This window comes from Acanthopagrus latus, chromosome 23, assembly GCF_904848185.1.
Source record: "Acanthopagrus latus isolate v.2019 chromosome 23, fAcaLat1.1, whole genome shotgun sequence".
NCBI classification, from domain to species: domain Eukaryota; kingdom Metazoa; phylum Chordata; class Actinopteri; order Spariformes; family Sparidae; genus Acanthopagrus; species Acanthopagrus latus.
The window spans coordinates 12396218-12518113 of NC_051061.1; the positions used below are offsets into that span (position 1 = coordinate 12396218).

Consider the following 121896-nt stretch of genomic DNA (forward strand, 5'->3'; position numbering starts at 1 on the left):
GCAGGATTCCATAAAATCGACTGAAAGGATTTCCACAAAAAACTCGGATGGAGGATGGATCTCAGCCCAGAATACGCCCCATTAACTTTTGGTGCCAATCCAGATAAAGGAAATGGCTCCGGGCGCCTTGGCGAAGGTATTTCACTCTGCTGCCATCTTAGTCATATTCGGGATTTATAAAAGAAAAAAAAAGTCTGGTACAACATGACACCATGCACCGCTGTCAGAAATAATAATTAGGAAACTTAAGGCAGAATTATCATTAGTACTGACCAATGATGAAATGTAACCAAGTACATTTACTATACTTGGTTCTACTTATGTCCTTTTTCTGCTACTTTATACATCGGTCAAGCAAATAAATGATTGAGATAGAGTACACAATACATACATCCTTTTAAAATTTTGTACAAATACTGCCACATAATTGCATCTGATACAGCTTGTGTCCCATCCCAGTGCTGACACCACGTCTACAGCCCTGCACAAATCAGTCATCTGCTAACTTAATCTGAAAGCTCATTGACTGAACCTAGAAAAGGAAACGCAACTGGCACGGTTTAAAAATTGTACGTAAGTGGTGTTATTGTTGACACAGCTGTCACAAAAAAAAAACAAAAAAAACCAACCGGATTGCTTTTTTGTTTTCTTCTGGGACTGACAATTACCACCGACACAGGACATGGTGCGTTACAGAGTTGAAGCAATTAGCACTGTTTTGGAAATGGGAGAGAAGAAAGAAGCCTGTTGGCTGAAGAAGTGAAAGTGAAATTGGCATCATTTTAAATGGAGTATTGCTTTGTGCAGAACAAGTAACTACAGCCGATGTGGGGGGGGCAGTAGAAGAAAACAAAGCGCAAGATTACTTATTCATTTAGTCTATAATGGAGACATGGAGGCAGATAGCGTTGTCATATGTCGGGCCTTCATTTTCCCAGGAGACTTCATATCTGGTGGCGGACAGAATTTGCATAGCGAAAGCGAGGCGTATATGAAACCAAACTCAACGCAGGCGATGTCATTACTCTACAGCCATTACACTGTGCTGTGAAAATGAGCTTCGGAATGATGAGTTAAAGCAAGAAAGATGACCACTGCTGTTTTTTTCTGCTTATCAGAAAAGACATTGTGTTCATAAAACATCTGAGGAGCTTCGTGCTGTTTCCTGCAGCTGCAAATGCTTGTGAGTAAGCCTCCGACTGAAAAGTTCGGTCTGTACATAAAGTCGAACAAACGGCCCAATTAACCAACAGATTGATGGTAAATAGCTGGTAAACTCCAGATAGTAAAAATGAACCGGTCTAACGACGCCATAAAACTGTTGTCAGGCCTCGGTCGCATGACCCCGGAGTCTGACTGCATTTATCTTGACATTATTGATTAAAATGGCCACATGAATGATTGCATCAGTCGGATTATTGATGGACACGTGGAGAAGGAGTGTGTAATTAAACCGTCCCTCGTGTGTGCTCCGGTCACCCCGATGGATATCAGCAATAAACACAAGACGGACACAAAGAGGACGGAGATCAATGTCTGGGTCTTAGATTTCAAAACAGGATATCACGGCGCGTGACATGAGTTCACGGAGAGCAAAAAGGTCCATCCTGGGGCTTTTTTGCCGTTGTGTTATCTTGAGCAGAATTTCTAAACATGTTCATGTAAATCTGAAAAATCTGACGTGTCTTGAACTAATTTTCCATCATGTTTTCGTGTCTAAATCTTTTTCCCTCCGGGCCCGCGCGTGCGTTGACCTCTTCCATCATCTCCAGCCGAGAATGACTTTGATTCCCGTTTCGTCGCCTCATCCCATCCATCTCTCTCGAGCCCTCCATTGTCTGAGGCGCGCATTTGAATGACATTGATACATACGGCACATTACAAAGACAAAAGGTCGACAAGGCCCCAGTTTTTGCGCGCATTAGAAAAAAATGCACCGTGACAATACCTTCCGCCACGGCTCGCCCTCGCGCTGCTGCATAAAAAATTCACGCGGGGCCGGGAATTTTATCGGCTCCCTCTTCAACGCCAGCATCCAGAGACTTAGCCCGGCTGAGGTGTGCGCGAGGATCCCATTAAAATGCACTACAGAAAATGAGATTTGGGGGAGCCCTGTGAAAAACCATGCATGTAATCATCTCTCTTCCCCTCTCAGTTTATCTGCGCAGGATTTGGAGGAGGCTTTGGTTCCCCACCCTCAACCTCCCCCTGTACCACACATTAATATTCATAGAGAAGAATCTCTCCTTGCTGTCTGTTGCTGCCTGTAGCCCACAGACTTGGCTTATTAGGACTCTAAAATATGGCCAGCTGACTCTCTGTTGGGAGAGGCTATTGTTTTTTTCATGCAGACTTGTAATGTGAAGGGCGATACACGGTGCAAATCAAGTGAATCTTCGGTTTTAGTAACAGATTGGGCTTTATTTGGCTGATTGGCGCATTTGTGAGCGTGTCGCCTTGTGCAGAGCGATAGCAACTTCATGGTTCAGTGCTGCAGTACGAGTGACTGGGTTGATCTTGTGGCTTGTTTTGGTCAAAGCCACCGCGGTGGAGTGAGTCAAAGTGAAACCGAGTGCCCCACTTTGCCTTTTCCTGCTCAGGTTCATGATGAACATTAAAGAGAGAGAGAGAGAGAGAAAGAGAGAGAGAGAGAGAGAGAGAGAGAGAGGAGGTGACTCATGCCTACCACGAACAGCCTCGGTAATTACATGCTTAGAGTCATTAAGTCCACCTTGCAGATCTCTGAAAAACAAGCTCCACAATGACAATGTATTACAGCACTTCCTCTCCTCTCCGGGTCACTTTCGTGTTGTGTATTTTTGTCCACGCTCACTGTGCTACTGATTTACAAGTTGAATTCTCTCCTCGATTCTTTGTCTTTCTTATGGGATCAGGTGTGACAGAATGCCAGATGTTGGCCTACATGCAATATGCAGAACTTCCACCTGTCTCACACACATAAACGCAACACACATTTCACTTCACTTGAAGGAACACAACAAGAGTAACTAATGATTAAGCAATGAGTTATCAATTAATCTACTGAGCAGCTACTCATCACTTCATGATAAGTAATAAATAAATAATGACTCACATGAGTAACTACTCAGTATTGTTTTACTTTACTCGAGGATTAAGAAATGAGTAAGTAATGATTAAGTAATAAGTAATTAATGCATTTATGTAGAAACTACTCAGTATTAACTTCACTTTACTTGAAGATTAAGAAATGAGTAAGTAATGATTAAGTAATTTGCAATTAATGCATTTACTTAGTAACTACTCTGTATTAAGTTTCACTTCACTTTAAGGTGGACAACAAAAGTAACTCATGATTAAGTAATTAGTATTTAATGAGTCGTCACTGGTGCCACTCAGTGGCGGCTTAAAAGTTAATCAGGATTAAGGCATTTTGAATTAGGTCAGTATGTCGATTTACAGATATCTGTGAATTAATCATTACCTAATGATTCATGAATATAGTCCAGTAGTCCTCCAATCTGTTCTCCAGTAACTCACGGTTCACAGTTATTCAGGAATTACTCATTAACAATTTGGCAACTATCAAGTCATTCCTGATTCATTCCTCACTTGCTCCTCCTAACATTTTAGTGTATTATTGTATAGAGTTACTATCTCAAAAGATCTAGTACTTTAAACAAAAAAGCAAAGGATTTTGAATTTTGTATTTCTGTAAATACAAGTGATAGAAATGGTTTTAAAAGCTTTCCACAGATTTTTGTGGGCATTTGACACTCGAGAAAGGAAACACATCAGCAGAGGAAGATTGTGACTACATGGTGAGTGTGTCACAAGTGTCTTTATCCAAACTTATGGCTGAAATTTGTTAAATGGACTAAAGTTGCTAAGTTAAAGTTAAAGTTACTAAGTCATATACTACTAGACAGAACCCAGGTTCATAACAAACGTAGATGTACGTAAACGGTCAAAATGTTGGTCAAAGCTTCTGCAAACATTTGCCTGTACCCTATCTGACCCTCTTCTCCAGAATACACTAAAGGGAGTAGAGTGCAGTCTCTCCCTCTCTCTCCTCTTTCACATGTAAATTAGTCTTTAATCTCCGCTGCTCTAATAGACAACCATGGCAACGGAGGCAGGCCTAATGAGGCAGAGGCGCAGGTTAAAATCTGCCTGCATGCACGATCAACAGTTTTAAATGAACGCATACTCAGTCATGCGCACGAACATGTTCTCACGAGCACACAATTGCATGCATGCTGCACTTTTGCCCTGCATAGGAGAATAGTAAACTTCTGTTGCTCAAAAAAAAAAAAAAAAAAAAAAACAGATCAGAAATCCCCAACAGGGTTCACAAATGTTAATGTTGTGTGTTATGAACTGAACTTCAAAAAGTTGAAGCTGGCGCCTTTAGAGGCTGTTTTTGCATGAAATTAATCATAGGCCGACTCCGTGCGATGTGTATGAAAACAAAGCATGAAGCGCTCGCTGGGAAAGAAATCATAACAGGAAGTGAACTCGAAGACATGAAAGAAAAAGCATAACCAAAGACATAACTGACCACAAACACACTCAACCGAGTCGGCTGAAAGATGCTGCAAACACACGTACGCCGCTGATAAATCTTTGAATACAGCGTTAAAAGCCACTCAAGAAAGGCTCATTTCCATGTGAGTGGTACTGATGCTCCAGCACTCTGTTGACTGTAATTTACAGCCATATTAAATCCATTAGACCAACATGTGTTTTCAGAGCAGCTCAGCCCGCAGACGAGCATCTTAGCATGCTGCAGTCCCAAACCTCAGACTCGCACACGTACGCTTCACGTAGGAAGCAGCGAGTCAAGAAGAACATTGGAGAATGTGTGGCCGTTTGTGTGCGTCTTGCATGACAGCCACAATACAACAGGAGTGTTATGCAATTATTTGATTGCTGTCCTTAAAAACAATCCTGTTTTACTGGTTACACATGGAGCAATCTGTTTTTTAGCGTCATGGGTTTCCAGTCACATTCAGGTCACACTGTCTCTGTATAACCAACAGTCTGTACTGTACAGGGCACTTTATACATATACATATATATATATATATATATATATATATATATATATATATATATATATATATATATATATGGAGACAGAGAGAGACAGAGACTCTTTCTGAAGTTTTCGTTGCTTGTGTTTTGTTGTGTTTTTTACTCAAAATGTATTGCTGTGCTGCAGGAGTTGTGTGCGCACACATTTGGACTGGGTTTTCCCCATATCTTAAGGGATTTTTCTTCAAAAAGTTCCTTTCCTTTTCCTATAAACCACTGATGCATTGTTACATTTCACACTACTTTACGTAACATGTTACGTTCAAATCATGTGTACAAGTTGCTTTGCTCACCAGGAGGGGATCGTGCTGGTGTGACGAGAGAGGTTTGAGTCTGGTTCAACAAACAAAACCGGGTCATTTTAAACAGGTCACTGAACCACTGTACCAGAACGTACTCGAAAACAGCAATTATTGTTTAGGTAATTTGTTATTAACGAGTCCACTCAGTAAGTACTCGGTATCAAGTTTCATTTTACTCGAAGGTACGCAAAAAGAGTAACTAATGATGAAGTAATTAGTAATTAAACTTAACCAGACCTTAGACTGATACGCAAAGAAACTTAAAGTTTCAGTCAGTCAGTGACATCACAGTGTTTTTGTGTGTGTTTCCATCACTTTTCGTTGGGTTTTTTATGTAGCTCAAAACACACCGCTGACCTGCTGAGGATGTGTGTGTGTGTGTGTGTGTGTGTGTGTGCGTGTGTGTAATTTGGACATGGGTTTTCCCCAGACGTTGCATTAGCTCATGGATTCTTCCTACAAAGGGCTTCTATATTTGTTATTGTTTCATATGACCTTAAAAGGATTAAGAAAAAAAACCCCAAACATTTACAGAAATCTCTTTAAAAAAAAATGTAAGTACATACGTAAAATGATGCTGGCTATGATAAATAATGCAGGTAGCTATTGTGTGGGCTTTCATGTAAAAGAAGAGAGAATGTATTTCATGCTCATGAAATTCAATATTCTGTCAGTTGTTGCTCTGAAAAATCTCTGTATCGACTGTCGTACCGATAAAGAACAACCCGTCACATCTCTGAGAGCTCCTCTCAGGAAAAAACCTTCTCTTGTCTTCCAGCCACACGCGGAGCAGATGTTGACACGCTCCTCCAACACCTTTCATTGTAATTATTCTGTGTACACCGACACAGTGCCATCACCTCACACAGGGGTCTGTTGCTACACCAGCCTAATTAGCAATTAACAGTCATATAGTCATGAAAACACTGTCTATTGGGATTCACTGGGGGATAAAAGGCTGTAAATAAGAAAAAGAGGGAAAATCCGGGGAAGAAAAAAAATGAACAGCATGAATATCCTCTCCATAATATATAAGATATGCAATGAGTAATAATTATTGTATTCATGAAGGAGGTGGAGTGTGTTGCATGATTGTAGCATGATCGTGGCGTTTTGTTCTCATGGAAAAGCGTAGGCTGCTGAAAGACAGAACACACTCTGTCTGTCTTTGGTGCAATGTTATTTTTGCCCTGAGGCCCAACACAATTAACACCCACTGCAAGCTGGTAGGCTGTGTGTGTGTGTGTGTGTGTGTGTGTATGTGTTGTTAGCACGTGCATACATGTGTGTGTACATGCATTAATGTGTCTGCTCCAGAAACATAAACCGGTTTAATTTGTTTATTCATTCAAGCAGAAATTACTGTTTTTTTTTCTTCTCTCTCTAACAAAATGCGCCTTTTGCCGTAATTACAAACACACATACATGTCTGCGGATATACCACCAGGGTAATTTCCGTTTGATTGATTTAGATTTTCATAATTTCCGGCTCCTAATTAATTGCTCTTCAGAAGTTAATTTCTCAGTCATTGCAAAATAAACACACGAGGAAAGCTGTGTTTAATTTGGCACACAAAGAGGGAAAATTGCAGCCGCGTGCTCACACAACAAACATGCTCGGCGTGTCGAACGGCATCTGTTTAAGAAAAAAAAGCACAAATCTCCCCCAGATTGATCACTCACAAGCAAATCAATGGCATTTGGACATTTTGGAATGTATCAGTAAATCAATTCAACCCCCCTGCAACAAGAAACAATAAACCTTTCTGCAGAGGTAATAAAACAGTACAGCCCATTCCATTAATTTATTGCCCTCCTTCTGTGTGTGTGTGTGTGTGTGTGTGTAACTGAAATATGAGTGGATAATCACAGGCCAGGAATTCTTCGATGGTCCGTCAGGCAGGTCAGTATGCTGTTGCGGAGGAATGCGGAACCTGGTAAGTCAAAACAATGTCGGGTAAATGGAATGAGGAGGAAAATGACGAAGGACGTGAGGAGGACAGGAGCGAGGGAGGAGAGGGGAAAAAAGGAGTGGCCAAGAAGTGGTAGTGGAAGGAGAGAGGGAGGGAGGTGTGGGCAGAGAAGGGAGGAATGAAGTGGGGAGGTTTTATAATCTCACTGGAATGAAAATATTCCCCAACCTTTTTTTTTTTTGTGGCATCCAAATCTGTCAAAGTGAGAGTCCAGATCTGACAGTCCTGGAGCCGAGAACAATCCACCCTCCTTGAATGAACACGCTTTTCAGGAAACTAAGACGCGCTCTGTTTAGGTGTCCTGTTTATTATGAGGTTTCAAAAATCCCCCCATAAAAGGGGGTTTACCACAATAATCACTCCTGTTCTCCACCTTCTCCCTGCCTCAAACCTCATCCGTTTTTATTGGGGGTTTTTTCCCGGAGCCTCCCGTGGCCCTTCCAGAATCGCTCTAAATCTGTGTACATACGGAAATGCTCCAATTTCAATGCAAGAAACGATGCATGAAAAGATGCGCGAGCCCCGTAACACAATGCAATTCAGAGGTGTGGAAATCTCCCCTCCTTAATCCAGAAATCAACGCTGTGGAAAGAGGGATTTGGGGCTGTCACCGCTAAGCTCCTTGTCCCCCGGTGTATTATTGGAGACGCGGCATAGAAGGAGAAACACTGGGAGGATGATGCCGCCGCTCGCTGCATTGTAAACAGGTTTTCGGTGTTTGGGAAATAAGCACCTTGCCATAACAGAATTTCCAGGAGCGACGTGGGAAGAATGATGGCATCGGTGGCAGGGGACTCTTATCTGGGTGCTACATCTGCCTTGCATGTGCAGCTCCGACTGACTGCTGCGCTGCAATCTTAGGATCGACAGTACAGTGCGTGGTGTGGTGAAAAGTGGGAGAAAATGTGCGCAGAATGCAAATAAGCACGATTATTTACTAGTTTGACAAGGTCTTTTTTTTTTTTTTAAGCTGGAGCCGTCGAAAGGGTGAAGCACGCCACCCAGGAAGATAAACTGCGCTCCTATTACTCAAGAAAACTTTGACAATCGGCACTCAAAGCATCATTAAATACATGACAAGGGTTTGTAATTCTCTAAAAATAATCTTGAAAAGAAACTACGCGTCGTCACGGAACAACAGGAGAAAAAGCGCCTGCATGCATAAGACATGAGCTGTGCGCGTCGGGGAGGTGAGTGGGTCGCAGCTCCAACCCTGAGCTATTCATAGACCCTGCCGATAACAGGTTGACTTCTTTGGGAAAGCAGCAGGCAGGGAGAGGGGGAGGGGGGTTGGTAGACGAGAAACAAAGGAGGGAGAGTGCTAGAGAATTCACCTGTGGAAAGAAACAGAACAGAGCTGCAAAAAGAGAGGAGGATGTTTTGGGCTTGGAGCGAAAAGGATGAAAGGGAGGATAACGAGAAGGAGAAGAAGGAGGAGGAGGAGGAGGAGGAGGAGGCATCCACACACAAACACCTGCACATGACAGCTTCACATGTGATTGTCAATGACAGCATGGAGGAAAGAGGGATTGCCAAAGAGAGGGTTGAATGGGTTGGGGGTGGGAAAAAAAAAAAAAAAAAAGGAAATCGGTGAGTTTCCATCCAAACAGACATCCACACGTTAGCAGCATCTCAGCGCGGAGGGCCCGGAGGAAAGACGCTCCATCGCTCCGTAATGTGAGAAATAAACTTGTGAAGTCACGACGGCGATGAAGACAGATGCCACGTATCAAACCGGCCTCAGTCAGCCATGATCATGAGACCTGGCGTGACCAACTCATATCATGTCATCCGTGATCAGCCCTGTGACTACAGCCAGTGTGCCTGCAGCAGCGTTTTCACACATATCCTCCGATTTCAGACCTGATGGAAAAGAGAGACAGGAAATACAGAAAATGCTTTTAATTAGGCACTTAAAATGGTACTTTTACTTGGCCTGATGATCTGTGCGCCTCCTCCTCCACCATGTGCAATGCAGATCCTGCAGGCTTCGTCATTTGTAATGTCTCAGCTCTCGTCAGGAAGTCTGAAAACCAACGTTGGAGAGCGGGACCCCCTCGCCAGAATTAACGGATACGTTAAATTGGTTAAAAGATTAATGTTAAAAGATTTCTACAATGCAAATCATATTATGTCCAGATTACATGTATAAGTGGATTTTCTCACTAGGAGGGGATGGCGACAGCGCGGTGTGAGGCAAGACGGATGCCGAGTATGAGACCTCTTCAATCAACAAAACCATGTCATTTTACTGACTGTTCTGACGTTCAGGAGCCGTGTTTGTAGCACAAGACCAGATATTTTCGGGATGTATTCTAGCTATGTGTGATTCTAAGCCCAAAGATGAGCTTTTCCAAACCATGAGGGAGACAGGGATTTTGCCTAAACTTACCCAGACCTTAAGGACAGCGCTCTCACAACGTAAAATTCAAAGAATGAAACAAAAACATCGTTCTGTAATATAAAGAAATATAAGGTTGAAACGTTAAGAATTGTAAACTTAAATGTGTAGTTGAAATGCAAAGTCTAAATTTAAATCTAAGGTTGAAATGTCAGAAAGTGCACATTTGAAATGTACAGAAACGTAAAGTTTCGACATTTTCATGGTTTGCAGAAATGTACAGCGCCAACATTTATTCTGAGAACTGTCTCTTCCTCGATGGTGATTCTTTGGTTCCTCACGTCCTTCGCTCCGTATCGCAGTGTCCACGGTCTCCCCGCGGAGGACCTCTGCCAACGTAGCCGAGCCCTCATGCCAACGGAAATGGCTGCCTCTAATTTAGCTGAACCGGCTGCATTCCTCGCCTAAAACAAAGCCGTAGCTGTTCACCATATTAAAGCGATCTTGCAACAGATACCAGCTCCATGTTGAAACGGACTCTAATCCTTCTTTTCATGCTGGCCTCTTGGTCCTCATCCAGTTGCGTTACAAATGACAAGTGAACTCCCTCGGGCACTACGCGCTCCCCTTTCTTTTTTCTTTTTTTTTTTTTGTTGGGCCTTACTAATAATAGTGATAATGCATTTTACAAATAACACATGTTTCATTAAATGCAAATCTCAAAGGGGAAATAGGAGGGTATGAGCCGCTCCGTAATTAAAAGCAGGTACAACAACAGGGAAAAGGCCAAATCCGAAGCAGTGGGATCAGAATTAGCGGGTGGATTTTTAGTAACTTCAGATTAGAGTGATAATTTCGAGAGAAATGTTTCAGGCTTGCTGTAAATGAGTGCCTGATGTGCCGTGAGGTGGTCGGGTCGGCGTGTTCGAGCACTACAAAGCCCCTCTTCTGGAAGTGGAAACCTCCTGTGGTTCATGTTAGACCTTGAGGCCTGAACCCGGTGGTGCGAATGGAGGTTTAAAAGGTTATTTTCTTCCTTTCCCCCCATGCTTCACCCTTGTTTCTCCTATGTGCACTTCTCATTTTCCTTCCCTTCCCTTTTCCCTCTCAGTCTCTCCCACACTCTCTCTGCCTGAGCCTGCCCTGACCCAGACGTCTGTTCCTGTCTGAGCTCCTGCCAGATTCCTGCGAGGGGAGGAATGTGCGAGAGGGCCTCGCCGAGCCACAATTAACATTTCGTCGGTGCTGCGCCCACACCTAGGCAGGGTGCTTAATGATGGCATATTCATGAAACGCAAATATTTGCACAGAAAAGCTGTCTCCCGGCGACCGCAGAGAGGTAGGGGAAGATAATTGAAAGGATCTCGCGGCACTTCTACAAAAGCGAGAAGGGGAGATAAAAAAAAAAAAAAAGAAGGGGGGAAAGGAGAGCTGAGATAAATGGAGGGCCGGGCTTTAAAGAGAATGTTTGGTAGCAGGAGGATACCCTGTGAGGAGTGTGTGGTGACAGGAGAAAACCCACTCTGTGGGGGGACAGCAGCTCACGCTGAGAGGACACCAGCAACAGCGAAAAAAAAAAAAAATTCTGTGGGCAAGGAAGATACAGGGAGAGGGGGGGGAGGGGAGACAGGTAGGGTGAAATACATGTTTTTGGAGCAGATACAGTAAAGCAGAGATGCGCCTTAAAAGAAGCAAAGAAGAAGAAATTCACAGCTGACAAAGGGAAGAGAGCAGAGAGAGATGATACACTGACGGTTTTCCAAGAGGAGCAGACTGCATACCGTCCTCCATTTCCCCAAAGAACATCCCCCCCTACTGCTGCCCCCAGCTGGGAGCGTGCACACACACACACGCGCGCACACACACACACATCCATCCAACCCGGCTGTCTGGTTGGGGGAGGGGTACGCCGAGATGCAGGGAGACGGCGAGGGATAGTGATGGAGAGAGGAGCAACAGAGAAGGATGCAACAAGAAGGGGAGGAGGCGGGATAACGGCAGAAAAAAAAACAAAAGAAGACAAAAATTATGTTACACACGGCGCCTCTGCATATGCATGTGGTGTGTGTGTGTGTGTGTGTGTGTGGCTCCACCTGCTCGGCAATGCTTACACTGTAAATCACCAACCTGACTCAGCATCCACACACACCACACACACACACACCTCTATTCATCATCCATGTTCCCCCGCCGGCCGCCCGCCGCCACACACACACAAAATTCCAGCAAAATCCCCCTGCAGAGAAGTAATTCAGGAGTCAATAACACGTTACACACGCACACTCTCTCCACCCTCACGCACACATGCACCACCCCCTCCATCCAGAAAACACACGCGCGCACACGCAGTCCTAAACAAGACAGCTGGAGCTATCAAACCAAAGCCTGAGAGAGCCAGCTTTCTTCAGATGGATTTGAGATGTGGGCTTTACCGTATCATCTGCCAGCACGCTGCTGGGAATGAGACGTCACGTTCATAACAGCCTACTGCCTTATAAGGCAATTATCTCTCTCTCTCCCCTCTCTCTCTCTCTCTCTCTCTCTCGCTCTCTTTCTCTCTCTCGGTCGCTCTTTCTCCCCTACAGTGGGGGGAGGGATGAGTGGTTTCAATTATGTGCGACAAAGACCAAATTAGGCACCTGGCAATTTCAATATGGCCCCTTTTCTCTGCATTAAGTTGATAGGATGTGGTTTTGATGGGGAGGTGCTGTGGTTGCGTGCATCTCGGGGAGCAAGCGATAAACACGCTGCTTCTGAATTCATGAATAACAAGAAAGGAAAAAAAAAAAAAAAAAAACCTTTGCGACGTCTCGCGGATAAATGGACAAAAAAATGCTTCACAAACATGAAAAGGAGGTGTTCTTTTGTTCTTATCAAGCAAAGCAAACACGGCCGCGCAAACATTCCATTATGCCGGTCACACAAAGGCTCGGTAGCAGGCCACGATCGATCTGTCCGCGGCAGCTTTGAGGGCACATTGAGACTATAGTCTCATTGACTACTTCACAATCAATAGCAGCTGATTACTGGCTGGAGGAACTAGCCGGGGCTGCTCCTGCTGCTGGTGCTGCTGCTGCTGGTGCTGCTGCTGCTGCTGCTGGTGGTGCGATCGTGCACTCTCACACAGACCACAATGAACACAAGATATACAACCAGTTGCCGCACACAAAGCACACTGCGCGCGGCAGAAACGCACACTGTAATGTAGATAATCTCTCTAATGAGGGATAGCAGGTTGCAGCTGCACGGGAGCTGTCATCTGTCGGGCTGCGCGGCCTTGCACACAGGCCCGGCGAGAGAGAATCGGCTGCGAATGTGTGAAGGCGCTTTCTCATTTAAATCTTCCTCGATTTAGCGTAGACCATCCACCCGTAAAGCCGGCCATTATCTCCTGACACCATATTTGAACACCCCCCCCAAGTCAAGAATGGAAAAATCAACTCTTCACCGTGTGTGAGTGTGCACTCGACCATCCCCTTCTTTCCATCTCCATGTATGGTGCTGCTGTGTAGCTGTGAGGGGACCGGCGAGGCTCGCTGTACCTCACAGGCAGCCTCGGCTCTATAATCCACTGAGCTGCTGGGGAAAGAGTGCTGACGGTGCCCTTTTCCACCGACTATCTCCTAATCCAGCTGGCTGCGGGTCTGGGGGAATAATCCAGGATTAGGTACTCCTCCCCGTGGAGCGGCCATAGGGTCCCTCGTGGGGCCCCCACCACCTCCCTCCCCGTCACAGTCAGCTGTGCCTCGAGGCGCCGCGCCTTTCACATTGTGGGAGCACATAACAGCCAACCCGGAAAACAGGCAAACAGTGTCTGATTAGGATTGAATTGCACCAAACCTCGCCTTGTCGCCCTGAGGGGAAGCTGTGGCGCTTATTGGAGATGAATAATAGTAAAGAGGGATCATGGCAGTTAGGCCTTGTGATGTTACAAGCGCTTTTCATTTGAGGTGACACAGATTTGGATTCAAGGAACGGCAAGAATTGAGCCCCCAACGAGGCACTTTGTCGGCGCCGGATACACCCTAATTAGTGCATTGTGGGAGATGACAGCTATTGTCTCAAAGAGAGCGCAGACGCGTGCGTGTGTTCCCATCTTAACCTTCAGTGTCAAAAAAGCTAAATCAGAGCGACCCAAAGTGACTCATTACGCAGTCTCGGTTATGACAAAGAGCGTATTTTACCCACATTTCAGACATATCTCAGCCCTGAGTCGAATACCAACGTAGCCGTCAGACAAACAAACACGGTACAAAAACAGCTAAGGATGAGTTGTTCACAGTTTGAGGCGAACAAACCGTCTGCCGAGAGGCCGCGAAGATTCCCAAGACATGAACAAGGAGTTGATCCAAGGCAAGAGGACTTTCATGATCGAATGTGTCAGAGCCACAGACTCACTGAACGGCAATAAGAAAGCAACAGTCATCCACAGCGTGGCCAGAGAGTGGAGATGTTAGAAGTTAAATAACAGAGGAGGGGTTTCAATTTCTTTGAATTGATCGGTGATTAAGGTGAAAGGCTACTTTCATCACCTCACATATTGAAATCGATGGCTCTCCGCCGAGCGTGCGCAATTAAATGCAGATGAGGGTTGGAGGAGAGTTTTCTCCGCATTTGTATCTCAGTCACCGGATTGATCCGGAGCTGAGAGCGAGTCGGGACACAGAGCGTTATCAGCGTCGGCTGGCCGATCAGTAATCAACAGGCTTTTTCCCTCGGTGCACGTGATGCCCTCCCTCAGCACACAATCACCGGCTTATTTACCAGCACGGCTGCCCGGAGAGAGGAGAGCTTGCGTCAGTGCACATATCCCACGGCCCCAGTGAAGCACGACAGGGGACAGCAGGGGAGGTTTAATGCAGCGAGACATCGTGGCAACATCACTAATGGTTGTCAAGATGACGTTCAGCTCCGAGCTATGAGTTTTCACATGGACATTGCGAGGCTTTACGTCAAACAGGTGATTTTCAGCTCAATTGGCTCTTTTTGTGGCCACACGCACTGGTGTTAGTTACCTGTGTTTCTTACAGAACTGCCAACAACTCCCACGAAAAAGATGAAAACCAACAATGTTTTAGTCGACCTCTCGGTTCTTTCTAAAGCACCGTCTTTCTTTTTGGAGACATAAATCTTAAAAAACAGAAACAGTTCCTCAATCAACAGTTTTGTTCTTTTTAAAAAGGGATCAGTGATTTCAGCCGGGTGCCGTGGTTATTAAGCAAAGCTCAATCAAACAGGAGAAACTCACAGTGAAAACACAAAATCCAAAGCAGAATTACTGCACATAATGCTGAAAAGCTCTACTTGTGTTGTTGATAGAGGGTGAGGACGAAATGATTCTATATTTTTCATGATAATTTGAGTTTGTCTTGATAGATAGATAGATAGATAGATAGATAGATAGATAGATAGATAGATAGATAGATAGATAGAAACAATACAATAGAAGTTAAGTTGCTAAAGTACCAAAATAAGTTTGGGACTATTTTCAGCTGAGGACTGATACACATTTGTCACAGTGTTTACAGCAGCTGGACAGTGAGTTTGAGTCTGGAGTCGAACTAAACCAGAGAGCTCATGTTCATCATAATGAAGGAGTGCGTACTCCAGTGTAACAGAGTGGCTCGCTGATGTTCTTTTAATGTTTTTTGGCAAACGACAGAGCTCTGTGGCACCGAGGAAACTGTTTAAGCTGCAACAAAATACACACAATGAAAAGCAGAATTAATGAAATACAATATTGAACAGCTCTTACTTCTACCGAATTCCTTTGCCCTGTTTGTAGCACACAGCTCGGCGGTCTTTAAACCAAGCCCACAAACATAAAGACCAATTTTGAAGGATTTCATAAAAGCTGGTAGGAATAAATGGTGAGTATGTTAGGGACTATTTTCAGCTGCGGATTGATACACAGTCGACAATGTTCTTCATCATAATGAAGGAACATGTCATCCAGTGGACGGTGTGACTCGCTGGTGTGTTTTTGATAGATTTCGGGGCAACAATGGGGCCATGCGGCACAGAGGATTCACACGTATCAGGGCATTCAGGTAAACAGGCAACACTTGATGGGAGGATCAGACATTGCCAGATTTTTCCTTTCATGCGTCGGAGCAACGAAAAGCCACAAGCGTACAGCTACAGTATAAATTCAAAGCGCAGGGCAGCCCCGCAGTGTGTGATCAAAGCGTGGAGCACCAGCTGTTCAAATATATTTACATAACTCGTTGTTGGGTTTTCTTTGGGGGGGGGCACGATATTAAAGGTCATGTACATAACAATGAAGCATCTTTCATAAGTTGACTCTATGATGCAAAAAGCATCATTTCAGTCCTCTATGAATCACAGAGCGTTTTTATATTAAGAGAATAAATGCAAAGCTGCGCCTGACTCATTCATTTCCTCCCTTGTTCTGCCTCCAACAAAATATGCAAACGCTCGCACGCACAGCGTTTTCACGCGCTCGCACACACACACACACGCTCGCAGCGAGGGAAGGGCCCCTCGGTCGACACACAATGACACAGATGTGTGTTTGCATTCACACGCACCTGCACGCTCTATCTTTTTCTGTGTGTGTGTGTCTGTCTCTCTCTGTCTAATACTCACACGATGCAAAACCAGCATACCACGTTCCAATCCATCATAACACCTGTGACATATCTCAGAAGCGTTCAGCGCAGCGAAGACTCAAAACAACCCCGTGAGCTCTAAAACACACAGAGAGTCGGAGCATATATCTTCACCCCTGTCACCCTCAATCCTCCGAGCCTCGCTCCTCTTCCCCCCCGCCCCTCTGCCTGCAGCTATTTTGAGGAATGCCTCATTTTCATTTCAATCTCCTGCATGATATAGAGCACGGCTGCCATAAGCTGACTCCTTCACCTAAACGCCGCTAACAGTTGAATGGAGCGCAGGCAAGATGGGCTTGAAAGAGCGACTATTGTGTCGATAAGAGGCCGAGTCAATCCATTTGCATTTGAGTTTGAAGAGACATCTATTTCTGTGTCTCGTTCTCATGAATAGAGAGGAGAGAGCGGAGGCGACATGAAAAGCAGTGATCTGTGCATGTCGGCTGTCACACTTCATCACGTAGCACGTGTGAAGATCAGGCGTGGAAGACGCATTCAGGTGCTTTGCCTGAGAGAAAGGGCCGATAGTACACGGTGAAAATATTCAAATACAATTAAGGGTATGTAAAAAATGGACTTTAAAGGTTCACTATGTATTTTTTGACATTGAGGACATTTTAGTCAGAGCAAACTAAATAAACAAACTCTCTTTGTTTTCATGAACTGAAGAAACAAACTGACCTCAAATTTCAAGACATTTTCACACTGTTTTACTTTGTTTACTTTTGGTGGACCCTGCCACCTTTCTAGCTTCAAACAGTGTTCTTGACATTACGTTCCTCTGAGAACAGCTTGTTGATTCAGTTATGGAAAAAAAAAATGGATATCTCTGAGTTTGTCATTACCACATTGTTTTAACCATCAAATTCTGAGTTTTAATATGTTCTTTAAAACTACATGGTGCCCCTTTAAGGGTGACATGCAGGTTGATTTTTGTTCTGAAATTCACACCTGACCTTGTTTGAAAATGACGATCTAAAAAGTTACTGCATTAACGTCTATGTTTTACAACAGATAGATAGATAATGTTAGATTAGATAATATATAATACTCAGATCCACAGTACACAGTATATTACAACTGATATATTATAAAGGCCACACCCTGATGACACATGCTTTGAAAGCAGGTAGTGACAGGATACAGCCGATCAAAGCATTCCACGTGAGAAGAAACGCGGCTTTGTTCAATATGTAAAAGATTCGAATATTGATGGTGAACACCTTCCAAAATGTTACGATAGATTTCGAGTCCACTTCCTGTGATCAGCACTTCAGGCTAGACTCGTGTGTGTTACTTTCCTTGTGGCATTTAATGCAGAAGTATTAAAAATGTTATCTTTAAATTTGCTCATTTAAGTTTTAATGTCTGAATATGGTAATTATATTTTTCATTTATATTTTTCATGACTGTTTTTGTGCAAGGATGACACTTTGTGTAGAAAAGGGGTGGGACATAAGAGATTAGAGAAAATGTCACTGACAAACTCAGCACAGAGAACATGGGACAAGTTAATTTTGAATATAAAAAAGACTGACTGGTTGGAGTTCTATAATTTAAGAGCAAAGGCAAATTATTTCAAAGCTGATGTCTAATAATTCACATTCACTGTTCTAACCCAGCACATTGCACAGCGACATCACTTGGTGTTGAAAAGCAGGACGGGGACATGGTTATGTGACAATCTGAGGTTTTCTTTCTAAAGTGTTCACTTCAGTCATTTTTCACAAAATGTACAGCACTTCTGCTGACGGTTAAGTCGTCTTCAATATGTAAAATCAGTGGAAATATAATATAATCAAATATAATGATATATATGTATACTAGCAACAAGCGTTGCAGTCTGACCAGCAGTGCAGCCTGAAGCTCAACACTCTGATGGATCAGCCTGCTCTCTCTGTTACCCCTGAAAGGTCCATTAACACCTCCAGAGGGTAGAGCCCAGCCCCCTCCATAAACAGCCCAGCCGGAGGTCCGTCCTAATGGGCTAAGCTCATTCCCAGCCTGGCCTGCTCCAGGTGTGGAAGCCGAGCCCCATAATTGATAATTAGGGGGCAATAACCCAGTGTTCAATGGCAGCCTCACGACAGGAGAGTAGGCACACTGTCACTCAGGAGCAGGGGGAGAGGATTGAGGGGGGAGGCAGCAAATCACCCGGGGTGGGGGGGTCTTAAAACACATGCACACCGGCAGGTTTTAGTGTGTGATGATGCACTTGTAAAGTCTGATACGGCAGAGAATTTGACTACAACCCGGCCTCCACAGACATGTTTTTGCGCGCTTTGCGTATGCTTACTGATAGCGTTGCTCTTCGTATGAGGTCGTAACCGGGGGACAAAAGGTCGGGCGTATGTGTCTTAACTGTTGAACCACAGACCTTATCAAATCATAATGGCATCCCTAAAAGTCCTCTAATCACAAGCCGTGTAGAAATAAGCAAAGCGAACCCCAACGAGCGCGGCGGCGGCTCACTTTTCCAACAGGGGAGAAATTTTTTCCCGCGTCGCTCCATCATCCACGCAAACAGCCGTTTTTGTTTTCCCAGTGGGTAAAACAGTGCATCAGCCTCTCGAAAGAGGCCCGAAGATTTGAGTAATGAGAAGTGGCGTTTTATTCATTTATGTATTTATTGTCATTTTTCCCTCCCGATCTCATCCTCTGCTATAGCGATGCATTAGCCCTCAGAGAAGCTATCAATCAGGGGCTAATGGGTTGTAATTGGAGGCAGGCGGGGCCCCACATCAGAGGCGATGGGGTCTCTGGATGGCAGACGTACAGTAGAGAATCCCCAGGTGATCTAAGGGGGGGGGGGTTAGAGGTTGAGGTAATTTCCGACTCGTCCTCCATTATTCTCATCCCGGCGATGTCTTGCATTAATCAACGAGGTTAATATAGTGGGAAGGTTAAAGGAGAGGCAAGACAGTCAGTCATGAGGGGGAGTTTCCTTCCGACGTCTCGAGGGATAAAAACACTCCAGAGAGTTTAGTCACTGGATACCAAAGAACACACTCACTCACTCCAGAGAAAAATGGCTCTTGTTTTGTTTCCCTGCAAGTCTGAATCACTAAACCAGAATACCTGCGCCGCGAGAGCCGTTTCCCCCAAAGACGAACGCCAGCCTCCAGGTTTCTCTCAGCCACCTGACAACGGCGTCTGATGCCATCGCCGCAGCTGTCCGTGACAGTCAGTTGATCACTGTCAAATGCCTGAGCCAGCGCGCACACACACACACACACACACACACACACAGAGCCACAAAAAAACAGCACTGTCTGATAAGGCTCTGCTAGATCGTTTAGGGTAAAAACTCTGGGAAACACACCGCCTGCTTCGCCGACGTGTCTCGCTGGAGTTTTTTTACATTGTTTGTCAGAAAACTGGAATGAAAATCTCCCCCATGGGGCAGAATTCACACCTCATCGTTTTCATCCTGGCAGATTTAAAAGGGAGGACACACAAAAAAAAACTATATCTCAGCTTTTGCTCAGGGGAGTGTCGGTGGTTTGGATTGGAGGCACCAGAGATTATGTCCCTGTGAACTTCAACTTCTCTATAAAATTTTGTGTACCACCAGCTTGGCACCATTTCTATCTGCTTCACACCTCAATTACACAATAAAAGAATAAATCATCTCAATTATCATATTAAGTTTCAGGAGACAGAGGTCGATGATTAATGCTCCTGGGATTTATTTATCGCAAAGGTGAGTGCGAGTCTGACCGGCTGCACCCGTCGTCTCCATGTGGCAAAACCAAAAGGAAAAGAAAAAGAAGGGTCGGGGAAAATCCCAATTTCAAGGTTTGTGCCCGTCAGTGATGTCAGCATGAGACAAATCCTGCGCCTGCTCCATGTTTTGTGAATTATAGAACAACTTCCCGGTCTGTTATTTTGGACATTACCAATCTCAATTTTGGGGGGGAATTTCCCATTAAAGTTGTTTTTGGTTTGTTCCATAAATGCAAACAGTAAACTGAACTTTTGGTGACTGCAGACAAACAATGTTGAAAAGTGACAGAAAGTATCTTTATGGCTACAGATTAGTAGTACTCTTATCTTTTTATTGGCTGCAAGAACGGTGCAGCTCCTGCATATTCTGTTCATCGTCTACAATAAAATCTTACCGGCTTCATACATCATTGATACTTTTTGGTACATTGTAAATGCGTTTCATCTTATTTTGTCATTTATGAAAATCTATTAACATGAATCATTTTTTTCATGATCTTTCCATCACGACGTCCATATCAATTAATAAAACAAATTACAAAACAATACACAGACTTTCTTCTATAACTTGAGCAGTGTTTAATGATGAAAAGGTGGTTTTGTAAATCCCAGCACTGTTTTTTTTTTTTTTTTTACTTGGTATCAGATCACAATCACAAGTCATTTGTTGTCAGAAAGGCATTTTTATAAAGTGTACGCTTGGTACATGTTGGTGTTCAGTAAACCATTTTCTTGAGATGTTTCTTCAAAGTATGACTGTGTTTTTTTCTTTTATTAATACCAAGAATAGGCTCTTTTTTTTACATATCATCTGAGATGTGTACATTAAAACATCAGCATATCATGGAGCTCAACAGCAACATTGTACATTCAGTGACGACCGATCGAAACCCCTTTAAATAGGAGCAGTCGTTAATTAGGCTTGTGACTTACAGTGCCTGTGCAGACAATGTGATTCAACAATGAGGATTTTAATAAAATTCATGAGTTTATCCAGGCACACACACACACACGCAACACACACTTCTATTACTTTCCCGACGTGCGTCTCCAGACTTTGCTCATTTCCCCCGCAGCCGCCCCCAATCTTAAAAACTCTGCGGGCATTTCCAGCGAGCAGCTGCACATGATAACTAACAGAGAGAAGGAGCGGTTATGAATGTCATTTGCAGAGACTGCTTGCTGAGTGAGAGAGAGAGACAGAGAGAGAAAGAGAGAGAGAGAGAAGGAAAGGCTGATTGAAGGTCTTAATGTTACATTTTAACAGCGATTTGAAGATGTTTTCACCCCCCCCCGGGAGTGTCACTCACAAAGCTCTCAGGGAAGAAACCCTCCGAGTGGAGACCCTCTTTTACATCTGGGACTTGCAAATCACAGAAGCAAGATCACTACATGAAGCCTAAATCGTCCCTCTTCATCTCATCTCGCGTCTCCTTTTTTTTTTTTTTTTTTTTTTTTTTTCAGAGAGTCCCAGAACAGCTTTTTTCATTCTTTTTTTCTTTTCTCTCCCAGGTTCTCCCTCATGATGACTGCTATAATTAAAGAGACTGGTCAGGGGGAGGGCGGGAGGTGGTTGGGGGGGTGGTGGCTTCTACGGCTGCTCTCCAGCTCATTACCAGATGTTCAGAGGTCACTCAAGTTTATACACAAAACCACACACACACACACACAAAAAACCTGATACATTCATGTGGACTGATTCTTAGTGTTGATAGTGTCATTCATTGTAAGGTGAAAGTGGAGAGGGAACAAACAAAACCAAGAAACACCGTGCTGGCGATTTCTCACAAACCTGTCCAAACACGATTCGACACAGAAGACAAAAATACTTCAAGTAAATCCATCAGTTTCTCTTTCGGGATTAATCACACGATCGATGCTTTCTTTGGAAGACAGCGCTGTCATAACTATCCAACACCTCAGACGGGAAGCTCATGTCTCACAATGGCAACGTGTAGATGATTGAGCTCGACAGGTAAAAAGAAAAAAATGAACATCTGCGTCCAACTTTATCAGGAGGAAACACGCGCCTAGCCTCCTCCTGCCTGCTGGGAAACACAATTTTAAGGGGACAGAAATTATGAGAATGTTCCTGGCCACTATCTGATGAGGAAATATGCGGAGCCCTGTCATGATCTGTTTGTCATATAAACACATTCTCAGCTCTGTTTTGGGCTCCAGTGTTTTTCCAACAAACACGTCGTGCCCTCTCTTATGTCAAGAATCGCTCATGCAAGGATATAATATTGCTAAATATTTGTAACTTTGCTGATATAAACGCAAACATTCACTTGTTTGAAATGAAATGGAATGAAAACTTTAAAGTACCAGTAATTTGTTATAATCCTATTTGTCTTTGTTAACACAGAGGGTTTGGGTTTTAATGTTAAAAATGTCCTGCTCAGACTTCAGATATGCACATGTAATTTGATATTCACACAAATATTCCATTGTGAGAACACAGGAACAGTTTTTTTTTTCCAAGTTCAAGTTCAAGTCCTGTGAATGAATCTCCAGTTTCGTTTGACCCGCAGGTCAGAGTCTGCAAGAACTCAGGCTGGTTGCCTCAGACCCTGATGTGACCCCTGCCCACAAAGCTTGTGGAAGTATGCCAAGCCAGCAGCAGACTTGAACCTGAAGTAGCTCCAGACCGACGCGGCGCCTGGTGATTGTCCGTTCTGCTCTAAGAGGAAAGCAGCCCCTTGTGTTCTGGCTCGTGCAGGATCAAAACCGTCCTCATCGCAGAGTCACGTGATGCCAAACGTTGTAAATAACATTCTGGTAAGGCAGTGCTCCACATCGCACCACATGAAAGGATCGAGTGACAAACGTCCTCAGTAAAAGTGAAACTAGAAGCTGTGGGGGGGGGGCAGCAAACAATTCAGGAATCCAGCAGATGGATCCAAATATTTGCTGTGCTAACACGAGCCAAGACCAGCAAAGCTCCCCAGCGCCTCCGCCTCAGGACTGTTTCCGGAAGGTGAAAATATCCCGCGTTTTGGAGCCTTTTTTGCCCAGAGGTGGAGGCGTGGTGGTGGTGTTTGGTGAGGGTGAGGGCGTGGACGACGGGGAGGGTGAGGAGGGCTGCGGAGTGGACGTGCCTCCATAGGGGCAGCTCTGCGAATCCGGGTGTTCACCGGAACACTCCACAGTGGGGATGTAGCGGCTGTCCCACATCCCGGGGCCGCACAGTTTACAGAGGTCGTGTAGGCTGCACGGGATTCTGGGTAGGAGGCGGAACTGGTAGAGGAGGCTGCGAGCCTGGAGGAACAGGACGAAAAGTGGCAAGATAAACTCAAATATGTAGCAGATATCAAACACAGTGGAATGAGCCATTAAAATAAATCAATAGCCCGGACTCCGGATTCAAACAAAACAAAACAATGTCAAGGTCAGCTCCGCGCCGCGTTACCTAGAGCTAAAAAGCCGGCGTGCCCGCCCTGGATGCAAAATCTCGACCAAACAACAAAAGGAGTTACACCAGCTGCATGCTAAAGTGAATTCACTGCCGGTGGTTGCAGCAGCACTAACACAGCATCCATAAACATGAGGACACAGACTCAGTAGCAAGGATGCAGATCATAAATCCTCGGCATGGCACGGCAGCATCCCATTTAGCACCTCAAGGCCTCTGTGGGCAGGTTACAGTATATCAGAGCTGCTTTGCTGCAGCACTGAGCAGGGCTGATCCGACCCAAACACTCTGACTTTGATGAAATGCGGCAGTCTGCGCTCACATATCATTGACTATTCAGATGACGGATACCTGTGTACCTTGACTAACTATACGTGGCAACTTAAACAGGATCGTTAAATGTCACTACACGTCATAAAAAGCAAGAAAACCCCCGAGCAGTTCCCCGCGATACCTTGCGTAGCACCAGCTCTCCATTCATGTGCATGGAGAGGTTGCTGAAGTGGAGCAACATTTGGTCGGTGGCGAGCTGCTGCTCCGTCACATCCTCCCCGTACAGAACAATGATGGCCACGCACAGGAACAGGTGGAAGTAGTCCGTCTGTGGAGAGAGGGATCAAGGGTTCGGTGAGGGGGGCGACAGTGGAGGACAAACGCAGGAATATCCAGCGTTCACAGGCCTTCTTAAAAGGAACAGTTCACCCGACAATAAAAATTCAGTCATCACCTACTCGACATCCTGCCAGTGGAAAGTTGGGTGAAAGTGTATAGTTCACAAAACATTTTTTGAGGATGAGCTGTGTGGAGCCGTTCTGTGTTTTAAACTTTTTAGACTTCTAGAATTTTAGGGACTTTCCAAGCTCAATTTCCCCTAAAATCTGAGATACAGATTAAGGATCATTTCTGTTACAAAACCCAGAACAACTTTGCTGAGAACTAGCTGGATTTACAGAAGCTAACAGATAATTAAGTGAGGTGTGAATGCGTGAACAACTTCAGTTTCCACATTTAGAAATTAAACTGCTTTTTAATGATCTATGTCTACTTATCCATATTTTTCACAGACTTTAAAAGCCTTTATATTCCCCTGAAATTCACACACTTCCAAGGATTTGAAGGATCAGCGGAATGAATATCTGCAGATTATCAGACATTTTAATCCAAAATCCACTGACAACATGGTCTCACATGTATTTAGACAAGCCCTTTGCTGCAGGGAACAACTTGAAGGTTACTACAGATCAAAGAGAGTCGAAGAATAGATATGCAGAAAATGCAAATTGAACTGAAAGCCAGTTCAAGGACGATGCAAATTATTATAATGTTTGACAATTTAAGCTGAAAGACAAAAGTAAATAAGGGGCTGAGCAGGACAAAGAAAGGTTAAATAAATATTTAAAACCTAGATGAGTAAGACTTTGTGAATGTCAGTTAGTCTAAATATTCAAGACAAGAGGAGCAGTGAAGAACAAACTGTTGTGACACAATATATCACATGGTGCCTTTTCACAGAAAAATCAGATATCAATCAGAAATTGTTGCTTCTGGTCCATGTGACATTCAACGGTCTAAACCGAGGTTTCAGTGTGATATCTCCTCTATCAGCACCTGTGGCAGAAGATCACAACATGTAGCAGGGAGTCTGAACAGATGGCGTGAAGAAGAGAAAGTTATTTTGACTCTGCCTCAGCGAGAAGTGGTGTTAAGCACTGTGTCATTAGGCATGACACGGATACAAGTTTACTGCACCCTGAGACAAGACAGACAGGCGATTGATACTAGAGTTCACCTGCTTCATATATACACTGTATCTGCAAAGCACATTTGCAAAGATGTAATGCTTCTAGCGAGTGATGAAATATATCAGTTGAAATGTGGGATTTTATGTATGTTAAGTAATCTCTGTAGAACCATTGAACCTCTCCACAACCAAGAAGTAATATGACATTTAAAAGGGATTTTAGGAGGATTACAATAGACTGTGGTGACAGGATTTGAAGGAATAACATGGACTCTCTTCATTGGAGACAATGTAAGCACATTTCTACACAGCCGCTGGAGGTTCATCCAGAAATGTGGAGCTGTAGTGAAACAGCCAAACGCCTCTGTGGGTTCATTTATGCAAAATTGCTCGCACAAACTTGTGTATGCAAAAAAAAAAAAAAAAAAAAAAAAAAAGAGGCTGCTCGGACTTTGCCCTGACCTGATAGTGCGCCCAGCAGGCCTCCCACATGCGCAGAGCCTCGGTGTCGGGGAACTCTCGCTTGAAGCAGAGCAGGATCCAGCGGTGGCAGAAGAGCAGCTGGAGGCCGTCCTCCCCCAGTCTGGTCAGGTGCTGGTGGAAGCGGGGCAGCATGAGACGCAGCAGCTCCCGCAGGTACATCTGGAGTCGGAGGCAGAGAGAGTACACGCTGTCTTAACAATGCAAACATTTCATAGACATATTTTCATATTCTTTGGCTGGAATTACACCTCTCCAGGCTGCATGTTACTGAACGTACACAGATGTTTTATCCTTTAAGCATTAACTAGGAAGCAGTGTCACTCTTACGAAACCGCAACGAAGCATTGCAGTAAACTGAAACAAATTTCTCCCTGGTGACGGTGTAACATCTGTTATATACATGTGATATAATTTGAATTTAATAATGTAAATGGACCATGACAAGAAGATCGATGATTTTAACTTGTAGTCATTTATTTTCCTTTGCTCTTTCAGACGGCCACTGTTGAAAAAAAATGAAAACTAGAACAGGATGTTCTATCAGTCAACTATAGAAGGTGTCAAAATAATCCAAATCCACTCTACTATTTCAGTTAAGATTTAAAAGTCACAATCATTGTCAGACCAATGGTTTTATTTATTCATTTAGTTAAAAAAATAAAATTCATAAGTAAAACAACAAATACCACCCTTCAGGATTCAACAATAAACAACAAAAGATTAAAATTCAGTTTGTTACAAAGTGTGGTTTCACAAATCTGTCCCAAGTAAACCCTCTTACCAAAAACAAAAATCAACCCCAAAATCTTAGTTACCAGTCAGATGATCATAGCAAGCCTGCACGGGTGGACTGATAAACATACTTGGAGAACTGTCAATACTGCTCTTGATTTAGACTAACTTTTTGATTTTTGAATTGTAATTGTGACACCTACAATCAATACACTTATGTGATCTTGCTGTGTGATGTGTAGATTTGGAGGAGTGTGAACATCTGACAGTTTCTTATTAAGTTACTTGTTTATCTGAAAGGCAACAAGATGTTGATGCGATCTCATTTAAATACAGGCCATATTGTTCATCTTCTATTCTGGAAGTTTTTATAATCTGTTAATGGAAAGGTCTGAAGGAAGGGCAAGTCTGAAGCTATTCGACCGTCCAACAAATACTTCTGATGGAGCATTGTGGGAGCCTCCATGTTTATTTGCTTTGGAAGCATAATTCCAGTATAACCTGACAATTTTTGCTCCACATAGAAACATCCTACCAGCTGCCTCTCCATGTCTTCATCGCGTGGCGAGCTGATGAAGATGGTGTTCTCCATGAGGCCGACAAAGCACCAGAAGGTGTCGCTTTCATCCTGGATCTCGGTGAGCAGCGGGGCCACCAGGTCAGACATGCCCTGGCAGTAGCCCATGTCTGGATTAAAAACTGCATAGTTGAGCAGAATGCGCCTGTGGAGAGAACAGCCGCGGACGTTTCAGTGCAGTAAAATCTAATACAAATTGACAACTGAGACTCATAAACAGTACAATCGTTAGGTTTTTTTTTTTTTTTGGATTCTCTAACATAAAAATGTTCACGATCCTTGAGCTCAGCCAAACCACCGAACTGTGCGGTCCCACCCAAACACTCTGAGTGATCCAACATGTGTTTCAGCGTTACTGGTAATGCCCAGGAAAACATGACAACTCCTGTGGTAAATGGAGAGCTAAGGGCTTTTTCTTTTGTGTATGGATTTAAAAAGCAAAAAATGGATGTCATCTGGACAAAAATAATGTGGGGAGGCAGACTTTGCAGGGGCTTTGTGTCTGTAAAATTAGAGATGAAAATGAGAAGAAGATCATGAATGACAGAGGGAAGGTTATCTGTGACATATCAGTACAATAGATGTGAGATACCTGAAGAGGCGCGAGATAAGCGCTGGTATCAGCCTGGCCCCAGACGCAGCATAAGACATAATACCTGCACAAACACCAGGAGCCTCGATGAGAGTCACTAAACTAATATGCTATTTAAATCCTCCTGCTCCTCGTTTAGAAAGCCATTAGCTCTGAGTATGCATCAAAAGTGCTCAGACGGCTTAGTCAGAGTCAATAAAGCATGAAACTCATTTGCGGCTCCCCCAGGGTTCAGAATATGAAATGAATAGGTACGCCCAAGCGTCGGGCTGAGGAATGGGAATGATAAGGATGGATGGGAGAGAAGGTGACAGACGGAGAGGGCGAAAGAGACGGAGATAGAGATCGGGGGGGGGGGGCTGAAAAAAGGAGCAGGAAATGAACAGAAATAGTCTGACCTCATGATCTCCACATTGGGGTTGTTCTCTCCTCTGAAGAAGTGGTTGCTGCGGTCTGTCCTCACCACGTCTTTGTCCACCGTGAACTGGACCTTCCTCCAGAACTCGCTGTGCTCCTCCGGGCTCATGGACAGCCTAAAAAAATACACAAAAAACAGCTGTAATTCAAAAAGGTAGGCCGCGCTAAAGAGGACTAGTTTCCAAAGTTGTGACTGATTAGTAAGACAAAATAACTTTGGAAAGTTCTACTGCGCAAGCTCTGGGGAAATTAAGGTAATTAGGATGTGAAAATAAAGCCACATCAAATAATCTTTACCTCAAATGTTACTCCAGTGTAAAACGCTAATGGTTTGATTCAAATGAGTTAAAAAATGTGGGGGTGGGCGAGCAGTGGACTGCGGGGTTTTTTCACCAGCAAGCGTTCCATTGAGGATAATACCACAACCATAAAACCCCTCTGAATGTCAGGCACTGTATTAGCAATGTACTCTGTGTATGGCACTAATGTACTCAAGTCCTAACAAGCAGAGGGGATTTAATTAACACTGTTTGTTTTCCATGTGGGCCCACCAGGAATAAGGAGCGCACACCTGATGCAACGCCGCGCAACTGTTTAGTTTCAGTGCCGAGTGTTTGTGTCGTTGGACCCTCCCGAGCCGCCTCTCTGTCTCTCCTGAGGAAGATTTCAGTGCATGTTTTCTTCACTTTTTATTCCTGAGGCTTGAATGGTAAAGGAAAAATATAGCTGGAAACATAACAGTGCCACTCAACTGCAATAATAGTTTACTTTTATTCCATTTTGTTTCTGTTTGGGCAATTGAAGGGACAATGGCCAAACCTCATCGTTTAAGTGACGCGCTGTTTGTGAATTTCTGTGCTGATACTGATGTTTAAAGTAACAATTCAGCTGGAAGCCGATGCTGATACCAATGTGTCTTGTTTTTGTTATTCATTCCCCGTTTTGTGCCAGGTGGAAAAAAACAAACAGTTTTGACTCATTTAGCCTCTGAGAGCACAAATTTATGAAACAACTCCTAATAAAAACCTCCTTCAGATGAAGAATTTTTCAACACCTTCACAACCTTAAAAAATATGATGTCAGGGATGTCACGAGCCAGAAGCTCATGGAAATCGTTGTGACGCAACAAATAAAAATCAGCCTGTGTGGTCGATAGCAGTCAACAAGGAGAAGATCGGTCGATATTGATGATATGCAGATACACACGGTGCATCAATGCTGTGTTTACACTGTAAATTATAAGCAATTGTAAAATGAATGGTCAGTTGCAGCTCTGGTCTTAACATCTGCAAAGGTGTATTTCTGAACAAATATGTTACAGTTAAAAAGAAGTGAACTCTGAGGCATAAATAGAGCTCTTTTGAATTTCAGGCACCAGTGCAAAAATGAAATATAAGCACTTCCTCTTTAAGCCAGAGGATGATTACTTATGTTAGGCCTGCAGTGTGTTGTGCGTCACCTGGAAACTCACCCTACCCAACCTGCTTTTTGTGTTCTTGTTTACTGTTGAAAAACATGATAACTAAAGACTGCATTCAACTAAAGAAACATGATGATACAAAGACTTCCATTCATGATGTCCACAATAACAGTATCCATAACATTCACTCTGCCTGTCGACCTACATCTGCAGTAATCCATTTACTAGTCTGAGCTGCATTTCCTCCACTTAGAAAACCCAGCTAAGGAAAGGACACGCGGTGAGGAGAAGAGGCACAAAACCACCGACGTGTATCCTCTCTCCTAATGATCAACTAGTGGCCCTGGAGGCTGCTCAAGTCAAATGGTCTTTAAAGGAATCCACATTAGAGTCAGAACAAGGGCTCTAATTACCTGACTTGCAGAAGACCTTCTGATGTACTCAAAATGTTAATAGGTCGTACAGATGAAACCTGTCCAAATATCATATTCATTATGGACTGAGCTGCGCAACGTGTGAAAATACGAGCACACTCGACCTTTTCAGTGGTGAGGTGAAGACAAATAGAGTCGGGGATGTGCTTGTGTGTGTGAGAATGTGCGTGTGTTTTCCTTCTGAGATGAGAGTATAATCTGATAAGCACTGACATGTTTTTTCTCCAGAGACTTTTTTTATTTCACACCCGGCACCTCCCCTTCACACTTCCCTGATTGTGGGTATTGATTGCTCAAGCTGCTGCGACGAAAACACTCACATATGGTTGAACGTTTGACTGATGGAGCGTTTGGCAGCCGATGGTACAGCCGTGTGACAGTTCATCTGCCGTTTTTCAGTGTCAACAACACTGCTGCGTCTTTGTCAGAATTTGTTTTAGATTAATTGATTTCCCTGCCCCCTCCCCCTTGCAGCAGCCTCAAATCTCCCCATGCTTCTCTACAAACACACATTTATTTCTTTCTCTCTGTTCCTCACCTCCTCTGCTGGATGTCGTGGTAGTGGGTACGTTTCTGCAGCCTCCAGGCCTCCCTCTCCTGAGAGGAGGAGTCATAGCCGTAGTAGTGCAGCAGGAACGGCCACACCTCGCCACGGATGGATGGGTCAATGCCACCGAAGAAGATGGCCTAGCGGCGAGCAAACAAACAACAGTGAACGCCAAAAGGTCAAACAGGGGGTGCTGTTGTGGCCAAGGGGAACAAACTGTGCACGCGGTGTTGCAAAATGCTGTGCAACTGAATCTCCTGGAAGAGAAACAAACACTGTATAATGTGCATGTCCAGCAAAAACAGAGCTCCTCTATTCTGAGGAAATGTCTTGGTCACAGTCTAACTGCCACTGAGTCATTTCGGTAAGATGGCGAACCCTCGAGTGAGTCAAACCGAGACAACCTAAATGACTCACAGAGGGGGGACATTGGCCAAAACCAGCCCGCTCATTATTTAGAGACCGGGGTGCTGATTAAAACTGAGAGTTGAACACGCTGGGGATGAGTTTCGAAATGACTTTGAGTTTGTGTGATTCAGAGGGAAAATATAAAAAAAAATGTTTGACTGTATGGACAGAAGCAGGAGAGACTTGTGTGCACCTGAAGACTGAAGAAGTGTGAACATGAACACAGACATACCTTACGTAGTTTGTACTCCTCCTCCACCTGCCCGCTGTGATTGAGGTGACGCAGCCAGGTGGTGACATCCAGCCGCCGATAAAGCTTCTCCTCCGGGTGGGTCTCAGCAGACGGCAGGGTGGGCCTCTGGATGGAAAACTGCATGCAGGATTTCTCAACTGACACCTTAAAGAAAGAGCGAAAATCAGAATAGAAAATTCCTTTGTTTCTCTGTAAAACTAGACTGGCATTTCTTGGCTGTAACCCCGACCTGGTCTTTAAGCTGAGTCTCCCTGCAGCACTTCCACTGTTGGAAAACCTCACCCAGCTTGTCCAGTCCAGCATGGTGGAAGTGGAGGATCTTGTATTGGCTCTCTCTGCTGGCGATCACCAGCTGGCCACTGGTGCACGCCTCATCGCTGCAACAGACGAGACACCGGAATAACAGACCTTTTTTTTTTTTTTAAACTTGTTACCAAACACATTTCAAAGACCATTTCTTAGGCCATTGTAGGTTAGGGGGGCAGTTTATATTCTGAGAAATATCAGAATTTCCAAGGTTAAAGTAATAAAATGAAGGATTATTTTGGTCAAGTGACATCATTGAGGTTCTTTATAGTAAAGAAATCTGATGCTCTCACATCTGTATATAAATATTGGAGTTTCCTGTCCTCATGTGAAAAAACAGAAATGCATGTTCTTTCACTGACCTATTATCTATTATCATAACTCTTTTTCTCCTTTGTATATTTCTGATCATATCTACAACTAATTTTCCAGTTATCGTGGAACAAACGGAAATATGTCCTGAAACCTAGCACGCAGCACGAGACATGGCTCGGTGGCGCGACAGTGTGACCCCCCTCACGACTCCCAGCTGACCTGAAGAAGAGCCTCAGCGACCTCATGTGACCCAGGTCCACCCTGAAGACGCCGCACAACTGCTCCAGAGCCAGCACCTTCTGCTGCTCCTCCCACCGCGCGCCATGTGACTGGCTGCTGCTCTCAGAGGGGGCGTGGCTGTCCAGGCTGGAGGCAGAGCTCGCAGAGTGGGTCATGGACTCCTCACACAGCTCCCTGGTATAGAAAAAAACAAACAAAAAACACACAAAAGATTTCCTGTGAATTTGAATCTAATTTGAGTTTTTATTGTGCTAAAGCTAACCGAGTCATGTTTTTGTTCCATGAAATTCAACAGTAAAGGGACAATCTCCTTTTCTTGTGCCTCGTGTTCAGACACAGAGCCGGTCTTCAGTGTGGAACATTAATAATAAACATCATGTAGACGGTGGCCGGTGGTGTTTAGTCCAGTGATAACTGTGCAGACATGTGGGCTTATCCCCCAGCTCAGCTCTGCCCTGTTGTTTTGTGTCTCAATACGGTTCAGCAAAAAGGCTCAGAATGGGAGGAATGCATGGAGGCTTCTGAGGACACACACACACACACACACACACAAACACAAGGAAATCTGTACACACACAAATCACACTGTCTGCCGTCCAATTTCCCCTGTCATTCCCCCATGGCCAGCATGTTGTTCCCGGCACTGAAACCTGAGCCGAGGGTTCCTCTGCTGCGGGAGGAGACACACTACACATATATGTGCAGAAAACACATACACACACACACACACACACACACACACACACACACACACACACACACACACACACATACACCAGCGAATGGACCATAGCTAATGACCATAATGCACTCTCTAACACGTCTGGAGACATGCTAACGCTGAGAAACAGGCCAACACATAAATGCGTTAAACCCGCTGACATTTGAGAAGCAGACGTCTAAATCAAGTTGTTTTCTGACTACTGACTATAAATGCTCTTATTGTGTTCTGTTTAGAGAATTTAAACCAAAAGCAGTTCAAACATTTTGTGTATTAAATCTCTAAAGTACACATGTAAACTCACAGTTTCTCTCTCTGGTCTGAGTGAATTGTTTGTGTAAAATGACACATCTTTTCCCTCACAAATGTAATATCTAGGTAGAAATATTCTACAGGCGAGGACAAGCAGCGCGTTGGTACAGTGAAATGAAGAAGGGAGGTAGGCCAAGCCTGATCTATTACACCCTGGATCAATCATGTCTGGCTAATCATTCCCCCCCGTTAGCAGATGGGAAAATAACAAGGCTGATCAATCCAAGCTGCACAGTTTCCTCTGCTATCTAGTGATTTACTGCTCTCTGTCTCATGTATCATGCCACAAACCAGACCGGGGAACACAAGGAGACGGGGAGAGAGGCGCAGAGGGCTCCGGTAAGACTGCGCTGTGCTCGCTTTTTCACGAGTCCAATGACTGTCAGGCTCTGGGTGTTAACAAGGCCTACGAGCCCATTTACAGCAGACACGTCCTCCATCTTTGCATGCTTAAAGTACAAGTGCAAAAAAAAAAGGGGGGGGGGGTTGCATATTTTTCCGCATGGAAATGAAAGTGCATAAACCATGGAAAACGTGGCGAGAAAAACCACATGACTCTTGGCATTATGGCGCACATCGTCCGCTGTGCTGCATCCAAGCGGAAACCCAACGGCTGATTAACAGCATCCGTCAGTGTCAACATGTACTGTACTGCAGGCGGCAGCCAAGCCGTAAAGCGTACAGAGAGTACATTATGTAAACAAGCTGTTTTGATGGAGTCAGGCTGCCGCAACTGGCATATCCCACCAGGCCCAGGGTGAGATCAAACTGCCCCGAGGCCCCTTCAAAACACCTCTCCCCCCCGTACATGAGGCTTTGCCCTGGGGGAAGGTGCTGCCAGGTCACCCTGAGAACCAGGACCAAGGGCTACGTGCAGGCCTCCAGGGACTCCCATGCCCTTCAGCTAATCCCCCAGGAGTGTAAGGGCAGACAGATGAGGGAGGGGCTCAGGGTAAAACGGTGCAAGTGGTCAGTGCATTTTGGAGCCTGGAGAACAAAAAACACCTAACATTTGTCGAATCCATGATATGTTTATAATCCCACAACTAAAATAGCATTTAGGACTGTAGAAGGACCCTTGAAAGAGATTGCGAGATAACAGATTAATTAATTTAATGTTAAAGTTAATTAAGGGGGTTGATTCATTTTAGACATCTGTGGTCATAGTGACATTTCAGGTTATTTTTTCATTGAATTGAGTTAGAAACAACAACAGAAAAACACAATTAAATGTTTGTAAAGGGCTAAAGACTGAGCGACAAAATCAAATATCAAGATATATTTGGCCAAATGCCTTGATAACAATATTGCAACAACATTAACACAATGAGATTTTTGATAAATAATCATCAGTAAGGTGGATATAATGACTGTGTGGGGTAAAAGGCGATCATTAGAACAGTCTGGTAAGTTTCATCACTTTACTGCAATGCAGCCTTTAGAAACAGGAAAAGACAAACATTTATGATATTTATCAGTATTTTTATTTTCTGCTACTTTATACTTCAAATGAACAACATTTTGGGAGGCAAATATTGTCTTTTTTAATTAACTACATTTCAGTTACCAGTGGAGGAAGTAACTACTTTTTGGGGGGTTCTTGTACTCTGATAAGTATCTTTTTTTAAGTCTGTAATTTAATTTGTACCCCAGCATGCATTATAACATGTGACCTACTAAGTTTACTTTTAAAAAATCATTATTAAGTACTGAGTACAATTGGAATTACCATCTAAACCTTTCATCTGCATTTTTGCAGCCAGTAAGGCTCTCCGATGAAAAACGGGCCAGTGAAAACCTGACACACGGACAACAAACACGAAACTCTGCAGCAGGTCTGGAGACGTGACCGCGGAGCAGAACAGAGCAGGAGTGTGAAGTCATTTAGACTGAGAAACCCTCTTTGATTGAACAGATGCTGATGATACATTAAAAAACAACAGTTAATATGCAACTCATGCTCTGTGTAGTGTTTGAGAAGAACACTACTTTGACCGAAGCATTATATTAACACCAATAGTGTAATTTGTAACGTAACTGTCTTCAAACTTGAGTGCAGATTTTCAGGACTCTCTCCACCACTGGTCAACAATAACCGGTGATGACATGTACATTAACTCAAGTACAGTTCTGAGGTATCTGCATTTTATTTATACTTAGAAAAAATGTACTTCTACTGCACTACATGTGTTAACTTTTGTTACTTGTTATTTTGCAGATTGCAGGCTGTGTCAAAGCCAAAGCTGTGCCTTTTTAAAATGAATTTATTTTAACTGCAAATCAGACACAAGACAAAAACAAAAGCATTGATTCCGATAATCAGAAAAATGCTAAATCCTGGTTATGATAATCTGACGGGTTGATAATCAGTTGGATGATCCCATGCAGGATAGTAATTAGTAGAAGTTTGATAGTAATTTACCTTTGATATTTAAAATACATTTAATATCAAATGCTTTAAGAGTTTTACTCAACTGCTATTCGTATGGGTGGCTTTCGCTTTTATCAAAGTAACATTTTAAAAAACTAAATCTTTTACTTTTACTCAAATGTGACTTTAGGATACCTTTTACAACACTGATGATTACAATGTAAATATTTGAACCAGTGTTTTCAGTTCAAAAAGTTCCGAGGGGAGTCCAGTGATTGTTTGGCACTATAGCAAAATAGTAAAGCAGAAAAAACTTTATTTTTGTTGCAATATAAAGTTATTTATTTACTTCCTTAGGCTTCTAAATATTAAATATAAATGCAGGAGGGAATAAAACAGTATATAACCAGTGATAAGTGACTTGAGGAGGACATTATAAAGGATTTGAAGGCCTCACGAGCCAAAAACACTGGAAACCACTTCATCTGAGATATAATCACGTGCTAAATTTCTGCAAGCAAAGTGTCAAGAAGACACACTGACAGTCGACAGCAGTTTCATAAAACTTCTGTTAAACTTGAGAGAAACTTGTTAAGACGCTTGACAGAGATTGCTGTGTTTCTCTCCCACCGCTCTCCTCTTTCTCCCCCCGCCTCTTTTCATCCGCTCTCGCGCTCCCATACGCCGTGCTTTCTCTTTGAATGATTCCAAGTGACATGTTTCCAGTTCCTGGCCCCTTAACAGTGTCAATTAAAGCAAGAGAGAGAGAAAGAGAGATTGAGTGGGTTCCAGGGTTTTGGCTGCTGCTCGGCTCTCTTCAGCGCTCTAATCCGGAGAGCTGACATTCAGCCCAGCACAACAACCCCGGGAGCACTGGGAATCAAAGGGCTTCACACAGACTTTTAGGGAGGGGAGGGGAGACTGGGGGGGAGGTGGGCGAGATATTTGAGAGGTGGGCAACAACGAATGAAACAATATTGGGGGAAAAAAACTGAGAGAATGAGTGAGGAGCAAAGATGCAGAGTACAGTGGGAGGAATGGAGAGAGAGAGAGAGAGAGAGAGAGAGAGAGAGAGAGAGAGAGAGAGAGGAAGGGATGACAGGGAAAACGAAAGGATCGATATGAGTGCCAGAGAGACAAACAGCGAGCGGAGCACAGAGCAGCAGAGGAAGAGGAGGACAGAGTAAAGGTTAGAAGCTGTGAAGCAGAGAACGCTGCCAAGTCACACACTGACTGCACTTACAGCAAGCCGGGCTCTGAGAGCGGTTAAACACACACTGACTCCCTCTCTCCTTCTCTCTCCTTCCCTCTCCCTCTCTCTCCCTCTCTCCTTGACACACACTGACACAGGCTCACACATTCTGGGCAACATGTCAGGCCAAAATAGCTGCGTGAGGAAACGACCACGGAGGGAATCATAAAGTCAAACGGCCGTGAGGTCTCAACAGCAACACAATCTCTGTCCAGATGGCTCGCTTGATTAGAGAACTGTCTCTGGAAGCGCCGAGGTTCTGGGGTTTTGGTGGGATTTGGGGGACTTATTTAGGGCCATCTGTGATATCATAAAACATTTAGATTAAGAGCTGCTTTAAGTCAGTGAAGCCATCTTGAACCTTGATAACGTTTCATGCCTCCTACTGAAGTCATCTACCTGCTGTCCCTCCCAGGGAACATTTCAGTTGTTGTGCAGTAAGCCACCATGTGGCCTCCTGGTGTAAAACACCCCTCATGCAATCAATTATCTTCTTTTTGGCTCCACCTTGTGGTCGTTTGGGGTAACTGAAAGTGTAACAAAGAACCATCTGGGTTAGTGTGCTACAATGGGCCATTACAGCTTGTCAATCACAGTTTAACAGATGAAAGCTGCTGATATTTTCTGTCTGGAAGCAGCTGAACGTTAGCTCTGCAGCTAATGGTGCAGCGGAGGGCAGATGTGAATATTGACTTATGTGACAAAAAGAAGAGAAATCTTTGTCTTTGTAGAATTTGAGCTCAGTTGTATTATAACTGAGGGAATGAAGTGTGTAAATAACACACACACACAGCCTGCTCACTCTTTAAAACACACAGTCTAATTTTACAGCACACACAGATTTATAAATGTATTCAATGATCCCTTAATTCTGTTTGACAAAAATACTCTAGTCATTCTATATACTGCATCTTATAAATCACCACTACGGATGAAATTGATGATTAATTTCAGTGTCCATTATTTTGCAGATTATTTTCATGATTATTCTATGAATCGTTTTCAAAGACTTGCAAAAAACGCTCCAACAAACAGTATAAAACCCCCAAATTCTTTGTTTACTATGATAACTGAAGGTAAAGCAGCAAATCCTCACATCTAAGAAGATGAAACCAACAAAAATTGTTTTGACATTTTTGCTTGAAAAATGACTAGAAAGATTATTTCATTATTTCATTATTCAATTAATTATTTGATTGTCTGTTGGAGCCGTTATATAATATTCACCTTAACCCCCAACATTTCTCTTTATGGCTAAGTGTCTAAGCTTAACATAAAACCCAATCTACTTATTTACACAGTTTCATGAGAATATACAGATGACCAAAATCTGTGGGTCGATCTATCTCCACAAATGTCTTCATAATGTTTAGGAGTCTGGTGGAGTTATGAGTGCGGAGGACAAGAGACCGTTTTTTAGAAAGAATACACTTAAAGGGGCACTATGTAGTTTTCGAGAGGAAATTCAAACCGAAAATTGTATTATTCACAATATTAATGAGGTAATAATAGAACTCTTTTCCAGAACTGAATCAATGAGATGTTGACGAAAATAATCTCCCCAGAACACTGTTTGAAGCTAGAAAGGTGGCAGGGTCCGCCACATATAAACAATGTAAAAGCATGTGAAACTGTGTTGTCAGTTTGTTTATTCTGTTTAATCAGTCATGAAAACAAAAAGAGTGAAGATTTAAAATTAAAATGTCTTCCCGAAAAATACATTATACAGTTTTAACTGTGCTGTGTAAAATTACTCTGACCTGCTTTCACTGTCCAGGAAGACTGAGCCGCTGCTTTCACAGAGGGCCTCGCTGACGGGGGACAAGCAGAAGGGGGAGGAGAAGGTGTCCGAGTCCGAGCCCATGGTGCTGTCCCGACTCACTTCGTCTGACAGCTCACAGGAGCCCTCGTCGCCCTCCTCCACCTGCTGCGGGTGCGGGGAGGGATCAGCTCCTGCCTCGACCACCAGGCCGTGGCTGTCTGCGGAGGTGCTGCTGGTGATGTTCCTCTCTTCATCCTCGTCTTCCTCCTGGGCTGCTGGGTGACGGGAGTGGGGCCTGCAGGGAACAGAATGATGTATAATGATGATATAGAGGTGCACACTTTATCAGAAATGTTTTAATGTCAGTGTAACTGGGAACAAGGAGCGCTCTTAACCCATGTATCATGAAAATAACTTCACTAAATGTTTCTGTGGATTAGATACACATTTCATATAAGAACCTCCCTACCGTCGGCCTCGGCGACGTGCGTTCCTGCGTACAGGGGAGCTCTCCGGCGTGATGTAGCGCAACGCCTCCTCATCTTGCCTCTGGATGCGCGAGTTGGGCACCCAGGTCAGAATCAAAGTGGTGCCCAGGCTCTCATCCTTCTCCGTGTGCACGCACAGGTAGCCTGCAGGGGGCAACAGTAACCACGGTACAGTTAGGAGTGATTCAGTTGAGGGAAAATCAGGTAATCGTAAGAGGAAACGTCAAGGCTTTTTTTACGAGCAGCAGACAGTTGAGAGCCTGAGGCAAACATGCAAGCTGAGAGGAGATAAAGACACAAAGAAATGACGACACACAAGGAAACCTAACAGGTGAGTAACGACTTTGCAGAAGGCTCACACAGACAAACATGGAGATAAGAGATTTAAGGAAATGCTATTGAACACAAAAAGACAACTAAGGCCCACATTTTTTAAAACCCACTAGGCCACAATCTTCACATGCATGAAGCAGGTTTAAATGATTTTACTCTGTGCTGCAGCAGTCTTAGTAGACGGAGGAATCTTTATAGTTCGACGGTAGCCAAAGTGAGAGTGTTGCAAAAGAATGATGCTGACAGCAGAACATCTGGCCAGCAGCTGTAACTGTGCCCTCTGTTTAGACTCATTTTTAATCTTAGCTTTTATAAAACTTGACTTCTGTATATTTGTATTCTTCATGCGTGTTATTCGGGCTGCAACTAACGATTATTTTCACTCTTGATTCTTCCGTCGATTCTTTTCTTGAGTAACTGAGAAGTTGTTTGGTCTGTAAAATGTCAGGAAATGGTGGAAAAGCTCTTAAAAGCCAAGGTAACGCCCTTTGAAGAGGCACTATGTAGTTTTGGAGAAGAAAAACATCTCAAAATATTAATCTTTCTCCCATAACTGAATGAACAAGCTGTTCTCAAAAGAAAATAAGGTCTCCAGAAAATTAATTCGCTCATTATTCAGTGATGTAAACAAAGAGAGTTGATTTGTTTAGTTTGTTTAGGCATAAAAAAAGAGTCCATGAAGATCTTTCTCCTCCAAATAAAATTTCATCCCTAAAACTACATACTGCACCTTTAATCTCTCGTTTTGTCAACAACCCAGAGAGATATTCAGTTTACTGTTATAGAAGAGTTTAAAATCGGTAAGATTTTAAATTAAATTCACATTTAAGAAGCTGTAATTGGAGAAAACTGACTTTTTTTTTGAAGATTAATATAATAGTTGACAGTGAACAGATTAGTCGTTTAATCGTTGCAGCTCTACTTGTTATCCTGCATTTATATATTCAAAGAAATGTCTACATGTCACACCACAAAGAAATCCAGCTGGTAACACACTGCCTCCACCGGTCCAGTCTTACCTGGGTGGTGCTCTGCCAGGCCGGGCAGGGGCTCTGCCGGGTGCACACAAACATTATTCTTGGAGAAGATGATCTCGCCGTCCAGGCCCGAGCGCAGCGACGTGCCCCCCGCCCCGGGGTTAAAGGTCAGGAGGTCGGAGGCCTTGGAGGAGGCACGCCGCAGGAGCCGACCCAGAGACATCTCCTCAGGCGCCGGGACGCTGGGCCCATTCTGGGAGCAGAAAAAGGGAGACCATGATAGAAATGGAACGAGAGTATGAAAAAGAGAAAGTGACATGACAGGTTCATATTTTAAAGGACAGTGTGACCAGGCTTGGCTGCACATATCCTCACCTACACTTCACCTCCTGTCATACCTGTGCCTGTATTTACTGCAGTGTCCTTACTGCAGAGCACCCTCATCCCTCTGTACTTGTTCAGCATTTCGCTGTGCCACTTCTTCTTTGTCCCGACCTGCACCCACTAACACAAACACACTCACAGGATCCGTGGATACTGCGCGAGTGTGTGTCACTGAAACGTGTCCCACCTTCTGTAAACAGCACACGCACACATACACCGGTGTGTACACACGAGGAGCAACGTGCAAACACACTGCACTACATCCGTGTGAAATTCCGAGCACTTATCGGTAGCCAACAGATGTCGCCTGAACTGGGATCAGCATGTCACACCGGCAGAGTTTCACTTGTCTGCTTCAGAGCGAGAGTCTGCTGTGATGAAACAAACTTCAAAATCAAGTGAGAAGCAAAGCAGCTCGTTTGATGTTGCGGTGCGTTGTGTTTCGGAGGGCTTTCTTCTTTTTCAAGGGGAATCTTACTTACGGCTCAAAGCACTAAAAGTCAAACTCTTTCTGCTCACCTCGCACGGATCTCACTTATTCATTCCCTTTATCTCGGCCGTCTGTACGTGTGGATCCTGTGTGCGTCGCCTTGTTTTCTTGCTGGCTGAACGCCCACACGTACCCCCCCACTCCATCTGAGGAATGTTCCCTCCTTTTTCCTCGCAGGGCATGTTTACCTCTGCCTGATTAAGCAGGCACCCCACTTCCTGATGCCAGGGCCCCAGACAGGAAGTCTGCTGGCACGACACCCAGGCCAACCTCAGAGGAGAGCCTTACCCTAGGCCATCATTTGGCTTACAATTGAGAAAGTGGGTGGTTTTATTTTTGTGCAGCACATCTTGTAAAAAAAAAAGGAGGGGGGGCTGCTGTTTCTTGCAGATGTCAGTAATCTTTTATCATTTAGTCGAGGGCAGTAGTAAATAATATATACATGGGGGGGGGGACTTACCCCCTAACATTTAAATATACTCAATATGTCCTGTCATACTGATGTAGAAAGCATTAATTAAAAAAATAATAACCATCCAATGTAATCACACCCATAACAAACCTTGAACTGACAATATCTTTTACTGCTGATTCAAGTGTCAAGTTCTTCATGTGATTAGTCCAAGTGGTGTTGCTGAAATGCTGAGGGTGTGTACAGTCCATTTAAAAAACATCAGTGAGTTTACAGTATGAGTGTCACATAACTTATATCACGGATGATAGTAGTGGTAGAAGTAGTAGCCTTCCAAAAGGTTTTTGGAAGTATGTATAAAATAATAATATGAATGGTAGGCAGCCCTGGTTTATTCTATTCATTGTCAAAAAACTGTGAAAATTGTCTTTCACAAGGTCTGAGAGACCAAGGAGGCATTTTCATCTCTTCTTTTGTAAGAGTAACAGTCTAAAATCCAAAGACCTTCAGTTCAAAATTACACAAACCAAAAGAAATAGAAACTGTGGCCGGCAAATGTCATTGATGTCATTGATCTACTTGATTAATGACCTAAACAAATAAGAGCTCCATTAAAATGCCTTGTCATATTCAATCTGAGAACATATAATAATCTTAAACAGGAAGTATTTGGTGGTCAGGTAACCAAACCCCTCTGCTATCTGCAGACCGCAACATTAGACTACTACTTAACATTAAAGGCCACCGGGCTATTTGCATGCAAACTGCTTCAGACAACACTAGACTAATACTTTTGTAAATACGCCGCGTCCACACTCTGCATTCCTGCAGGGCACTCGCTCTGAAAACCACGCTGTCTGAACATGATGTGCATAATGACAGGCTGCTGTCCTACACATGACAGACAGCTGTTTCCAGCAGCCTCACGACAACAATAGCATGTTGCTGCTGCTGTGCTCCCATCCACTGGTTATTTTGGTCTGCGTGTGATTATAGGGACACTCAGGTCGGGTCCGCTTGATAAGGCTCCTTCAGGCCGGCTGTTAGAGGGCGTTCATCTTTTATTCTGTCCACGCCTCAGTGTGCTCACACTCACACCTCGCCCTCTCTGACACTTTATCAAATCACAACCATAAACTCATCAGGTCTCAGTGTGATCTGCAGAGAACAGATTCCTTCCCAGATAGAGAAAACATTCAATGAGAACTCGAAACATTCGCCACGGAAATTTAGCTGTGAGTATGAAAGCCACAAACTTCCAGGGTCTCAGCTTCTCACCTCGGGGCTAAATGACTTAAGTTGTCACACTGACATTTGAATAGAGGAGCGAGTACTGAACACCCCTTTACGTCTGTGCTGTATAGTGACGTGCCTGGGGCAGCTGAAAGCTGAACGGCCACAAAGAAGCCTGAAAAACAAGGTTTTTGTGGACCCTGCAAAAGGCTGGCAAAGTTAGGAGGAAACATTAGTGTTTAGTGACTCGGTGGGAGTGTGTGTAGACTTTAAAGGCTTTATTACATTTGAAGATACATATTAAAGCATGTAAAAGTTACTCCTCTGTCAAGGGACATGTTATATTGAGCTTCATGTCATAAAGTAATACACTGCGTGCCCTTAAATTTAAGTACACCCGAACAGGAAGTTCAAATAACCTAGTAAAACACACATAACTCCTGTAAAAGCCAGCTGGCTTGGAGCTTATTTGATCATTTCCATAAGCAAAGACGATTATATACTTCTGCTCTTGTGCAAGTCGTGCCAACAAAATGTGTTTACACTTCTTGCCTTGAATTGTTTTACACTCAGAAAACTTACAAGAGCCTGACGGATATATTCTCTAGGCGGATAAATCTGCCAATATTAGGCGAATTTATCTCAGATAAATCAATATCAGCACGTATTTCAGCTGATACGCTACAAGAAATGCTTTAAGTAGTTATGATTTAGGTTTTTCTTGCCAGGGAGTGCTGACAAGTTTATTGTTTAATGATGAAACATACTGTGAATTTCATGATGAAATGTAAGGGATCAGTGCTGCTAATGTTTGTAGATGTTCATGTGAAAATAAGAATATCAGCCATTCTATAATAACTCCCGATAACCCTGCTTCAGGTAGGCAATCCTCCACTTCTTCTACATATGTGGTAGAGAAAAGTATCAAAAACCCCTCACGCAGTCATGTAATCCATGTCAAAACTGCTAAAACTAAAGCGTGAAAAGTCACCAAAGAGTTGGATCAGCTCCTCTTTAACAGATGCCACAATGAATGGAGAATTAAGGTAGTATTTACGACATAAACTGGTGGATTAAACTGCATTATTAGAGTTTCCCTACCCTTGTAAGACTTGGTTGCAGCAACCGAGTCGTTTAGGGCACCACCTAAGCCAAATAAATGTTAAATCAACACGAAGAGCATCAAAACTAACTCAACCATTTTTCCCAGATCTATTAGTTTAAGTCGTTTAAGCTTGTGTGTTGTTTAGAGATGTGGGATATATAATATGGGGATAAATCATCGTCTCCATATTGGGAAATTCATATTATCAGCTTTATATCATATCAGACACATTGTATCCAATAATATGAAGCCAAATCACTTTCACTGACCACAGCACGGCTCGCAAGCTGCTGCAGGGAGAAGCCTCCTGGTTTCAACACAGCAGATCTTATTAGAGTTATGAACCATTAAATCATCCGTCCATGCTCACTGAAATCCCAGCCCCTTCTCACGCTCATGTGTGAGCCAGCTACAGGTTAAGAACTTCTTTTAACAATATAAAAAAGTGAAATCATCAGTTAAATTATCAGTATTTAGCGGGAGAAGCTGGCAATTATGGGTAGAGGCCGACCGGTATGCAGTTTTTGGGGCCAATGTCAAATGTGGAGTCAGGCAGTGAAAAATGATACACATCAGACACACTTTTTGCAGTGATTGCTAAAATGTGGTCATCTAACACAAAAGCGTACAGATTTTTACGGTTCAATAATGAAGTTCAGTGTCATGACACTAAATCATGACACCAGTGAACTTCCCTCAAAATCTAATAAAACTAAATCACCCGAAGCAAAGTTTTTTGGCGCCGTTTTCTTACAATCGTAAAAGTTTTCACGTCGACAACAATATGATACACCAACACTGTCCGATAACGATACACCGGTCCGGCTCAGATTATCACCTGTCAGGTTGATTATCAATCAAAGCGGAAAATAAATCTATGTAGTGCTTCTGGAGTTGTTTATGTCATCATCTGCTCTAGCTTTTTGAAACTTGTTCAGCACAAGGATATAAAAAATGGTCCAAAACAATGCATAATTGCATATCGACACAGAACATTTAAGGGATGACCCATAAACCCCTCCTGCAAACTACATGCACCTATTAAAAAACACTGATTACACACAGAAAGATATATACTGCCTGTGATGCAGCTCAGTCAGTGTATATTATAGTGAGAGTGATTATAGGATGCAGGGTGTAGGTCAACCCTACCAAAATAAAAGGTTGCAGGTGGTGTGCGTCTGTCCTGGAGGTGCCTCTGTGTAGTAACACGGCAGCCTGTGGTAGCAGGGCAGAGGCGGGCCGTCATGTCGGGGGCTCCATCAGCCCATCATCGGTCTGACAGGCAGCATCCGCCTGACAGGAGCGGAGAGGGAAAGGATGGGACACGGCTTTTTGCCACCGCAGCAGTATTCACACACAGGCCTGTCCTCGTATCCTCATGTGCTTGTGTGTGTGTGTGTGTGTGTGTGTGTGCGTGTGTGTGAGTGTTTCTCGGCCCGAGGAGGGGACTCTATCTGTACCATCTCACACACGGCATTAATATTTTAGTTTAGCTGCCGACACCATTAGCTTAGTTTGCAGCCGCGGTGTCCGCCTTCACAGCCAACTTTAAACTTTTGTTTCACCGCAGGAGGGTGAAACATGTTAAGGTCCTGGCTGGACAAAACGTGTCTTTGGCATGTACCTGTTCCAGGAGGAGAGAAATGAATGAATAGCGGAGCGGTGTTGTAGAAGGAGAAACGGGGCCACAGCGGCTCACCTTCAGTCCCGCCGCAGAAGTCTACAGCCCATGTCGGACATCCATGTCAGCGAGCAGCCGAGCGACCGAGCAGCGTGTACCGGCGTCCCTTCACCGCCTTTTCTCCCGGATTCGGCTCACTTGTTACGAGCGGTAGTCTTGTTTGTATCCTTGTGTTTTCCGACAGTGACACCACACGTTTGACTGCTGCTCTCTCTACAGCTAAAATAAAAAAATAAAAAAAACACTTCCGTTTTTTTATTTTTCAAAATAAAATCGCCCCTCTTTGCAGTACGTGGTGAGAGCGTTTTAATTTGTAAGCATACTTCCTGTAACTACCCGGTCGCGTGCGTCTACCTTGACCAATCAGACCAAGCCCCCAAATTTCGTTGCTTCCGGAATATGAAGGTATTTTCTGTCACACACACCGGGAATTTTAGATTTCAGATTGAAAACACGAGGAGCATCAGCATGTATTTTATATATTAAATATATAAACAAACACGTTTTACGTCTATTAAAGTGATCACGCTCTCTTAAAGATATGACCCCTTTTCATCACAAGTGACGTTTCAGGGTCACTGGCAAGCGCTTGAACGCATCATCAGGACCAGAGCTGGAGTCAGAGCATCCCGTCACACAGCTGCTGGAGGCCTAATACAGCCACAGTATTCGCCTCATGCATTTGTTGCCAAATAACACTTTTTCAAATTTTGTCAAACTGTTATTTACATAAAAGTAATATATAAGTTAGTAAGGAGAAAAGCTACAGGTCATCTTGCAATGGGATCAGACCAGCTGCAACGCCCGACCAACAGCATGTTGACGTTCTGACCCATGACTACTCAGAGGTCATTACTGCATTATGACACGAGTTCTCAGTACTAGTGGGTTGGATCACAACTATCTTGGAACTGAGAAAATAATTTAAAATAAAACATCTGTGAAAGAACTCAACATCGCTTCTGAAGACATATTTGCAACAACTCAGGCAAATCATTGGAAACAATAAGAAAACCGTCAAATGAGCACCGCAGAGAAACGTGTCTGTTTTCATTATTTTTATTTATAATGTGTTGGGGAAGAAATATGATTCTCCCATGACAGTATGTCCCCAAACAATAGGAGGTCATGTGTGTTTTGTTCAGACGTTAAAGTCTGGATATTGATAGTGACAATTGCTTGTAAGGAGTTGACTCACTGTCTCTGTCGCCTAGATACTCAAAGCTACAGTAGATATGTCTACAGAACAGATATCTGACGAACCAAGCCAAGGCTAAGCTAACTGCTTGCATAGACCTCGTAAGGAGGCCCTCAGTGTATCTATGTTTACAGACTAAGTGTCTCTGACCTACTTTACCTCTTAGTCCTCTGGCTAAAGGGGAGAGATTCTGTATCACCCCCCTTGCTACTTTATTAAACAGATACCCATGTATGGAAGCACTGCCTCCTGGAGCTGTAACATATCATTTGGACACTTGGGGAAGACGGGTTAGGATTGTCATGGCAGCACACACTTCATAAACTACCTCATATCTAAGCTATCGGTGTCACCGAGTCTTCTTCATCCCTCCAGAACGGTCAAGTGAGCCGAAATTCCACAACATAATGCACTTTGGTATCAAAGACACATAAACATGATTTCAAAAATACAAAGTTTTCTCAAGTTAGTGTAGCAGCTAGCAGCAAAAAATGGCCTGGCAAGAAAAAAAATAATACATCAAGATATTGTCTCCCTCTGTTTGTGATCACCACCTTTTTTTTTATAAAATCTGCTGCTTACAAAGATCCACTCTCTGATTTGGACAAAGAGGCAGAGCAAGCGCTAAGTGTGACTTGAGTCCTGGGATGGTTAGGACGGCTCAAGGAAAAATCAGTTGGCAATTATCATCAGCAGTGAACAATCCAAAGGCTCCCAAAGGGTCCTGGGTAATAAAGTTCAGTGCATCACAGAGCCCATTGGACTGTAAACACCTCTGACATGGGCAAAGCCAGGCTGGTCACTGTCAAGACCTGAGGGAGGAGACAGACACAGCAGTAGACATGATGAGTAAAACTGAAGACAAACACACTGATGCTAATCTGCAATATGACATCAGTGTCTTTCTGAGAAGACAAACAGCAGAGGAAGTGGTGCTGAGTCACACTGAACTCACCTTGGTGTCACTGCGGTATGTGAAATCCCTGACTTTGTCCCCATTGGCTAACACATAAAGTGGTGGCGAGGGCACCCCAAACACCTGCAGCCCTCCCAGCACCAGACCGTCAAGAGCACCATTCAGCCTGAGAGGATCACTCACCACCTGGGACTAGAGAAGAATTTAAGGAGCTTTTATCATTTTCCCTTTTGTCTAAATGTGTCAGAACAAAAGATCGCATTCAAACATAATGATATCATTTAATAAATGGACCTTTAAATCAAGTGGTAAAATGCAAAACTTCTACATTCCCAGTGCAAATACCACTCGTGTCGTCCCTACCTGTCCAGCAATGAAGATAACGTAACAATAATTTCCCATTTCAAAAGTGTCGAGACTGTCCCCGTCATCCCAGAACAAGTCGCCCCGGGCCCAGCCGCCTGCTGACAGTGCCACCGTCAGGAAGAAAGGATTTCTGCGTGAGGCTGTGGTCGTCAAAGCTGGATCCTTCACAGGAAACGGCAGATCAAAGAAAACATGAGGAAAATAATGATGAAATCAAGTGTTTCAGCTACGTTTCAACTTTAAGATATCAGTCAGAATGTCACAAAAGTTGATAGCTGATAGTTGACAACACTTGATCTTCCACTTCACAGCCATTTCACTGAAAACTGAGGCTGACAATGAATCGATCATCAGACAAAGCCTAAAAGTGTGCACAGATGTGCTGTTCTGATGACAGTAATGTGATGTAATACACTTGTTTATTTTATGCTGGCCTCATATGTGATTAAGTTAAGTAGAAGTAGAAATTGTAAACAGCACTTTCACATACTTGTTTTACCTGTTTCAATTATGTACTATGAATTTTGCCCATCCTCAAACATTCTATTAATAATTCATCTCTACTGAACCAAAACTGATACAGAAAGGGCCAAACTCAGCAAAATGAGGAGCTGCACATTTACAGTTTGTCCAGAGTTGATACTCACCTGCTGGGGGATAATGTGTCCCTCCCTCACATGGACGTTGATGGTGTCCAGAGAGGCGGGCAGGAGCAGGTACTGACCCTTGCTGTAGAAAGGCTGACCCTAGAGCACAAAACACAGACAACCAGGGGACAACTTCAATCATGCCACACGACATAAAAGCCTCAAACCCAACAGTAAACAAACAAAAACTGATTTGAACTTTGTGATGATTTTTTTTTTTAACCTGTACCTTATTATATTTTCTCTGTATTTGTGTCCAACTGTCTATTGGGGACAACAATTTCTGAAACTGGTCCAGTATTGAGTGAGATTGCTTCAACAAGCATCTGCGAAAGAGGCTGCAAAGCAACGACCAACTGTGCAATTGTGCCCCATCAAAGCACGTCCACTGAAATGGCCTCTGTCTGACAAGATTATGAAAAGAATCCCCGCAGAGATTGCCCTCTTTCTAAGACTAAGGTCCCTGTTTCTGGCCCAGAGACAACACATCGCTCTCAGCAAAACCATAGTTAACCTTTGAAAGTGCAATATGTAAGAACTTGAAAATACTGAACTAAAATTCTTGAACAGAATGTAAAAAATAACAGTTTTGTCTAAGTGTTGATATGATGCGGACACATCGACTTAATTTAGCATGCTAGCCTCTTCCCAAGTCGGACTGAAACTCCTACTCAAACACTAAAACTTCCCCATTGCACTGAGCTCCCGGGCAGGACTGCTAGCTGCAAGTCTAACTGAACAAATGAGCCCCTATTTGATTGAGAGTGTAATTTCAACAGGTGGTCAGTTCTTACATACTGCACCCTTAAGGCTCCTGTGTGCCAGTGGACTTGTGAGAGTGGGGAACATGGTTTGGTAACTCACATTGTGTACACTGTACCAAGTGCCAGGGGGCAGGTAAGCAGCCAGCTCTTCCACCCCTTGCTCTAAAACTGGGCTGATGAGAAGTGAACTCCCCCACAGGAACTGTCGGTCTATGGTCTGACTGTTTGGGTCAGCGGGAAACCTAAAAGATAATGTTGTAGAATATGAAGCATGTGGTTGTATTCATTTCAATTTAAGACGACAGAGAGGAGAGGACACATACTCCATGAAGAGAGGCCGGGCCACCGTGTCAGCAGAAGTGTGTGCATGATGGAGGAGTGTGTAGAGGAATGGAAGAAGAGAGTAGCGAAGGTTCAATGCACTCCGCATGGCTGCCTGGGCCTTCTGCCCAAATATATAGGGCTCCTGAGGCTGCAGGACACAGACAAATAGAAACACACAGACAATGAGGACATATAGAGTTACTTCTATTCATAATACATGAAACAGATGGACTGCTCTAGGCGCAGTGGAAAAAAACATAAAGAGTCGACCCCTTTGACTATGTCTCACAGCGTTCTGCCGGTCATTATGATTTCTCATAAATGGGTAGAAGGCCCCGAGCTGCATCCATCGTACACACAGCTCCTCGGTGGTGTTGCCTCCAAAGCCACAGATGTCCGCCCCCACAAGAGGCACCCCGAACAGGCTGAACTGCAGCACCGCTGAGGGGGTGGGAGGGACAAGTCGGAAAGGTCAGTCAGATGATCTGTGGTCGCTTCAAAAAAACAGATCCGTCACATACAGTCCTGTCAGAAAAACTAGATCAAACTGAATAACAACTAAAGGATCACATGCTTTCAAACAAAACAGCATCACGACCTCCAAGCATCTTCTCACCAGGGATGGAGTATTGAAGCTGCTCCCAGTCACTCCTGACGTCTCCCGTCCACACGCCAGAGAAGCGTCCGATGCCAGAGAAGGAGGAGCGAGACAGGACGAAGGGTCTCTTCCCTCGTACTTTCATAAGAGCGCTGAGGATGGAAGCCAACCCCGGGGTCAAAATGGTTGACAGCACAAATAACAAGAGCACAAAGATCAACTTGGCCCATACGTTCTGTGGTGTCACACTGGGCTCAAAATTAAAACGGTTCATACTAACAGCAGTAGTGTAACCACAACCTTACACCACTATTTCACACTGAGTTTTGTTCATCTGACCTGTTGCAACGATGTTGACCTACTTTTAATACTTTTTTTAGCTTCCACCCTAGACACAACTGCTCTGAAGACTCCCCTAAAAACAGTTTGACTGTCTTTAGATGAACCGTCTACACAGGGGTCCTCTATCTTGTCTTCTTTATTACTATCTGGATATTTTATTCAGTTATTCAGTTGTCAGAAATTGATGTATTCACCCTGATTGTGTTTATATGAAGTCTCTGCATCCACATCTTTGTACTTAAGGGGTAAGTTGCTTCTTTGGAAATCTGATCTATTGCACTCTTCATGGCTGCTGGACACTGTTTATCATTTTTGTTACCTTTTTGCTCTTTTATTGTTATTCGTTTTAATTTGTTTATCTGTTGCTACCAATTCATTGTTTTTGTAGCATTGAGAATTGAAGCGACATACTCTATTGTGTTGTACAATAGACAATAAAGATATTGTATTATAATCTATTCTAGCAAGAGCCGTATGAACAGGTGATGAAATCTTGCCTGACTTATCTGTCAATTGATGTCAAAAGGTCTGACTTCATCACAGTGTCCAGACAGCTGATGGCTTGCAGAAAATTGTCATTTTTGCTAATTGCTGTTTTTGCCTTATTGTAGGGCTGCACAATTGCATCTGATCGCAGCACGGTCTTACCTGTGCGTGGCGAAGGCTTCTGTCAGTCCGTACATGTTGTGCAGGTTGTAGTGAGTGGAGAGCTTCTGCTGAGCCGACATACAAAGAGTTCCAGAGTTCAACTGACCTCCAACCACCCCTGTTTGTATGACAATCAGAGAGACATGCAGGCCACTAATTAAAGAAATATGTTATGTACCCAAACTGTGCACGCAGAAGGCTAATTCTCTTGTTAAACTATGTAGTTCTTTGGCAATACAAGTTATAGAGTATTAAGTCTTTTGTGTGTACAGTGAGTTTTCGAAGTGGTACGTTTATATTTTTGTTGAATGTACAGAAACTGATTAGAAATGTAAAGCCTATAATGCTTGTATGCCTTTAAATGCAACACTGATCCAGTACACTCACTGGGTGTGTAGGGCGGGTGCTCAAGATCACCGTCAGGACAACCCTCCACTGAGCCTTGCACAAAACTGGCTGGTTCATTCATATCCTGTGTGGAACGTGGAAGAAACACAACCAAGGAGAAGTTCTTCTCTATTCTAGGATGGTTGGCTACATAACCTCTGTCCATGTACAAAAATACTCACAATCCACAAACCATCCACAGGCACTTTAGAATGAAAGTCTCTGATGCAGTCCTCCCACCACTGTCTAGTCTCTGGGTTGGTGAAGTCGGGGAAGGCTGTCGGTCCAGGCCAAACCTGGATACACAGTAAGGGCCATGCATGACATAAGCACCTGACAAAAGGAAAGAAAAGCATACATCCCCGTAAAAAGTGTCTCACCTTCCCTATAAGGATGTGTCCTGTCGCATTCTTAATGAAAACATCGCGTTTCAGTCCATCATCAAACGGAGGGTAAGTTCCAGGGGGGCTGGTGCTGCTGATCCCCGGGTCCTTTTGGCAGAAAACAGTAGAGCATAAGTCAGTCAGTCAACAAATAAAGTTAAGAAAGTTTTGCTGCCATCTACTGGATAAAACATTGTTAATGCTCAGTTCACACATCACTACAACCACTTTAAACACATGCACTGTAATGTTTTCCCATTTTGAATTAATTGTTGAATCGGCCTCATCAGTCTGTTAAACCTAAAGATGTCTCACCAGGATGAGGATGTACTTCATGCCTCTCTTGTGGAACTCCTCCACCATCTCGGGTAGGTCCCCAAATCGCCAGGGGTCAAAGGTGAATACCCTGCGCTTATTTGCATAGTCCAGATCATTCCACTGCACATCCTGATGACGAGAAACAAAGTGATTTAATGCGTCAAGCAGCATTGTCCAGTACTGATGAGGATGACAAGTGAAACGTTTACATTATTCACATTTTAATGTTCAGATTACAAAATGATTTTTCCAGCTGGTATATTTAAGGTAAAAAAGTCAATAAATCAATTCTCCATCAAGACCACAAAGTTTTGATTTGTAAAGATCAACAGATTATTAATGACAAACGTCATTTACATTTTCAAATTCTTCACCAGGACAGGCTACATACATTTTTTTTTTTTAATATACCACACTAAGGCCACATAATCTCAATTTGAATAATTTCTTTAACACGGAAAAATAATATTCTAGCATTCAGTTAGGAACTGGGAAAATTTCAGATAAGAAGAGTCAATAGTTGGCAGAAGTCTCCTTTACAAAAACAACTTGAGTTCCCCACTTTTTGCACCATGTGTGTGTAACAAGTGTTGTTTTTGAGTGCTGGCTTTTGATTTCAATAATTGCAAATGAATGCGTACAGTGATTTCTGATTTAGAATTAAACTTGTGACATCCCTACTACATAATAAATACACATATATAAAAAACAAACAAACATGTATGCTCTAATTTTAACTTCTATATTAAAGAGCTCTGTGAATATTTCATTTACCAGAGGAAATTTAGCATCGTGCATGCGCTGTGCCACACGGCGGGTTGTATTAGTGGTGGTGTAACCCCAGCGACACAGATGAAAGCCCAGAGACCAATAGGGAGGCATCATAGGATATCCTGGTGAAAGACAACACAAAAAACACTAGCACCATTTTCCAGCACACATAATGACATTTCATATGTGTGAAAAAACTACATGTCTTTTTCTTGCCATGTTCATTTGTTGATTGCTTTTGATACCTGAAAATGCCGTAAATAAAAAGAGTGAAGAGACGTACCAATGACCTGCAGGTACTGCCGTGTAACACTTTGAGGGTCAGGACCCATGAAAACGTACAGGTCCAGGATTCCTCCGATAGCCACCCAGGTGAGAGCAGGGGTTGGCTGCAGCATCACCTCTACAGAGACATTTGGGTAGATATTCAGCAATAATAAGCATTCTCATGTATTAGAAATGTTAATTCTGCATGAAAAATGGGATGTGTGTATGTGTGTGTATAGGAACAGATAGCTTGGTACCAACTGCATTGCTGCTGAGAAGGAACACTCCATGTGCCAGGCCATCCTCCTCCTGTACAATGTAGAACGGGTGGGAGCCATAGAGGTTAGCATCGGCCTGTAGACAAAAACAAGTGTCAACATTAACAACTTGAACACACAACAGGAAAGAGGTAGGACATAACCGAAGCTTAGTAAGGATTGTTGGGCCGGGACGTCTTGATTTTAAATGTTAACAGGTGTTTTTTTTCAGGATGTTTAAATGTGCTATAAACGAAAAGCAACTGCAATCCACTGCGATAAACTCACATGAGGAGCCATGTCTCTGTTCCACAGAGTCAGAGAGGTCCAGTTCAGATCCAGGAGGAGGGAGGTGTAATGCTCCCCGAGGCCAGACACAAGGGAAGAGGCCAGTGAGGTGGACAGCTGCAGGTACTGGTCAGAAAACAGCAGAGGAGCGACCGTGGTGTTCATACTGGACGTACAGGACAAACAAACATGCACTATTATTATTAAGTTGTTGTGTTAACTACTACAAGAGATAGGAAGATAAAAGATTTTATTGTGGTTCATGATAAAAACACTCATTAATTCTACATATTATCATTATTGTGACAATCGTGAACATCCTCACGAGTGACTTGAAAAAAGCTGTCTAGCTCAATAATGTACAGTCCAATATGGATTGCATCTATTTTGATTTGCCACAAGAGGGAGCCGGCATCTTTCCAATTACTCCTTAGCCAGTGTAGCTAGTGTGTGGAAATATCATGGATTTAAAACACAATAATGACCATTTATTTACTCTTTATTTATGCAGGGAGACCTTATGGTCGACGATTGCCTTATTTAAGACTGCTACAAATGATGGTGCAACACATTCATGAAAGTGCAGGTCATACACTGAGGTGACCAGTGGTGCTAAATACTATGTTACAAATGTTGGAAATTATAGGCATCACAATACATATTATTAATATCAAATTAAAAGAAAACTAAACTGTATTAACTGCAGTGTACGATTTGTGATCACGATGCAACCAGAAACAAAATGGGACAATAACAGTCAAACTAGTCACAAGCTGACTAATTCACATGTGCATTACACATACTTGAAATTAATCAAAAGCTCACATCACTCTTGAATTAGATTTCCGCCGCACTATGAAGCCAAATGGGTCAGACTGGTACTCAGTGGTATAGAGGGCATCTACAGTGTCAGCTTTGCTCCGAGGGAGACCACCTGGGAGCTTAACTTCATATCGCTGAGATGATGGATCCTTTAACTTGAGAGAGGACAGATGTCAGTTCAGGTTTTTACATTTGCTTCCCGATGAACAGCGTGTACAGAATAGTTAGGGGCTCCATATGTGAATCTCATACATATGAATGAATACCTTAAGTCTCATTCACACATCTATTCCCAACCAGCACTGGCTTACAACTTACCACAAATTCTTACCATCCAGTGCTACATATACATTTTTCAAACATTTTCCAGTTGGCCAGTTTGGTCACTGTTTACAAGTATATTTCAGGGATTTTTTGAGCCAATTTATCGAGAATTCATAATTTTAAATTATCATACTATACATTACAAAAGACAATAAAGACACAATATGTTTAATCTGTCTTTTTCAGTGGTTGCAGTATTATAAACTGAGTACTGTGTGTACTTACAGTGAGGTGTAAGCAGCCTGCAGCCTCCTCAATGACTTCTAGGCGCAGAGCGGAGATATCTCTGGGGAGATAGGAGGGGGTGGCACGAGTCAGGGTGGCAGCCTGGCCCCGTGTGGTGGGTGTGAGGGGACCCATTTTGTAGCCAGGGTACACACTGGGGTAGAAGCACCAAGGTGGTCCTTTTGCACCAGGCAGAGGGGCGTAGCAGCATCCCCTCTCTTCACACTCTCTCTGGCTCAGAAGCCGGTCCCTAGCGCAGTCAAACCGACTCTCTGGGGCCATGGTGCATTTAATGTCTCTGGAAACATCACCATCTTGGGCGTTTTCTGGCTTTGTTGTATTATTATTATTATTGTCAACAAGCCTTTCATGTACGTTGGTTTTATTTGGCTCATCATAGACTGATCTAACCAGTATGGCCTGATGGTTATACAAGTGGTTCATGTGCACACATATTGACAAAACAAAGGCGAGGAGGAGCAAAACTACACTGAAGCTAGACAGTTGACCCATATTTCATGACAGGTCAGAGGGCACTTCAGGTCAGCTCTACATTAAACACCTTATGACTCGTCTGGTGTAAATATTCAGTAGCAAAATAACTTATACTTATTTACAGAAGTCCATCATGAACATAAAGCTAATGATACAGCATTTAAACTCACAGTTTTGTTCATTTTGCGAATGTTGTACCGTTTTACATTACCGTTAGCTAGCTCAGTGGTGTCCGAATTCATGTCTATGGCTGAATTAGCTGTTAGCTAGCAGTTAGCTAACGAACAGTAAACTGTCGGAGCTATTAGTCAGCATTTACCTCCTAACAAATAACGAGCGAGCAGTCACAGAACATAGTTTCTGTTCAAGGCAGCGTAACGAGCAGACTTTCAGTGACTACATCGAAATAACATGTCTGTAGAAGAAGACGACGAGGAAGTCTAACAAGGCTAACATCAAACTAGGGCAAGCCTACTAGGACAAAATTGCTCAAAATCTGCTCGTTCTCTTCCATTCCCCTCTACTGTTTGTTTTGAATGAACAACAAAAACAACGTGTTAATCATATTATTTCAGTCATAAATATTAATATTTCAATGTAAATAGTATATAGGCTAGAAAAAGAATTGCTGTCAAAATTAATGAAATCCAGATCTTTGTGTTTAATTTCCTGATACAGAAATTACCACTGTAATGTAGTGTCCATTATATCAGACTAAAATATTAAAACATATTTTTGTGCTGTTGCTCTAGAAGTGTGTAATGCTTCATTCTAAAATACCTACATTAATAAACACTATTTGAACAGTCAACACCTATAAATCATTTTTTCCCCCCTACTAGGTAAATTGAGGCATACACCATAACAGAACACTGTATGATTTGTTCAACCAAAATCTAAACCACAAACATCAACTTTGGTGACATGTTGAATATATGTTGTGTCCTAAAAGTCGTTCAATCACTTTTAGATTTCAAAATTAAGTATACTTTATATTACTGCATTGAAAATACATTCATCACAAAGTCTGGTGTCCTAGTTCATTATTCTTTAAACTTTAACTGAAATCAGACAGCCATCATTTTGCACAACTTTTACTGGTTTTCAGGTCATTTCATAATTTATAAAGCTACATGGTCTTGCTCCAACAATATTGATACCTATCTAGTATTATAATAACGAGACGAATAGACAAAGCTCTTCTGAATGCTCATGTGTGTAAAATAAAAAGATAATAAAGCAGTTATGGCACAACTTTACAGAGAATTTTGTTTCAACTGCAATAATTTGAAGTTATAACTTGAACTCATATCTTCTGAAATGACCCTCACCACTAGTTGAATGTGTTGATATAATGTGTTGATATAGTTTGTTCAAGGAATGACAACATGAAAGTAATCCAAAGATTCATTGTGTTAAGTGACATATATTAGGTATATTTAAGAACACAAATGTTTACACTCACATATGCTCAAATATTTAATCATCACAAATCCCATTCAGTGCAACTATATAAAATAATAAAGCACATTCATGCACAACAGCCTGACTGACTCTATTTGTGTTGTATAGTGTAACTGTACAATTGCTGTTCAGCTCTTAATACATTTATTGTTGAAAGTGGAACACTGATTCAATTCCCATGAACATAGATGCATTTGATTCCATTTCTTTCTCCATCTCATGTCATACTCATCATGGAAAATAAAGAAGAGTTGGTGTAAGAAAAAAAAAAATCTGCAAGAAATGTGAACAGCGGTCCATCTGAACTTGAAAGGTCAGTGTATTCACAGAAAGACAACAAAAAACTAAATTAAAGAAACAAATAGTTAACTGCATACATGTTTTACATATATTTAAGAATACTTTGCATGATCAAATGCTTCTCCATAATAATGTAAAAAAAAAACTTTACTACACATCACAGAAAATAAAGAACTGTCAGTACATAAAAAAAGATCTACAAAAAACGTGAATTGCAGTGGGACTGAACTTGATCGACAAACAATATGAAAATAAAAGGGTAATATATACAGGTGTAGACAGGAAAGTAAAGTTTCTATTTGGGAACCATTGAGCTCAAGAGTAGGAAATTCAGTTTATAGTTTTTTGTTATAAGCCTGGGAATCCAGAGTCAATCACGTCAGTCCATTTTCATATACATAAAAAAGTAGTTTGTCCTTGTTTACACAAACACGTGTAGCTATATATAGATGTATAAAAACTATCAAATTATCTTACATCTTACAAGTCAACATCCTGTACTGTACATTTTTTGTTTTGTCTTTTACATGTATTACCTGCTTGACAACTGTTAAAGGAAGGCTTGTGTCTTTCACTAATTCATCTTGATCTGTTCTTGCTCTTGACAATGAGTTGGATACCAGTCAAGTGCTGGCATACAGCCGCAAGTGATATGATCATTGTTCAATAAGAACTTTTCACAACAATGTTGCAGGCAACAGGGCCTCTGAATGTAAACCCCAGGTAGAATGTAATGTTTTCATTACCATGAGGCACTGAAGGTACATGAAGAGGCACAATACTGAACTTCTTTTTCTGAGGACCCTCAAGGTACACCGCTCCATCTTCAGTCCATCCAGAAACACATTTCAGCATCTTAGCAATCTCTGGCTTTTTCCATGCCTCTCCCCTAAACCATTTCATACGTTTCTCAGAGACTGAGATCCCCTTTGTGACGCTTTCAAACTTTCTCTTGTGGACAAATTTGTCCAATCCGTTTCCATTGCCCAGAAAGAAATGAGTGTAAATTCTTCTTCTCCTCGGAGGAAGGTCCTTTTTCTTGGTCCAGTAGCCTTTTTCCATATGTTCAACAGCCGACTGCACAATTTCATATTTCGTTTCTTTCTCAAGTGCTGTGTCATGATCCTCGGGCCAGAATAACAAGGTAAGCAAGAACAGGGCACTTGGTAAGCATTTCCTTTTATCAGATGGGAACTGACGGCAAAGTGCCTGCAGATCTTTCAGAGGAGTGACCTTCTGAGTCTGTGGTGACAAGCAGTTCAAAGAAATGTGGGCTACTATGTAATTGACGATATCCCTTTGACCAAATTTGGCCTTTACTGGATTGCTTGGGTAGAGAGAAAGCATGCTCTGTAATAGATGTACTGCATCCCTCTGGTCACTTAGCTTGGAGAGGATGGATGTTACGTTCCCCCCACCCAGGTGGCAGATGATCATGCGTTTTTGGAATGGAGTGAGATTGGCTGGGATTGACTGCCCTTTTTTCAGAAGTGCAGTGAAATAAGATTCACTAAAGTACTTCCCATACTCTGAAGATTTTTTTGCCAGCCATGTCAGTGGATGACTGATCTTCTCTTCTGGACTTTCAGGGGTCTCTTCTTCATCTGCACCAATGTCCGTCTGGAAGTAACTGAGGTCTTCTGAAATCCATTCCAAAGCATCTTGCATTGTCTTGTGAAGTTTTTTCAAATGGCCATGAAATGGTTCCCAGGGACCTTCAACTCCTTCTGGAATGTAATCTGGTGTTAACAGGTACTTCATACACTCTGAATGACCACTGGCTCTGTTTGCAAAAACATCCAATGAAGTGATCAGTTTGAGAAGGCTGCATCCAACCTCAACTTCAGAGAAAAACCCTGAACTGTTCATGGTTTCCATATCTGCCTCAGCTGCTTTCTCACATTCCTGAAAACACTCAATGGCTTTGAGTGCAGTCTCCACAGCACCTGCTGTATTTTGAGCTGTCTTTGGTTTGTTGTCATTTTCGATGGCCTTGTATTTAGCTTGAAACCATTTTTTGTACACCTGCCCTTTTGTGTCAAGTATGTATGAGTTGTTGGGCAGCTGTTTAGCTGCTGTCTCTGCCCAGTGTTTTGCCTCTTCAAACTTTTCATAAGTATAATGAAGACGAGCAAGTTGTTGTGCAAAGAATGGATTTTGAGTGAAACGCTGGAAGGCTTCCTGGAGTAGCTCAATTGCTTTGTCTGGGCTTTTCTCATTTTCACACACATGCTCAATCAAAGGGGAGAAAAAACTATCATATTTGTCCCCTTTGCTTATTCTGGCTCTCCGAATGAAAAGTGCTCTCAAAAATGAGAGATATTCGTCCCTTCCAAATCTGTGTTCAAAGAGCACGTTCTCATGGAGCAAATCCATGGCCAAACTGCTTTGGGTCTGTCGGCTCCCCAAAAGTTGTAGGAGAATTTCCTTCGCAACAAGTGGGTGGATGATTCTGATGGATTCGATATGTGTCTTGTCATCTCTGAGGTGCAAGAAGACTAATTTAGCCTGAGGGCTGAGTGATTTCTCAAATTCATGCTGGTGAAACCTTTCCAAGTGAATGGTTAAAGCAAGCAGAGCTTCACAATGGGATTGAGAAATGAAAGAATTCTGAACGTAAGTGTTCAGCAGTGCTACATAGAGAATCAGGCGAGTGACAACAGATTTACGGTCAATGCCCTCAAGCAAATGTTCCACAAACTGTTGAACATAATCTACATTGAATTCCTCACTCATCAAAACAAATGTCAGGATGAAATCAGGCTCGTATCGCTCCTCAAGCGTCTGTCGTTTTCCAGAAAACTTTCTCTTCTCCTGAGGAGACAGTTTGTGAGTGACAGACACATTCTGTAATGGAGACTCCTTGCATTTCCTCTCTGGATCATAAGATCGTCTGCAGCTCAACAGGATGAAACACAGAGTTCCAAACTGGATTCTTTTGGTGTTAACAGCAACCTCGAGTTCATTCCTGAGATCATCCAGATATTCTTTCTCTGAGTCTTCAATGAGGAGCAGCACAGGAAGACACCTGTGTGGATCTTTTTCTTCATATTCTCTTAGTTCAACTGCATGTTGCGCCACAACACCAGCTGGGTATGAAGGCTTCACAACAGCACACCTTAAATCTCTTCTGTTGTTCCACAGCACTTGTCTCGCCACAGTGCTTCCACCACTTCCTGGATGATGGTAGATGTTTATACTGTTCACTGGAGTTTCATCTGCGTTCCATTTCAAAGCATCATTGAGAAATTTGGAAACTTCATGATAAGCATCTCTTTCGATGACCTCACCAACATACTTGTGCTCAGCAAGCCAGAAATTCAGCCAGTTCACTCTCCCACCATGGTAGAACTGCTGTTCAATGTTTTCTTTCTCTTCATTGATGAAGTCTTTGCTTGTTTCATCACAATGATTGACTGTCACAATTTCCAGAGAATACATCTGTTCCTCCACCTGTGTTTCAAGAAGACATGTCCCTTTCACAAAGATTGGCAAGTGTTTGCTGGCACAGGCTTTAACGGGTTGTATTAGCTGCAGAGTTGCATTAATGTGACTCATTTTCATTCCAACAACACTGGAATTGTTCACAGTTTCTGTTCCACATGAGCCCTCTGCAAAGCTTTGCCACTTCTGGAAGTTTTTCTGTGATTCACAGATGCAGATGATGTCTTCATGGCCTTCCATGTCTCTGAAAAACTCATAAAAGGTGTGCAAGAGTGGTTTTTCGACTGGTGATGTGAGAAGGAAAAGGACCTGGAAAGTCCCTTTTGGCAAGATTTGTTTACAAATCAAAGACACAGCTTCACTGAAGAAAGTCATTTTTGTCTTGATCCAAGTCATTTCATCACATGGTGTTTCACTTCCTTTGAAATCAGTCTGGCCATTACAAAAGATCCAGCTAGTCTGCTCAAACAGATGCAGGTCGATTGTAAATTCTTTGATGGTCATGTCACCTGATTTTCTATAGCTCTGCAAAGAATGCATGTTTGCAACATGATGCTCAAGGTATTTACTGCAAAGACCTGATACCTTTGAGTCTGGGTCAAAGTCAAACACACAGAATATGTTCATGTTAACCAGCCAGTCAATGCTGCAGAGGTCTTCAGGTTTAAATCTGTTTGTGACGAGAATGAACCATTTCTCCTTTTCCATGAATTTCTTCCCACTTGTCATCAGCATTGTGAGTTTTCTTCCAAGGTCTTTGCAGAAGTCTGGGGCACTGAGGAACTGATTCTTCTCTGCTTCTTCTCTTAAGGCATCCCGGTCTTTCACTCGCTGGTAAAAGTCCCACAGGTCTTTGTCACTAACCGGCTCTGTTTTTGAGCCCACCCTCCGCAGAGTAGTCTCCTTCTCATATTCTACTTTGTTCGTTTCTTCCTTGAAGTTTGGCAGGCGGACTGCATACACTTTGCTCTTTACAACACTTAACAAAGGCACAATGTCAACTTCAACCACGTACCTCTTTTCTGTGCTTTCTTGATCCATAACCTCAATGAACCTTGGTGGCCGCACACACTGGCGCACATGCTCCTTGTCAGAAGAGATGCTCTTTTCAATATAGTCCAGAGCATCTACATAGATGTCTTTCTCTTTTACAGGGATACCAATTATCTCACCATGCACATATCCTGCATCCTCCTTACTGTCCATCACACCAAAGTGTATTGTACCATTTGTTCTGATATTCATACAGCCAGTTGCAAATTTAAGGACTTCTTTGGCAAACTTAGCTTGGAGTCTTGTACGATCCAAACCAGCAGCTACAGAAAAAGACTTAAATTCATGGCATGGAGCTGTCAGGTTAAAAGCGCCAGATTCGGGCTGCAGGACTCGGTGCTTTACATAAATGAAATCAATCCCTTCTTGATCAAATGGTCGTGGTCTGCAGTCTTCCTTCAATGTTGACTCTCTCTCTCTCTCTTTTATAGCATCTTGATCTCTTCCAGGCATATGCGGTGGACGACCTTCACTTGTTGTAGAAGGACACTGATTCTGATTATTTTTCTGCTCCAACTCAGTTTTGGTGGACTTTTTCTTCTCTTGAGACTTTTGCTTGGAGTTGATGAGCTCATCTCTCTTTTGAATTATATAATGAGCAGGCCCTGATTTCATGCAAAACTCTGTCTTTAAAAAGGCCACATCCAGTGTAACAAGGATACGTCCATCTACTTCTTCCTCATAGAGTTTCTCTATGTACTGCTCCTTCACTCCAATAGATCTTAGCCAGGTGCTTACTTGAGATTCAGTCCAGCTCTTGGGTGACTGGTCAAGTTTGTCTGCTGTATAGTCAGGAAAATAAAGAAGAAAAAAGCAATATGTTTGATCAGAATCAAAGAAGCACAATAGTTCTTATTCACACATATTATACGTTTTCCATTTCAAACCAGCGTTTTACCAAGAATATCACTACCTTCCAACTTCCTATGTTGTACATTCTTCTCTAACTTCTTGTCTTGTTCCATAATCACTCCAAACAGCTGCAATAAATCCAATATTAAAGAACCCTGGTGCAGGTTCCAATTTCAAATGTAACTTTTTTTTTTCTTAAATGCTTGATAAAGCTACTTGTGTTCACATCCACTTGACTGACAATCTGTTCAAACAATTTCAGTTAATCTTCCCCCTTTTAAAGACGAGAGGCAGCCTTGGTAAAAATCACAAATGATCTGCTGATGGCAGCTGACTGTGGGCTTTAAATCATACTTGAGCTCCTTGATCTGAGTGCAGCCTTTGACACCATCAAACATACCATCTGCCCCGAGGAAGGTTAGCTTCTGTTGGGAACTACTGCCGTTGTTCCAGTAGCAATTTTGTAGCAAGTCAAACCAAACTGCTCAGATTTGCTTTTCCATCACTAGTTTTACTGTGCAAACGATGGACCTGCTCTGGAGAAGGTACAAGCTGCGGCCACCCCACCTCCAAGCAGGCCGGGGTGACGTCTTGCGACTGTGACCAACCCATAACAAATGCCTGTCTACCCCTAAAATTGATACTGAACTGATGTCTGGGAAGGAAACCTGAGAAAAAGACATTTTTAAAAGTCTGTGTGAAGCTCAGTACTTTTAAGGCTTCTAAATGAATCTCTTCAGTTTCTCTCATACTGTTTGTACCTTAAAACATCTGCTGTGTTTAACCATTTAATTGTGTTTGCTTTAAGTTGTATCAAGAGTCATGTTTAGTTACTGTTGGTGAAAATGCCATGTTTCCTGTAATGCTGCTTCATAATAAAAGCTTGTAAATTACTTAATAACCTTATTTTATTAAAGCTACTTGTTGTAAATTAAATGTGTTTGTAACTGAATTAAGCCATTTTGTCAGAGGTGAATCTTCGAGAGTATGGCGGGGACTGGGACAAGTGCATCATTGGTTTAAGACACACCTTCATGCAGGTAACCCAGTTGTGATGGAAATGAACATCCCTAGCTATGCCAGGCTGCAGTGCAGAGTCAAACTACATTAAGCCTGATCGGCAGATGTAATGGAAAAAAACAGCAAATGGCACCTCTCTTCACTGGTTCAGATCCAACTTTTCTGGCTGCAACCAGTTTGTTCAACTTAACTTCAAATCACAGTCCTTCCAGTATATTTATTATTGACTTTCTATCGCTTTACCTTATATTTAGAAAATGCGATGTTTCTTTTCACTGCTACACTGCTGACCTATCCATCAAGCCTACCGTCACTCTACTGCCCACCTCCCTTTTTGACTGCATACTGGAAATTCAGGTTTTCTCCCAATCTCTGACAAAATATTTCACATGGGGTCAATCAAATCTGTCTGCCTGTTTGTCTATCTATCTAAATGCAGATAGTTCAGTTCAAACTACAACACTACCTTCAAATACTGAAAAAAGGGCATCTCATGAAAACCAACTTGTCTCCCCACTCACCCATGATCTGCTGTGTCCTTTCCTCACATCATCAGCAACTACTTATTTTCAGCTTCCATCTGCAAAAGACAATGTTACACAGTTACAGTCAGTCCATTGTGAGACGCATGTCCAGCTTCACAGTAACACCACTGAAAATTAATTATTAACCTCTGAGCAAATAATATGAGCTCCCCTGTAACCTATTAAAGTGATGAACACATTAATACATTAGTATATTATTCTGAAGTTTTCAGTTTATATTTCAGAAAACTAAATTGTAAACTATAACTTCTAATTTAATTGAACATATAAGCATATAAGCATGCCATAACTTGAATATATTGACGGGGGTCGCAGCTGGTCTGATCCTGTCATAGATTGATCTGTAGTGTCTTGTTTCTCTCTATCTATTTACCTAACCTGTGTACTTTTACTAAATGCGAAGTTCGAACTAGTACACTACCTTTAAAGTATTGAATAAAGGACTCACCTGTGATATACTGTGTCCTTTCCTCACATCATCAGCGATGACTTATTTTTACTTTCCATCTGCAAGAGACAATGTCACTGAGTTACTGTCAGTCCACTGATATCTTGATTACAGATTAGAAATGTGCCACACCCTATTATTCACAATATTACTGGTGTAATTTTTAGATTCATGGTTGGTTTGTAGAGCTTTGATAAAATCACCAACCTTCTGCAGCCAAAAATAAAATGCTACGAGAGCACTGAGTTAACAATAAAGGTAAAGTTATTGGTCAAAGAACCAAAAAATATGACTTAAAAGAAGGTTTAAAGATCCATAGAGCTCAGGTAAACTGCAGAGATGGACAGACAATTATGTTTATCACCATGAGCAAACTCTTTAACATGTAGCCTGTGATTCTTAATCACTTCAACGTAAGTCATTCTTAAACGTAAATGTATCAGTTATAGCCATAGCATCATTAGGCCTGGGCGTCTGAGGCTGAGACGGCGACACACTTTTTATGAATAGCCCAGGATCAAGAAAGAAAAGAAGAAGAAGAAAAACAACTTCATCTGTCCTTCCTATCATGCAATAAAATCTACAAGAAATTATTATATGATATTATTGATCAAAAATAAGAAAGTTTTGGGTCATTCAAGAAAATCATCCTCCCACTACAGGACACACGTCAGCACGCAAGAGATGAAGAGAGAAAGCAAGAGAGACTGTACATCAAGGATTTTTATTGTTGGCATCTGGTGGAGACCTTATGGCAGTGGTGTGTGGAAAGGACACAGTATATCACAGGTGAGTCCTGGACATGCGTCTCACATGTGCCTTATGGTAATAGAAAAAAGAAGATGGGTGAAGGCAAAAAAGTGCACGCGAAGCTCAAATAGATGCAGGATGGAAGTGAGTCGGGATGTGAGCGCACCTCTGTCTCATCTACAGCTCAGGTCGGTTAAGTAGCGTAGTAGTTTAGATAGTTAGCTATTCTAGTTCAGTGGTTCCCAAACATTTGCAAGGCAAACCTAAGCATGAACGATTTCCTAGGTACACTTACATAACTACAACCAGTGGTGGAGTACATTTACTCCACTCCATGAGGTGCTTGTAATTTACTTGGGTATCCATATTTTATGCTGTTTTATACTTTTCCTCTACTATATTTCACAGGGAAGTGGTATAATTGTAACGAGTATAGTGTGGAGCCAGACCCTCTGGAGAAGAAACACCTGGAGTGACTTCAGAGTCTGCTCTGATCTGGATTTACTGAGGGGAGAAGAGCTCAGAGATACTTTCAAAGTTTTTGGATTAAAAAGTGGATTTATGGGGTGCCCGTTAACTCCGTTGGTAGAGTTTGCTGCGTGTCGTCCACCTCACACTCATCCCGTTTCCTATCATCTCTTTGAGCTATCCTCTAAAAATCTCCTCTGGACAGTTCATGTTAGTGTACTATTGACTAGGGATGTCCCAATTAGGTTCTTTTTTACCCTGAATCGAGTCCTTTAATATCTAATAAATGCTGGTATATAATCCCAATCCGATACTTAGCCTTAAATAATATTTTCTCTATTAATCATTTTTTAAAGTATATACTTTCATATGGCTCTTTCTTATTCTGCATATGCTATTACAACATTGGCCGCCCACCTTCCTTGTGTTAGCAGGTGAGTCTGTGACGCTGCACTGTGACAGCAGACCCTCATGCACAGCCAGCTGAAGTGTGTGCGTGATGCAGCCAACACTTGGTACCTCCATATTATCCACTGCTTTTTTCATATTCCTTACGTTGTCACGTAAAATGACATGGACACGTTGCTTGTCTATTCCTCACAAGTTCAGCATCTCCTCGATTGTCTGTTTTACGCGCTCTGCTGTATGAGACCCACGAAAACTAGTGCGCATACTGGCACGTTGTAACTCGAAAGTGGAATCAATATAATTTAATGCCGAGATGGTAGGGCATACAGGGGATTTAAAAACTCCAGCTACTAAATTGGCCCACTTCCCCCGTCTTGCAGGTAGGGTACACAGCCAGATGAAACATACCTGGAGTAAACTTATTTCTCTGGGTTTGAACATTATTACAAGTGTTTGGGAGATTATAAGGACAAATGTACAAAAAACAATTGTAGAATATAATAAAGTTTTATTCAAATTAATACTTATGTACTTTTCTAATGCTACAACCTCTCTAAAAGGAGACTTTTACTTAAGATTAAAATACTTTTACTTGCGGACTGTGGCATTGAGCAACCTTTACTTAAGTGAAAATCTGAATAGGTCAACTTCTCACATCACTATTTATGGGTGGGCCTATGTAATTTAGACCTTAAACTGGCAGGTTACCAAAGCATACCAGTGTGCAGTTGAGAAACCGCTAGTCTAGGTACCATGCACTCACTGTGATCTTAATGTGGAGGACAGGAAGGAAGAAGAAAGAAGGGTGTGGACCTGTGAGGAATCACTGATATCTTTAAAATGAAAGATCCTCTTTTTGTCACCAAGAGAGACCGAGTTCACACAGTTTGTCGAAGCACAATGTCTCACATCTGAAATTAATTTTACCATAAAAAATTACCTCCTTCCGAGACACACTGAGACATCCATAACACCCGACTCATTTGGTCTAAATGTTGTAAATAGAGGTTTGTTTGTTTGTTTGTTTGTTTGTTTTTTAACACGGTCCAGCCACAGGAAATTGTGGGCGACACTCTCTATAAACTCTCTAAAAAAACATTGTTCTTACCTTGGATAGCTGCTGAGAAGTCGGCATTTGTGCTTTTTATCGTCTGGGTTAAAATAATGAAATAAAAAAACACGACACCAGCTGTGAAATTTCTCAGAGACTGTGGGAGCAAAACGCCGAAGCTCCCGACATTTTACCAGATCCCCGTCATCTGAGAGCACTCTGCAGAGCGGGAGCTACTGCGCATGCTCGGTACCTCCAAGTTTCGATTTTGAGAAAATTGGAAACAGGGCAGTTTCAGCTTCCACCAGATAAACGTGAGTGAGTCACGCACATAAAACAGGGATTCGTCATTTGGACTGGAAGAGTTAATGAGATAGAGAAAGAAAAGGTGCAGGGATGATCTGAGCGCCACCATCACACCGTGTTATATAACTCTGGTGAGACACCTATCAGCATTAACCACAGGGGAAAATGCCAAGTCACTGGGCGTTTACAGTTTTAATGAAACATGAGATTAGGCAGTATGAAGGGTGGGGCATCAGGTAGCTGGGCCTCTCCTACTGACTCGTGTTTCCAGCCTTTGAGCAAACTTACAGCTTGTTTACATACATCACAAATCTCCTGCACTGAATGCAATATTCAAAACTAATATTGGTCTCATCTGCAGCATACACTTCACCAAACTCAGAAACAGGTTACACTGTAAGCTACTCTAACAAATATTAAGCGGAGCAATAGATAACCCAGACAGCACAATGATCTGCATGCCAGCTGCTCTGAGCACATGTCAGAGCTGCAGCGATTAATTGATTAGGCATCAGCTGATAAATTTATCACCAGCCATTTTGAAAATTGATAAAGCAAAAGGTGTCATTGGAGTCTTACACTAAAGAGATAAACAAACCTCTTTTGACTGTACCCATGTATAAAATAAAATGATAATGAAGCACTGGAAAATATGACCCATAACCTTTGGAACAACTTCACAGAAAAAAAACAAACTCATATCTTTACCACAGCTATAAACAGAGTGTATTAGTTTTTTGTATCATTCTTTTTCCAAGTTTCTTCGCCAGACAATGTTATAATAGTTGAACCATAAACTTGCAAATTGTCAATTTGTCTTTGTTTCCCCAGTGTAGGCCTAAGAATTCTGCCATATCAAGTCTCATCTTTGCAACTCATAACTTCTGAAAAGACTATCACTATCTGTTGAGCTTGAAAGGTCGATATATTTAAGGTATGACCCAATTAAAATTGTAGAAAAGAGATGTTTATTGTATACAATATATTTTATACATATTTAAAATAACTACTGTTTCCATGGTCATATATTACTTCATCACGAATCCCATTCATTGCAAGTGTATAAAATAATTAAAAAGAAATCTCTGTTATATGTCGTGGCGGTGCCGTTCCACTGCACCACACAATCTGTAGGCCAAAGATTAAGCTGATCATCACATGATTATAGTCAGAATTCTATAAACCAATCCATTTACAACCATGTTTGTAGTAGAATAAGTAAATATTCAAACTTACTCACCAAGTGGGGAGCAGTCACAATGTTGCTGGTATTCTATTTTAAATCCCTGCACTTAAAACATCTCACTTTTGTCATAGATTACACTGTATATGGGCTGTTGTTGAAGAAAAACGCATTTTACCACATATCTCACGACCTTCCAACCTACCTATGTTGTACATTCTTCTCTTACTTCTTGTCTTGTATGGAACAAAACAAGAAGTAAGAGAAGAACAGCTGCAATAATTCCAATACTAAGGAAACCTTGTGCAGGTTCGAAATTTTAAACATACATTTCTCTCTTACGTGCTTGAAAAAGGTACTTGTGTTCACAACTGCTTGACTGAGAACAATCTGTTCAAACAAATTCAATTCATTTTCCCCCTTTTACAGTAGAGAGGCAGCCTTGATAAAAATCACTAATGATCTGCTGATGGCAGCCTTTAAACCATACTTAAGCTCCTTGATCTGAGTGCAGCCTTTGACACCATCTCACATACCATCACCTGAGAAAGGTTAGCTTATATTCGGATCCATTGCTGGTTATCCACCAGCACTTGTGCTTGATGCATGAAGAGTACTGTGTGGAGCCAGAACCTCTGGAGAAGAAACACCTGGAGTCAACGCAGAGTCTGTTCTGATCCAGAATGATTCACTGATGGAAGGAGAGCTCCGAGACACATTCAAACTTTTGGGATCAAAATGTGGATTCATGGGGTGCTCATTAGCTCAGTTGGTAGAATTGCCCAGGGTTGAGTCTGACCTGTGGCCCTTTGCTGCGTGTCGTCTGCCTCTCTCTCATCCTGTTTCCTGTCACCTCTCTGAACTATTCTCTCAAAATCTCCTCAGGACAGTTTATGTTACTGTACTTTTGACTGCTGACTGGGGGAAATGTACTATACCTCATGAAAAACATGACAGCAAGGAGAAGGGGAAAGTAAAGAGAGAAGCACAGTCTCTGGTGAGTTCTGGAATTTAACTACACACCCACTCTTTGTGTGCCTTCGCTCACATTAGCTTACAGCTACAAAGTGAGACTCACAGATAAGACAGCAAAAACACAAAGAGCTACTGAGGAGTTGAAGAGGAGGAGGCTGTGAGACAGAGTTCACACAGTTTGCCAGAGCACAGTGTTTCATCTGACATTCATTTTACCATAAAAATAAACTTAAAAATCCTACACGGACACGCTGGAACATCCTCAACACCCAACTCATTTGGTCCATATGTTGTAAATAGCTGAGAAGTCGGTATTTGCATTTTTTCAACGTCTGGGTTTTTCAATGAGGAAAGTCTCTAAATTACGTGAATAATTAACTTATTTTAGTGCTGTGATTTAAATGTCTAAAATAAATCAGTGTTCCCACCATTTTCTCACAATTTACAGAACAGCTAATCGATTAATCAATGAAGATAACAGTTTGCAGCCCAGCATGTAAATACAAATATTCAAAACATGTCAGATGTAAGTTTCTTTTTCCAGGACTGAATAATTTATTTTTCCATTTTCCCAACTTGAGATGCAGCAGTCAACACACAAAATGTTAGTATAAAAAAAATAGAATTTAATGTGCAAGTCGTTAACTTCACTTTGACACCCTTGCAAAGTTATTATACATGAGAGTCCTGTAGCCTCACCTCTAACCTTGTGTTTGACTACATAATCACATGAGAATAAAATTACCTACTGTATTCAGAGGCCACCCTGAACAACCTTTGGAACAGTCCACTCTTGCAGAGTCAGCACAATAGTCTTGATTGACAAAAGAGAAGCAGTCTAGCAGCATTAACTGGAATCAAGCACATTTAGCATAGTCAATTTTAAAGATCTGTACCCATACAGCACAGTGATTTTTTTTTCTTTTTAAAAAGGCACATCGGCCACATTAAATGATTCAACAACAATGATCCAAATTCTGAATCCCTCTGTACAAAAATATACATACAGTATCTGTGCAGTGAGCAGGCTCACTGAGAAATACAACATTGCACAATGAAACTACACAAGTGTTCAACAACATCCAGACATGTTTCCCACTATAGAGGCCAAAAATTTCTGGGACAAACACTTTTTTGGACATGCCGTTATAAAATAGAAAGTCCTGCTACAAGATAACGTCCAACAACACCCTGTTGGTTATCTGCCTTCCTTGAGGCCATGGACGGTTCTGTCCGGGAACATGTTAACCCAGGTGAGCAGAAGGCACTTAACTAAGGGCGCAGCTGCTGCACCTGGCAGTGGATCCCAGGCACTGCAGGCCTGGTCCTCACCAGCTCACGGTGCAGCAGCTGAGTCCCACTCTGTGTCCACTCTTGAAGGCAATGCTCCCGTCTGTGCTGGCTCCATCTGTCTCCGCTCCAGTTCACACTGGTTCATTGTCCAGTGTAGAGGGATCTGCCAGTGTGTTTCCCTCAGGCTGGCTGGATTCTCCTTTCCTGAGAGGATCTGTGGGTGATTCTGAGGCAAATGTGGGGTTCACTGTTTGACTGTGGAGGTCAGTCTGTGTGGACCGTGCTGGCTGCACTGTCTGAACTGGCAAATACGAGGATACAGGCTCATCTGGTGATGCAGAGGGCGCTGACTCAGCAGGTGTTGTGTGTAAAGTATGTGTGGGTTCCTGTGGTTGTGAGGGGAGTGAAGGTGTGTGTGTTGGCAGCGGCTGAGTGCATGGCTCGTTTAGTCTTTGTGGCCCGAGACATGTCTGCTGGGTCTGTGTTTTTGCAAGCTGGTCTGCGTCAGAGTAATAAGGCAGGAATGGCCTCTCAGATGCACAGGTCCGCATGGCCAGGTAGGTGTGCATCAGCAGGTGAGGGAAGCGGGAGGTGAAGTAGGACACAAAGTCATCAGGGATGGAGCCCAGAGTCTCCTGCACCTCAGCAGGCAACTCTCGGTAATGGTGTTTCTGTTGAAGGAAGGTCAAGAGTTAACTAACAGGAAAGACCAGTTTTCTTTAGAGACATAACATGAGAATTCATTCCTACCTTGTTCCTCATTGCACGCAGCAGGTCTCTGACTGATCCACCTTTATAGGAGCGAAATTTACGCAAATCTGCCAAAAGAAGAAGTCAGAGATCAAGCCTCATGTGTCAACCACAGAATAATATCCCTGATCATTATACAAACAGGAACCATTAAACAGGAAGACCTGAAATGATGGACCTGTTTTGGTTCTGCATGTTTTGTGTGTGTGTGTTTGTGTGTGTGTGATTGTTGTAGTTGTTTTTTTTTTTTAGATATCAGGTGAAAGATGCAAACTTTTAGAAAAAAAAACTGTTCAGGTTGTTTGCCAGTTTCACTGACTGTCACATTAGTTTCCCAGTCTATACAGCTGTTAGCTGTCAGTAAAAGGCACATTTACATACATACATAAAGAAAAAAAACACAACATTTTATTTCAATTTTAGCCATGATGTTCCCCATTAATGATCACTTAACTTTCCTGAATTTGTAATCACTATGACGGTTTAAGGATACATGTGATACATTAGTGGTACGGATACTATAAATAACCAGAGCTGTGTGTAATGGCAACTGCTCTGGTGCTTTTGGAGAACAGCCATGATGGAACTCTAATTGTTAAATTGCACTTCTTCTTTGTTTTTCCCTTTAGTGACAGGTCAAATGACTGGTGACACAAGTACTGATGCACACAGGGTGTTTCTACATCCATTTATGTCTGTTGAGGTGGAAAAGAAGCCTGTGCGTCCAGCTCCACAATCACTGATATTTATAAAAACAGAATCAGAAGAACATATGACTTTGTAAAGTCAATTTGATTTGGTTTTGCCTGCATATTTCTGTCTTAAACACAGAGTTTTATGCATCCAGCCCCTAGTGTCTGACTTACTGATTTAAGTGACAAACATAAAAAGTACTTGTTGTTCAAAGGGTAGTTTTTTTGTTGTTAATGTCAAAAAAAGAAGAAGAAAATAGCTGAGTCAATGCATGACTACTATGCCATTTGCTTTGATGATCAAAAAAAAGACCAAAGCATTGTGGTTGTTTTTCTCAGTAGGTGACAATGATGACAGGATACAGTGCTCAGTGCAACTATGAACATATGCACGTTAAAGCCTTTCTCCAACCAGCTCTGAAGTGAAACACAACCCGAGTCAATTTGTGGAGTGCTGTCCTGTTACATCATATGAATCAAAAACAAAACGATTATTTTATAAACCAGACTTTGCCAGAAGCTTTTTTTTCTTTTTACATTTTAGCTGATGTCATACCTGTCTGCAGTGGCACTGTGATGTGCTCTCTCCAGTCACCCTTGACAACAGCCCTCCCTCCTCTCTCCAGCTGTCTCACGATTGGTCCATCCAGCGGTTCCTTTTCAATTCTGTCGCTTATATCCTGCAAAAAAACATGAAAAAATGTCAGTGAAATTCAACTAATCAGTACACATAAAACACTCTTCTTATAGAAGTGAATGTGCCTTATTTGCATGAATCAGAATGCACAGGCGCACATGAGATGAGTTTTGGATATGACAGGCAAAACTATTATAGAATACAAATTCTGCAGGTTCATATTTGGTTGTAAAGACTGAATGTTTGCATGTTTTGAATGCATGGTTTTCATACATACTACATATGTTTGGAATGAATGTCCTGCAGAATCAACTCTTAATATTATCCAGTGAATATGATCTGGTATAATTGCCCGAATCATAATGAGATACTGAAATGTTTACAGGTTTGGCTATATTTGACTGCATTTGTGATGAAACAAAAATGACAATATATACAATTACAAAGTTGTTGAGTGAAGTTCAAGAGTGTGTGTGCATGGGACCAGTCTGTAACAGCACAGTACACTTGCAGTCTGTGCTGCACTAATATGTGGTTTGAGTAAGCAGAGGTTTAAACCACATCAGGGGCAGCTGGGAACGTGTGATCTTTGCAATAAGCAGTGAAACTGCCAGGTAAGAAGAAAGAACAGAAAAAGAAAAAAAGGCTGACCTGAAAGAACTGCAGCTCCTTCTCCAGGCTCCAGAAGAAAGGGTGTTTGAGAACACTCTCAGCTGAAGGCCTCATATGTGGCTCCATACTCAGCATCTTCTCTATTAGATCTCTGGCTACAATGTCTCCTAAATGACACAGATATGCTGCTTTTCACAGTGTGCTCACAAGGTATGATTTCACATCATACTTTAGTTGAAATATAACTTATTTTACTTTACTGCTCAAAACCATCTAACAGCCAATCACACAATCAGCATCCTTACTTATTTAACTGCTTTACTATTTTGATAAACCTCAGAAAATGACCTGGGGAAAGAAAAGCAAAAATTTGAGTCAAGTCCTCACCATGTTTGTCTGTTTGCAGATGGTCGAGGCTGTATGTGCCCAGTAGGATGTTTGCTTGCCTCTGTAGAGATTTGCCAAAGGGGTGACTTCCCTGAGACACGACGTAGTAGAACACACACCCAGCAGAGAAGATATCAACAACACAGGTCTACAAGGGACAAGAGAGGAGAGGAAAGACGTCAGTGTGGAAAATAATGAAACATACATAAACCCCCAAGAATGTGCGCATGCAGAAGGCATATTAAGGCATATTAATCCTTAACAGTTACGTACAGGTTGTTCTCTCGCCCTGTGACCAAAACAATTACTGTCAAAATAATCTATTTATGTTTGACTCCTTGCACAAAAGGAACACTGTGAGAAAGATTTGGCAGTGCACCAGTTGTTGTCTATCACCTGTAGAACGCCAGTCAGCTAAGTCAGGTTTGTCAGGTTCACGTGCTGCTAGCTGAATGGCAAATCAAATAAGTAGCAAGAGCCGGAGGATCCTCCCATGACATTCATCCACAGTATGGTAGCATTCCAGAGGACAAAGATTAGATGCTCTGACACAACTGTCAATGCAGCTTCTTTTTCTAAAACCATATATCTTTGTGTTTACGTTCTAAATCCTGATGACCAACAACACTTAAATCCAGAATAAAAGAGCTGCTATTCTGTTACTGTCTCACCGGGTTGTCTTTGCAGTCCTCACTGAGAACCTCGGGGGCGATCCAGCCTTCAGTGCCCGGCACCCCAGACCTTCTGCTGAAACTGTGGCGGCCCACTGCCAGCTTCTTACACAAGCCAAAGTCTGAGATCATGGCCCGGACTCGCCCGTGGGCATTGGGCATTGAAACCAGGATGTTGTGTGGTTTCAGGTCTCTGTGGACTGAAAGGGAAAATATGAAGGGGAGAGAAGAGAGGACACATTGTTGATTACCTTTATCGTGTAGATTGTATTACTTGTTGTTTTGATTTACCAAACAATGACAGCAAGAAAACTGTTCTGTATTCAGTGATGCATACCTATGTTGAGAGAGTGCAGATGGGCCAGTCCTGACATGGTCTGCTGAAGGAGCATAACTGGCTCTAGTCCGTGACGATCAAAATCCTTCCTTTCCACATACTAGAAAGATGAAAGACCACAGTCAGTGAAGTCCATGAATGAAATAGGGCGACGCTGTTTCACATAGACTGAGGATGTGTGAAGCATCAAATTAATTCTAGCATGGGAGGTGCTTTCTTACAGTTGTCCTCCATTTATCATCAAACTTTAAAAATCACATGGAACCACTTAGCTCACGGTACAGCTGCAAGCTAATGACACAAAAAAGGTAATGCATCATTAACTAGCAGAATGCCAGAATTTTGCCAACAGCAGAACACCACATTTTTAACGCAACTTTTCCCAGACTCCTAAATGGTGCTGGAGTGTTCTACCATTCATTACCTCCTGAAGTGAGGCAGCACACAGCTCAATGGCGATGTACTGAAACTGACGGTCCCTCTCAGTGCAGAAGTAGCGGATGACGTTTGGGTGCTCGTCTGACTCCCTTAGCAGCTGGACTTCCCGGTCTGCAAAGCTGAAGCATTCTGGGAGAATTCTCTTCACTGCCACTGGACGGTTGTCAAACTGACCCCTTGTGGAGAAACAATGGAAATACAACATTGCGATTTTTCTTTAATATTTTACAAATCAAACATCATGAATATTTGTTTACTGGTGATTCAGACTTACCTGTAGACAATGGTGCCCTCGGCACCATGACCCAAGACCTCTTTTGGATGGAAGGTTATGTTTCCCACTCTGACAATACTGGAGTCTTCCTCTGATAAAAAAAAAACATATTTTTAACAATGAAAAATAATTTAATTATTACCCAAGTAAGTGTTACTTTCTCAGTCCTTACCTCCATCTTCATGCTCATTGGCAGAGCTTCCCAGCTCAGACACGGACAGGTTGGAGTGGTTGGAGGCGCGGGGGGTGACGTTAGGGCTGCTGTGATCTGAGCATTCGGAGCGAGTGCGGGCCACCTCCAGATAGTCACTGTCTGGGACCAAACCCAGGGCCAGGCCCACGTCTGCAGGGGGGAACGGCTGCTGCCTCTGGAGGAGCTCCAACTTCTCCTCCATCTGCCTTTGGAACTCCTGGTGCTGTAGTTGCTGCTGCTTGTGAACGCTCTGAGGTAATTAAAAGAAAATCAATCATGTATAAATAAAGTTCTGACTATGAAGTGCTGGTATGTTCTTTAACCCATCCAGCACTTTGATATTGCTTGCAATCTTGTCTCTGCATATGACAGGCTTGCTGTCATCACTGGTAGTTGCAGGAACTTAACAGTCCACTAGGTGGTGTCCTTCTACTTACTTTGGGGTAGGTAATCACAAAGGCTACCCAGCCAGCCAGGAGAAAAGTGGAGAAGATGATGGTGGCCATGTCTTTAAGCATAGTGTCCACAGGGGCCTCTGGACGTTGAGTGCGACCACTGATGCCAGGTTCTTGAATCGATGTTTCAGGCTGAGGAGAAGGTGGACCATCATCCATACCACTATCATTCACCTTCTACAGCAGGGGGGATGGACGAGAGTGAGGATATCTGCAGAGACATTTTAATGAAATATCTTCTAAACAAATTATCTCATCAGTCACGCACCTCTTCAACTTTCTTATCAGTGGTCGGTGGGATGACGTTGCCTTGATTGCGAGGGAAGCTGTCAGGGAACTTCTCCAGGATCTTGGTGTGAGCTTCAGGGGGCGTCTCATGATGCCCTGAAATGCAGAAATTAGTAAACTTTTTAAATAATCATAATGAGAATCACAGCTATTGACAAAAAACAAATTATTTATAGTTTTCTGTCTGAATGGCATGAGAACACTACATAATGTTTTTGAACTTGGGAGTATAATTAAATGATTCATTCTACCTCCAGCAGAGGGCAGTCTCAGTACAACTTTCATTCAGAGCAAAGAGGAGTATTCAAGGCCCCAATGCCTCATCTATAAAAAAGGTTCCTATATTCATAGTCTAACTGACGGCTCCTGACTTGCATTTTGTCCTTATCCAATGCCAGCACAAGTGAGGGTTAAGTTAGGACTAGCCTTGGACCAAAAGAGTCAATCAAACTTTTTGGAAGACGAGATCACAGCGATGGTAGGATTTTGAAAACCAGGCAACACTAAAGCTAAACACACACCCATATGCCTTCCAAACTGCAATTCAGTCTACAAAACCAGCAGGGAAATCACTTACTCCAGCTCTAAACTCTGCTTCGAGATAAATTTATACATCAAAGTAAGGTTTTATAAATAACTACCTATATGTTTGTTTCTACTTAGGATTCAAACCTCATAGTGTGTTTTATAAGTGAGCTTCCTTGACATTAAACGGCTCAGAACACTGAACAGTACTGAGCATTTTTAGTGCATGACTTGTCAGCGAAACTATGACTTCTTCCTTTTTAGGTTCTGGCCCTGAAACCCCCTCCTCTCTCTCTCTCTGAATCAGGAAAGGTCACACAAATCAGAGCATGTACTTTTAGATATTACGTTGATTTATGCACAGATGTAGTACCTATGAGGAGCAGGTAGTTCTTCATGAAGTTGATACGGTTTCGCTCCTGGAGGGCAGCATTGAACTTGACACTGGTGCTGGGCGTGATGACACACTCCTTGTCCTCTTCAGTCTCCTGGCTGTTGGGACCCTCCAGCATGGGGAAGGTGCTGCCACGAGGCTGTGCATACACACACAAAAACACACATGGGAAATTCAGATGAATTTTCTGCCAAATGACTTACAGGATTACATATGAAAAACTTACAGGGTATCTACACGTAGAGGTAGTTTTTATGTATAAGTGAGTTAGGTTGAGTTAGATTTCTGCTTTTCTGGTTCCCTCGTCTCAGAATCAATGTTCTTTTTTTTGATGGTTTCCAGTTAAATGCCAGATATAAGGTCTGGGGTTACCACAGGCTTAAGATATTTACACATTAATCTACAACATTACATACATCATCATATGGGATCTTACAAATGGCAGTTGCAAACAAGTGGCTAAATGAGACTACAGCACTTGTCTGGGACATTAACATAGAGACTGACCTACTCACTAGCCTGTCTTATAGGACAATTTTAGTTGACACTATTTTGACTCCAACTTCACAATTTGCAGAATTGTAGATTGTGTTTATTAATTGTGTAATTAAATGCTTAGTGGTGGCAATGTTTAGGCCATGCAACCACAATGTAGTCTGTTTTTAGCCTAACATTAGTGATAATTGAAAGATGTTTACAATGAGAAATTAGCCTTTTATTTATAAAATTGCATTGAAGACATATTAGACTTTTCATGACCCTGCAGACACCCTGACTGAGCCTGGCTAGTCAGGCAACGTGACTGCAGGTTGGGCAAGCTAAGACACAACTGGAACAGGATGTATTCATGCAAACTCACTGGCATGCCTGAAAACCACTAACCAAAAACGAAGGCGGATTAAGAAACCATGAAAGTAGATAACCTGCAGGGAACATTTGACTCCATACAAAATGGACACATATTTTGACGGTAAATGTTCATGCTTTATGTCCATGTCTCACTGATAAGAGTGTGTTTTGCCTAAATGAAGATATACGTCTAACAGTCACTCACCACCACAGTGACTCCATCGTGCACCAGGGAGGGAGAGGCGTACAGACTGGTTGAGTATTTACCCACATACAATGTAGCCCTGAAAGAAGGGGGAAAAAGTTCAGTCAAACAATCTCCAGCTTACTTTTAGAAATACAATTATGGGAACACATTTGTAGTGTGTCTTCCATTACAGAGAACCTTCAGAGTTCTCCAGTATCTCTGTAAACAGGCGAAGCATTTAAAAAAAGATCAACCACTGAAAGTCCCATTTGTTCTTTTTAACAGAAGCAGGTGTGAACACAGTGAATATAAAAATAAAAATACTGTAGTGTGAAAGCAGAGCTGAAACCAGGCTTGCCGGCACCCACTTGTTAATTATTACATGTCTAGACACCATCCAAACATTAAGCAATCTCATATATTACAACATCATATCATGATTTTATCCACTCTGTATTTTATGATTAATAGGAAGAAGGTTCGAAAGAGGGTTTGGCCACTGTTTCTTCTCTGAATGGTATTGAAAATTCAAAAACTAAATGAATCCGTATCAACAACATACAGATCAAATTAGCACCAATCACCGATCATAAGAAAATCCAATCTGTGCGCTTACATGAACTTGTTTTTAGGCTTCTTCTCTTTAGGAAATGGGTATTTCCATTGGGTGATGCGGCCAACCTCTCCAGACATGAACGTGAGGTACCGCAGGGTTTCCACGGCCACGTTGGTGTGGGCAACCTTACGGAGACCCTCACGCTGCCAGATATACATGGCCACCACCGGAGAGTTATAGTTTTGCACCCACTGAACGTCTCCTGATTCGCTGTCCACTGTCACCACAAGGCCGTCACCATTGGACACAAAATGAGCCATCTCTGGTTGGGAACAAAGGGAAAGTAATTACTACTGTTTCAAAAAACACAAATTCAAAAAGAGCCGAAGTGTCTCTGAATCTTACTGTATTTGGTGTCATCATCAGGAAGGGTGGAGGCGTAGTCAGAATAGGTGGCATTCCAGCGTAACTCTCTGCTCTTGGTGTCATACATGGTGATGGTATACTCTGACAGGGAGGTGAACAACAACAAAAATCCCATTATTCTCCTTATGTGACATATACAAAAGCCAGACATGAGTATCCATTCCTGGGAGTAAATAGTAAGTGGTGTTGTATTTCTTTTGCTTTATAAAACGGAAACAAAATCCAGCCGTGAGTGTTGACTTGACACCCAGTTAAGGATTTATAGTAGTTACTTTGCAGGGATCTCATGTTTTAGATCCTGGTCTACAATTACCACCCCCAGCATCTCAGGCCTTAAGCACTACAGGGACAGACTTGGAGGGTGGGGATCACAAGAGCTGAGCGATAGGTAAATAGGGGTTTGTCAACACTTTGGGGTTAGAACATGCAAGACAAACAGGCCTGTTGATCAGCAAGATTAAATCTGCAACTGAATGGGATGGGCTGCAACGATGATCTGATTAAGATAAGCATGGCCGGGTCAGGATTGGTTTGTTTTTTTACCAGTGCGTCCCAGATAGAGAAGAGATGAGGATGGACACAGCATCTCAGCAAAGGAGGAGGTCAGGGTCTGCTGCTTCTCACCAGTCAACAGGTCCACCACATACCACAAGTCCTGCTTCTTACCTGGACACGAGAACATAAACAAACACACACAGACAAAACAATCATCCTCTGACATGAAATTGTCAAAATTATTAAAAGGTTCACTAGTACAAGCCTAGCAAAGCAGAATAAAATGCAGCTGTTTACTCTTGACAGTGATGGGTGTTAACATACTATAATTAAACGACCAACCCACCATGGTTTCTTTGTTTGGGCATCTCACTTATTTGATCAATGCAGGGCGCGGTAGGAATACCGTAATCATAGATTATTATAGATGAATGCAAAAACCATTAATGTCTGCTTCAAATCAGAGAATCCAGATGATGAGGGAGGGTGAACTGGCCTGATGATTCAAACATGAACGGATTTAGAGAGCGAGAATTCAAATCTTTAGCACTTTCAGACCCTTTTCTTCTCCATTATGCTTTGTGCCAGCAGCAGCTTCAGTTGAATGAAAACAAAGGCTTCACTGATAATGACTGTGGGGAGGCAAATGTCACTCGCTTCCCTTTAAACAAAGCCACGCAGTCTCTACGGTAGATTACCTTTCCTCTGTTAACTGTTGTAAATTCAAAAGAGAACGGGCTGCGACCGCTGATTGAGTGGAATTGAAAGGTGCTGGAAGATAACACCAGCTCATTTAGGTGAGCAGACAGACTGGGACAGGGACTACACATTGTTTGTGGAGAAGAAAACTACAGAAAATGTGTTAAATCAAAAGGTTTAATATGATCCCCATTTGAGTTAGCCTTACCCATGTAAAGGACTCCATCAGAGCTGCGACAGGGAGACGCTTGAACCAACTCAGGAATAGTGAATGGTAATTTCTGTTTGAGAAAATGGAATTGATTAAAATCTGATAAACTTGAAATGCTTCATGCTTTGACAATATATAGTTAACATATAGCTGCAGGTTCAGAGTGATGGTGCATTATGTTAGCATTGCTTAAATACGCACACACGATATGTGGTTAGAGCTTATGTTTTTTTTTCTTTCTACAGGGAACTGAGCTGTGTTTCTTGAAAAAAGAGGGTAGATTATGGTTTATGATAATTTAAAAAAAAAAAAAAGTATTTCCTCTTACTGTGAGACCTTCGTTGTTTTTTCCTCCCAGAGAGTACAGGCTGCCATCATTGGGGTCAGGCAGAAAGGCTGGTCTAGAGTAAAGATTTAATAAGATGTATTACATTTAGAGACCAGTAAAGGAGTGACAGATAAGACAAGCTCAACAGGTCACCATCTTTTGTCAAAGACAGGTGCAGTACACCCATGTAGAAAAAAAAACCTCAAAGGTACATACTCTGCCACATGTGTGGGGACCTGAAGAACTGGATCTGTGAGGAGGGAAAGGGTGACAAAATGAAATTCAGGACTGACAACAATTTTAACCAACAATGGAAAGCACAAACAGAAGCAGTTGAGTAAGAGAATGACACGAGCAACAGTTACATTCACCTGCATAGAACGCAACGTCCAAAAGAAAACAAATTCCCCTTGCGCTAACATGCAAGGAAAACAGTTTCTCATGTCTGCGAAAGACATCACGCATGTAAAACCAGTGATGGGAACAAACAAATATTTGCTCGATGAGCAAACCAACAGAGTGCGAAGCAAACCAGACCACTATGTTGAATGGACAAATGTCTTCACAGGGATCTTCCCTGGTTGACTTAATTACTGCACTGTGAGACATGACAAACAACTAGGCGGATGGAAAATCCTTAATCCATGTTTTAGTTTTAAAAGAGCGAATGGAGAAGTCCATCAGCTTTTTTGGTCCACTACATTGAATGTTAAAAAAAGTTTGTCAAGCCATGACGCCCCAACTGTCATTGCTACAAGACAAACACACCTCCCTACAGTGTGAACATACAGGGCGTGGACCAGATGGTGTGGATCTCTGTGGAAGCACCCGAAGGGGTCAACAATAAGAAGGGGCGTGGGGAAGCATAGGATTACCTGAAGGTGGTCAACAACTCAAGATGCATCAGCATTCATTATGTGCATTTGCAGGGGGTGAAAAGAAAACAGTGGTTCTCCATGGTGCATAGAAAGTCACCAACTCCTCTTGGCTAGAACGCAAATACATGTTTGCAAAGTCAACAGAGAGTGACGAGCAAACAGTAAGAGGATATACTGCACATGTGAACTGAGTTGTCTTGGTCCAGGGAAAAAGATTCCTGCCTCCCCCTCATAATGTGGGTGTTCAGTAGCCTGAGTGGAGCAAAACAACAGGTGTGCGGAGCCTGGTACAGAACTGGTCAAATTCATATTCAGCAGTTCTTCCAGAAAAACAGATGATGCGGAGGAAGCAGCCTCCGCCTCTGATTATTATTAATGAATTGGGTATTAGGTCCACCTAACCAGCACTCTTAGGTTCAAACTACAGCAGTTTTTTTCCCTTATCAAAAATGTGAGGAAGCATATCTGTAAAACATATCAATGTGTCTTACTCTAAGAAAGATAGACTTCACCAAAGAACTGTAAATGTCTTTTTCAGGACAAGTTTTCCAATAACCCTTCAGTGTATCTTATCTAGCCTAATGTATAGTGCCGACATTAGCATGGTAACCATAGTAAATGCTGTGTGTGCCGGTGATACTACAGCTAAGTTGCTTACCCTTGCCCACTCTGACCTTGATTACAGGCTATATTTGCCCCCTCTCAGTTAATAATTACCCAGTTCTTGTGCCTAACAGACCATCTCACAGCATTTAAGCTAAAGCCCAGAAAACATTTCATATAAGACAATAATACAATAAAGACGCCATATAAGCATTTAGTGACCAGGTTAATTATAGATATATGCTTTCATATACTTAGAGTTCAGGTGTTTTGTGTTTCTCAACTGGTCATGATTAAGAATATCAGCCAATTTTACTCCTATGTTTAGCATTACTGAGGTAAGCAATCCTTGAACATCATTATAAATTAATATGAATCAAGTTTAATTATTGTCTATTATTAATGGTGGTAAAAGATGTTGTGGTGCAAACACATTTTTAGAAACACAGAATGTACTTTTAAATACAATCAACAGACCAACTATGTTAACAATATGACCAAGTGGCACAGTCTTGATATGGACTCAGAACATGTGCCCCCCACTTTGTAAACTGTTAATTACAGTGTTATTTTTGTGTTATACTGAACTTTCCATGGCAGAAATTAATGATGAAAATAACAAAACTCAAAATGACTTCATTGCGGTTCAAAGACAGTAGTGGGACCTTGGTGTTCTTCCCTGTGGCCACTCACAAAAACATGTTTTTGCAAATGTAACCTGAATAAGGAACACAAAAAAGGCACACAATCAAAAACTCCGTCCCCCCCTCTTACCTTCTTTCAGAGTCCATTTGATAGAGCCTGACTTCTTGCTAACAGCGTGCAGGTTTCCATCCAGGGTGGACACAAAGAGCAGGCTTTCAGGAAGGGAAACTGTGCTGGCACTGCATAACCCCTGCAGAAACACAACACGAAAAGAATCAAGGTGATGTACTGTAATGACCACATCTCTCTGATATCAGAAAAACCTACTGATAACGCACATGAATCAAAGTGATATTACACTCATACATGGGCGAGCATGCTGCATGTATGAGCATGCATGCTTCCATTTAACTCCTTAGGTTAGGTCCAAGTGCTGCCTGTGCTCCTGCACTGAGGCTGGGAATAATGACATCAGCCACTAATCACTCAGAATCTAAGTATTCCTCACACACACCTGGAACAGACATTCATAATTATTGAATAACAGCATGCTTATTATTCACACTGATGTGAAGAAATCTACAGAAGATGATCCACTGTCACAAAAAGGGAGAGGCCTGTTTCCATATTCACCCCAGTATAGTTAGCCTTCAGCTGAAAGGGGTTGGGGGTAGTGGGTAGCCCCAGGGAGTGTGTCACCACAGCCCTCTTTACAAATCAATACCTCACAATAACAGCTGAAGATCAAACTAAGAGGGGGGCTGACTAGCTTGCTAACAGAGGGCAGGAGCCGAGGTTTGCAACGTGGTGAAAGGTAAACAAACCGGGCACTGGGCTGAGCACATGTGCTTGTCCTGGACTTCAGCATTACACTCATGCTATCACCCAGCGGGCCTTATAAGGCTCGTTTGGCTCCTTTCTTAATCTAAAATGAACAGAGTGAAGAGAGTGCTTCAGCTCCTCTCTGCTGCACAGATGAATAGTGGGCCCACGGTCCATATGGGAACCCTTCTTTCCAGAACCTTTCACTCCCACGCAGAAATGTGGGGGGACATGAACAGATATGGGAACACTTGGACTGGTTCACTATATGCCAGACAGTGAATGTGACAAAAGCACTGTACAATGACAGCCACCAGATATACAAAGAGTAAACTCAAGAGGAAGATGCAGTAAATCCAGTGAATACAATCGACCACGTAACCACAACAGCAGTTACACGACCCAGCCTCATGACTCAGCTTATGCCAGAATTAACAGCGCTGTGGGTGATGTGTGTTCCACTCACCCACTATGGAATTCTAAAAACGCCGCTCTTGAAAACCAAGCTGTGGGCTTCGTATGGTTTCTGGCACCAAAATGCAAGAAGAGCTCCAGTGGGGGACATGTTTGAGAGCACTGACTGCCCGTCGGGCCCTGAGAAGACTGTATGAACTCAGCTTGACCGGTCTGTGTGCTTTGATAAGAACTGCAATGATTCATCAATTATATCAATTTGTTGGTCAAAAGAAAATTAATTGTCAAAGAAAAGCAGCAAATTCTTACAGTGAAGAAGCTAGAACCAGAAGACATTTTTGCATGAAAAATGACTAAAACTGAGTTTTCAAAGTGGTTGGCAAGGAGGCATCTTAGAAAAGCTGAGCAGCTAAGACAGACCTTGTTGGGTTCCTCCTAAACCACAGTGATATTGATCAACATCACAGACTAATCCCCCTGAACAGCTCCCTGGGGGCAGTGCAAATAGCCCCTACATAGAATGCAAATTACCAGTCCATAATCACGACCACGCTCTTCTGAGCATTTAGCCACTTCTGGTAAGGAAGACGGGGGTTAAAGTGCTCTTAAGTCACACAAACCACCAGTCTAGAGGGCAAATGCAGTCACTATTCCTGAGTCACTCAGGATTTTCCTCTTGGTCAACTCGCATTTCCTTGTAAAACCAATAAAACATCAGAGCATGACAATCCGAGAGGACCAAACTGTTATTTTACATCTCTCATCTATTTCTCACTCAACTTAAACTGAAAACAGGAAAACACTACCCTGTTGAAACTGACCAAACAGAAACTCAAGGCCAAAACAACCCCATAAACTGAAAGTTTCACATTTGCCTACTGCTCTTCTGCTGTAGTCTCACAACTTGAACAAGCATTTGTGTCAATACTGTGCACCTGTGACTGTTCCCACTGGGCTGCAAACTCACGAGCATCACACAACTGTACTGGGAGATTAATAACCAGCTTGTTTTTGGGCCCCCTGTAACCTCTATCAAGGTTCTTGGTTTCGCAAGCAAATACTTCCTAAGCATCTGTTGCCTCCTAGACACTGTTATTGAACAACAGTAGAATTTTCTACTGTGTTAGGCCTCAGGAACATCTGGCTTACAATGCCTGGCTGCTGTGAAGCTTTGTCAGAATCAGACACATATATCGGGAAATTTACCTCTCATTTCCTCTTTCTGTGTAACAGAGATGTTTAGTTGTTGCGTAAGCGAGTTACATAATACTACAGAACTGGGCGAAACCAGAGTCTTGGCAAGTTCTGAGGTCTTCACTTTCCTGTCTGCAAAGAGGCCAGGCATAGCTTAAAGAAACACTGACTACAAAGCTCATGATCTCACTGGTTACAGTAAGTCTGGAGTCCTGCATGGCAGACCAACCTGAACACAGGACAGGCTGTAACTGCCAGCTTTCCCACTGATTGTACACAAGCACTTCAGTAGTATACCTACACTATAACCCCAGTGTCAGATACTGTGAGCTGCTGTCAACAGGATGGTGAGGTATTACACCATAAACCAACCGTTAGCAGTGTTGGGGTTTGAACCAGAGCATCTGGGCAAAAGCTGCAAATTTGCTATCACTTGTCAGAGAAGGACAATTGCTAGATAAAAAGTAAGAGATAGACAGACTGGGTCTATTTACATCAGGGAGACTGGATTCATAAAGGAGACACAGGGCGAGGGGATGACTCAGGAATGAGAGGAAAGTAAAGATGTAGAGATGCTCCAATTGATAGTATTACTTTTTTGGTGCATCAACATTATATGAGAGTGTAAGCACCATGTCCAAAACAGACTTTGTGCAGGCTCTCATTAAAGTCTGCAAGTGCAACAAACAGAAAACATCAATGATGGACCAGATGAATTGGTAGTTTCATGTGAAACACTGAGTCAGGCTTGAGTTTGGCTGTTTTACTGGGTGTGTGGCAGACACAAAATTTTCATTTATCGTCTGACCCTTTCAAAGCGTAGTATCATTTCTACAGCTGGGCGTCACCAAATAAAAAACAAAAAACAAAAGACAGAAGTAATTTAGGATTTTGATAATTAATGTTTTCATTGTTAAACAACCATCTATATGACCATTTATAGATACCTGTAGGAGACAAAGGCAAATGTAGAATCTTATAAATAAGTACATTTGCCAAGTTTCTAACGCAGAGTTCAACTACAGATAACATGGATAAAAGCTGTGATGTGATGAGGGGTCTCTTATGTAGGATATTTCTGTGGAAATGCTTAAAACAGGAAAAACTGTTAATAGGTTTTGGAGATTCTAATGACACTCACACATCTTCATACTCTCAATTCAGTGGGACTTGATTAGACATAAACTGATGTTTATAGGTGAGACTATCATTACAAAAATATGTTTTGTGATCTGAACTCTTGCATGTACTCATTGGGCCCAAACTACCGGATACTGCTTTTCTGTGGTAAAGTGGAACACTCTCCTAACACCAAGTACTTTGCAGCCAATAGTCTGTTTGCAGAAAACCAACACAGGAACCAACAACACTTATCTCACACCTCATGGAAGGTGTGGAGCCGCAGCAACAGCTTCAAGTAGTCAAAAATATTTTGAAAGTCAATTAAGACATACCTAAATAAAATGCAGCCTGATGACCCAACAGACTTAAAATCCTACAATAAAGAATCATTAAAGGTTTCCCTTCAGGCGACGACAGAGGCAAGTTTGATTTTCTTCACTGTCCCAAACGCAAATAGGGTTGGGGGGCTCATGCCTTGGGGAAGTAACTGTCAAACAACGTGTTGACACACTTATGAATTTAGCATAGGTTTGAGAAACATCTTAATAACCTTTCTTGTCAACACTGTGTATCAGCTGCACTCTGCATGGTGTTGCTGCAGTGGGGAGGATGTCACGTGTCGGCTCTTGTTCAGGCACACTCAGTCAAAGCACAGCCAATCTACTGTTGTGATAAGATAGTGTATGATCACAACTTCTTTTGTTTTTGAAGCAAATCAACATGCCTTAGTTTGATGTGAATCTTGACTACACAGGCTAAACAAGGAAATAAAATACGGTCAGCACAAGAGAGCAATGGAACAAACTACCACTGAGGAACTTTTAAATCAATTACCAGTCTTATAAGGAATATTGGTGTTGTTATATAGGGCCTACATGTGTGAACAGAAATAGCTGCTGAAACAGCATAGTCACTGTCACATCACCCTTACTATGGAAACTGTGAGGAAGTGACATTGAAGAGAGAAGCATAAGAGTCATTTAATGTCGCTCTTTCATTGGTATATCTCTCTCTCATTCACACACACACTCACACTTCTGTAAAAATCTATAGGTAGCTTATCAGGGTATGGAACCACCCACTGCCCTGGCAGACGGTCTAACAGGCTAAGAGAAGAACCTGAGACATGATAGGGGATTAAAAGGCTCCTTTAATCTGCTGCTTAGCTTTAGTGCTTCATTAGCTTGGCAGCTAATGTCTCTGCCTAGAGATTTTCTAAGGATCTGGCTCAGTTTCAGCATGTTAGATAGGTTCATTCTGTGCCACCCACTAATACTAGGGAATCCATTCTCTGTTTGGTAAACAACACAGAGAAGCACAATGGGATTGATATTTTATTACAGCCTTCCCCTGCAAAGTAACCGGTAATTCACAGACATAATGTTTGGGTATCGCGTCATAGAGGCATAGATGTTTGTGTGGTCAGTTTGTACTGCTCTGGCACAGGATGTGCATGATTTAATTAACTTAACTACAAAGATTTTCTGTGCAAAACAATGCCATGCTTTGCCATATAAGTTTTTTTTTAAATTAGAGACTACAGATAAAGAAATACACATACTGTATCTGTCCTGTTAACTTCAAATGGTTGCAAAGATCTAATCAAACATGGAGAGGGGGGTCATGAAGACAGATATTGGTAAGAATTATCTTGTAAACTTTGCCACAATAGAGAGAGATATTTTCTTGTGCTAAACTCTTTCCTGTTTGATTCTGTTTGATCTAAACGTGTGTATTTAAATCTCCAAACTGGGGAGCCCATTGTCAAAGACCCATGTTTAATCAACCAATGACATTAGCACAATACATTGTGCAGGACCCAAAAAATGCCTGTCACCACTGTTGAACACTGTGCTTCCCCTTGTATCTCCCACAAAGAAAAGTTATGCTGGATTCCAACCTTTTTCAACAACAGGTAGATGAGGTGATCCTCATTTATGTATTATATATTCATGCAGGGGTAACCTGTTATTTACGATTACCATATCATTATCTCTCTTGAATACCCATTTTCATAAGGACAATGCTTGCTTAAATGTTTTCTCTCATTGTTTTGGTTTGTTTTACATCTTTTACGCATTTTATTTTACTGGTTTTGGTGTTGTGTCTTTAACACAATCAAAATATTTGTTATCATATAGTGATTACAGTATATTTTAAGAGTTTTAATCATATTTGAGGATTGTGACTTGCAATTATTATAGCCAGGATAACTGTGAAATAACTAAATGATTTTCCCCCATTTTCCCACATGCTTAAATGGAAACAATGGAAATATCAGCATATCACCAAGCCTAAATACCACCATCACACTGCCCTTATTATAAAAAGGTATGAAGCCTAAGTTTCAGTTCAGTTTTCTTGAATCCACTAGTTTGTTAATGTGGTTCTGAGATACCTTGAGGGGAAGGGAAATAATAATGATAATAATAAGGTTGATGAGAGCCTAGCTTTACAGCAAAACACACGCACATAAGCATAGTCCTCAGAAATGAGACGTTTTTCTACAAAATCACCTAGCTGCTAAAGTTTCTCATCAAGGCCGATCTGTTGGACATATTCAACGTTGATACTGAATTGTTGGTGAAGTTAATAATGAGGTTTCTGAAGCACATACTAGTTAAAAACGAGTGCTTTTAGCCGTCAAGCTAACGTTGATGTTAGCTTACTTCTGTCATGTCAAGACAACACGCCGCATGCAGACAGTCAAAGCTGTAGTTTGGTCTTCCACTTGTGGGACTAAAAGGCTGAACATCATTGGCGTTGACTGAAAAGTGTCGTTTAGCGTCCCACTCCAAGCTAATGTCATCTTAACTTAAGCTAGCTTATCCAGTTAGCCCCCCTTCTTACCTTTTGTGGGAGAGCAGCGCAGCAAAGCAACGCCAAAATGCACCACAGCCGGGTCCAACTGCTCACTGTCCAGTCCATGTTTTCTGGTCTCAAACCGGGATAGACAGCTGGTCCGGACGGCCGAAGACTACATAGAAAACTTGTTGAGGCTGACAACCAGACGAGACTATTTGCTTTCTTCCTTTTTGTAACAACGTTGCAACATTAAAAAAGGCACTGAGCCAGCAGGCAGACGAGCACAACGTTAGATCCTCTTCTTCCTGAAATGATGAAAACTGTGGGGGCTGGACTTTGGGATAGATATCCACCGCGAGTGGAGGAGGGGAGACGTAGGGCCGGTGTTAGCCAATCAGAAGAGACGCACGCACACCGGATGTGGTATAAATCACATCCGGGGGACATTTTCCCCTGAAGTCTGTCCGCCCCGTGAGAGCATGCTTGTAGCAGTCATGCGCCGAATGTCTCTGTCTGACACGACTAGGAAAAGATTATATATTATTTAATATTTATATGTAATATACAGTAGCTGCATGTTTTTTTTTCATGTTGTTTATTTTATTTAGAGTTTAATATGAAACGTGATTTGGGTTTGCATCCTTGTGCAGAGGCGCTAGGCCGCACCGGCATGGAAATGCGCAGGTAAGTTTAAAATTTTACAACATATAATTGCAAATTTGATGCATTAAATTCCTCCTATTAACAGTAGTTTATGTTGTTTACAGGCTGAGTGATTAATTCGGATTGATGCAGTGTTTTTGTGTTGACTGCACGTCCACACGTGGGCAGATGGGTGGTGTGCTCTCAGATGAAGGCCAACCAAGGTCCATTTTGATTTAAGACGGTGAGTAATAAATGAGAAAAAAACAAAAACATCTTTTTTAATCTCCTTATTTTGGTTCATGAATGATGATTTTTGTGCGTTAGACTTCTGATGTAAAAATGAAGTCAACATTCTATCTGACTTGACCCACAAACTCCGAGATGTTTTATGTGTCTGAGAATCAAATTCACACAGATTTTCTGTTTGCAGGAGTGACGTAAATGGGCACTGTTGCAGAATGATTGCAGGAATATCACTGTAGTAAGTATCTGGAGTGAGCAGAGAGGCTTCTAATGGTTATGAATGATGATCATGATGCGTTAGACTTCTGATTAAGACTGAAGACAACTCATATCTGACATAACACACGTCCACTCTGAAATGGATGGTGTTTTTCAGTTATTGAGTTTACTTAAAGTTGTTTTATTTCCACAGAAATCAGACGTTGATGCTGAAGGAACACGCTGCTGTCAATTTTAAAAGGTGATAAGTTTTGGGTTTGCTGTAAGTGTGTTGTTGTACCAGAATATTCATTTTTGCACTGTTTGCTGTATCCAGTCCAAATAAAGCATTTATACACAAACACAGAATCATTGTCCATTTCATTATTTACTTGTTTTGGTAAATTAAATTTTTCAGCACTTAACTTTGAACCTGATTGGCCCATCTTTGCCATTCAGGTCAAGAATAGTGCAAGATCAAATCATGTCTTGTTATAACTGGAGTTTCTTGGCTATGTCACCAAGTTGCTCTTTTAAAGCAAGACACAGAATCTGAAGGCATTTCACAGCCATCATTTAGCAAGAAATGCACTCAGAGGTATGCAGGATTATATTTCATGATTGTATGGTTTACTCTTGGGAGTGAAGAAACTAGGAAATATCCCCAGTTTTAGAGGCTGGAATCAGAAATACTATTTATTTCTTATTTTTCTTTCTCTTGATAAAAATTGCTCTTATTGTCAATAGTTGCCAAAAAATAGTTGAGTTACTCTTTACTGCTGACCAATTACTCCATGGAAATGTATTGTATAAATCAAGAGAAAACAATGACTTTATACCTATGTGATTGATTTATTGACCAATATTAAAAATATAAAGAGCTGCAACAATATATTGCCAAAAAATTACTATTCTAATAAGTTCTTTTCTGTCTCCTGGTTAAAAGTCACAAACTTAAATCCTTGATTTGCTGTTTTTGTATCATATCCTTGTAAATATGTTTTTGTTTTTTTTTAAGTTTTTGGACTGGTTGATGGACGAAATACGATTTGATGATGTCAGTTGATATAATATAGAGTTTCATTAAGTTTCATAATAGACAGAACTTTTATTCAGTAGTTGGAAAATTAAACACCAGAATAATCAATAATGGTAATTGTTGCAGCCCTATATGTAATGTCATTTTAGTCAATATTTACTTCATCTTCCCTCACAACACCAAGGCAACACAAACTGATTCCAAGCAAAAGGTTTTATTGATCCACAACGATCAGAACCAGAACATTCGGTGACATCACTGAACACAACAGCAATGTTTTTCATATTTTCATCACTGTGCAAATGAACAACATCGAAAAAAAACCTGTGAAAACAAAGGGCATGTCTCCGACAGACACATTAATGGCACACAGACATTTTTCTCTCTCGATCCTCAACTGAAGCAACAGATGTAGCGGCTCACCATGGAGGAATGTTTGATTATTTTTAAAGGCACTTTCTGCCTCATACACTTTGCCAACACACATTTGAATGAAACACGTGTAAAAAGAAAAAATCTTTTCTAAAAACACCTGTAAAGCAGCCAGGTTGTCTTGGCAGATCACAAAGTTACTTTTGTAGGTTTATTGTTTTCTATAGAACAGCAAACGACAACAAATCGATAAATAAGTTAACAAATAAGAGCATTCATTAGCTGGGTGTCCGCTGTCAACATTAAATTATATGGCTAATATCCAGTAGGTTATTTTTATTCAAATAAAACAGGAAGAGAGGGCATGGTTCCCTCTCTTTTCACGATTTTCACAGAAGGGTTTCAGTCCCCTGCCCCACAAAAACAGAAATCCTCCCTGCAGGTCACATCTATGTCAGCTGAATTCCCAGCTACAGATATCCAAACCTGAGCTCTACTTCTCCGCCTCGATAGGAACACAAGATAATAAAACGATTGCTTCACACGGTAGCCGCCAAAGGAGAGGACTGAAAGATTGCTTTGGCAATAAAAACAGAAAAAAAAAATATTACTTTTGCTCAACTCTGAATATAACATGAAGAGAAGTCTTGAAGCATGTCGCGTGAAAGCACGTCGTCAGTGAATGAGCTGTTTCCCTCGCACAGCTAGGGAGCCGCGTTCCTAATTATACATTCATCAGACCTAGGCAATGTTCAGCTGCTGTGTTTGCAGATATGTTTTAACTCACCCCCATGTAGTTTTTAGTTTTTATTTGTATCTATAGTCCCTACAGTTAAAATGCACACAGGTTGTATGATGATGTGTCCACAGTAGATTCACCAGTATCTCCCGTGGACACAGCGCCGTTGATCTGTTTGCATATAGGTGCCAGGCGGCTGGCACAGGCAGCAGTGTGGATGGATGGGGGGAGAAAGAAAAAAGAAGAGTCTTGATTTCCCTGTGAAATGTGTTTTTAAACGGACACAGGGGCTTCCAGCAAAAATCACAGTCCAATTTTTCCCTTCAAACGTTTTGCTCAGTCGCTTCATCAGTGGCCTCAACGTTCTACGTAGAGTTGTAGCAAACGGTAAACTGCTCGGTTAGAAAGGTCGCGCAAAAAGTCGACGCTGTACAACCATCGTGTTTGGTGCAGCTGTACATCACAGGTATTATGGTTCTTCTAGTTGAATCTGATGGCTATTCGTCTGGTTGAACAGTCTCGACGTGCCCCGCAAGGAGTCTTTCATCAGAGAGTTAGTTGTAGTGTTTGCTGTCACACAAATAAAGCTGTGTGATTGGAGGGCAGTCTGGGAGTCACAGCCCGCCCAACACCTCCAAGTTTTCGCGAGTGCACTTCATGACTGGCGCAACAATGGGACTGGACTGTGGGTAGAAGTATTGGAGGGTCGGCCCGGCCCTGTTGCTGCACCCACGGGTGCCTGAGGGCAGGGGCAGGGGGGGTCTTTGTCATATTGCCACGATGATAAAATGTCCGTCTGTCCATCGGTCTTCACATGTCCGAGACCTCAGACTCCTCAGGTTCTGGGTCCTTCAAGGCATCATCTGTCACAGTAACCAAGTTGGCATTTGAACGCGTGTCCATGGCAGAGTGCATTATGGGTAGCCATAAGTCATCCATGTTTGGCATCACGAATATTTTCTGTGGGGGGGGTGAGAAGAGCAACAAGCAAAAACATCTTAAAATAATAAATAAACGTGTAATGGAGCTAGCTCGTTAGCATGATAACTTCAGAGGATATCCCTGTACCACAATATGAAGATGTTTTTTGCAACATTTTTAAATATGACATTCCTTTACATTTTCCTGATAATTGTAGTTTTTACATGTTAAGCCTTTCAACAAAGAAAATATACCTGTTGAAAAGCTTTTGAGGGTGTGTAGTGGAGGAAATGGAGCAGAAAATACTATGTAGTGTCAAATAAAGACAGTAGCATGTGAGTATAAATGTTTGAAGAACTGCTAAAATCCCCCGAGTAACAACACCCCATGTGAGTCCAGCATTTATTGAAAGCCAGATGTACACACTCCCTCACAGATGACAACAGTGTTCACTGCAGCACTGTATTTTACCGCAGGAAAGGTTGAAGGGGGGAGGCGGTACATAATAATAACCCCCAGAGGAGTCGGACGGGGATAAATGTAGATGTGCGGTAGGCCTGACAGGGACACGGTAGTTTGCAGGTGTGCCTCAGGGTGGTTGTATAACAGCAGGCGTATCATTACTTTGGATATATATATATGAGGGGTGGGAAAGCCACAGGCTCACTGCTTTGAAGTGTGTGTAGGTGGGCAGCCATAAATGAATCCTCCTGTATCACCTGAAATTTCACCCTAAAACATCTGGGGGTGGCGGTCTTTGTCCTTGTGATTAAACATCTGCATGCACAGCTTCCCGTTGTTCTCACCTGGAACTCCTGGTCCAGTTTCTTCTCAATCCAGTCGGTCACATGAACCAGAGTGACCTCCCTCTCGCCCAGTTTAGGCCGAGCTTTCAGCTCTATGTGAGGCGGACTCCGGAAACCGTACCTGACAGCCAAGGAGACAATGACAGTGAAAAACAAGATAGTCTCGCACAAACTGATCTGTATTCTGCATTACTGGATTCTCAAAAAGCGGGCATATTTTGTGTATTCTACTGAATCCAATACATTTTCTTATTTTACAAGATGAGACAGTTTGTTGAGGAAATGTGCAAATCTGATAAAGATAACGATGATGCTGTAGGTGTGCTGTTTTGCTTCTACTTCTGTCACTTCTTTTCATGCTGCCGAACATGGTTTCTTGTGGAATAGATCTTATAGAAACTAACCACTACTAGGCAGAGGCTAGCTGATTAGCATGCTAACATCAGTAGATGACTCTCAATCCCAAAACATAGAGGCCTTTGACATGACGTCAAAACTGTTATTGCTCCAAGCTCTATTGAGAATTTTAGCTGAATTTTTAACTGTTTTAATGAATATTTTGTACATATAGCTACTCTCCCTTTTTAATCATCTGGTGGCACTTCTGATTTTTATTGGGAATCACTTAGTTAGATGAAGATGAAGGTGATAAGATTAATAAGGGTGACTGGATGAATTCAATATTCATTAGAATTAAGTGTGTACATCTTTAATGAAAATATACCTTTGTGTCCTCATTTTCTTATATGTTAAGTGTAATGAGTCCACTGGTGATTAAACATTCTTCTTCTTTTGTTCACTTAACACCCAGCAGAGGGTGCTGAGTTATATCCTCAAGCAAGGATCCCTGATTTCATCCACCAGTCTTGCCTGCTCTCCTCCCTGGAAATGAACGTACCATATCCTGTCCGTTGGGGGAGGTGGGATGTTGACAGCCAGCGTCCCGCGGCACTCCTGCACCTCCACAGTGAGCAGCAGCGGCGTGTTGGACACCTCCTCCATCTTCTTCTTAATGAACTCCGTCTCCGTGGCCTTCTGGAAGTATTTCGACTTGGCTATCTTGTCCACGAAGCGCATGATCTTGCTGGGCCTGTGGCCTCCCACATAGCTACGTGAGCAGAGGATGCAAACAGAAGAGGAGGAGGAGAGGAAAGGGAGGCAAGAAGTGAGTCAGGTTCATCATTTATTCATAACAGCATCTCTCGCAACTCAGCACCCACGATGGAGGGGAGTGACCAGGTGCTACATTAAATCAGCAGCGAGCTTTCGAACGTGTGGGACTGAGTGGGTGGGCGGGGTGGACTGAGAGGGCAAAACATTCTGCTTTGACACATCAGTGTGAATCTGTTTCTGCCCATTTTCAATTCAGACGCTGTTGTAAAGAGGCAGTCGCTCACCCCTCGGCTCCTGGAGGAACGGGCTTGTCACTGAGGAGTTCTGGGGGATCCTCCTCGTCCGATGAGCCAGCGCTGGACGATTCCTCATCGCTGTCTGCCAGGCAGTATGTCCGCGGCCTGGGCCTGTCACACACACACATACGCAAATAAACACACCCTCACTGCTGCAAAGTGGAATGACTTTACACAGAACCATTTAGAATTAGAAATAAATCCCATTACATGCATCTGATATAAATCACAGCAAATGAATCTCCAGTGTTTCCACAATCCAGAGCAAAATGTATTGTTTCAGTGACAGGCATCCATTCCAAAACTCACCAGTCAAATTGGACAAATCCACAGTGGAAAGCATCCAGAGAGAGGATTAGTAGATTAAGAGAGGGGAGGAAGAACCAACAGAAAAAGGGTAGGGATTGTGAAAAAAAAAACAGATTGGTTCTACATGCAAATCTACCCAATTAACATCTACTTCAGAGCTGTCTGTTTAGCAAAAAAATTAATCCTTCAAACATCCACGGAGGATGCAATACATGACAATACCAAGAAAAATGAGGACAAGCTGTGAAGGATCACTCACAAAAATCTGTCAGATAGTTTAAAAATCAGACTGAGCCTCATTACAAGCTGTGAAAGAGGAAACTATTGGGTGTGTTTGAAAGCCTCACCACTCTTTCCCGTGCTCCCCGAGCCCCTCGCCTTCCTTCCCCAGACGGGCCAGGTTCATCTTGGTCTCTAGCGTCATGAGGAAGGAGCCCGAGTAGGAGATCTCCAGATCAAACCACAAACCTGGACACAGACATGTATCATTTTCAATATTAATCAAAGCAGCATCATAAATGGCCAACTCTGAGTGACCTCCTGCCTGGTTTCTTATTGCTGTGAAGCCCCCATGCGGACCCGCCAGGAAAGACGACCTATCCTCTTGCAAACACTGAAAAGGTCAGCTCTATTGGCTGACTTCATCAGGCTACTTCCTGTTTACGCCTCACACTTCTCAGGAGGCGACAGGAGAGCTATTCAAATTTCGATCCCCCTGCTGTTTTCTCATTGAGTGCTAACCTCTGCAACCGATAAGTGGTGTTTTATTAATCCTCTGCCTCACTCGTTCTTCCACAAATGCTCATTGATTTGTGTGTGTGTGTGTGTGTGTGTGTGTGTGTGTGTGTGTGTGTGTGTGTGTGGCAGGCAGGCAGCCGCATCAAAGAGACGCTAAATGACAGCATTATGTCAAGACACGTTAGACATTGTCCCGTTGTCCCCGGCTAGAACTAGACACACAGGAGGGAGAGACAGCCTGTGAGTGATTCATATTTGAGGAGGTCAGTATAAATAATGTGCGTGTGTTTCTACATAGAACTGGGAAATATCTATTTTAAATCTAAGTTATTGTAAAATACACCTCATGTGTTGCTTTTTCATGAAATGCAGTGAAATGAAATCATGAAACTTGCTTTTGTGGACCTGGTGCCTACACTACCCACAATGCAACATTGCAAGTTTTTTTCAGATTACATGCAGCTTCCTCTGGAGCCACAAAAGGCTTAATACTATTTTTTTTTTTTTAAAACATACACAGTAGTACTCCCAAAGATCCGTAAACACACTTAAATGCATATAATTGGTGGGGTGGAGTTACCCATTATATAAACCCTGTTATATATATATCTTTATACATACTTGTAAAAGCAAAGTTAGAGCCTGAGCTCGAAGAGTGTCATTGTCTGCTTCACTGTAATTGTTGTGTACGAGACAATGAAAGCACTTGCATGTTACGCTCATTAGCAAGTGTTACAATACTGACAGGCTGAACTAAGATGGTAGCAGTGGAAAACGATGTTAAAAACACTGACGATGATTAAACTGTACAGATGTGGCAACCATTACTTTACACGTCATACCTTCACAGTCTGAAAATGACTTTATTTGACATCTCTGGCTTGTTTTTTACAATCCAAATTGCCCTTTATCACATTTACTGGTTTGGTTTTCTGTACACTCAGCGTAACTGTCTCACAGAGCCACAGGTGTGACTGTAGATCCCACTTTATGTTCAATCATATCGATAGTCGTGTATAACGGATAGTCATGCTAAATCTGGTTATATTATCAACGTCTAGGTGCTGGATTGTAAAATGATATATAATTTTAACAGCCGTGTGCGTTTAGTAGTTTTTGGAGCACCGGCTTAATATCATAAATCCGCTCGTGTATTCCCAGCATTAATGAGTCAGGAAGCACTCTCCCTCTCCTCCTTCTCATCTGCGCCAGAGCAAAGAAATACATGCAAGATACAAAATTAGGTGTGTTACTACCGCAGCAAATGCCTCCCGTTAGGTTCAGGCAGGTTTACAGCGCAGCACTTTTCAGAGACGCCGTTCCCACCAGGTCTGATTATGCGCGGGGATCAAGCGATGATGCTCGATGAGTATATTTTCTGTGGGTGTACAGGCTCAGATGGAGCAGTGCTTTAACGAGCATTGCAGACTCAGCCGTGGAAACGTGGCTGACAGGAGAATGACTCATGACTGGCTCGTTCAGACGAGCGGAAGAAGGTGCCACATTGTCAGTGCTCTTATATCTTTAGACGAGAGCGTCTTTGGAAAAAAATAAACTGAATATTTCTAAAATAAGGACGGAAACCACTCCTCCCTTACTCTGCTTAAAAGCACCACTAATGATAGCAACACACCTCCCACGGCCTGTTCCTTTTCCATCCCCTTCTTAAGCTTCTCTTTCCACATTTTCTCCCCAAACCAACCGCCACAGGAGGAATTAATATACCCATCGTGTCTGTATTGTCTCTGTGTGGCAGACAAGTCTCTTCGCAGGGGCTCAAGGCAGGCGGCAGGCAGGGTGAGTCAGTGTTTCAGTAATGGATGTGGGGGGACGAGAGACGTGAAGTTTAATTACTGTGGCCTAATAGAGCGAGGCGCACAGAGGGGCTGGACTCCCGGGGAGAGAGGGAGAGGGGAAAATGTCTTTATCTAGAGAGAAGAAGAGCAAAGCACAGGGGAGATGGAGGGATGGGAGGAGATGGATAGATGGAGCTGAAAAGCAAAGTCTCTCTACTCTGTCAGACACGCAAGAGGGGGGACCGCCTAGGTTATAATGAAGGATGGCAGAGGAGGGGAGAGACGACTGGTGGCGGGAACGTAATAAATCTCTATTGTAGCAGACCATCCAGAACACACCTACCTTGGTGGTCCACAGATGGTGAGGAGGCGTGGAGGATTTTAGGAATGGAGAAGCCCATGTCGAGCTCTGTGAGGGTCAGCTCATTCATAACATATGGCAGCTGAAGACCGAGAAAAAATACGGAGAATGAGAATCATCTCTCGAACTGATCATGCTCGTGACACGGGAGAGTTGTGTAAGATAGTGCGAGGACCCACCCTGATCTTACTGAGCTTCATTTGGATCTTTTTGGAGACGACGTTGGCCCAGTACTTCTCTCCCAGGAAGTCCCAGAATATCCTTCCAAGAAAGGCATTAACCCAGGCCTCGGGCTCCACAGCCTCCTCTGAACTCCTGCGTATCTGGAGGGCACATAGACAGGCTTGTACTGTAGCGTTAAACTTTCCCACATAAAATTGAAGTTAATAGGTTCAATTCAAGTGTGATAACAGTCTATTTCACACGGCTGGATTAAACTGCTAGGGCACAAGCTTACTGTTGGGCACATTTTGCTTTTCCAAATTATTCTGGATCAAACCAAGATTGTAAATAAAGTCATCAGTTATGTGGGGCCCCTGTGCGTCATGTGATGCATGGCGTTCTTGTTGGCAGCTTGCCACCAACTATCAAACTGTATTGAACAGCAATACAAGCAAAAATGGGGACCCACTCAGACGAACATTACTCTATAGCACTACTAGTGGTCAAAACCTCTAAAGGGTACCTTTAAGTGAATATGCAGGAACTGCTTTAGTTGATATTGTGCTTCAGATGTGCTATTTCGTGAACAAATTCGCGATTAATTAGACTACCCCCTCCCGAGTTTGCCTTTCCTGCGTCCCTCTCTTTCCTACCTTTTTGGTAGTTTTGGGGCTCCCCTCGGGACTTTGACCAGGGCTGTCAGTGGCAGTCGGGCTTCTCTGTGGTGCCTGGGGGTTGACGTATTTAGCCATGTAGACATTATAGTCCAGCAGCATCTTCTGCCTCATCCCCCCGGTGGAGCCACAGGCGAGAGCAGAAGAGGCCTCCCTGTGGCGGGGCTGAGACAGCTCCTCCAGGCTCCCTCGGCTGCTGCTCCTGCTGTCCGCCTCCAGGCCTCCGCCAGATTGGGTGCTGCTACTGCGGCTGTGGGAGGGCAGGAAGGCTAAACGTGGAGGGTGGAGGGGAAATGCAGGAAGGGGAGGTTAATGTGACACGATTATGCATCATTAACGTTTTGCCGTAATTCCAATCAAGACATCATAATTCATACATACATAATGTATCATCAAGACTTTTTGTTCACAACTCTGAATCAGCATGCTTTACACCAGTGACACACCGCATCATCTCTCTGACTCACAATAGCACTGACATACTCATTTTCAACATAATTGCCATGTATATCCAGGAAAACAGCTTGGTATTTAAATCATCTTTCCAGTAATCCTGTTCACCCTCCACCGCCTTTATCACTGGACATGCACAGTGCCAGTGTTTCCCTTTGAATCGAGCCTTATCCTTGCAGGCTTATATCCCACAGTGGAGACCAATACTATAATATGCTGCTTCTCTGTGCATGTAATCCTGCTGACCCATTCACACTCATCTGTTCGCTCAGTTGAGGGGATTGGCAGTCCCTAAGCTGGGGCTTATGCATAGATCTGATGGCTGTGCAGTTACATACTCAAGAGAATGGCAATTCTGACTGCGGGACGTGGTGTGTGTCTCTACGCTGTGTGTGTGGGAGCTGTGACAGAGACAGATAAACCTACTGTACACGGCCCAGCCCTAAACTCACCACTCTTGCAAATGCCAGACAGACTGCCAACTCTCCCCTCTGACTTCGCCCGGGACGCCAGAAGAAATCTCCGGAACCACTCTTCCTTTTCCCGACCCGTCCTCCCAAACAGGTAGATTGTCAGGTCCCCACCTCCAGAGGCCGGTCGTTTGGGTTCCTCTGCCGATACTGATGCGTCAACTTTCTCGCATTTGTCCATCCGTTCCAGCTTCTCCACCAGCCCAGTCGATTTGTCCTCCCCGCCTTCCGGCTTCTCTCCCTGGGCTTTGGACATGAAGTCCTCCTGTTTGGCCAGCTCAATACAGATAGGGTACTTCTTGTTCCAAACTCTCTTCCGAGCCAAGCTTTGGGGCATCAGCTGGATCTATAGGGTCATAGAGAGCATGATCAGATACTCAAAAGCAAAAGTAATGATGTTAACAAGCTGGTGTTTTGGGGGAAGAAGAATTGAAAAATTGAATTGAAAAGAGGACAAAAAAAAATGTGGAGTGCACGTCAAAGCTATAAATACATCGTATGTGGCAGACTTGCTCCGGGGGTGTGTGACAGGAACTCAGGGCGTAAAAATGTTTTGAAAATAGAACAAAAAAAAAAGGCAATGCAGGAAGGACTATGACTGCAAGTGACTCATCTATTATGTATTTATATTCATCTAACCCAAAGCTCAATTTGCCTTTGCCCCGTAATGTCAGAACCTGTCTTTTGTTTTGTTGATGATGAAAGCAGCTAACAAAGCAGCTAGCAAAGTAGTAGTAGTAGCTGTAACAAGTGTTGCACTGTATGTTGTCTGTCTTTTTTCTATATTCACTCAAACATACATTCTTAATCCAGCCTAACCAAGCAGCAACCAGAAAACAAACAAACATAAAAATTGAGCCAAAACTGCAGTTCCTTGAATGACCACTATAGGCCAGCTCCAAAAGGCAGGTACATTTCCAAGTTTAAAGCAGAAATAAACATCTTTAAACTCTCATATAAAAACTGTTCTGGTCCCTATAGCTAATTTCCCCCATTTGTTAAACTTTACTGGGAATGTGTACTAGGTGCAATTCGTAAAATACTGCCAGAATTCAATGGTAGCTCCAAAAGTAAAGGGGGCAGCATATCACTGTGTAACAGACAACTACTGGTCTTTGCTAGCTATTCTTGGCTGTAGCTAGCTACCGTTAGTAAGCGTTACAAAATGGTATTACAAGACAGGATTGGCCACCAAAATAAGAGCACCACGTGGTTGTTGTGTCAAACAATCCAAGCTCGAATATGAATGCATGTTTGAGGACACTATTATATGTAATCTGGCGTCATAAAACACAGATAACATTTAAAACAGGCTAAACCTCCACAATAATGATGGTTAAATGACCAATGGCCATTCAGCTCCAGAAGAAAGAGAGCACTGTGGCTGCATGGTGAGGACGACTGTGATGACCTCTTCGCTCCGTGATACACTGGCACGAGTAATGTCCTCTTACTGTCCTGCCTTCAGACTCCCAAAAACCATCGAGTCAGCACACAGTTGTGTGTGCAGGGTCGGTGACCTGTGATATTCACCCCGTGTTTACACACAATATGTGACTCTGAGTGGCTTTGTCACTGAACATGACCTATTAGCAAGCATGCACTCAGGCAAAGACAAATATGAGGGGACGTGTGCTCGATGTCACTATCTGTTAAGCACACAAATACACTGGAGAGCCAGCGGTGACACACACACTTAACACATTAATGCCCCCCCTTCAGTGTGTCCTTCGCTGACACACACGACAAAGCATTCCAGCATCTCTCATTGCCCTCGTACACCCATGACCACCACACCTTGCTGTCAGTCAGGTCGTAGATCTTCTGGCTGATGTAGGTGACGTCGGGTTTGGGCTCGTTGTGTGTGGCACGGCGGGAGATGTTGCGGTTGGGCTTGGACAGACGCAGGACGGAGCCCTCCAGACGGACATAAACAGAGTGGGTCAGGGTGGCGTGGTACATCTCCGGGTCGTAGCTGTGTATCTCATTCATCCAGCCCTGAGAGACAGAGGGGGGTGGAGAGGGGTGGAGTTATAAATGACAGTGACTCAAAATGTATTCTCACAGCACATTACACATCAGACGCCCAGTCAAACTCAGAGGAAAACTCACTAGTTGTCTTTCCATGCCGTTACTGTTCAAAGATTTACTGTTTTGTTGTGTTTTTTTGTTGCATGTTAACCCAAGTTACCATGTTTTTATCTGTGAAATGTTGTCTGAAGGACGACAGAAGGTAACAGTGCTGTCACAATACCAGAATTTCCAACTTCGATTCGATATGACTGTAACCCAAATGGCGCTCAGTAGAATGCGTACCTTCACCAAGGCCCAACAATACCATGTAGTCCAATATCAATTTAAATATATTAAAATCTGCTGGGTCCAGATTCTTATTTGGTTCTGCATCTACTCACTCATAGATAACAGCGACCTAAATTTTAAAAAATGTCAAAAAACACCCAATCCCTCAATGTTTTAGACCACAAAGTTAACAGGGTCTGCTCTGGGCTGAGACCAATCCTCCATCCAAGTTTTGTAGAAAATCCGTTCAGTAGTTTTTTGTGTAATCCTGCTGACAAACCAACCAACAAACAAGTGGACATCAGTGAAAACATGACTTGACTTTGGTTGAAAAGCTGATTGAAGATCAATATATTGAAAATATATAGAATCTAAACTGTTATTCCACCACATTCTGCTGGTTTTGAATGTTTCGTGCAGCCAAATTTCTTACATATTGCACCTTTATTGTTGATCTCCTTGCAAGAGTAGAAACCCCAACAGTAACAATAATGGATATTAAGCTAAAACCAATATTCAAAAATATTTTTTAACGTCTAATAAGAATACACATCCATGTTATTATTTTCCCCGTTTTTTATCACAGACAATGCATAAACACAATTAACTAAACTATATTTTACAGGGACCCCTTGAACGAACTATATAATGGCGACCACAGACATATCTTCGGCATTTTTTGTGCTGCAATCGTTGTTCACTGTTTCTTGTTAGTCAACATGTTTGCAGGAAAAGCTTATCTGTGATAATCTCATATCATTGTTGGGCATTTCTCGTAAACAGAACGGATGAAGCCACCGCAAAGTGCGGCAAAACACCTCCAAGAACAGCAACAAGTCCACTTAACTAACTGTTAAAACATGAAAAAAGGTGTCAGAATACAACAATCCCATCTGCCAACTGTAAATATCCCTCCTTCCAGTATTTTCTAGAATCATAACCAGATCACAACAACAAAACACAACGAAAGATAAAAGTGGCACATCTGAAACACTCTTTGTTGATCGTCAGAGGAAATGAAATTTGAAGAGAGAGAAGAAAGTTTGTCCCCACTGTTGCTGCCCCGCACTCTTGTGCTCCAGGGTCTATCGTTCATCTGTGTGTATCATGTTCTCCTCTTCTGGAACAGCTGTGCCCTCTAGTCATGAGGCTCTCCCATGCAACAGCTTGATACCCACTAAGGCACACACACACATCCACACAGTACACATCCTTACATAACCCCCTCAAACTACTGAACATTTCTCTTCTGGGAGAGCTTCAAGAATCACTGAAGAGAGGTTAGCTGAGAACAGGGGGGCAAATGCGGTCAGCCTCTCATCTGAATGTCTCTGATTCAGAGCTAAACTGTAGTCCAATATAACCCCAATTCTTACTGCTGGTCCCTATGAGGCTGCACTGAGTTTAACTCGCATCCAAACTCCCACCTTGTCAGTCCCAACAGAGGCTGTGAGAGCAAAGCCAATTCAATTGAAACAACAGGGGAGATTTCAGCGCCTGGCTTGTGCGAGAGGATGTTAAAATGTGAGAGCGAGGAACACGTTATCGAAAGACACATAACAAAAGCTCTTGGGGACATCAGTCCTACCAGTGCTTGATAGTAAACAAAAGATTTGGCATTTTGTGTACTGTAGCATCCTCACTTTCTCCAAGGCACAGTAAGACAAATGCACTGCACTCATTGAGCTGACGTTATCAACCACATATGTAAAACTTCTTGGATCTAATATAATTAATATAGATTATGTCAACTCTATGGATATAACAAGGTCTTTTTTGCACACTGACATTCAAATCGCGTCTTTCCTTTGACAAAATTGAAAAAAAAAAAGGAATGCTCTTAAAAACTAATGAAACGTACAAAACTTTGATACCTCAGGCTAGGACAGCTGCTTAAAAAGACAAAGTCTTGAGAGCTAGATCAAAAGTCTAAATGGGAGTCTGGGACATCCACGGCACACTTTGTCTCACCTTGAAGATTCCCGGTTCTTTGATATCCAACTGGGCCACATTCCAGGGATCCATCCTCCGCCTCCCTCTTCTCGTCCCCAATGAGGAGCGCCGAGGAGAGGACAGCCAAAGGACCAGCAAGGCCAACATGAAACCGCCAACAATCCCGTGCACCACCGCACATACATATGGTGGCACTGGAAGGACTAAATACCAGTACACTAACTGTGCCAGGAAGATGAGGCCAGTCACGGGCACAGTCTCAAACTCCTCCTCCATTTTCTCCTCCTCCTCTGTGTCTAGTTCGCTACACAGACCAGTGCTACCAGTTCGGGGCAGCCCAGACCTTGGATGGTCCCCATCTGGTGTTTCTGTATCGGTACATATATCAAAGTCTTCACTGTACAGTTCACAGAAGTCCTCGTCTTCCTGTCGAGCCACCAGGGCCGACATAGAACAACGACCCAGAGTGAGAGAAGGAGACTTGGGGAAAGTGGATGTGGAGGCCTGTCCGAGGGCTGAAGCTGGTGCCAGTGAAGGGAAGGAGAAAAAAACAGAGTCGGGGCCCTTTCCCGTTGGGGTCTCTTCCTCTTCTTCCCCTTCTGCACCTTCCTCCTCCTTGATGCTGTAGTTGTTACCCTCTGCATGTCCATTTACTGCTGTCACTCCACTGAGCTCTGACGCACTGGAGGACAGCAACTTGGCACGATGAGCTGCAGTTCCAACAGCTCCCACGCCAGATTCATCCCCCATGATCTTACTAAAAAGCTGCAGGGGGTCTGACATCACCTCCGACAACCGCCGCTTTGTATCTTCTATCCTCGCCTCCACCTCTTGGACCTTAAAGAAAGACCTACCATCTGGGGACATAATGGGGGACGAGGGGGCTGTTTTAGAGTCTCCACCCGCGTGAGTGACTGTGACGGGGCAGGAGGTCAAGCGGGGCTGGGAGAATTGTTTGAAGAGCTGCATGTTGCGAGGTGGCCGCTGGGAGGACTGTACTTGCTGCTGAGGGGGGTGATGAAGGAAGTGATGAAGAGGCCCCTCCTGATGTTCGGCCTTTGAAGTGTCGGTAGAAAGAGACTTAACAAAAGATTTCATTAAGTGACGGTGGCGTGCATGCGATGGCGCAACAGAAGTTGGCGCAGAGGCGGTCTCCCGAGACTCGATGTCATTGGACAAGGACCTGACCAGGCTCAGGAATGGTTTGGAGGAGGACAGCGTTGTGGACTTGCAAGGGGAGGAGGTGCCGGAGCTCGTGGATGGGGGTGTGCCTGATGGTCGGTCTAAGGGCCAGGAGGAGCTGGCAGGAGGGTTGGAGCTCAGGTGGGTGGCAGTAGGAATAATAGTCATGGCTGGAGAGGGTGTGTGTGGTTGAGGGCAGGAGGGGTCCACAGACAGATCGCTGGAGGAAACAGGGACCACAGCAGCTCCTAAGGAAGTCTCCACATTGGCAGATTCAAACAGTAACTCTTCTTTTGCCTCCAAGCCCGTGGCCACAGACTGGTCATCTGCCCCCGAAGTTTCTAGACCTTGCAGTCCCTCTGCATCATCAAGACCAGATTTATCCCCAGCGGATCCAACCCCATAGAGCTCCTCCTCCTCATCGTCTTCCTCCTTCCCCAGAGCAGAGAAGTGGATGGTGATGGTGTCGCGAGAGAGGGAGCGCTGCACCTGCAGCTTGGGTCCGGGGGCCTGGCGAGGGGTACGAGTGTCAGCATGCTGGCCACTTCCCCTGCTGCTGCTGCCCTGACTGCTCATCACCACCCTGCACAGGGCTCACAGCCTGGGGGAGACAGAAACACACTGTTGACAACCACAGAAACACTGAAACATTGGAAGGAGGTCAGGAACATGACGGAATAACTTCCGAGATCCCCACATTCTCTATACACTCTCCATGCACACACACACAGGACAGAAGAGAACAGCCTCGCAGCTCTTTAGTCATCCTAATGTGAGTAGACTGGACAGGTACGTCCAGGCTCCCCAATCCATTAGCCCTCATTATGCAAGGCTGTACCTGACAGACAGAGTCGCTCTTGGGCCTGGCCTCTCTATGTCTTACCAGCATCCTACTCACTCGCTCACCCCCACTATGGCATCATGATTAATGGGTTATTTCAGAACACATGAGCCTTGAGGAGTGAGGCTGTATTTAACTCCACCCTCCACAGGGGGCAGCGGCCTGCAGCTGGCTAATGCTGTGAGGTGCTGAAGATGAGAAAGGAGAAGGGGCTGCTGCTCTGACAGATGGGAAAATCAGCATTTCTAATAATACTAATAATAACCTTTATGTTTTGGCCTCTTCTGACTATTCCAAATATTGGGCTCTTGAGCAGATGAATACTACTGTATGCTATCTAGTCACTAACTCTGTCTTTCGTGCTGTGGATGTAAACTCCACATACTGTAAATGATCATAGCTCCATTGAGTGCTCCTGCAGGAAATGGTGATACTGAGAACCCTGTAACCCTGAACCAATACTGAAACAATGAGCTGATAAGATGCTAAAATGCATTCACTCTTCACATTATGCATAATCACTTAATCTCTTGTTACATAAAGAAAATTCTGACCTTGTGTGTAGTAATTCATTTAAAGGAGAAATATTGGTATATATTAGCTTCATAATTTTATTTTGGTCACAACTAGAATTGGTTTACATGAGCTCAAAGAAACATAAGTCATCTCATACTGTCCGGTGCTGCAGCTCTGTATTCCCCCTCTGTCTGAAACCCTGCGTTTTAGCTCCTGTCTCTTTAAGGCCCCCTTCCTGGATATCCAGTCTGCTCTGGTTGGTCAGCTCACACACACACACCTTAGCCAGTACCGCTAACAGGTACTGGGCAGCTGTGCTAAATCAATTCGTACATGCCAGGCATAAATCATGCATATGTGTGACATGGTGACGTAGGGTGTGATGTCAGAAAGTCACAGAATTAAAGGTGGGACTACTGACAAGGCCTTTCAGGTGCAGTGTTTCCTGTGGGAGAGAGGATCCTCTCTCAGGTGCAGACCTTTTAAACTTTTGAATGCACAGGGACCTGTAAAAATGAAAAAGCTAAATAGGTCTCCTTTAAAATGATGAACCTCAGGGGCTTGCATTCATTTTACCTGTTTACATTTCTCAAATATTGTTCGGATGGTGCTCATTTCATTTGTTGTTTTGTCATTCAGTCGTTACATCTAGTCTTTCAGCAGGCTTTGACTGTCGTGTATTGCATTATTTCTGTGCTTTATTGCATCCCTAAAAGACATAAACATATACATAAATCTAACAAACCGTCCTCCCCCCCTGGCTCAATCATAACGATATGCAGGACATAATCACAGCACAAAGGAGCTGTTAGGCTCCAGTGATCACAGGAACAAGGCGTCTATTGTATGGTCTCAACACAGCAGAACCAAAGTCATTCATCACGCAGTGATTTCACTGAATGAGGCCTCCACTTGTTATTGAGTTATTGTGCCTGTTTATTCTTCCACATCGTATAGAGTCCATCCTCCCTGGTTAGCATTATCAAACAGGCAGAGCAAATCTAACACACACACACACACACACACACACACACACACACACACACACACACACACACACACACACACACACACACACACACACACAAACAAGCTGTCTGCACACACACACAGTCACTCAGGCTTGATAAAAATGGCCCATAATGGAAGAAGGAGAGACGGAGGGAAACAACAGAGCAGTTAGTTTGTGTGATTGTCTGCATTTCTGAGAAAGCCCCGGCATCCCTCGGGGGCTCTCTGGTTGGCACTGCATCTCCAGAGATTGAGTTTGCCGGGATGAAATAACAGAACATTTGACTTTCCCAGCCAGCCATTCACTTGGCTGCGCTACAATGGGTTTTGTGTGCGTCATTTTTGAGTGTGTGTCTGCGTATATGTGTGTGTGTGCCGCTCCTGCCATGGCTGTGCTTGGTGCACGGCAGATCGAATAAAGACACGGAAAGAGACAGGGGGAAAAAAGAGCAACAAAAAAGAAGGATGAAGAGCCCTGGGGGGTCTGTGGAGGCTGCAGACGACCTTTCAGAGACCGGCTTTTGAAGTGGAATTCACTTAAAGACGGTAGAAACGGAGAGAGAGAGAGAGAGAGAGAGAAAACGGGGAGGATGACACAGACAATGGAAAGTGTCAGAGAGGAGGGAAGAGACAAATGAGCGGGGGGAGACAGAGCCAGGGAGATGGAAGAGGTTGTTGTTGTCATCAAAGCCTGGAGGACGGACTAAAACATTGCGGAGGTCGAGGGGGTGAGCAGAGAAGGATGGTTCCAAGTTTTATTGGATTCAGGTATAATGAGGACACAGAGACACAGCATCTCACCCTCAAATCACAGGACAGTCATGTTAAAGGGATACTATGCAAGACAGGATTGTTGAGCATCATTCCATAGTTGTGGTGGCTTCTAGTCCTACACTGATTATCTGTTAAACGTAGAATATGTAGAGTATTGTGTTGAGGGTCGGGCAGAGCTGGGGGAAGAGCTGCTGCTCAGGGTCGGCTGGAGCGTCAGGTGCATAGCAAGACCTACTGGAGGAATAAACACCCAGAGTGAAATCAGACTCACAGGAAGAGGGTTCTGAGATTAACTTTATCAACCTGACTGCAGAGGACACGTGTTTAAACACTGTAATGTGGACTGCTGGCTGGAGCTGCAGGGGGAAATGTACTAGTGTTGAGTGCCGCTGCTCCTCAATGTTAGCTTATGGCTAATGTACAGTGACGTAATCTGGCTGTTTGGGGCGGATAAACACTGCATGAGTAACCTCGAATACAGACAAACGATCGCATCGATTGGGGTGAACACACCATCAAACCACCGTCACTGCTGACAAGAATCCAACGTGACACAGCCACGAACATTCACCGACGAGGTTGGTTTTATTCACGCTTCGTCTCGTTTGCCAATTTGCCGTCTCGCATGCAGCGACGGCCGAGACACTGAAACGCACCGTTACCTTGAGTAACTTGGTTGACAGTTCCAGCCATTTATTGTATAATTTAAACATGTATAAAATAAAGTATATACTGCTAATTTGGCTCATCCTATTCTTTATGAGACTAAGGGAAAAAAAACATAGACGACACATTGGAAACCATGTCAGGTTATGTGATGTCAGTCCGACATCCACAATGTTTGCTGACATGACCACAGATTTGGTTATTTCAATGCACCGCTGCCATTAAAGGGCCTCTGTTTGCTTTAGCTGATTCTGGATGTGGAGGAGAGGAGGAGGAGAGGGGAGTCTGGCACGGAGACAAGGCTCATCCAATTAATCAAGGCGAGCCGTGCCACTCTAATCAGCTAAAGCCAGCACCCCAGGAGACGAGCGAGGAGGGGAGGGAGGTTAAGAGCAGCAGGGGAAAAGAATGATATAAGAGGGAGAACAGACGGTGGAAAAGGGAAAGGGGGCAGCCTGGAGAGAAAAAGTAGAAAATGGCACAGAAAAACCTGCACACTGAACTTAATTTTAGATATCCAATAATGGAAACATTTCCTTATTCACGATCTTAAATTCTGCTTCAACTCGAAATACATTGACACCATTAAAATGTACATGTGTCTTAATTACTGGGCACAGACGGGGAGAAAAAGACGAGAATGAGTGGCGAAGAGGAGGGAGGTACAGAGTGGACATCGAAAAGAGAGATGGGGATGTATTTATGGTCAGTTTGTGCCGCCTTCAGCATATCGGGTCTCTCCTCTCGCAGCTGAATGGACCACTGAAAAGCACTAATTTAATCTCGTTTTTTAAGAGCCAAGAAGTGCTTGTAATTGATTTAACGCATCCAGCTGCGCTTCAAAAAAGAAAGGAAAAAAAGCTGCATTTGCCACACTCTCCTTTATTTTCTACTCATTTCATTCCAGTTGATACACTGGGCATGACAGATGCCCAGACAGATTCCATACAGGCCTTCTTTCAGTCTTTCTTTCCTTCTTTCTGTGACAGAGACTCACCTGCTCTCCCTCTCCTCTCACTGCACTTGATGGATGGGTAGATACTTTCCGGCTGTCATACACCCTGACAAATATCAGGCCCCGAGGAGGCGTCTGCAGCGGGAGGGCCGGGTGTGTATGTGTGTTCCTTCTTGCCCTGTGAGCACCCACAGTCCTTATATGGAGGAGTCTCCCAAACCCCACAGAACACATTTCACATTCATTATGGCTGCTGTGACGGTTAGAGGAATGACGGGAAGTCGGGTGGCATGTCTGCAGAATTGTAGTAAACTTAAAGCAAAAGTTAGATGTTTCTGGGGCGCTATTCTTCTTTCTGGTGGAGAGAACAGCCAGTACCCGGTTAGCGTAGCTTAGCCGCAATAGTGGAAACGGGGGAAACAGTTAGCCTGGCACTACCAATGGTAATAAAGTCCACCTACAAGCACCTCAAACTGTGCACAAACTAGTTTTAGCGAGCAGAAGAGAACGAGTTTGACTGACTGACGGACCTCGCCACCTTCAAGAAGTGTTCTGGGGACCTTATTTTTCTCTGAGAGCAGTTTTTTTAATCCCCCTTTGGAAAAAGACAAATATTTCTGAGTCTGTGACCTCATTTAATCTTTCTCTCCAAAACTACATAGTACCAGTTTACATGACTGCAGCCACTTAGCCATTCACACTTAGTTCTAACCTCCATGATTTGTTGTTTATCTGGGTAGCACTTATCAAAACCAGTGTTAAAAAGTGCACAGTAAAAACAAAAACGTCGAACACTGAAACGTCTAACAATGGATGATTATAAAAATGCAAGGACAAATCCACTTGGCACCCATTTTTAAAAGCCCTCAGTTGACCCATACAGAGCCCAAATGGACATGTTTGCTGGAATTAAGCCTCCCAATAAGCTGCCAGTGGAGGACTGAATAACAGCACGTACGCCATGAGAGAGAAAGGTGAAAGTGGGAGTGTGTAGAAGAGCACTCCACCATTTCAGCGTTGCACTCCAATAACACTGTCTGACTCACTACAGAGTCAAAACGATCCGAAACCGTGCAGAAGAAGCAGCGATGGTCTTTTAAATCCAATGCTTTTTTCTTCCTTATCAAACCATGGCACCTACATTACCCACAATGCAACTCAACTGCCAACAGGTTGTGTCAGTGAGCTTTGACACACAGCAGCTAATGTAGCCTCAAGTCTCTAGCGTCACGCACAGAGGAGGAGCGGTCTGATGAACACCTCTTTATTTCTGGTGTTCGGCCCTGGCCAACGCCAATTCAGGTGACATCTCTCGAGAGGCAGTTTCTCAGACTTCTCCGTCTGTAGCCACAAAAGGTTTCGCGCAACTTTATTCACAGAAGCAGCACCAACACTTGCAAACTCACTTTCAGCATGAGATGAGTTCCCCTTCAAGACCGTTATCGTCCTTTAGCACAAAATGGTGAAATTTCTGTATTCGTGGGAGTTATTTCAAGTCATGGATCAATACCAATGACTCAACAGTTACTTAAGCAGGGGCTGAGATTTTTGACTTAAAAAAATAAAATGAAAAACCTCCAAGCCTGTGCTCTGACTTGGAAATAACACATCCTTAGCCTTGCGTTGACATGGATGATGTGGGCTGAGCAAACCTCAGTCAGAGGAGGATTTAGGAGGTATTTTTGCTTCAAAGGAACTTCATCGTGTCATTGTTTCTCCTTGTTTGATAAAATCCCCAAACTACTGAGTGCTTCTCTTTAAGTAACAGTCCGCTGATGTGATGCGATGTGTCAGCAGGGGGTCACGGACAGACTGACACAACCTCAGCTGAAGGATGTTATTAAGTTGGCATGCCAAAATTTGCACAGGAGGAAGATCAAACAGGAAAAAGTCAAATGAGGAGGAGGAAATGAAGGCTGGTGTCTAGAGCATACCCCCCCCCCCCTTAAAAAAAAAAAAGTGGCAGGAGGAAAACGGAGAGCAAGTCGAGTACGGAACAAGTTGACGAGGCGTTAAAAAAAGGGGGAGGGAGATGGTGGGAAGACAGATCGAGGCGAGACAGAGAGATGAGGGATGAGCGCAGGAGCGAGAGGCTGACGGAGCAGTCGATTATACAGCCCGGAGAGATGAGCTCCTCGGTCACGTGATGCAATGCCGGTAATGAGCAGAGAGCACCTACAGCAGGTAGAGAGGAAGGAGACACACAAACACAGAGAGCACACAGACACACCACAAGTCTTGTATACTCATGCTCCACTGCTCTCTCAAGGGAACACTGGTCCCAGTCACCCTGGTTACATCACACGCATGTACGGTTGCTGTAGTTTTATACATGTGGATGCACTGAAGACTAATACCAAGGAAAGAAGCAAAGTAATAAGGGGAGAATTGACAAGGAAATACAATTTTCAATGGCTGTTTTCATTGTTTTTAGCAGAAATCCTCTTGTCACACGAAGGCCAATCTACACCCTCTCTTATTTACCACAGACAGGAAACTCTGACCGGACTCTGACAGGAGGCAACACAGGCAGCAGTTCTTAAAATAGCTCTGGGGAGGGCTGTCGAGGTGTAAGTCCCCTAACACCGAGACTGGCCACTTAAAGTGCTCGCTGGAGGACAGATGGATGGAGGGAAAAAAAAGAGGAGTGCAGGAGTAAAAGTAAAGTAAAGGGAAAGGACAGAGGCTCGAGGGGAAATGACTGACTTTCCAGGAATGGATGAAAAAAAGTTTTGGGCACGACTGTGCAGCGACATGTGCTGCACACCTGCCAGTGCTTATTAACGTCTGATTGAAAGTGTTTAGTTGTTAAATGAAGTTGCAGGATAAAATTCAGCATGAGGGCTGCAAACTACTTTCAATTGATCAGTTCATTTATTATTCTAATAATAAACATCCCATTCCTTAATCTGAAAATGTTCACATCACTGAGATCAGTGGACGACGAAACTTTGCCTGACTTTTTTCTGGGGTGTGGATGAGAACATGATGACTGAATTTTCATTTGGATGAAATGGTCCTTTAATGTTAAACACATGTACAATATGTACGTCTTTGATAAAGCATGGCTAATATAAAACACAACGAAACAGTCAAAGTAAGCACAAAAAAGGGCAAAGTCAATATCACATCAGGCGTCATCAACAGTCTGTTCTGATGCAGCTGCTCCAGGAGGAGACCTCCATCATATTGACAGTCAACACCACCGGCTGCTGATACTCAATATTAATGTGTGGTGTGTCAATAAGCCTGTCAGACCACTACATTTGCCCGGCAGCATGAGACATGCACATGTGAATCCACACACACACACACACACACACACACACAAATGAAACTGTGCACAGAGCTGCCGCAGGCTCCGGGAACATCAACTGAGCTCCGGCAGGGGAGGAGAGGAGACACGGAGCTGAGGTTTGATGGTGAACATCACCGCTCTGAATCACACAGCCCTCTCTTAATGAAAGGAGAATAAAACAACAAGACAACAACACTCGCGCAGCTGCGCTGGATCAAACCGGTTCTCCTCTCCTCACCTCTCCCTCTCTCTGTAACCCAGAAACCACCGTCAACACGTCAAACATCAAACCTCGGCATGCAGATCACCGGGTTGGTTGCCATGCCGACAGAGAAGCTTTCATCTCGTTCCACGCTCATCCGTGCATCCTTTTGTTCGGCAGGGCAGCTTCTCCTTGCTGTGCAACCTTGGTCTCCTAGGATGTGTGTTGAGCGTTTGTTATCACAAGATCCTCGGTGAGGGGTTTTCAGTGTGTGTGTGTGTGTGTGCGCGTGTGTGCGTGCGTGGGATGCGTAGGTGCCAAACCAAAGTGCAAAAGAACATTAAAAAGCTTAGATCTCCCTCTTTGAGCCGGATGAGAAAGTGTGTGTTTGTTCATCACTCAGCAGCATCTCGAAGATGAAAAGACCTGATCAATTAATAACCTCTAATTATGGCTGTCAACATCAGTACAGCTTTCCCTTGTCAACTTCAGCTGTTGACTCCCATCGACTCTGTGAGACAGAAAAAACAGGCTCGTTTTTATCATCACGAGCGGCAGCTTTGCTCAAGCACTGCCACGCGGGTTTTCAACACTCCACTTCAGTAAATATCAACGTCTGGCGCCGCCTAATGCGATTTGACAGTTTAGAGATCAAAAAGGTGGATGAACGCTCCATCCTGAGTGAGCACACACACACGAACACACACAGGCATCGACAGATATTAAGCGATTCATAATCTGTGTAAAACCTGCTTGACAGCCCCGCAAACAGCCGGTGGGTTCGGTATTAGTCATAATCCGCCCAATTACATGATGAATGGAGTGATGGAGGGAGGGAGACATCAACCACGAGCGTGTTTAGAGACAGAGATTAATATTAGAAACAATGTCACGCTCCCGTTTGAATACCAGTAATAAGGAGGCTGTGTTACTTTTATTAGAGCTGTGATGCAAAATTGTGAGAGCACAGGGAATTCATTCATTCAAACAAAAACAAAAAAACCCAAAAACCTGTGGCTATTAAGAAAAAAGAAAATAAAGGAATCTAAAAAATAATATTTCAAATTTGTAGTCATGGATCACTTTGAAAAATTCAGACAATAAAGCTGTCAGCACCAAAACAGAGCAGAAAAGGCATGTTAGTTAATGAGGTGGGTGGTGCCGAACGATGATGCACATAGTCAAATAAGACACGAATACTTTTCATACCTCAAGTTTCATATCCTGTGTCCTGTGTTTGTCCATGAAATAAACATCTCAGGATACATAGACGGGCGGCTGTAGTAATCAGAATGTTGCTGGTTCAAACCACCATGGCTGTTGTGTCGTCCACCTCTACATATGTCCTGATTTTTATAACCAGTCAGTGGCACTCAGCTGTGTAAATCTTTTCCTTTGTTGGGGGACCATTTTCATCTGTGGATTCATACATGTTAGGTGAATGTGCGATTCGGTCAAAACAACCTAGTGCTCTTGTTGTCAACATGTCAGCCAGTGCAGTGATGTGGCTCACTACTGTGTTTTTTTTTTTAACAATAATGGAGCTCTACGGCGCAGAGGAATAAAACATGTCACGCTTTAGCAGAATGTGTTGTTGGTTTTGCTTTGGTGAGGGTGAAGTGCAGGCCCCCGAATCAGTCAACCAACAATTGCTGTGTGTGTGTGTGTGTGTGTGTGTGTGTGTGTGTGTGTGTGTGTGTGTGTGTGTGTGTGTGTGCACCAAGAGTGTATTCAGTGTGTAAGTCAAATCTGTGTGTGTGATCTGGTAAACAGAGACTTCCTCCTTTCTCTCTAGCGTTCACTTCCTGTTTGGCGAGATAGCCGCAATAAGAGGAAAGCACCACCCATTACTCGCTCTCTCGTTAGTGTAAGCACAAACAGATGTATCTCCAGCAGCTGTGGAGTAAGTGCTTTGTCAGTGCTCTTTCATTAAATTCATATCCTGGTGAGCATCGGGTCAATGGGTACGCACGCGCACGCGCACACACACACGCGTGCGCACACACACGCACACACACGCACACACAGAGTCACGGCAGCATCAGAGGCCATTAGCTGTGACACTTGTGGCTGCTCGTCACGGTGACAAGCACCAATGGCTACTCCATTTAGACAGTTAGTGTCATGTAGGATGATGTGTATGTACAGCCCGTGTGGATGCATTCATGTATGTGTGTGTCCTTCCACATCGAAAAACAGCGCTGCGTATATGATAACATTATCTATAAGCAAAGTTCTCTGCAGCACCATCTTATTTTTCTGATCAGGTTCGCACTTTCCTCCCCAGAGCTCTGAGCAGAGACACAAGACGTGGCCAAAAGTATGTGGACAGCACACCTTTTAGCAGTGGTGAATGAAGTAATGGGCAGCAAGTAGTGCTTACAAAATGCAAATATAATCTGTTAAGTGAGACACATGCAAAATCTTACTTGAGTAAAAGTATGGAAGTATTATGAAGAAAATGTCCCCACCTTGCAGCCTCAACTGACTCTGTTGTTATATTTTTATATATTATATTTACAGGTGTCATTTTTTTTCCATTTCCATTTTGCAGGTTAGAGTAAGTCTAGTTCAGATAGTATGTACCTAAAATAAAGATTCCACAGTTTGACAAAAATGATGACTCTTCAGTGAGTAAACAGTAAACAAATAAGATAATAATTAAGTGACTCAGTTTGTCTCAAGTAAACCATCTTCCCAAACAAATCAATAAAGGATCTTTGGTGATGTTATCACAATAGTTCTGTTCAGTTTTTCCCAAACAAGTGAACCCTCCTCTTAAAGAAAACAATGAAGGATCTCTGTAACATCTCCCATGCCGTCGCAGTTACCTTTGCATCAGTTGCATGTTTTTCCTCAGCGGTTGTAGATACTTCAAAACAGTGTTGGATGGAGTTTAGGGTCGGAGCACTGTGCAGCTTCTTCCACAACAATCCAACATTACGTCACCAACCTTCGCTTTGTGCATGGGGGCATTGTCGTGTTGAAACAGGAAGGAGCCTTTTCCTGAACTGTTGCCCCAAAGTTGAAGGCACACTATTGTCTAAAAGCATCATTGTTGTAACATGAAGATTAGAAACTACATTTGAACTGAAGGATCAAAAACTGTCACAGGTCAAAGATATAGAAAAGTACGAGTCTACATACTTTGGGTGATTGTGACCCTCCAGTCAAGACAGAGCAGTTAAAAGACAACAAACTAATGCCTGCGGGGGAGTTAATACATCATAACATCCTGCAAAGATCTGCTTTCAACCTTAGATCAAGGTCCAAGATCCTTAATTTTACCTTTGACGACAAACCTCCTGTCTGGTAAGGGGACATTTGAAAATATGGTGACAGTTGTGAGGCAAGCCGCAACTCATTTCGTTATCTATTAAGGAGAAGTTGAGGTCTGTTAACAATGAGTCAAAACACACTTAACAAACTTTCACAGGAACAATACACATATCCAGTTCTCTCTAGTGTAATTCAATGTCCTCTACTCTGTCCTCCTGCCTCTATAATTCTTCACACATTGTTTTATCCGACTCTGTTTCATATCTGCTAACAGCTGTGGTGGTAAAGCGAGCAAGAGAGTGAATGAAGAGAGGGAGCAGCGCTAGCAAGAACCAAGCTGAGAATGATTGAAATAAAACATATTCACAACCCTTTAAATTATGAGTGAATGTGGCCGGATTGCATTCTGCCCGCTTTTTGCCTCTGTGCTCTGCCTGTGTGTGTCTGTGTAGCTCAGCCCTGCCCTCGGTCAAACAGACACACAGTGCAGCTCTTAATGACAGAGGGAGACAGCGATGTAACCTGTGGCTACATTTTTCTTTGACTACCGACCTCACAAGCTGCACATTGTTATTGGCTACACACCCACTGCCCAAAGGTCGATACCCAGAAATGACACGAACACAGTAAAATCCTAAGAAAATAGAAGATAGAGGCAGAGAGCAGGGTCTCTAGATACAAGGTCTCTAGGTGAGATTATCGATCTTACTTTTCAGGAAAATCCTGCAAACTGCACTTTTCAGGTTAAAAAACATCCCAGCCACTGTTGAATACTGTTGGAATATCAGGGTCTGCTGAGTCAGGCAAGACGACTCTGGGGCTGAATTATTTTTAACTCTGATCAACTTGCAAGTTCACAGCTTGGTATGAACACAGCTTCACACGTAAAAAAAAAAAAAAAAAAAACCACACTCAGATCGATGGTGTTTTTGTATTTTTGGCTCCTCTATGACTCTCCAGTGTGCCATCAAGCCCCTCTCTTTATCCTCAAACAATAGCTCATTCAGACGGTTCAGCTGCCACTGTTTGTTTTTACTCTCAATGCAATTTGTCTAATTAGGCTAAAGAAGGAGTATCCTCTTTAGACTTGCTGACACATGCCCCCTTTTCATCTACTGACGAACCTAAGCGCTGGACAAAGACGTCGGCATATGGGTAAAAGTCGCGTGGCAAGGTAACCATGCACAGAAAACACACATCTTTGAATTCAGATTGGATGATGAGAAGGGAGGTGGAGATAAGGGGGGACATTAGTGAGGCTGGGAGCAGCTGATCAAGGCCGTGGATCAATTCCAACACTACCACCTCACACACACACACACACACACAAGGTCAAAGGAGGAGATGTCTTACCTTGAGATTTTAGAGGCATTCAATCTCCTCTTGCAACACAGCCTGCATCGACACACTGCACACCAGAGCCACAGATCATGGTGCGACCATGCCTAGAAACACAGAGACAACAACCGTTATCTGTTGTGACATCTCACACTGGTGCTGCAAACTTGGCTCTTGCATGTTTCAGACAGCCGCAACTTCAGATTCGAGGCGGGGGGCATCATGCAACGTTTTTTCCTTCTACAGAAGATACATCTGACCAATCTTTAAACATGTTTTTTCGACACATCTGTATCCAAAGCCACCTTAGAGCTATCTCTTTAAAGAGCCAGTTCACATGAGGACACCGGCTCAGTCTCTCTAAATGATCTGTCACACAGGTCTATGGTGATCTATCCCTGGAATAAAGAGCCGGTGTAATTAGGTGACACAGATGATGGCCTCAGTGATCAATGTCTTTCATGGCTGTGATGCTGTGGGCCTGCAACTAGGAAGGGAACCAAGAGGAGAGGAGAGGAGAGGAGAGGAGAGGAGGGGCATGGACACTTCCTAGAATAAACCTATTTCACATGGATGCATTAGACAACATGATACAAACACTTGTGAGGTTAATGAAGCCTGAACAGCCACAGAAAGGTGCTTTAATAAGGAAGTACAGCCACTGTGATGAGGCGTCCTGGCGGCTTCGTCTAACGCGGCTGCTGTAAGCAGACAGGAACACCTCTGCTCATGCTTTAGTGTTCTATTAAAGCGAATAATCCAGAAAATATAAAAAAGATGCGGCTCCATCCGCCCCTTTGTCCTCCGCGCATCTCCATCCCAGCGCCTGTTTCTAAACCATCCGTGGAGGCAACAGCCGATACTGAAAGCAAACCGACAATTAAAAAAGAGAAAGACAGAAAGCAAACGCACCTTTAATCCTATCGCATCCTCACGGGCAGGCTTCGCTCTGCATCCAGGCTCTGAATCTGCGTAATGCGATCAGGATCCCTGCGTGGAGCGGCGCGCAGCCCGGAGCCTGCGGAGGGACGGAGGCACGGCGGGCTGCCGAGGGGCTGACTGACTGACTGACTGACTGACTGAACTGAACTGAACTGAACTGAGCTGAGCTGAGCTGAGCTGAGCTGAGCTGGCTGGCTGGATTGCTGGATGGGTGGAAGGACAGATGGGTGGATGGGTTGACTTGGCCGGCCTGTGCACCCAGCCGAGAGTCGGGCAGCAGACAGGGGAACGAGCTCCTGTCTGGGCGTGTGTTTGTTTCTGGTGAATGGGCCGGTGAGACGGCCAGCCACACCCCCTCCTCACCAATTCACATGACATTTACATTCCCAGAGATCCCACCGTCGGCTCCGCGGCGATTCATATTTTATCGTGTTGCAGCAACGGGAGTGTGAGTTGCGTCACGGCGCTGCGCTGCGGTGCGGCGGCGAGACGCGGGTTCCCCTCCGCACAGAAAACAGCGCTGACAGCTCCCGTACATGCAGGCTGCAGACAAGTGGTCAGCTGGTGAGAACACAGGAGCTCAGCACACACTGATGGGTGTTTGTCTTTTAAGCTACAGTAGGATATATATATATATATATATATTTTTTTTTTTATTACAAGAAAACTATGGGGTGAAACAACCTACCGCTGGATCAGATCCGCCAGGTGATCGGTGCGGCTGGTGGCCGGCGGAACCATCCGAATTTCGGATGATTTAATCTGATTATATTCGCTTGGACAGGCTGCCACCTACCGGGCTGGCGCGATTACGTCGGGGGGGGAATTGTCTACGTGAGTCCCCCCTGCATCTCCTCAGGGTGCAGGCCTGCAGCACCGAGGACACCACCTGATATCACCTGGGGGGGAAATACAACTAATATATAAATACATAATCAAAGAGGATATTTAGGAGCAGATCCACTGTTTTGATTGATCTACAAGTACTGATCGATGCTTCTTGAGATGATTCTCATTTGAGTGGCTCCATCTAGTGGCACAAACAGCAAATCTCACATATTC

At 43.1% G+C, this 121896-nt stretch overlaps 5 protein-coding genes and 1 long non-coding RNA gene across 14 annotated transcripts; 1 reads left to right on the plus strand and 5 right to left on the minus strand.

The window, feature by feature from the left end:
* Positions 1-20605: 20605 nt before the first annotated feature.
* Positions 20606-45687, minus strand: tbc1d16 (TBC1 domain family, member 16). 4 transcript variants are annotated; one of them, XM_037089658.1, is made up of 14 exons: positions 45473-45687; positions 44923-45066; positions 40189-40399; positions 38818-38980; positions 38347-38643; positions 31910-32104; positions 31299-31446; positions 31049-31213; positions 30400-30548; positions 27989-28123; positions 26957-27143; positions 25669-25848; positions 23920-24066; positions 20606-23311 (listed from the first exon to the last, which is right to left on the minus strand). In XM_037089658.1, the coding sequence occupies exons 3-14, from the start codon at positions 40367-40369 to the stop codon at positions 23012-23014; spliced, it is 2247 nt and encodes a 748-aa protein (XP_036945553.1). In that variant the 5' UTR covers positions 40370-40399; positions 44923-45066; positions 45473-45687; the 3' UTR covers positions 20606-23011. The 4 variants fall into 4 exon arrangements, with proteins under 4 accessions (XP_036945553.1, XP_036945552.1, XP_036945554.1 ...); XM_037089657.1 differs by lacking the exon at positions 44923-45066; XM_037089659.1 differs by lacking the exons at positions 44923-45066; positions 45473-45687 and adding an exon at positions 40545-40683.
* Positions 45688-46497: 810 nt separating this feature from the next.
* On the minus strand, positions 46498-56273 carry gaa (glucosidase, alpha; acid (Pompe disease, glycogen storage disease type II)). The gene is made up of 19 exons (XM_037088624.1): positions 55300-56273; positions 54754-54905; positions 53929-54094; positions 53641-53737; positions 53400-53519; positions 53120-53238; positions 52343-52474; positions 52025-52135; positions 51827-51940; positions 51645-51729; positions 51258-51375; positions 50286-50419; positions 49959-50110; positions 49669-49817; positions 49446-49587; positions 48582-48680; positions 47932-48096; positions 47608-47760; positions 46498-47464 (listed from the first exon to the last, which is right to left on the minus strand). Exons 1-19 carry the CDS (start codon positions 55810-55812, stop codon positions 47399-47401), a joined length of 2787 nt encoding a protein of 928 aa, XP_036944519.1. The 5' UTR covers positions 55813-56273; the 3' UTR covers positions 46498-47398.
* A 901-nt stretch (positions 56274-57174) lies between these two features.
* Positions 57175-68010, minus strand: samd9l (sterile alpha motif domain containing 9 like). Of its 2 annotated transcripts, none has more exons than XM_037088623.1 (4): positions 67655-68010; positions 64921-64979; positions 64449-64507; positions 57175-62834 (listed from the first exon to the last, which is right to left on the minus strand). In XM_037088623.1, the coding sequence occupies exons 3-4, from the start codon at positions 64450-64452 to the stop codon at positions 58222-58224; spliced, it is 4617 nt and encodes a 1538-aa protein (XP_036944518.1). In that variant the 5' UTR covers positions 64453-64507; positions 64921-64979; positions 67655-68010; the 3' UTR covers positions 57175-58221. The 2 variants fall into 2 exon arrangements, with proteins under 2 accessions (XP_036944518.1, XP_036944517.1); XM_037088622.1 differs by having other exon boundaries at positions 57175-62837.
* Positions 68011-70592: 2582 nt separating this feature from the next.
* Positions 70593-90364, minus strand: LOC119014305 (serine/threonine-protein kinase/endoribonuclease IRE1-like). Its single transcript, XM_037089343.1, has 22 exons — positions 90287-90364; positions 84014-84134; positions 81975-82008; positions 81759-81831; positions 81428-81500; positions 80569-80691; positions 80005-80106; positions 79660-79921; positions 79062-79140; positions 77987-78146; positions 77069-77184; positions 76783-76977; positions 76325-76595; positions 76153-76243; positions 75865-76054; positions 75441-75540; positions 75104-75303; positions 74433-74580; positions 74085-74212; positions 73353-73476; positions 72105-72172; positions 70593-72025 (listed from the first exon to the last, which is right to left on the minus strand). Exons 1-22 carry the CDS (start codon positions 90362-90364, stop codon positions 71486-71488), a joined length of 3276 nt encoding a protein of 1091 aa, XP_036945238.1. The 3' UTR covers positions 70593-71485.
* A 310-nt stretch (positions 90365-90674) lies between these two features.
* Positions 90675-91696, plus strand: LOC119014306. Its single transcript, XR_005072928.1, has 4 exons — positions 90675-90925; positions 91009-91127; positions 91317-91367; positions 91542-91696. It is a non-coding gene; the product is annotated as an uncharacterized LOC119014306 (long non-coding RNA).
* Positions 91697-92564: 868 nt separating this feature from the next.
* tex2 (testis expressed 2) lies at positions 92565-121589 on the minus strand. 5 transcript variants are annotated; one of them, XM_037089430.1, is made up of 14 exons: positions 121523-121589; positions 120805-121395; positions 119908-119999; positions 105849-107613; positions 103374-103574; positions 101559-101922; positions 100633-100922; positions 99997-100140; positions 99800-99899; positions 97270-97390; positions 96602-96718; positions 96103-96312; positions 95205-95325; positions 92565-94437 (listed from the first exon to the last, which is right to left on the minus strand). In XM_037089430.1, exons 4-14 carry the CDS (start codon positions 107586-107588, stop codon positions 94288-94290), a joined length of 3558 nt encoding a protein of 1185 aa, XP_036945325.1. In that variant the 5' UTR covers positions 107589-107613; positions 119908-119999; positions 120805-121395; positions 121523-121589; the 3' UTR covers positions 92565-94287. The 5 variants fall into 5 exon arrangements, with proteins under 5 accessions (XP_036945325.1, XP_036945324.1, XP_036945321.1 ...); XM_037089426.1 differs by having other exon boundaries at positions 94288-94437; positions 96602-96724; XM_037089427.1 differs by having other exon boundaries at positions 94288-94437; positions 96602-96724; positions 120805-121377; positions 121523-121585.
* Between the last annotated feature and the right edge of the window lie 307 nt (positions 121590-121896).

What these genes read in the sequence shown, in the direction of transcription:
- LOC119014305 (XM_037089343.1), bottom strand. Translation starts at nt 90,364, where the DNA reads ATGGACTGGACAGTGAGCAGTTGGACCCGGCTGTGGTGCATTTTGGCG. An exon ending in TGATGATGACACCAAATACA is followed by an intron (nt 79,922 to 80,004) that starts GTAAGATTCAGA and finishes GTTCCCAACCAG; the next exon opens with AGATGGCTCATTTTGTGTCC. An exon ending in TTGTGATTACCTACCCCAAA is followed by an intron (nt 76,596 to 76,782) that starts GTAAGTAGAAGG and finishes TAATTACCTCAG; the next exon opens with AGCGTTCACAAGCAGCAGCA.
- tex2 (XM_037089429.1), bottom strand. Translation starts at nt 107,588, where the DNA reads ATGAGCAGTCAGGGCAGCAGCAGCAGGGGAAGTGGCCAGCATGCTGAC. An exon ending in GTCTGGCATTTGCAAGAGTG is followed by an intron (nt 100,923 to 101,558) that starts GTGAGTTTAGGG and finishes CTCCACGTTTAG; the next exon opens with CCTTCCTGCCCTCCCACAGC. An exon ending in TGAAGCTCAGTAAGATCAGG is followed by an intron (nt 99,900 to 99,996) that starts GTGGGTCCTCGC and finishes CTCGGTCTTCAG; the next exon opens with CTGCCATATGTTATGAATGA.
- gaa (XM_037088624.1), bottom strand. Translation starts at nt 55,812, where the DNA reads ATGGGTCAACTGTCTAGCTTCAGTGTAGTTTTGCTCCTCCTCGCCTTT. An exon ending in AAATCTAATTCAAGAGTGAT is followed by an intron (nt 54,095 to 54,753) that starts GTGAGCTTTTGA and finishes CTGTACGTCCAG; the next exon opens with TATGAACACCACGGTCGCTC. An exon ending in ATAATGACCGGCAGAACGCT is followed by an intron (nt 49,818 to 49,958) that starts GTGAGACATAGT and finishes TGTGTCCTGCAG; the next exon opens with CCTCAGGAGCCCTATATATT.
- tbc1d16 (XM_037089657.1), bottom strand. Translation starts at nt 40,369, where the DNA reads ATGTCTCTGGGTCGGCTCCTGCGGCGTGCCTCCTCCAAGGCCTCCGAC. An exon ending in AAGACATGGAGAGGCAGCTG is followed by an intron (nt 25,849 to 26,956) that starts GTAGGATGTTTC and finishes CTCCGACTCCAG; the next exon opens with ATGTACCTGCGGGAGCTGCT. An exon ending in CCTGCTGGGCGCACTATCAG is followed by an intron (nt 24,067 to 25,668) that starts GTCAGGGCAAAG and finishes CTCTCTCCACAG; the next exon opens with ACGGACTACTTCCACCTGTT.